The following is a 144,179-nucleotide window of genomic DNA, read 5'->3' on the forward strand; positions in this document are numbered from 1 at the left end:
GTTGTTGCCACAGGGCTGGGCGAGGGGAGGGCAGTGGCCATCGCTTCACTGTAGAAGTTTTGAAGGTGGCAAAGGTGCCAGAGGTTGGAGTTTGGCCTACAGTGCTATTCCATTCCCCAGGTGGCTGCAACTGCTGGGGTTGGGCCAATTCCAGGCCAGGAGCTTCTTTCCAAGTCTCCCATGTGAGTGCAGGAACCCAAGGACTTGGATCATCTTCCACTGCTTTCCCAGGCGCATTTGCAAGGAGCTGGATAGGAAGTAGAGCAGCCAGGACTGCAGTGCGCACACATGTGGATGCTGGAATCACAGGCAGCGGCTTAACGCACTACATTACAGCACTAGCGCTGTTGATCACTCCTACGTCACTTACTGGAACCGGCACTAGCATCACCCAGCACCTGTAACCCTAGCAAGATAGCCATGGTACATCAAGGATCCAAGGCCTTTCTCTGGTTTCCTAGACTACGCAAACCCTGTACTCCTTGGACATACATGCCGGGGAGTAACTATGGCTCCTGCTGTTTGCTCTGTAGATGCAGGCTGAGCTGGACTGTGGTAACCTGGAGCTTGGGTGGCTTTTCTTGAACTGTGCATTCTGGAAGAATTCTTACCTGTTAGGTGACTGTAAGGTCATTGGCAATGTGACCCTGAGCCATCTTCCAAATGCTTGCCCTAGCCCCAGCCCTGCAGACACCTGACAGCCCCCCACACTGTCAGCCACGTGCCTTGGGAGGCACCTTCAGCTTCCCCTGGGACGTCCTTCCACTTCTGTCCTGCGTGTGTCTGTGCAAACACTCACCCCATCAACCCTCCCCCTCCACAGGCCCTCTCCCAAACCTGCCTGCACCCTGCCCACCCAGTCCTCTCCTGGCACCTCTCCCATGGTAATGTTGGCAGAAGAGAGCTTCTACTTTCTAGGGGCTGTCACTTCCTCACTTGGTATGTGGGAGTGACTTCAGTGGGCCATCAGTTGGGGGTCTGGACAGTTGTGTCTATAGTGATGTCACATGAGCTGCGGGTTCCCTTGTTCCCATGTTAATCTCACTGGTGTTGAGTCGCCCGAGCCTGGTGAGAGTGACAGTAGGCTGACTTCTAGTTGGCTTCATTCTCTGGGACTCTGCACGGTCTAGGAACCTCTTCACTGCCTGGCCTGCCACCCGGCATTTCGCTGTACCTATCTTGCCCAAGCCCAGTGATCCCCCCTCTCGCTTTCCATCATGGAATTTCAGTTCTTTCCAGTGAACGCTGTCCATCCCACCCATTCTCCTTGAAACTATTACCTGGAAGTGAGCTTGCACAGAGCAGTAAGTGCCCTCCCGCCCCTGGGGAAAGCAGCCATCTTTACTTTTTTTTTGAACTGCAGAGAGATACTGGTTCACTTTTAGCTGGGGCTGAGGCAGAGATCTGTGAGCTCAGCTGCTTTCCGCACTTCCTGGGACCAGCACCACCGCCTCCCCGGGTCTGCGGAGGCAGAAGCTGTGTCAGCAGCTGTGCCCTGGCGGTAGCACCTTTATCCCAAGGTGCAGATCATGTGCCTGTTGAGCCTGTGGCTGTGGGAGCCTTGGAGGTGAATGAAAAACATTGGCTGACAGGTGCTGGTTACAAAAGTGGTTAAACTTTGAATGGAAGAGCTGAACTGCTTTCTTCCATCTAACGATGGCTTGGTACCCTTGAATCTCATCACGTCCTCACTGGCTTGTGGGAGGGATGAGGGCATGGAGGTCAACCAGCACTGCACTGCCCGCCCTGAGGGACTCACGGGTTTGACATCATGCAGCCAGCCAGCCTTTGTCTATGTCTGGCTTATCCTGCACACCATGAGGACCTCCATGTTGTGGCGAACGGCAGGAAGTCGCTGCTTTGGATGGGGAACGTGTCTGTGGGCCTGGTTAGTGGAGGATGGATACATGGTTGTTTCCAATTCTTGGCTGCTTTGAGTATTGCTGAATAAACACAGGAGTAGAGACATGTCTTTCAAGAGATGACTTGGGCCCGGCGCTGTGGCCTAGCAGCTAAAGTCCTCGCCTTGCACGTGCCAGGATCCCATATGGGCGCCGGTTCTAGTCCCGGCAGCTCCACCTCCCATCCAGCTCCCTGCTTGTGGCCTGGGAAAACAGTTGAGGACGGCCCAAAGATTTGGGACCCTGCACCCGCGTGGGAGACTTGGAGGAAGATCCAGGTTCCCTGCTTCGGATCGGCACAGCACCAGCCGTTGTGGCTCACTTGGGGAGTGAATCATCAGACGGAAGATCTTCGTCTCTTGTCTCTCCTCTCTGTATATGTGACTTTGTAATAAAAATAAATAAGTCTTTAAAAAAAAGATGACTTATTTTTATTTGAAAGGCAGATTTACAGAAAGAGTGAGTGAGAGATGTTCCATCCAGTGGTTAACTCCCCGAATGGCCACAACGGCCAGAGCTGAGCTGATCTGAAGCCAGGATCCAGGAGCCTCTTCCAGGTGTCCCACAAGGGTGCAGGATCCTGGGCCGTCCTGCACTGCTTTCCCAAGACACAAACGGGGAGTAGAACGGGAAGTGGAGCAGCCAGGACATGAATAAGAACTCTCCTAAGATCTTGGCACTTGCAGGGAGAGGATTAGCCGGTTGAAGCTTCACTCCAGGCCGCTGGCGTCTCCCGTACAGGTGGGTTTCACTTCCTGTGGCATGTGTGCCTGGTAAGGGGTGAGGGAGGGCATGCTTGTTGTGTTTGTAGTTTTCTGATGACCCTCCGTCCTGCCTGCGCAGTGCCTGCACTCACTCCATTCCCCAGCACTGCTCTTTCCTGCATAGCCTCGCTGGCTCTTGTTTTGTCTGTTTAATAGCACGCACCGTCACTGGAAGGAAGTGCAAAGTTGCTCTGGTTCTCACTTGCATTCCCCTGATGAGTGACGATCACTTTGGCCTCAGAAGTCTGTTCCTGCGCTACAGCTGCGTCTTCATATCGTCTGACCACTTGGCATGTGTGCAAATGGCAGGCGGCACCCTGGGGCGCTGTCCTTCACTGCTTCCTTTGCTCTGCAGGAGTGTTTTCATTTGGTAAAACCCCATACATCTAATCTGTTTGGTTGATTGTGTTTTTGGCATCTTATCCATAAAACTTGGCGCATTTTAATATCCTAAAAATGTTTCCCCTATATTCTTTCCTAATAGTTCATAATTTCAGGGCTTCAAATTAAGTCTTTGGCCGATTTGTGTTTATTCCTATTTATTTAATTTCTTTTTGTGACAGTTTCGTAGGCTCTGGGATTCCCTCATGTTGGATCCCTCCACGTTGTTGCAGTAGCACAGTTCCTGTTTATTTGTAATATTGTTTGCAGAGGTGAGAGCGATGCATGCCGTGTGGGCTTTGACGGGTGGGGAGGTTGAGGTGTGGCAGTAAGCAGTGAGACAAATGTTTTAGGATTTTTTTCTTTTCCTTTCTGCTGTGTTCACAGGGTTAGACAAGAGGGACCTGCTCCTTGCTGTAAACTAATTAGCACTGGGGGTGGAGATGGTCATTGAATGACTCTTTAGAGACCCAGATGTGGGAAAGAATGTCCTAGGAAAGCAGTTTCATCTGCTCTGTCTTCTGATGCATTACTCGATGTCCTCGCTGGCTCAGATGCGCTTCATGTCTGTGCGTTGCTTCTGGGTATGGGCTCTAGTGCAGGGCACCAGCATGTGGGCAGACTAAGTCCTGACACATCCACTCCAAGGTCAGGCTACTTCTGTGATCTTCGCTGTGTCTGGGGTTTGGGTCTAGCGGGGGAGTCCCCAAGAAACCTCACTTCGAGTGACTTCAGACTTGACTCTTAGTTGTGCTGCCTAACGCAGGGTCAGGTTCGGTCTGTCACCTGTACCAGCCAGCACATGCTGGTGGAATGCAGCTGCCTGGGTCAGTTCTGTCCCAAACCTCATTTCTCACATCAAAGTGGCAGGTCCTGCAGCCTAACCCAGCTCAGCGCATGATCCAGTTTGAGCTGACTTTTGTATCTGGTGAACATCATGTGATTTTGTTTGTGGATATGCACTTTCCCCAGTTATTCAGTGAACAGGCTGTCCTTTATCGAGAGTGTATTCCTAGTTCCTTTGTTGCAGCCCTTGGCTGTGGCTGCATGGTTACTTCTGACTTGATCGCTGGCTTTATTGCTGACTTAATCCCTTTGGCTTATCTTGTAGGTAGGAGCTTTCCTGAGCTCGGGTGCTGGAGATGGGATTTGCTGGTTAGTGCTGCAGCTGCCACGTTCGCCTTCAGGACCGTGAGTCTGTTCTCCATGTCAGCTTGTAAATCCTAAGGCTTCTGCATCTCGGTTGTGATGCGTGTTGAGCTGAATCTAACGCCTCTGAGCTTGCAGCGTCTGGATTCTTTGGGTTTAAGGATGCCTTTGTTATTATATCTTTTTGAATAGATTCCTGCTGGTTTAGACCTAAGTCCCTGTCTAACCTCACTCAAATACTGGCAAGTTTCATTAAGCTGTCTTCTGTCTTCTGTCTTCTCCATTCTCTTCCCTCCAATACTATGTTTTCAAGTAGCCTAACCTTGAGCTAATTATTCCAGTTATTTTGATGTCTTCTTTCATGTTTTATTTAACTCAGTGTACTTTTGGACTCAAGGATTTGATTTTTAAAGAACAACCTCCTTCTTTCTGCTAAATTAGCTTTTTCTGAATCTTGTTGCTTTCTTAAACAACTATTTTCAAATCCTTTATCGAGTTGTCTTCATCTAGCAGCTGCTGCCTGTTTCGAACACCTTATTTTGTTCATGAGGTGAAGTCATGTATGAAGTGATATAATGATGTCAGGTGTACACCAGAAAGCTGGGATTTATCTGTCTTCATGTCTGCCTCCCAGAAATTCTGTAAGCAGCCTGTTTTCTGAGGCTGTGGACACTTCCACAACTTCAACACTAGATGGTGCTCTAAGCTGAGGACTGCTGCTGGTGTGTGGTCCCGACACCTAAGCAGCGTGTCTCCAGGGTGCTGTACTGAATGAACACAGGTGGCCAGCCTGCACACAGTGGCCTCTAGTTTCCCTGGTGCTGAAGCTGACCACAGCAGGCTGAGCTGGGAGCCCAAGACGAAGCTCTATGTGTACACAGTGGCAGCTGGAGTCTGCAGGCACAGCCTGTGGACAAGGGCCCAGGGGACACTGGGAGCAGAGGGTTTGGCAGGCAGTCCTGGGACCAGGTATCACATGTGAGGTTTGAACTGGGATCCCACTGCCTGCTCAGGCAGGAGCTTGGCACTTCAGTGCTCAACTCAGAGGCAGGGATGCTGCGTCAGCCTTTGCCTTCCTGCCTGCCTCATTTGCGGTTTATTTGCCTGGCATCTTGGCTGCAGAGGACAAGCTTGCGTGTACGGTTTACCAGTGTCATGGTGGAGGTGAGAGCCCTGGTGTCAGCGTCCATCCTGCTGCACGCCCTCCACAGTCTGTGCACCCAGGGCTGGCCCAGCAGCTTGGCCGGGCATCTGGCCGAGAGCACTCTCCTGCAGTGAACCGACACAGCCACACGAGACTGGCAGGGACAGGAAGGAGTGTAGAAACGGGGACTCGGGCAGCCTGAGGTGTGTGTATCCTTCAGGGGAGCAGCAGTGGAGGGAACCTGGAGTGCACACGGACTGGCTTGGCTTAGACACCTGGTGGGTGGAGGGTGTCAACAGGGCTGAGAAGCAAATGAAAATAAAATGCTTCCGTGACTCCCAAGGGGAGGACAGGGCTGCGGGAGAAGGCCCTGCTGAGTCGGCCAGTGGCATCAGGTGCCTCACCGTGGGAATGTGGTGTTCACAGCATGCATTAGGTGAACAACATGCCCCAGGAGCAAGCCAGCCGTGGCAGCTGGAAGCTACGCCAAGCAATACTGGGAGACAAGAGGAGACGTGTTAGACCCGCCGGAGAACAGGGTACACTTGGTTTCCTAGTGTAATGTGGACTTGAGCTGACCCAGGTTAGCTGTGCTCCTCACGGCCACGGCGGCATTGTGGCCATTTAGGCATCCTGACGGATGCAGCCTGGGGTGGAGGAGACACAGAACGGGCTGTGCTGTCGCCCACAGGGGAGTCTGGCCCAATGGCCAGGCTTCCGGGAGTTGGTAACCAGCCTAGCTGCCCAGTCGGAGGTGCTGTGGATTGGAGACACTTCTGCACTAGAAAGAGCTCTCTGCACCTTTCGTCTGTCCCTTGGTCCAGGCAACAGCCAGGGTGCAGCTCTGGGAGAGGGATGCCCCTCAGAGGCCACCATGTGACTGAAGAGAGAAGCTGGGAGAGCAGAGGTGACCAGGCACTGGGGGAAGGCTAGAGCTTCCTTTTTCCAGATGAGTTTCTTAGACGCACTGTTTCCCTCCAGCGTTGCACAAAGGCCGGAAGCCGCGCTGTGTCATTCAGACCTCAGCGCTGAGATGGGCGCCTTCGATCTAGATCCAGCTGTATGTGGTCCACGGAAGGTACTAGTTGTCATGTGGTCTGTTACGGTAAAGATACAATGTTGCCAATTTACAGACTGCTGGATCATGAACTAGACATGAAGGTCAAGTATCCTGGATTGAAACAGGTTCGCTTTGCAATAAGTAGGTGACACAGATCTGCTACATTTAACCCAAGGCAGGTCTGCAGTGCAGCTGGCTAGGCTCCAAGGGATCACAAATCGGGCACCCGCTGCTTTGGTATGGCTTCCTTTGTCTTTTTAGTGCAATCCATTTTTTTTTCCTGGAGCCCACACTGTAGGTCAAGTGGGCACACGACTGACAGGCCGAGTTTGGGAATTCCTCCTGCCGAGCCGAGCCCAGGGGCCCTTCCATAGCCAACCCTGCTGCAGCTTGGCCAGGCACCACAGCGCTCCTGCAGCTGTTGCTAACCTGCAGGGACCCTAAAGCAGACATGAAGTGAGCACACTGGAAGGTGAGGCTGATGCTTTTTAATAAAAAATCTAGATAGACAAACTGGAGTGGACAGAGCAGGAGCGAGACAGCCCCAGTGGGGTTGTGTGTGCCTGTGTGCTGACCTTGGAGCCTAAGCTTTGGCTGTTAGTCGGCTTGGGGTTGCATTCTTGACTCTGACAAAGACTTAACAGAAAGGTAAAGGCTGAGGAATCCGGAGAGGAGGCGGTTACTTTAACCCATGACTGTTGTAAGGAGGGAGGGAACACACTGAAGCCGTGGGGGCAAGGATGAAGCGCCTGGTCAGCGCTCGGTCGAGAAGCAGGGCGTGCAGACAGGAGTACATGCTGTCCAGGTCCTCTGGGGGATTCCGATGCACACTCACTTAGGCCCACAGCTCTAGTCAGTGTTGCAATACATAATACACCTGCTGTTTCTGTGCCAACAGGTTGATGAAAATATTGAAGTACTAAATGTACGCCAACACATGCAAACCTCAGTGGTGTATGGTAAGTAAGCAAACGATCATCTTTACTGATAGAAAAGTCATTAAAAACAAAAACCTGGAACCCCTGTCATAGTGCTGGGTGGGGCCGAGCGCTGGCCGGCTGCACTTGGTTCTACTGCATGTGGGAAGGAGGCAGAAATTGGCCCTGAACTTGAACCCTTGCTCCAGATGGGAGAACACTCCCAACTCCGGCCTTGTCCAGACCTGGCTGTTAGCAGATGTCTGGTTTCTGCCTTTGTCACTCTGCCTATCAAAATCAAACACACAGTTAAATGTTGAGGGGCAGAATCGCAAAAAGAATACCTGCAAGATGCAGGTTACAGCAAGGCCGCTCCCACGCATCCTTCGAGAGGTGCTGAATAAGCCAACAGACTGATCTATTCAAAATCACTACTGCTCAAATCCTACCCAATCTAAGAACAGCTTGGAGTGTAAATTTACATTCCACTGTAACCAGCCTTTCACCCCGAGTTTTCAGTTGTCCTTATGTTCCAAGTTTGTTAGTAACTCAAATAGTTGTCAGCTTTAAGCAAAAATACTGTGGCCATGAAGTGAAAGCGCCATGACAGTGTTCCTGTTCTGTGCCTCGGCATCGACAGAAGCCTTAGGAGACCACGACTCCTCCTGCTCTCTAGGCTTCTGTATTGAGTGAGGAGTTCAGCCCCCAGAATATAGCAAAATTAGAAAGCAAACTCAGTTGGTGAGCCTTGGAACGGTCAGCTTCGGTGGCAGTTACTCTAGAGGCCAGGAGTTAAGGATTGATTCCAAACACCCATGCGTGGGCCGGAAAGTCAAGAGAAGGGCCTTCAGGAAATGCCGCTGTGCGAGGCCAGCTGCTGCCCCCAACGCTGACACTTCCTGTGCCCGCCCAGTGCAGTTCCCGGCTAACAAGCCTGGGAAAGGGGTGGACGGGGCTCAGGTACCTGGGTTTGTGCTACCCTCCTGGTGTTGGCCCAGCCCATCCTTGGCTGTCCCCGCACTGCCTCACTGCTCATGAATGGAATCTGTCACGCAAATGATAGACATCTGAAAGCTCAAAGAGACGTAGAATTGGGGAAATTGAAGAGCAGACATTAAGTAGTTTCAATGACTCCACTTTCTTTATTGCAGTGACCTCTGTACAAAGCAGCAACTGCAATATTCAAAGTTAAAACATTAGAAAAGCATCTGTGACAGTTATGGTACAGTTATTATCAAAATATTCCATTTCAAACTTAGTAGGGAATCACCCACCAGAGCTCATACCTTTAATTTATTTCCATAGTCTTAAAAAAAAAGCCAGAAAGCATATAAAAAGAATGTAAAAGGCAACCTAGAGTACAAATGAAACAACGTAACAAATAAATATCTGATTTAATTAACTGTTAATCAGCTTCACATCGCCCTTCTCTCCCAAACCACTGACTTCTCAGAAGTTTAGGAGCAATGACTGCCCGGTGCCACTGCACGGTTATGTCCAAGTTATCACCAGTGATTACAACTAACAAAATTTGGCATTAATCAGAATTGAGCATAAATGAAACAAAATAGCTTCAAACTATCTAGCTTCTCAAGGAATTACTAGAATTTATTCAAGCACTCCAACCACCTTGAAAATGTCTGACATGGTGTTTAGTGTTCAAAGTAATGCTTCTGCTGAAGCGGAAAGCTTCTTACATTATTTCAGACAATATTACCCTCCCTCATTATGCTTGCTTAGATATATCTTATGTACTTTATACAGGCATCTATGATGCATGACATCTGGTTCCTGCAGTATAGATTACAGTGTTTTCCTGAATGGGAAAAAAATCTTTAAAAAAAATATGTACCTCTGCACATTTCCAATAGCAGCACATAGCCAGGCCCTGTACACCACCCCTGTAAGTCTGCATTGGTCACTGAATAGCAGCACATTTCTACTGCCTTCCCCACTCCAACATTGCAGATAAGCAATAAATGCAACAATGCTGGGAGCTGTGTAGTAGGGAAAATGTCTAGAATGACTTTCTTCAGTACTCTGAACTCAGAATTATCAAATGTTCAATTTAGATTTTCTTCATACTTACGCAGCCCAAACACAGCAGCATGGAAAGCGATCGCCCTACCAAGATTCCTGAAAACCTGCAGGAAGTCTCCATGACTGAAGCTGGCCCCGACACAGACGGTAAGCGATCCTCTCGGGAAGGCCTCCTTGCTACCTGGGGAACTGCTGGGAACGCCCACACGGCTGTGTGCCCATGACGCCTGCCAGTCTGTCAGCCTGTTTACTGAAACGGCAACAGAATGTACTGGATCTTGATCACTTTAAATTAGAAAACATCAACAACATAAATTTCACTGTATATACACATGCATCTGGGTATGTGTATATGCACACACGCGCACACACACACATTCAGATGTGTAGAGTATAAATCCCTTGAAATGTTTAAGAAAATCCTTCCTTAAATAAAAACAGACTTTACATTACTAGCTGCATGTAAAGCTTCAGTAACAGCACATGTGCACGAGTAGACTATGCGGTCAGGACAGACAGATCCAAAGCATAAACTGGCAGTTTTCCTTAACACAAGTTTTAAAGTATTAAGAGTGGATTAAATTTAAATGTTCTGAACAATCTGTTCAAACCTGAGTGTATTAAGACCAAGTGTATTTGACAAATGAATTAAGACTAAAAACATGTCACGAAGAAACCAGTGGTCCATTTAACCGTTTGATGAAACAATATTGTAATGATTTAAAAAGGATGGTACAATATAGTGAAATTCCACATAGTGTTTATTAAATGACACTGCTTTGTCTAAATTTTCTTCCAGAAAAATCTGTTAACATTTCTTAAAAATAAAATCCCTCAGATTTGAGGGGAATCCTACATGAGGACAGATTAGGACAGTAACGACATTTGACTTTTCAGCATGAGAAGTAGCAGATGAATCTGCGAACTTGTCTAAGGGTTCAGGAAATAGCGAAAATAAAATCACAGCCAATCAGAGAAACTGCAAAGAAGGGTTGGGGGCTTTTTTCCCTAACCCTATATATGCTAAACCTAACTGTCAGGTCACCTTTTGATTCTCTCCCCTAGTTGTCATTTACCTGCCCTAAATCTTACCTTTACTGTGCAATAGATAGGTTTACAAAAATTCTAGAAAACATACACTACTCAACACTATCTGGACAATGAAGGTTGGAAGCAGTGTCCATTTTAAGGTGGCAAGGATGGGAAATAAAACAGCGGAAGGCAAGGTTTGACATTCTATAAATTTATAAAAGAGCATATGTGGATGAAATTTGGTTAATTTCAGAAGGCACCTCAAGGCTAAAGGCTTTTTTGTAGTCATTTTGTCAATCAAAAAAAAAAAAAACACACTTTATTGCTATTCAAGTAGCAAAGGAAAACTTTACTCTCATGAACTTGAGCTCAGCCACAAAGAATCATTGTTCATGAACATTGAGATATGGAAGTGACCAGAACTGAAGTCTCTATCCACTCGTCAATGGAGCTACTTCTCTGTGTGCTATCAAATCAAAGAAATAGTGAAATTGAAAAGTCACTGTTTGCCACCAGGATGTGAACGTGTCGCTGAAGAGTTCCGTTCCTTCCCTCGGGCTGTCCGCTGTGTGGCACGCTTAGGAATAGAAGGTAAGGACACTCTGATGATTCCCACGGACAAGGAGGATGGGCGGCAGGTCTTTGGACAGGGCTTCCAGCCAGGCCATGTAGAGGGCACTGGACACAGCACCTTTGCGGGCAACTGGCAGACTCCTGGCACCAGAAAGAAAAGGGAGACAGTGGTGTATAGAGTAACAAATCAAATCAATAATTACATGCTGTACATAATGGGAAGTACTTTTAGTTTTTAGTCTCCATGAAAGATTTTTTTTAAATCCCCTCTAAGAATCGCAAATAAAAACTTCTACACATGGTAATTTACTTGGTAGCTAACAGTAAATCTGAGATTTTCCCTGCTGGAATAACGAAGGAATTCAGAAATCAAAGCTTTTTTTTTTTTTTTTTTTTTTTTTTTTTTTAGAGATTTATTCATTTTATTACAGCCAGATATACACAGAGGAGGAGAGACAGAGAGGAAGATCCCCCGTCCGATGGTTCACTCCCCAAGTGAGCCGCAATGGGCCGGTGTGCACCGATCTGATGCCGGGAACCAGGAACCTCCTCCAGGTCTCCCACGTGGGTGCAGGGTCCCAAAGCTTTGGGCCGTCCTCGACTGCTCTCCCAGGCCCCAAGCAGGGAGCCGGATGGGAAGTGGAGTTGCCGGGATTAGAACCGGCGCCCATATGGGATCCCAGGGCCTTCAAGGCGAGGACTTTAGCCGCTAGGCCACGCCACTGGGCGCAGAAATCAAAGCTTTAAACACAGATTAATGAAACATAAAACCAATGAACTGCTGTTTGTGCATGGCAGTCCATCAAGGGAGGTTTCTAAGGTCTTCACGTCTTTTACTAGTACTTGGTCTTCAGCTGGCATTACGTGCCCTGGTTCTGCAGGCCTACAGTTAAGGACACGAGCCCCATGCCTGAGCCCATCAGAGCTCAGGTAACAGAGGCAGGCCACTACACATACTCTTAACACCAAAACTGGGGTCTTTCCTCTTGAAGGCTGGCCTCCTTCTGATGCTGTGTGGGAGGTGTTTGTCTATAGTAAGTCTTGCTTTATAGGCTAAATGTGCACATGAAAATTCTTGGGTGTGAGGCAAGAGTCGAGGTTGCTTTCATGTGAAATTCCCTGCCCACTTCTGATGCTGTGGCTTGCAATGAACTCCAACATGACTTGGATCCAGTTTGCGTTTGACTCCAGCCACGCTGGATCATTTTGGTGGATGATGAGTAAGCCGAGTGGCTCTCTTCTGGTGTTCAGACTCTTGAAGGTCTTTAATTGTGGGATTCAGGTTGGAGCCACACTCTGGCATCTCTCAGAGGGCTTCACGATCTGACCCCAAGACAGGACAGCTCCAAATCTACAATCTGTTCTTCCTTCCACATTGATCAATTTGCTGGAGAAACTGGGCATAGTTTGGGCAGAGGCTGTGTGCCTCAGCGAATCCCCAGTCTGCCCCAGACCCTGACAAGTCGTCCTCCTCTTGCACTGCTACAATCTCAGTTCCTACCAATCTGGACTCCTAGTCAAACTGGTCAGTATTTGCCACGTATCTCACTGTGTGTTAGAGCTTCAGTTCTTTTACAGACAGGTTGCCTTTCCATCCTAAGATCGATCCCCATGGGGCCTGTACTTACGAAGGCAGGTCACCAGTAACTTCTTCCTTCTTGGGTCTCTTGTTGTGTTGCCTTGGTCAGGTGCTGTGGCCCACATCCCTGAGGACGCTTACTGTGGAGCATCTTTATTCCCCTATACTTCTTCATCCCTGCACCCACCCTAGTCATCAACCTAGGCAGTAGCAAGAACTGGCACCCTTGCTCAAACTCAACACTTTGGCTAAGATTCTTGATAGGAAGGCTCATTGCTGAATTGTTACAGCTCTTTTCTTTCAGCAGCAAGGATAAATATGTTTGATCAGGCAGAGCTTAAACAAAAACACTCCATATTTTTCTGCTCTACTGCAGAGCTTGCTTCCAAGCTCGGGGATGGAGAGTCTAAATGGACTCAAGCAGATAGGCTCACTGCTGCACTGGCCCTCCCATAGGGTGGACCATACAATGTCCTTTCTGGACTCTACCTTCTCCCTTCCCTGTTCTGTCTTGTTTTTAGCTAGGGTCTCTTGGCTGCACACTTGTAGGGACACTCAGGAATATCCAGCAGGAGACGGAAGCTTGTTCTTTGTCTATGTCCAGAAAGGAAGGGAATACGTGAGTATCACTGGCCAGACCTGTTTCCCATCCTAAACCAGAGAAAGGTTGAAGGCCTTAACCCCTAACTTGGGCACATTTGTTCCCGTCTCTGTACTTAATACTAGCTTTTTCCTTTGGCTCTTGGTTGTAGGAATATGATTCTGTGCCTCTCCATCTCATGGTGTATTTTATCATTATGAGTAATGGGTTCAGGTACTGAATCAATGTTCTGTGCTACAGGAAGTGACAGGAAATGAGAGCTTTCATATGTCGTAGGAGATCTGTTGCCATTATTGAGGTTTGAAAGACATTATCTATTTTTAATGATCACCTTAATTCATCTGATCTGGCCCACAGTGTTTGTTAAAATGTTGGCTAAAGTGTATTTCATTTTACTCAACTGATTGGGGCCTCAAGTAATTCTTCAAAGTCATACACCACGTCTCTTAAAGCTAGACTTGCATTTGGATGCCTGGAACTCAGAAAGGATGAGACTCAATTGATAGTTTTTAACATACGTAGTGCCAGTATTTACTGGTTAGGAAGTATTTTAACACTGTAAAACTGTTCCAAGTTATGGGATAACTATGCTAATTCTCTAAGACTTACATTTTCATTTTGGTGACAAATCACATAGTTTTTATATCCTATTAAAGTAATCTTTGCATTTGCTATCTCACTAGGTTCTTACTGCGTAAAAGCAGCTGAGTTTAAAGATGTACTTTTTTTCCTATGCCTGAGCCTTCCTGGCATCCTTGACAGGCATTCAGAAACTCCACAGCTGCAAATACTTTGATATTTTCCAGCTGAGGCCCCCTGGAGATAACAAGGGATGCATCTCTCATCTTGTAGACAACATCCGTTGAGATACTGCAGATACGGTCAAGATGAGAAGTACTGAATTTTAAGTTGTAATACTATAGAACATTGCTGGAAATGTTGCAGTTACAAAAGTCTAATGACCTTTTAGTGTTGTTACCTTAATGAAAATGGTCCAGCGGTCTAAAAAGCAGAGATGTTTACAAAGCACTGTGTGGAAAAAGATACCTCTTGTTGATTATTAACTTCTAATTCTAACCATGGATGTTGCATCCTCTAGCTCCAAAGAACTCAGACTTATATTCAGTACTCTGGGGGAGCTCTGTAAGCAGATAAATCTACAGTGTAACAGGAAAAGACAGGTTTTAACTGAGAATGTATGGTTAACAAAGAACAGGATGTAATCTAAATGGCTGATGCTAATTGCAAAAGTATTTAAAGACTTTATGGAGCTATTACTGAAAGCGCTTTATTGTCCTGTCCTTTAAGGCAAGGACATATTGTTTGTGGCATAAGTTGCCAAGAGATCTATTTTAATTGAGTTGTACATAAAAAAGTTCATAAAGTACGATTGCTAAACGAACACAGTATCTTTTGGCTTGCATGACCTTAGCAAATCGCTGACTGATCAGGGGCACAGGAAACCCCCACCTTCTAATCAATACTCCACAGGCCCCATCTCTGCAGAACAGGTGAGTTATAACCGACAGACAGGGCTCCAGGGACTAGCACTGGGACCTGAGAGCAGCAGGGAGCTCTCCGGGGGCTTCTGCTGCACTTGCAGTGCACTGGCGGACTGTCAAAGACCTGCAAGGTCACGTGCCTAACTTCAACCCAGCAGAGCTCGCTGGAGATGTGACTCCCCTGAAAGGCTGAGAACTCCGGGGTCAGCCATTTCCTAGGGATCTCCATCCCAGGCTCCGGTGACACATTGGGTCAGCACCCAGGAGTCCTGGGTGGTCCTCCTAGTGGAAGGAAAGCGTAAAAACTTGCTTCTGGACAGAGAACAGCAACTGTTCTCTGTTCTTTACTGTGGCTTTGGGTCCCCTTTTCTGTTAGGCTACAACTACTTCAGTGGTGTTTCCTGAACTCCAAATTAGCTCAGATGAAGGCTTGTTATATGCCTCCCTCTGAAAGAAATCCAGAAGTTCCTGGAGCATCCAGGGGCAAGTGGAGCCAACTGAACTGCTCACACTGGACCACGGGATCACTGGCTGGGCTCCCTCTCAGGACTTCATGTCTTCTGTGCCTGATCAATTCTTGGGGTTTACTCCTCTGTTTGGCAAATGTCACTGTAAGTTGTGAGAAGTATGAAGCTACTTCACGGCTTGCTCCTAACTGCCTTCAGGTGTATACGCATCTGTGAAATGTTGCTAAAGCACCAGAACTGTGGAGTTACACTGTTGCCATCTGCAGTGAGTTGTGTATGTCGTATAACAAAGTGTTAGGGACTGTACTTTATCTTCTAGGCTACATGCATTTCTTCAGACTCCGAGGCTTTGCTACCCTTCAGTGATTTTTTACCTGGTTTTACCAATCTCCTACCTGAATTAGAAAATTGCCTTAGCACTTTCAGAATTCAAGTAACTTCAATAGTTTGTTAGAGTTCAAATGTCTGACGTATTTTAATTTATCAAGTATTACACATTGAGGATTTTACTTGAGCCCTTTTAAACTGTAAATTGGAAGAGATTATAATTGCCTTCTACCTTGTTAATCTAGGACTGAACAAAGAAGCCTTCCAGTTCCAGGGGTGACCTGAGACCACACCTCTAAGGAAATCTGAGTTCTGCCAGTCAACCTTACTCTAGTACCCCAACAATGCCCCCTTTCAGCAGGAAGCAGCCAGAGCAGTTGTGTGTTGTCCCCACATATCCCTACTTGGTGTTAGGGTCCACTCAGCCAGGAGGAAGGTGACAGAGGGGATAACAGGCATTCAAGGTCAGCTCTCTGCCCCCTTTCCTCATTGCCCCAGTCTCTTTAAGCTTGCTTCTGCCCAAGGGAAAGTGTTAGCACAAAAGTGCCTTCCCAATCTTGTGAGTTTCTAATATATCAAGAAGTTACCAGTCCCCCTAGTTGCTGTGGCTTTTTATCAAGCAGGATTACATTTGTGGCTGAGTCCCTGCCTTCTTGATTGTTCTGCTGACCTGAACTGTGCTTAAAAGACACCACTTGCACCATTTTCTTGGTCTTTTGTCTCTTGAAGCCTCCCCACTCCAGGTACCTGCATGGGAGGTTTCCATTGTTAACAAATCTTATGTGAAGTTGCCTGCCACAAAATTATTCTTTGGTGTGAGACCAGAAGAGAGTGCCTTGTTCTTTTCATGTGAAATTCACCCCCAAGAACAGAGAGAACAAAACAAAATTTAAGTCAGAAACCTCCAGCCACAGCTCCAGGAGGGGAGACCCAAGGTAGCACAATTCAGAGGAGTAACAGGGTTACAGTTCATAAGCAGAGAGAGGGCAGGGACAAAGCCCGCAGGAGGGCTTGAACTGTGCCTTGCATAGTCTGCCCAGGGGAATAGATAAGTTCTTTGTTTCTCCTGATAAAACAGAAACTCAGAAGCCTGGAATCACTGATTCCTTGCTAGAAACTAGAAGTAGGATCAGCACTTTTGTCCTGCTCGAGGCCAGCTTCTGGGGAGAAGCAAGCATCCTTGCAACAGGGACCTATCACAGTCCACCTGAGCCCTTACATGAAGATACAGGTATGTCCCCAAAGTGAGTGATGCTTAGGAGAAAAGTAATTCAAGCGCAAAACAATTCTGCAGCTGGTGTGACTTATTCAATGTCATGGAGAATAGTTCTTTATAAGCACTAAGTCATTACATCAGTATATGGATGTACATGGGATAGAAAGCTAGAGGAGATTACCACAAAATGAACAGCACAGGAAACTTTGCTAGTACCAGTAAGTACTTACATGACAATGATATTGGCTGTGCTTGAATGCTCCTTCAGTAGCTCATTTAACCTGATCTGCCGGTATGTCTGAAAAGAAACAGGAAAAAGTCATTCCTGGATTATTTTGAGAAAAAGGAACCAGAATGAATTTTGGTGTAATAAACATACGCTTTTCACTGTCTGCATATGTCAATGCAAGTAGCTTCTGTCATCACAAAATGTAGTTTTCCTCTGTTAGAACTGCCATTTTTGTTAATGACAAAAAAGACTGAAGAAAAAAGAATACCTTAGTTTTATACAGTTCAAGTTCATTATCAGTTATTCGCCAGGGTTCATCTTCTTTCATTTTATCTGCAATGTCTTGTTCTTTATCATCTTCATGAAGTCTGTATGGCTCAATCATTTCATCAAAAGCTGCAATACTTAAAAGAAATAAAAAATGAGAGGTTTAATTCCTAAAGCAGACCTCTTAGGTCATATGTTCGTGTCCCTCAAGTTAATATTTTGCTTGTGTGAAGGTTTTTTTTGCAGAATGTAATCAAGACAAGACAAGACAAGACAAGACAAGACAAGACAAGACAAGACAAGACAAGACAAGACAAGACAAGACAAGACAAGACAAGACAAGACAAGACAAGACAAGACAAGACAAGACAAGACAAGACAAGACAAGACAAGACAAGACAAGACAAGACAAGACAAGACAAGACAAGACAAGACAAGACAAGACAAGACAAGACAAGACAAGACAAGACAAGACAAGACAAGACAAGACAAGACAAGACAAGACAAGACAAGACAAGACAAGACAAGACAAGACAAGACAAGACAAGACAAGACAAGACAAGACAAGACAAGACAAGACAAGACAAGACAAGACAAGACAAGACAAGACAAGACAAGACAAGACAAGACAAGACAAGACAAGACAAGACAAGACAAGACAAGACAAGACAAGACAAGACAAGACAAGACAAGACAAGACAAGACAAGACAAGACAAGACAAGACAAGACAAGACAAGACAAGACAAGACAAGACAAGACAAGACAAGACAAGACAAGACAAGACAAGACAAGACAAGACAAGACAAGACAAGACAAGACAAGACAAGACAAGACAAGACAAGACAAGACAAGACAAGACAAGACAAGACAAGACAAGACAAGACAAGACAAGACAAGACAAGACAAGACAAGACAAGACAAGACAAGACAAGACAAGACAAGACAAGACAAGACAAGACAAGACAAGACAAGACAAGACAAGACAAGACAAGACAAGACAAGACAAGACAAGACAAGACAAGACAAGACAAGACAAGACAAGACAAGACAAGACAAGACAAGACAAGACAAGACAAGACAAGACAAGACAAGACAAGACAAGACAAGACAAGACAAGACAAGACAAGACAAGACAAGACAAGACAAGACAAGACAAGACAAGACAAGACAAGACAAGACAAGACAAGACAAGACAAGACAAGACAAGACAAGACAAGACAAGACAAGACAAGACAAGACAAGACAAGACAAGACAAGACAAGACAAGACAAGACAAGACAAGACAAGACAAGACAAGACAAGACAAGACAAGACAAGACAAGACAAGACAAGACAAGACAAGACAAGACAAGACAAGACAAGACAAGACAAGACAAGACAAGACAAGACAAGACAAGACAAGACAAGACAAGACAAGACAAGACAAGACAAGACAAGACAAGACAAGACAAGACAAGACAAGACAAGACAAGACAAGACAAGACAAGACAAGACAAGACAAGACAAGACAAGACAAGACAAGACAAGACAAGACAAGACAAGACAAGACAAGACAAGACAAGACAAGACAAGACAAGACAAGACAAGACAAGACAAGACAAGACAAGACAAGACAAGACAAGACAAGACAAGACAAGACAAGACAAGACAAGACAAGACAAGACAAGACAAGACAAGACAAGACAAGACAAGACAAGACAAGACAAGACAAGACAAGACAAGACAAGACAAGACAAGACAAGACAAGACAAGACAAGACAAGACAAGACAAGACAAGACAAGACAAGACAAGACAAGACAAGACAAGACAAGACAAGACAAGACAAGACAAGACAAGACAAGACAAGACAAGACAAGACAAGACAAGACAAGACAAGACAAGACAAGACAAGACAAGACAAGACAAGACAAGACAAGACAAGACAAGACAAGACAAGACAAGACAAGACAAGACAAGACAAGACAAGACAAGACAAGACAAGACAAGACAAGACAAGACAAGACAAGACAAGACAAGACAAGACAAGACAAGACAAGACAAGACAAGACAAGACAAGACAAGACAAGACAAGACAAGACAAGACAAGACAAGACAAGACAAGACAAGACAAGACAAGACAAGACAAGACAAGACAAGACAAGACAAGACAAGACAAGACAAGACAAGACAAGACAAGACAAGACAAGACAAGACAAGACAAGACAAGACAAGACAAGACAAGACAAGACAAGACAAGACAAGACAAGACAAGACAAGACAAGACAAGACAAGACAAGACAAGACAAGACAAGACAAGACAAGACAAGACAAGACAAGACAAGACAAGACAAGACAAGACAAGACAAGACAAGACAAGACAAGACAAGACAAGACAAGACAAGACAAGACAAGACAAGACAAGACAAGACAAGACAAGACAAGACAAGACAAGACAAGACAAGACAAGACAAGACAAGACAAGACAAGACAAGACAAGACAAGACAAGACAAGACAAGACAAGACAAGACAAGACAAGACAAGACAAGACAAGACAAGACAAGACAAGACAAGACAAGACAAGACAAGACAAGACAAGACAAGACAAGACAAGACAAGACAAGACAAGACAAGACAAGACAAGACAAGACAAGACAAGACAAGACAAGACAAGACAAGACAAGACAAGACAAGACAAGACAAGACAAGACAAGACAAGACAAGACAAGACAAGACAAGACAAGACAAGACAAGACAAGACAAGACAAGACAAGACAAGACAAGACAAGACAAGACAAGACAAGACAAGACAAGACAAGACAAGACAAGACAAGACAAGACAAGACAAGACAAGACAAGACAAGACAAGACAAGACAAGACAAGACAAGACAAGACAAGACAAGACAAGACAAGACAAGACAAGACAAGACAAGACAAGACAAGACAAGACAAGACAAGACAAGACAAGACAAGACAAGACAAGACAAGACAAGACAAGACAAGACAAGACAAGACAAGACAAGACAAGACAAGACAAGACAAGACAAGACAAGACAAGACAAGACAAGACAAGACAAGACAAGACAAGACAAGACAAGACAAGACAAGACAAGACAAGACAAGACAAGACAAGACAAGACAAGACAAGACAAGACAAGACAAGACAAGACAAGACAAGACAAGACAAGACAAGACAAGACAAGACAAGACAAGACAAGACAAGACAAGACAAGACAAGACAAGACAAGACAAGACAAGACAAGACAAGACAAGACAAGACAAGACAAGACAAGACAAGACAAGACAAGACAAGACAAGACAAGACAAGACAAGACAAGACAAGACAAGACAAGACAAGACAAGACAAGACAAGACAAGACAAGACAAGACAAGACAAGACAAGACAAGACAAGACAAGACAAGACAAGACAAGACAAGACAAGACAAGACAAGACAAGACAAGACAAGACAAGACAAGACAAGACAAGACAAGACAAGACAAGACAAGACAAGACAAGACAAGACAAGACAAGACAAGACAAGACAAGACAAGACAAGACAAGACAAGACAAGACAAGACAAGACAAGACAAGACAAGACAAGACAAGACAAGACAAGACAAGACAAGACAAGACAAGACAAGACAAGACAAGACAAGACAAGACAAGACAAGACAAGACAAGACAAGACAAGACAAGACAAGACAAGACAAGACAAGACAAGACAAGACAAGACAAGACAAGACAAGACAAGACAAGACAAGACAAGACAAGACAAGACAAGACAAGACAAGACAAGACAAGACAAGACAAGACAAGACAAGACAAGACAAGACAAGACAAGACAAGACAAGACAAGACAAGACAAGACAAGACAAGACAAGACAAGACAAGACAAGACAAGACAAGACAAGACAAGACAAGACAAGACAAGACAAGACAAGACAAGACAAGACAAGACAAGACAAGACAAGACAAGACAAGACAAGACAAGACAAGACAAGACAAGACAAGACAAGACAAGACAAGACAAGACAAGACAAGACAAGACAAGACAAGACAAGACAAGACAAGACAAGACAAGACAAGACAAGACAAGACAAGACAAGACAAGACAAGACAAGACAAGACAAGACAAGACAAGACAAGACAAGACAAGACAAGACAAGACAAGACAAGACAAGACAAGACAAGACAAGACAAGACAAGACAAGACAAGACAAGACAAGACAAGACAAGACAAGACAAGACAAGACAAGACAAGACAAGACAAGACAAGACAAGACAAGACAAGACAAGACAAGACAAGACAAGACAAGACAAGACAAGACAAGACAAGACAAGACAAGACAAGACAAGACAAGACAAGACAAGACAAGACAAGACAAGACAAGACAAGACAAGACAAGACAAGACAAGACAAGACAAGACAAGACAAGACAAGACAAGACAAGACAAGACAAGACAAGACAAGACAAGACAAGACAAGACAAGACAAGACAAGACAAGACAAGACAAGACAAGACAAGACAAGACAAGACAAGACAAGACAAGACAAGACAAGACAAGACAAGACAAGACAAGACAAGACAAGACAAGACAAGACAAGACAAGACAAGACAAGACAAGACAAGACAAGACAAGACAAGACAAGACAAGACAAGACAAGACAAGACAAGACAAGACAAGACAAGACAAGACAAGACAAGACAAGACAAGACAAGACAAGACAAGACAAGACAAGACAAGACAAGACAAGACAAGACAAGACAAGACAAGACAAGACAAGACAAGACAAGACAAGACAAGACAAGACAAGACAAGACAAGACAAGACAAGACAAGACAAGACAAGACAAGACAAGACAAGACAAGACAAGACAAGACAAGACAAGACAAGACAAGACAAGACAAGACAAGACAAGACAAGACAAGACAAGACAAGACAAGACAAGACAAGACAAGACAAGACAAGACAAGACAAGACAAGACAAGACAAGACAAGACAAGACAAGACAAGACAAGACAAGACAAGACAAGACAAGACAAGACAAGACAAGACAAGACAAGACAAGACAAGACAAGACAAGACAAGACAAGACAAGACAAGACAAGACAAGACAAGACAAGACAAGACAAGACAAGACAAGACAAGACAAGACAAGACAAGACAAGACAAGACAAGACAAGACAAGACAAGACCAAGACCAAGACCAAGACCAAGACCAAGACCAAGACCAAGACAAGACAAGACAAGACAAGACAAGACAAGACAAGACAAGACCAAGACCAAGACCAAGACCAAGACCAAGACCAAGACCAAGACCAAGACCAAGACCAAGACCAAGACCAAGACCAAGACCAAGACCAAGACCAAGACCAAGACCAAGAGACCAAGACCAAGACCAAGACCAAGACCAAGACCAAGACCAAGACCAAGACCAAGACCAAGACCAAGACCAAGACCAAGACCAAGACCAAGACCAAGACCAAGACCAAGACCAAGACCAAGACCAAGACCAAGACCAAGACCAAGACCAAGACCAAGACCAGACCAAGACCAGACCAAGACCAGACCAAGACCAGACCAAGACCAGACCAAGACCAGACCAAGACCAGACCAAGACCAGACCAAGACCAGACCAAGACCAGACCAAGACCAGACCAAGACCAGACCAAGACCAGACCAAGACCAGACCAAGACCAGACCAAGACCAGACCAAGACCAGACCAAGACCAGACCAAGACCAGACCAAGACCAGACCAAGACCAGACCAAGACCAGACCAAGACCAGACCAAGACCAGACCAAGACCAGACCAAGACCAGACCAAGACCAGACCAAGACCAGACCAAGACCAGACCAAGACCAGACCAAGACCAGACCAAGACCAGACCAAGACCAGACCAAGACCAGACCAAGACCAGACCAAGACCAGACCAAGACCAGACCAAGACCAGACCAAGACCAGACCAAGACCAGACCAAGACCAGACCAAGACCAGACCAAGACCAGACCAAGACCAGACCAAGACCAGACCAAGACCAGACCAAGACCAGACCAAGACCAGACCAAGACCAGACCAAGACCAGACCAAGACCAGACCAAGACCAGACCAAGACCAGACCAAGACCAGACCAAGACCAGACCAAGACCAGACCAAGACCAGACCAAGACCAGACCAAGACCAGACCAAGACCAGACCAAGACCAGACCAAGACCAGACCAAGACCAGACCAAGACCAGACCAAGACCAGACCAAGACCAGACCAAGACCAGACCAAGACCAGACCAAGACCAGACCAAGACCAGACCAAGACCAGACCAAGACCAGACCAAGACCAGACCAAGACCAGACCAAGACCAGACCAAGACCAGACCAAGACCAGACCAAGACCAGACCAAGACCAGACCAAGACCAGACCAAGACCAGACCAAGACCAGACCAAGACCAGACCAAGACCAGACCAAGACCAGACCAAGACCAGACCAAGACCAGACCAAGACCAGACCAAGACCAGACCAAGACCAGACCAAGACCAGACCAAGACCAGACCAAGACCAGACCAAGACCAGACCAAGACCAGACCAAGACCAGACCAAGACCAGACCAAGACCAGACCAAGACCAGACCAAGACCAGACCAAGACCAGACCAAGACCAGACCAAGACCAGACCAAGACCAGACCAAGACCAGACCAAGACCAGACCAAGACCAGACCAAGACCAGACCAAGACCAGACCAAGACCAGACCAAGACCAGACCAAGACCAGACCAAGACCAGACCAAGACCAGACCAAGACCAGACCAAGACCAGACCAAGACCAGACCAAGACCAGACCAAGACCAGACCAAGACCAGACCAAGACCAGACCAAGACCAGACCAAGACCAGACCAAGACCAGACCAAGACCAGACCAAGACCAGACCAAGACCAGACCAAGACCAGACCAAGACCAGACCAAGACCAGACCAAGACCAGACCAAGACCAGACCAAGACCAGACCAAGACCAGACCAAGACCAGACCAAGACCAGACCAAGACCAGACCAAGACCAGACCAAGACCAGACCAAGACCAGACCAAGACCAGACCAAGACCAGACCAAGACCAGACCAAGACCAGACCAAGACCAGACCAAGACCAGACCAAGACCAGACCAAGACCAGACCAAGACCAGACCAAGACCAGACCAAGACCAGACCAAGACCAGACCAAGACCAGACCAAGACCAGACCAAGACCAGACCAAGACCAGACCAAGACCAGACCAAGACCAGACCAAGACCAGACCAAGACCAGACCAAGACCAGACCAAGACCAGACCAAGACCAGACCAAGACCAGACCAAGACCAGACCAAGACCAGACCAAGACCAGACCAAGACCAGACCAAGACCAGACCAAGACCAGACCAAGACCAGACCAAGACCAGACCAAGACCAGACCAAGACCAGACCAAGACCAGACCAAGACCAGACCAAGACCAGACCAAGACCAGACCAAGACCAGACCAAGACCAGACCAAGACCAGACCAAGACCAGACCAAGACCAGACCAAGACCAGACCAAGACCAGACCAAGACCAGACCAAGACCAGACCAAGACCAGACCAAGACCAGACCAAGACCAGACCAAGACCAGACCAAGACCAGACCAAGACCAGACCAAGACCAGACCAAGACCAGACCAAGACCAGACCAAGACCAGACCAAGACCAGACCAAGACCAGACCAAGACCAGACCAAGACCAGACCAAGACCAGACCAAGACCAGACCAAGACCAGACCAAGACCAGACCAAGACCAGACCAAGACCAGACCAAGACCAGACCAAGACCAGACCAAGACCAGACCAAGACCAGACCAAGACCAGACCAAGACCAGACCAAGACCAGACCAAGACCAGACCAAGACCAGACCAAGACCAGACCAAGACCAGACCAAGACCAGACCAAGACCAGACCAAGACCAGACCAAGACCAGACCAAGACCAGACCAAGACCAGACCAAGACCAGACCAAGACCAGACCAAGACCAGACCAAGACCAGACCAAGACCAGACCAAGACCAGACCAAGACCAGACCAAGACCAGACCAAGACCAGACCAAGACCAGACCAAGACCAGACCAAGACCAGACCAAGACCAGACCAAGACCAGACCAAGACCAGACCAAGACCAGACCAAGACCAGACCAAGACCAGACCAAGACCAGACCAAGACCAGACCAAGACCAGACCAAGACCAGACCAAGACCAGACCAAGACCAGACCAAGACCAGACCAAGACCAGACCAAGACCAGACAACTCACCTTGGACCAGTTATATTTCAACTATTCAAAAGTTGCCTGTGGATAGGTTATATTAGACAGCTCAACTCTGCCTTGAGAAAATACGTGAAGAGTGCACCTCGATCTAAGGCATTCACTCCACTGCAGAAGACCTAATTATAGTTGGGAAGTTAACTTGGTATTTTTCCTTCTGTCTTATTAAAAATAAGTCTTCATTAGGCTAATTATACTAGGAATTTATTTATCTTTTTCCTTTGCAACTGAATCAAAATCAATTTTGATGCTGTATTTGTTCTATGTTATTGTTAAGAAAAAAGATTGTAAATCATGTTTTCAAGCATGAGAAATAGTCACTTTGGGAAAACGAATAAAAAATGTTGAACTTTATCTCTACAATTTTAGCATGTGACATGCATTTTCTGAGTCCATGGTGTATAAGATTGATATCTCCCTCCTATACATTCCTGAAAAATCCAGAAAAATAGTTTCATCAGTAAGATTTATGATGTTTGAGTTATGTAAATATCTGCTTAAAAATTGCATTGACAGCTAAACAAGACGTTTTGCATTTTTCACGAATATTATGTAATATCTACAAAAACATTTTTATCCCACCCTTATGACATACACAATTGTTGAAAATCACTCTATGTGCCAGGGGACGAGGAGGCTGAGGGGCTGAGTGCGGTGCCCACTGCTGTGGTCTAGAGAGGGATGAGATGCAGGGATAGAGACAGGCCCACAGATTTCAGCAGTATGAACCGGGAATGAGTGGCACCATAGACTATGCCAAACGTCTGTTAGAATTCTGAAGCAAAATTCTTAATTCCCCTATTTTAGCAATAAAAACAGTGAAATGCAATGGGATGTGCAGCGAGGATGGCGCGGTTGCATGTTTGCTGGGGGAGCAGGGACATTTTAAAAGAATTAGTTTTTTTTTTTTAAAGACATTTTTTTTTTTTTTTTTTTACAAAGTCAGATATACAGAGAGGAGGAGAGACAGAGAGGAAGATCTTCCGTCCCATGATTCACTCCCCAAGTGAGCCGCAATAGCCGGTGCACGCCGATCCGAAGCCAGGAACCAGGAACCTCTTCCGGGTCTCCCACGCGGGTGCACGGTCCCAACGCATTGGGCCGTCCTTGACTGCTTTCCCAGGCCACAAGCAGGGAGCTGGATGGGAAGTGGAGCTGCTGGGATTAGAACCGGCGCCCATATGGGATCCTGGGGCATTCAAGGCGAGGACTCCAGCCGCTAGGCCTCGCCGCTGGGCCCAAGAATCATTTAGTTTTAAGAATGATGGTTTTAAGAATTTCCAAAACTCAGGTTTGTGTGACAACTAAAATGATTTAGAAATGCTTCAGAATCTACCACCCACTAGTGTGCTAGCCATGCTAGAGTAGAAAGCAGATCACTTACAACTTTCTGCAAGTTTGGGAGAAGCTGGTTAGCGGCAATTAAGAAGCTTTGGTGTTCTATTGCAAAGCACAGTGAGTATAAAGTACTATGCATTTTTTAAAGTATAGAAATATTAACCATAATGTTCGAAAGATCTGGAAAGATAAACATGTAGCTTTTTGAGCCTGATACCATACAGGCAGTGAAATGTACTATGACAGTCCTTATAACTCGGTGGTAAAAAGCAGGCTGTGTGAGCACCTTAGCGCCCTGGGCTGCGCTCCCCACACACAGACAGCATCGCAACACTCACTTTTCCTTGTTTGGTTTGGTGTTGATGTCTCCCAACACCATAATATCGGAGAAGTCAATCCGGAACTTGCTCAGCAAAGTTGCCATCCTGGAACAAAAATGGACAGCACTTAGCTACAGGAAGCATGCACCGAGAACTTTCCTGCTTCATCAGGATAAAACCATATTTACAGCCAAAGTCTAATTTTGAGACTTCAAAATTTCCAAAGTAGAAACTACTGTCCAACTTAGTTCCTTTACTGAATGCTACTGTTGCACGTGGCAGCTTTACCTTTTACATCACATCACTGGCATCCTAGCCTGAGGCCCAGCTGCTCCACTTCAGATCCAGCTCCCTGCTGCTAGCCGGCAAATCTGGATGAAATGGCCAAAGTCCTCGGGCCCCTGTACCCACAGTGAAAAACTGCAAAACGCCTCTGGCTTTAGCCTGGCCCAGCCCTGATCGTTAAGGCTACCTGGGAAGTCTGACATCAGATGATCTCAGACACACTGACTGCTTGAATGTGAGGGTTACAGAGAGAGGTTCTATCCATGGCTTTACTCCACAGATAGCTGTCAACAACCAGGCCCAAGCCAGAAGCTTCTTCCAGCTCTCCCATGTAGGTACAGGGGTATGTGTACTTACCCAGGCCATCAGCTGGGACCTGGATCAGAATTTCAGCATCCCTAGATGGGTGCTGTAATAAAGGGTGGTAGCTTAGCTGGTGCAAACTTTACCTGCTTTGCCATAATGCTATTTTTTCAGTATATGTGCTGCCGAAGCAAGCACAGCTTTGTCATAATGCTGACCCCTAGTTACAATCTAGTAATAAGAGGACAGAAAAAAAACCAAAGAATGTGAATGCCAATTTTTAAGGCAACTTTTAGTCAAACTACATGGATTAAAAACTGGTGTCTCGGGGCCTAGCACGGTAGCCTAGTGGCCTTGCATGTGCCAGGATCCCATATGGGCACCGCTTCTAATCCCAGCAGTCCCTCTTCCCATCCAGCTCCCTGCTTGTGGCCGGGGACAGCAGTCGAGGATGGCCCAAAGCCTTGCGACCCTGCACCTGTGTGGGAGACCTGGAAGAAGCTCCTGGCTTTGGATCGGCTCAGTTCTGGCCATTGCGGCCACTGGGAGAGTGAATCAGCTGATGGAAGAGCTTTCTTTCTCTAAATCTGATTTTCCAATAAAAATTCCAACTTCAAAAATCGAATTCTTCAGTTTTCATTGAGATAGCAGTTTTTGTTTTTTTTTTTAAGTTGCGAACTCCATCTGCTGGTTCATCGTTTATTCCCCTCTCTGCCATCACAGGGCTGGGCTGGGCACTCAGGCCTCCATGTAGGAAGCTTGGAAACTGGTCTCTTGTTCCATCATTAACACCACTCCAGGTCTGAATTAGCAGCAAGTAAAGAGCCAGGAGCCAGGGAGAGCATACAAAGTCAGAACCACCTCTTCTCCACAAAGCCTAACACTCAAGACATCTTGGAGAATTGTTCCATGAAGGAGTGCTTGCTACCTGAAGGCAGGTGAGACATCCCAGGGCACACTGAAGACTACGCTGAGCACAGATGAAGTTCTCAGCCTTTAGGAGAGGACGGGTGATACGGAGAAACATGGAAAAGGCTGACATCTTAGTAAGCAAACTCCTTTCTTTGGGGTATGCAATAGGTGGCCAACAACAGAAAAACTGACGCACTGATGAGAAAACTAACTGTATGCAGGACATCAGAAAACAGATGAACTACAGACTTCATTATTTTTTCCACTGCTAAGATTTCTTGCTTAATGCATGTTTGAAATGATCAACTCCAATTTCTAGTGAGTGCATGCTATATAACATGCTGAACATGATTAATAAACACAAACTCAGATTTAACACAAGCCAAAATGTGCAGAGAGTATATAGTCAGGAGTTCAATGGGGGGCCTGCATGGAGAGGGCTGAAGAGCAGGCGTGAGAGGCAGCTTAGGAGTTGCTGCCAGGAGCGCCGAGGCAGGCCATCGTTACATGCCAGTGAGTCCTGGCCGCTCTTCCACTGCAGTGCCCTGCGACTGGACCTGGAAAGCAGCAGAGCAAAGCAGCCCAAGTGCCTGGGCCCCAGGTAGGGCTCCCAGGCTTCTGGCTCCACCCTGGCTGCTGTGGTCTTTTGGGGGAATAAACTAGCAGCAAAGAAGCTCCCCTTTCTGCTAGTAACTCTGCCTTTCAAATAAATAAATTAAAAACAAGAAAGCAGAGGTGTGAAAACCTAAACTGTCGGTAAGTTGAGGGCAATTACAGAAGCATCCTCTGACAGTTAGGGCCTTTTGGGACTAAGAAATTAGAGAAATCAGCAATCAGCTAGTAAAACCAGACAGCAACGTGGACAAAATGTACACAGACGCTCAAAGACAAGCAAGCAATAGAACCTGGGCAGCACAGGGAGAACCAAAGATCCCCTCACTCCTGAGTATGTAATTTCGGTGTACTTCCCCCCACCCCCACACACCAAGGTCCCAATATGTTAAATAAAGACTTCCTAAAATACTAACATGTTAGGTATAACCATGAAGAATGAGGTTACTGAGCTAGGATTGTCGGTGTGGAACAGATCAACATAATTCAACTTTTTCTGCACAGTCTGCTTTTTACCCTATCAATGCTATCTAACAGTGAAGTCCCTTAGAATATAGATCAACTTACGCTCTCCGATCGTGGTCTATTCTGTTTATTTTTCCACCAATGAATACTCTGATCTTACAGTCTTTCCACTTCTTTTTGGTAGTCAGAAGGTAAGGTATCAATAAAGTCAAACCTGGATTGTAAGAACATAATGAATCATTCACTAAACACTAACTTCCACATCAAAAATGTTATTGTCTGAAAGCAGGTTTAGGCAGCACTGGGTAGCCTGGTAACAAATGGGAAGGGCAGAAGAAAGAACCGTCAGGGAACCTAAAGGGAGCCCAGCAAAGACAAGACCTGGATGGACACTGCTCAATCGTTTCTACCTGCAAATACACACTTCCTAGCTGTGTCCACTGAGGAGCCCTGGGTCAGGGACACCCAAATCTTTAGAGCTCCTTGCAAAGCACTGTTTCCATAGCTGCTGTACAGAAAATACAAAACTAACCTGGGAAAACCTGAAAAATGATTAGGGCAAGACAAAAGGTACAGAAGCGAGACCAAGGGGTTTTCACTGGCTAAAGGTGAGACAATAACAATATTGATAATGACTATGAAAGAGTTAATAAGTACAATTAATAATATTAATATCAAATTAGGGATTTTGAACCAATTTTCCCACAACTTTCGCAGGCAGTTTCATCAGGACAGACCTTTTCTTTACAATAAACAAGGAAATGAGTGGACTGGGAAATCCTCACATCCACACTTAGCATATAACTGGGTTAGTGGTATTTCAGTGGATGAACCACCATCCCCACAGGTTGGAAGCACAGTCCTGTGAGCAGCAGCTCGACCTGCAGCCCCCCAAAACACACCTGAAACTTACTATGAAAACAGAGCACCTACGATCACGAAGCTCCAGGAGGAAACTCAATTTCCACACTGAAGAACATAGTACAGACAACTGAGCATTATGTCTCATTTTAAAAGTAACCCTTTTTGATCTAGAAATTCTGGCAAAACCTACATGGATTTTATGGATATAAACAATTAGTGTCAGATTTTACACAACTTGAGCAAATCTTACATTATGAAGACACAGTAACTTTACCTCCATCATCAAAAAGCCACCAGACATCAATAGTGTTCTTTCCTTGTTTTTTCTGAAATTGTGTGCTAGCTTCCAGCAGCTTCTGGTCAGCGACACTGAGAGGCACAACAGGGCCTTTGGACTCTGAAGAATGCGGTGAAATACAAGGGAGATCACCATCAAAATCAAATACATTTATAATGTTGATAGTAACATACAGCATCCACCATACACTTTGAACTCTAATTTTAAAATGGCTACATGTAGATACTTAGTAAATGCATTTGAATGATTTTGCCTATTCTCTAATATACTGAAATATTCTGACTAAAGGTTAAGAGTCATAAATACCAATAAAAAAATTCGTATAGAGAGATCTTTTGGATTTTGTTTTCTGAAAAACCGTTTTGGGCTTCCTGCACAAAGTTCATGTAGTGAGAGAAAAATTTTCTTCTGTAATCCAATTTCTCAACTTAAAACTCAAAAATCCTTTTACCAACAGATTAGCATCTACCTGCCACATGGGAACCGAGGACACCGCCGCAGTCCCCGGGCCAGGAAGAGGGCCCTCCATTCCCTAGGCGCTGGCCTCTCGATACGTGACGTGCAGATCTAAAGGCGGAGCTACCACATCTTTCTCTGAACCACAGAAAGATGGTGGGAAATCTTGGGAAGGGTACCCATTTGCTGCAGGTTTACAAAGACAACACACCAAGTGAGTTCCCGTTTGTAAACAAAGCCAGCAGTGACTCTGCACAGGCAAAGGACGACAGGAACTCCTTCACTGACAGTTAGAAGCAGAGACCCCCACAGGGGAATGTGGGCCCTTCTGCACTGTTCATGCTGCCGTGATGTATGCACACATGACAAATGGTTTCGCACGATGAAATATGGCTACCAAACCACACTGCTCCGTAACTCTCACCTCTATCTCCTTCTCACAAAATTCATGTACGTTGACATGACTGTGTATCTCCCAAACGCAGCACGACTGTGAGAAATAGTGTAATTTTTAAAATGAAAAAAGATATTAGTATCAAAATTGAGGACTTGGCTTGGCATAACTGATGGTAAAGAATGCAAGTGACACTGGAAATAAAGTGATTTCAGTGCCCGGACTTCTCATCTTAAACCATGCAGCTGACGTTTAAGAAGACCGGAAAAAAAAAAAAAAAAAAAAAAAAGCTTGTAGAGTTTGAGTATTTCAACATTGTTTTCAGAATTATAAGAATTTTTTAGTAGAGCTTATGATGATTTTTGTAATAGATAACTCTAACATCACCTCACCATGGAAATAGAAATTAAGGTTAAAAAAAAAAACAGAAAAATAATAAAGTTGGGGTTAAAGAATTAACAGCATGAAAGGGGATTAAAATAAAACGATGAAAAATGCCTGCCTTTTTTCAACAGTGGTTGAGTTGGAGTCTTGCCATCCTCTTCCTCATCTAGATTATGTTTAAGAAACACAAAATATAAGTTAATTGCTTTTATAGTAATAAAATAATGAAGATGTAAATAAAGTACATTTATAAACCAATCCGTATGACAACAGTCCATGAGGAATAACCAACACTGACTTTTCTGCACTAAAAACTATAGAATTATACTGTGAAGAATTAGCACCTGCCTCCAAATTTTACTTCTAATTACCGAAGAATAAACAATCATGACAACTTTTTACACTTTCCAAGCTGAGATCAGCTGAATGGGTCTAGGACTATACAGATTGAGCAGTGGAAGTATGAAACTAAAAACTGGTGTTGCTGACAACATATACACACTTTAGACATGCTAAGGCGTCACTACACCAATGACTGAAAATATTAGAAACAGTGTTTGAGAAACTGGAAAAATTCATCACCACCCAAAATACTAAGTAATTTCATGAGCAACAGAAGTCTTTGGCTTCATATAAAACACCATGTCATTTTTTTCAAGCAGGTCTAGATACAAACACATGTATCTACGTACAAACCCATCCATTCACATTTTCAGCTTTCGCAGTATTCCTGAGGCTAGCAGTTTGCCTAATCTCCCCTTTTTGCCTTATTGTAAGCTTGTGTTTTACTTGTTTATGACAAGCAAACCCCAGAAAGGTCAGGAGGGAGAGCGTACACTGCAGTGAGCACTTCACTCAATTCCCAAGGTTCTAATGTTGCTTCTGTCCTGCCTACCAGCTGTGTGTGCGTGCATGAGCTATTTGTGAGTTACTGCCTCCCTTTTCTCAGGTCAGCAGTATCCACCTCCTAAGCTTGTTCGACTGTGAGCCTTAGTGCCTTATCAGTGCCCTCCGATGTATGCACCATGGCGGGGGGGGGGGGGGGGCGTCTAGCCCCTTGCACACCGTGTGCTTGAACAGGCAAGACAATCAGTACCGAGTTCAGTTTATAGCAACTGAACGAGTTTTAACTGTCAAGACTTTTAACATCATTTATGCTGATTGAGAACTCGCTACACAAAAAAGAACATCACGTAAGGAACTTTCATGGATGTGAATTCCCTATGCCTCCAATGACAACCCAATTATGAGTGTTTAGATTTTATCACATTACATACTATTGCTCCTGTAAAGTAGGTATTTAATGGCATCTCTTTCTGTGTTTCTTTAAAATGATTCAGAAATGTCATGGAAATTCTGACACTTAAAAATGATTGTACCCAACTTAAACAGCTGAATGGAAATGTACTGACCTAGTTTCCCATTCTATAAAAATAGACACGTATCAATGAGCCCATGTACGGACAACGCCTGCAGTGTGGTGGCACAGAACAGCAGCCTGGTGGACAATACATCCTCCCTTGCTATCACAGCTTGGCCTAATAGCCTTTGCATAGAAAGATCTGTTTAGGCAAGTAAAAAGGACCATAAACAAAAACAAATGAAATAAATATGCAAAAAAAAAAATCAAATGTATGTCATTAATTCCAACAAAGGAGGAAAACTAGAACAGTCACCAGAAATGGTTTACACTTTTAAGCCAAAACAAAAAACAGAAATCATTAAGTTGCAAACAACTAAAACAGTAACTGGGTATTAACTAAACTTTCAACTACTACTATGCTAAGCAATCAAGGTACAAAGGAAAAATAAAAAGCAACCACAATGCTTCTGAGTAACTAGGAAGGGATAAACTGCACAGAGACATGGTTTATCCAAGCTTATCAATTCGAGGAAACAGGAATGATACAGTCAGATGATTTACAGTGCAGACTGTATTACTGTTACATGTCGGCCGGAAATAGGACAGATGGAGATACCAGACTAAACAGAGCAGGAGAGTGAGGGCGGGACAGTAAGATTTGGAAGTCATTCTCATAAACAAGAGAGCTGTACATGAACCACTCTGAAATCCTCATGAGGCTTCCTCTTCTTAAGTTACCATGCTTTGCTCCCAATTCCAGATATAACGTATGTTTCAACCAAACAACTAACCTCTTAGCAAGTAACTGGCGAGGTTTCTTTTCTATCCTCTACTTTAATAATATCTTGGACAGCTAGCCATTTTGCAGCCATTTTTGAAAGCCACACTTGTGAACAGACTACTTTCTAACATAAATTACAAAATAAAACCATTTCTTCCAAAAGCAAAACATCACCAGTAGAATTTCTGTTTGAACAGAAATTACCTTTCACACTTTTTTCACCAGATGGCTTGGAAGGCTCTAATCCCGGCTTTTTGCTACACTCCACACTGAGGACCACATCCTTGGCACCAGGAGACTTCTCTTGTGAGGACAGTAATTCTTCTGTGGACACAACAGTATTTAAACTAGTGGATATATTTTAGCTGTTACAGAGGTGTTATGGTTAATAACTAGTTAAACAATTATTCTGTCATCTACTTTGATGAACTGAATAAATGAACAATGCCAATGCTGCCTTTCAAGCTTCTTCTGCAGACTGACTTTTTTCTCCGTTAACAATTCAGTAATTATCACTTGGGTTCAAACAGAAGGAAAACACTGACTTTATTTCTAAAATGTCATATACTAATCCCAAGACATAATACATGGTCATTATATGACTAAAAACTGAGAGTACAAAAAATGTTCAGCATATTAAGAATGAAAATTTCTCACCATAATTTTTTCGAAATGAAAACTTATTTCAAGTAAGATTTACCTTGACCTGGAAGATGAGATATGTCCAGACCTTCCTTTAGGCGGATAACCACTACCCCATACTGTATGTCAAAGGCATCACTATAAATAGGAGGAAAAAAATTTAAAAATTTCTATATTATCCTCTATAAAATGAAGGTACCAGTCATTTGTAAAATCAATTTCAGCATTAAGATGTCTACTTTCAAAAATATGCTTTCAAAGTTACTCAGTGAGATACGAGGTGAGTTTCAAACCACACCCCTCTCTCTGTTCCTTCATTTAAGGGCTTTGAAAACCACTGAAGATTAAGGGCACCTCTACAGCACTGACATGCTACCTGCACAATAGTTTTACTCCCAAAACGTAAAATCTTAGAACCCATTTATATTTTGCGTTAAAATTTTAAAGCATGAAACAAAACAGTTTTGAAAGTGGACAGTGTATTTTAAATAGTAGTCCAAAGACTTTGCATGCATTTTCCATTAGTGCTTTACATTTTTAATTTTTATTTCTCATGATAATTATATGCTTGATCAGAGTGAGAAGGATTGAAGGTTAGGGATAAATGCGTGAAATCATTATTTCCAAAGTTGCTATTTCTTCTTCTTACTTGTAAGGGAAAGAGAGAGAAAACAGAGGAAGCCACACCTGGCCTCCCAAAGGTCCCAGTATCTAGGGATGGGGATTTGCCACCCAGTATCAACCCAGGTTCCGATGTGGTGCCATTAACTTCTAGTCCTATGCAACAGAAAGCTCCATTTTATCCACCCCTTAACTGCTGCCTGTTTAGTATTTCCAGGACATGTAACAGACATTTAATTCAAACACTATAAAGTCTGAATCATGGGCCCGGCAGCGTGGCCTAGTGGCTGAAGTCCTCGCCTTGAGCGCCAGGATCCCATATGGGCGCTGGTTCTAATCCCGGCAGCTCCACTTCCCATCCAGCTCCCTGCTTGTGGCCTGGGAAAGCAGTCGAGGATGGCCCAAAGCATTGGGACCCTGCACCTGCATGGGAAACCCGGAGGAGGTTACTGGTTCCCGGCTTAGGATCGCCGTGCACCGGCTGTTGCGGCTCACTTGGGGAGTGAATCATCGGATCTTCCTCTCTGTCTCTCCTCCTCTCTGTATATCTGACTTTGTAATAAAAATAAATAAATCTTAAAAAAAAAAAAAACACTATAAAGTCTGAATCAGAAACACCCTTCAACGTAGCCTTAAGTAATAATGTGTCAAGTGTCATTTGCAAAAAATGTCACTTCTCAAATCTTAATACTCTATATCCTTGTTTTGATTCAACATTTTCCCCCTACAATCTTACTTCACCTAACCTCCATTTATAGAGTACAGTATAGAACTGAAAGTTACAATTAGATTGTGCTTACAAAATGGCCTTAACAATGGGGGGTGGTCATCTCTTCCTACCCTTTATCTAAAAAAAATATGAAGAAAAAGCCAAGTATGCTGTCTGGCACTTTCACCAACACTTCTCTAAAACAGCTGTGAAAACAAAACTGTCATATGTAAAATATGCAAATAATTATGTAGGTATAAAGAAGTTCCAGTAAACAGTGAACTTCTATATGTTAAAGGTAACCAGAAAAAATTTCATTTTTTCAACAGAAAAGACCAACTTCAGTTTGACTTTAAGAGTTACTTTGTGGGGACTGGCACAATGGCTCAAGTGGCTAATCCTTAGCGTGCAAGTGCCAACATCCCATGTGTATGCTGGTTCATCCCACACATTCCACCTGTCATCCAGCTTCCTGCTTGTGGCCTGGGAAAATAGTCGAGGACAGCCCAAAGCTTTGGGGCCCTGTACCTAAGTAGGAGACCTGGAAGAAACTCCAGGCTCCTGGCTTTGGATCGGCTCAGCTCCAGCCGTTGAAGCCATTTAGGGAATGAATTAGCGAATCGGAAGACCTGTCTTTGCTTCTCTCTGCAAATCTGCCTTTCCAAGAAAAAGAAATCTTAAAGTTACTTTGCTTAATGTTAGGATGACTGCCTCAAAGAGTGTGAAATGAAAAATACTCTTCAAACAGAGGTGTCATAGTAAGCAGATGCTTAGCTTATTAAACACAACATGAGTAGATCTCTTCAGCAAATCTTAGAATATTAGCAAAAGGAAGTGAATGAGAATTTCTAGAAGTAAGTATGGCAGAAGTTTTACTATTTTTATCAAATAGTTCAGTTGAAAAAGCATTCCTGGTTGATTCCATGAAACTGACAAAAATGCACATATACAATGAGAAACAAAAAGACAAAGGAACAGTAAGAAGAGAACCCTATCAGATAAATCATACGAAGAAAGTTACAGCTCTGTCAAATGCAGCGTGCTGCATGAAAATCACTATTAATGCTACTGAAAACGGCATGGCAAATTTAGAACAAAGCAGCACATGTGAGTCCATGTGAATGTAGTGTGCTGTGTGTGTACATGCACTCCCACATATGCAAAACATCAGAGCGTTTGCTTGCATGTATATATGTAGAAACAAAAATCAGACTTCTCATGATTCCTTAGAACACAGAATGGGAAAATGGCTTCTAGCCTTCAAAAATGAATCATTTATGAACTACATCACTAAATAAAGTGCATACTTACTGAAATAAGTTTATATACAAATCCACATCCCTCATATCCGCTTGTAACCAATCCTTCTTAAATCCGAGGACAAGTGTGTTTGGTTTCATTCGTCCAAGACCGGCAGCCTAAAGCAGAGGAATTAAACAGGACTTTAAAGGTTCCACAAAATCAAAACGTGAAGAAAATGTTCCAAAGACACTATATCAACACCATACAGCCCAACCAGTAAAAATTCTTGAGTATTTAGAAGGAAACAATATTTTCACTTATATATTTTGATAACTACTACTACTATGAACTAAAAAGCGATAAAGTCCAAATGGCTGGAATCTGTAGTCACATCAACAATAAAAAATCTGTCTTTTTTCTACAAACCACATAAGTTCCTGATGAAATCTCATTTCTTTCATCACCTGTCCCATCAATTATTTTTAAAACCTCATCTTGAAAGACCAAATGGTTCCCTTTTAAGATTTTAAAGCAGTCCAGGCCCAGTGCAATAGCGTGGTGGTTAAAGTCCTCACCTTGAACATGCCGGGATCCCATATGGGTACTGGTTCTAATCCCGGCAGCTCCATTTCCCATCTAGCTCCCTGCTTGTGGCCTGGGAAAGCAGTACAGGACAGCCCAAAACCTTGGGACCCTATACCCATGTGGGAGACCTGGAAGAGCTCCTGGCTCCTGGCTCCTGGCTCCTGGCTTCGGATCGACACAGCACCGGCTGTTGTGGCTCACTTAGGGAGTGAATCATCGGACGGAAGATCTTCCTCTCTGTCTCTCCTCCTCTCTGTATATCTGACTTTGTAATAAAAATAAATAAATCTTAAAAAAAAAAGACTTTAAACCAGTCTGAAAAATTTTATTCATACTAACATTTTTCTATTTCATATTAATGCTCCTATAAAACATTTTTAACACCATGGTAAAAGGTTAAAACTTTACCATTTCACCCACTTATAAGGGCATAAATCAGTGATATCAATTACACTCAGAATGTTATTTAATCAATGTCAGTATTTCCAGAATTTCTCCCCAGAAATTCTATAACCATCCATCCTGCCTCCAGCCCCTAGTAACATTTAGTCTACTTCTGTCACTCTATTGCTTGGTCTATAGATAATTTCATCTGAGTGGAGTCACAGCATCTGTCCACAGATGTGCAGCCAATTTCATTTAGATGAATGTCTTCAGAGTTAAATCAGTTCTTTTCATGTGTTACATATATGTATACAAACATTTTGTTCATCTATTTACCTGTTGAGGGATACAGGTTATTTCGGTATTTTCCCTATTGAAATTTCCCATTTTCAAATTATGGTTCCCTAGTAGAAGGAAGCAGCATCTCATCGCAGTTTAGACAGGCCTGTTCTTAATGACTAAAGGTTGTTTAGTCCTTTGCCTATATTTAAGCGGGGCTGTCCTCTGGAGGAGAGACAGAGAGGAAGATCTTCCGTCCAATGATTCACTCCCCAAGTGGCCACAACAGCCGGTGCTGCGCCAATCCGAAGCCAGGAGCCAGGAACTTCCTCCAGGTCGACCATATGGGTGCAAGGTCCCAAGGCTTTGGGCCGTCCTCGACTGCTTTTCCAGGCAGTGGAGCTGGGAGGGATGGGAGCAGGGAGCTGGATGGAAAGTGGAGCAGCCGGGATTAGAACCGGTGCTCATATGGGATCCCAGCTGCGTTCAAGGCGAGGACCTTAACCATTATTACACTATCGCGCTGGGCCCTAAGTTATTCATTTCAATGAAGTCCAATCTACCTACTGTTATTTGTACTTTTCGTGTCAAACCTAAGAATTCATAATGATATAGGTACATTATCACTGGTTATATTAATTTGGCTTTTGCCAATTTATATTTCATCTATTTTTATTATCTGTTTAAAATTTAAGGTATATTTAGTTTAGAATAATTCTTAAAAATTGACTTTAAAGTGGCTTACAAGGAACAGTCTTGTCAGGAACAGCCAGCATATCCCACACAGTAGTTCTGTCCATGAGGACAGTCACAGTGTCTACCACAATGCCCTAAACAGCATGTGCTTCACAGCTGTCATGTCTTCAGTTAAGAGTTTTCAGAAAGAACAATGTGATTCTGCTATTCAATGTAGAGTTAAAAATGGATAAAAACAAGAAAAAGAGGGAAAGGGAAATTCTAAATACACAAAAATCTGGGTTCTATGAGCAAGATGCAGATAAATTTCTTTAAAACAATGACTCCAGAAGTATAAAGTCACTATAGAAACAAGTGTACAAAAAACATTTTGGAAGCTGCCTGGCACAATGGCTAAATCCTCACCTTCAAAGTGCCAGGATCCCACATGGACACTGTTTCCTGGCCTGGCTACTTCCCAATCAGCTCCCTGCTTATGGCCTGGGAAAGCAATAGAGGACAGCCCAAAGCTCTGGGACCCTGTACTTGCCTGGGAGACCTGAAAAAGCTCCAGGCTCCTGGCTTCATTTCACTTCAGCTCTGGCCACGGAGGCCATCTGGGGAGTGAACAAGCAGGCAGAAGACCTTTCTCTCAATCTCTCCTCTCCATAAATCTGATCTGCCTTTCCACTAAAAATAATAAAGAAAAACAAACATTTTGAGAGCCAGCACTGTGTCACAGTAGGTTAAATTTTTACCTCCTATACTTCCATTGCATATGGAGGCCAGGTAATCTCAACTGCTCTATTTCTGATCTAGTTCCCTGCTCAAGTGCTTGGGAGGACAGTGGAAGAAGGCCCAAGTGTGCCTACCCAGGTAAGAGACCTGGAAGAAGCTCCAAGCTCCTGGCTTAGGACTGCTCAACTCTCCACTGCAGCCATCTGGAAAAGAATTCAGTGGATGGGAGATATCTCTTTCTCTTTCCTTCTCTCTGTAAATCTGCTTTTCATAAAATAAATAAACCCTTTTTAAATTACTTTTTATGTCATTAACTACTTGGAAATGATTTGTGTGTGGTCTTTGTAAAAAATCTAGTACTTTCCACTATAGCCACTCCTTCCACTGTCACCTCTGTCAAATATTAAACTTCCAGTTAGAGTGGCTCACTTTTTCTTCTATTCATCTAAATTATGCCAGTCTATACTGGGCTTTATAGAGAGCAAAACCAGCCCAGGCCCAGCCCTCCTTCTCCAAGATGCCTGAGACCTTTGTGATCCATTGCTCACCAAGCTCTGTGAAGCTCACACCACAAAGGGCCCTGCAGAGATGACTGTGGGACTCAAGCCTGCAGAGCAACAGCGTAGCCCCAGGATCACGTGGTTATCACACAAAGCTTGTGGCTCAGCTGGTCCAAAGGGGTTCATTTCTCCCTACAACCTCAGGACTAAAGGAACTAAGGTTCAAATAGGTAACTTAATTAGTCCAAAGCTCCCAAAAAAGAAATGGTGATACTTTAATTTACGAAGAAACTGCAATCTGCTACAAAATCCAAATAGAAGCCTGCATCTAGTATCAGTAAATGAACAGAAAGGAGTAACAGGGAATGAACACTTCACAAAAGGGCTGCTATTCCTTAACACAGTAACAGGGAATCAACTAAGCAGACTAAGGCAGTTCTTCACCATCAGTTAACAGAACAGATTTAATAGTGATCCTTTTGGCTCTAAATTTTATAAATTTTACTAGTCTACTTTAAAGACACACTTTTTTTTTTTTAGTTTGAAAGGCAGAATTAAGGCGAGGAGAAGGGAGAGAGCTCTCCTATCCACTTATTTACTCTCCAGAAAGCTGCAAAGGCCAGGACTAGGCCAGATGAAAGCCAGAAACTAGGAGCTTCTTGTTGGCAGAGGCCCAAAGACTTCGGTCAACCTCTACCACCATGCTCAGGCCTTTAGTAGGAAGGGGTATTAGAAGTGGAGAGGCAGGGACACACAAACTGGTACACATATGGCGTGCTGGCATCACAGGCCCTAGTTTTACCTGCCACCCTAACACCAGTCCTAGTAGTCTACATTAATGAAGATATTAAAACGATGTTTCATTTGGATTAATATGAAAACACAAACTGAGAACTTAACAAAAAAAGGCATGTGAAAGGTGTGAAGTAGCCTACTTACCTGCATCAAATACTGCGCACCTTCTCTCAAGTCGTCAGCATGAACTGGAGCATAAAAGGCCTTCATTTTGTTTTTAATAAGCCATCGCTGATATTTGGCTTGATCAATGGACATCTCTTTCATGGCTTGTCTTCGAGGGCCCTTGAAAAAAAAAGATTCTCTTTAACTGAATATACTTCACGTTGATTTCAAAGTGTCTAGACACTCGCATGGAAGAAGTCTAATAACAGCACGTAATTTTCAGGTGAGTAAATTCTGTCCATCAATTTAAAATTGCTAAAGAGTTCAAGGAACAGCCAAGGCACAAGAATGCCAGGTAAAGTGAGAGGGAGAAGAGGACCTAAGAGTAACTGCAAAGTTTTCATCTTCAAAGACAAGACATTTTATGGAGGCTCTTGAACGACAAAAAAAATTCAAACTAACTCAGATTTCATTAAGATATAGCAGCTATGCAATATACAGAGAAAATGAATCATACTAAGATCATTAAAAATATAAATATGGGGCCCAGAGGTAGCCTAGTGGCTAAATCCTTGCCTTACAGGTGCCGGGATGCCATACGAATGCTAGTTCACATCCTGGCTATTCCACTTCGCATCCACCTCCCTGCTTGTGGCCTGGAAAAGCAGCTGAGGATGGCCCAAAGCTGCGGCACCCTGTACCCACATGGAAGACTGGACACGTTTCTAGTTCCTGGCTTCAGATCGGTGCAGCTCAAGCTGTTGCAGCCACTTGGGGAGTGAACCAGCACACAGAAAATCTTTCTTTCCATATCTCCTTCTCTCTACAAATCTGCCTTTCCAAGAAAAATAAAACCTTTCAGAAATTTAAGTATCACCTAAATATAAAGGGGAAAATAAACTCCAGTTCATTTTCTCTTTCTCACGGCTTTCACTTCACTGCCACACAGGAACAGCAAATACAGGAAGGGCAGCAGCATGGAGCATGCAATAGTTACCACCACCAAAAGCAGATGGACAGAACTGTTCTGACAAACAGTACAATTTCTTAGGCATGACAGGTTAAACACAACCCATGTACTGTTCTCAAAACCCAAAATACAAAACAACTTTTGGTTAAAGGTTAGAGAAAGAGAGACAGAAGATCTTCATTCCCCAAGAGGCCACAATGGCTGGAGATGAGCCAATCTGAAGCCAGGAGTTTCTTCTTGGTCTCCCACATGGGTGCAGGGTCCCAAACTTTGGGTCATCCTCTACTGTTTCCCAGTTGCATTTGCAGGGAGCTGGATGGGAAGTGGAGCAGCAAGACCATGAACCAGTGCCCACGTGGAATCCTGGTGCGCGTAAGGTTAAGACTTATCCAGTGAGCCATCACACAGGGCCTAAGTTTACTATTACTTTAAACTTGTTTTCTTATTCCACATATTGAAATATTGCTCCACAAGTTGCATCAGCAATCAAGTTATCCATAAATGGGAAAAAGTACATCAGTTTGCATTCTAGCCATTTATCATGATGTAGCCTATCTCTTCTACCCCTATTTTCTCTGTTCAATAAATGATTCCATGTGTTCCCCAGGACTGAAAGCATGTGTCAGACGCTGTCACGAACAGAAACTAATGCCCAAATGTGCTGTTGATTCCATAGTTATCAACATGGAGATCAATTTTCCTGGCCAATGGCTCTATAAGCACACAATATACTTAAAACTCATGACAAAAACACTCAACTTTTACAATGCCACAATCTGAAAAGGCCACTCAGACTCCTTGGAAGGCAAATATTTTTAAAACAACCATCAAAAGAAAAGCTGTAACAGACTCTATGTCTACTTTCTTCCAGTCTCAAAAGCCCCACAACTGTTGTTATGCACAAAAAGAAGGCTGCTTGGAGGGAGTTCAACAGTCACACTCACCGTATGTACATGGCCGCAGATCATCAAGCCAACATTTTTCGTGAAATCATGAACAAGATGAAGCAGAGCCGGCCGTGAATTTGGAGAACCCGTCATCACAAGACACTGTGGCCTGAATTTAAGATGAAGCAGTTAAGTAACATTACAGAAATTTACGTTTTTGGCAATACAAAAATTGATTTTGAGTTTTCCCAGAACAAAAGTATTACATTATGGACCTTACTTGTACAACTGACATTAAAACAAGTCAACAGGATTCTCAGAAGGAATGACTCTTTAAAAATTGTTTTTTTTTCTGGGAGGCAGAGAGAAGGAGAGAGAGATCTCCCAACCACTAATCCACTTGCCAAATGGTGCCAATAGCCAGAGCTGAGATGATCTGAGCCCAATAGCCAGGAGCCTCCCACACCACTCAGCCATCTCCTTGAGCTCTCATGGGTCTTGTGACCTCCTAGATACAGGGCAGGCTCCCAGGCCTTGAACGTGAACCTCAGCCACACAACCTATAAACCATTATACATCCCTCTTGTTAGGCCATATCCTTTAAAAACTGAAGCAACTTCCTTCTTTCCTTTTGCAAGAAACTGTAAATTGGACCACACATGTCCAGCTTACATACATGCACAGAAACAATGGCAGAACAAGATACAAAGAATATAAGCATGCTAAGTGTCCAAGTGCAGCAAATATGCACAACCAACATGAGGCATAGTATTTCTTTCAAACACACCAAAGCAGGGAGAACAAGAAAGGACACAAAAACATCAAAATACTAAAAGCTACAATGCAAATAGTGAACACAGGATTTGACAACCCAGGAAAAGGATATATCCTAGATGACCATGAGAAAGCTGTGAACTATTAGATTTTTACCTGAAAATTCTCAAAGAGATTTTGCACCTAAAAATACCGAGAAGCAGTGGGCCCCTACGGAAGAGGCAATAATAAAGTAAAGCACATTGAGTGTGCATATGAAACAAACAGATCGACGCAAAACCATTTCCATCATGGGGGACAACTCTCCGGCCCGGTGCAGCCCTGTAAGACTGGCATCTCTGTTATAATGAGCAATGCTGACAGCAGCTGTAGGCTCCTTGGAAAAGGGTAGGTAGGCAGAAAACTTTCACACCTGGACCCCAAGATGTTCAAGCTTCCTTCCTACTGATTTTCAGAATTCTGGTAACGTGGACTTTCACCTTCAAGCTAATTACAAGATTTTTCTCTGGGAAATTTAATCAGATTAACTAGAAAGGTTTTAAACACGCTTCAGTTTCTCAAAGCACCTGTAAAGCCACATTAAAGACTTCACTATACAAGCCCCTCACCCTGGGTTATGGACATCTTCAGACAAGGCTAAACCCAGGAACCGAACTGCAAGAAATAGCCAAGAGACACCAGGAAAGATACTTCAAGAAACACAGGCTGCTCAGTGAAGGGAACTAAGGCTTCCATCAAGTGTGGTGAGGGCTAAGAAGGAAAATGAAACAGCCCTTAGCTACAGGAGACAACACAGAAGTGCAGCAAAGCAGCAGCAGCTCTCACCTGTGACAAGGGCCAGCTGTGTGCCATGTGTACAGTCATAGAACATAAACAACCAAATATGACCTACTCAAACTATGACCAGGATGGACTAAGAAGGCTGCACAAGCAAATCAAGGATATCAGTAATAATGCCTACAATTCAACATCAGAGTCCATCAGGGCCAGCATGGTGTTTTATTCAGAAAATCCTCAAACATCCAGAAAGCCACTGTGGTATGAGAAAAGGGTTGCAAGGAACGAGCAACCACTCACGATCAGGTTAGGCCAGGCAGAGCATCTTTCACTCTTTCAACTGTGTTCACTGACAGAACTTATCAAAATGAAAAGGTCAGAAAGTGATGGGTTGTTATATAAATGTGCGTGTTTATAATGTATGTATAGGTGTATCTATGTATATATATAAAACGTATGTATATGTATATATACACACACACACAATATTCCAATGATGATAAAGCAGATGAGTTAACTGTGAGTCTTGGTCATCCAAGAATGGTCTCTTTTTCCATCATGGTATCATCTATCCAAAAATATGCTGAGGCTCAAAGTTTTCTTCCCAGATCTCCAATCCTTTCCCTTTCTCCCATGACTCTACACGCCAAAGCTGAAGGCAGTTTCTGGAACTTTATTCCAAGAAAAAGGGAAGGTGAGAGCTGGGGTCCCAAAGAGGAGTCAAACACACGTTTTCCTCAGAGAGCTGGGAGACTGCGTGCCTCCTAGTATTGACCCAAGCTGCAGGGTTCTTCAGAAAAAGAACTATTTGCCCTCTGATTTTTGACAAATATGGGATAAAGTTCTAAATTCTCTATGCAAAAATCAATGGGACGTGATTCAGTCATGCTTCATTCAGACAATTTGAAAATTAGTGCCTGATGATCTGATTTGGAAAAGATGAGACTTATTTTTATCTTTTCTACAATCTCTCAAAATTTACCTATTATTATTCCTGAACTTAGATCAATATATATGATCAATAGTGCTTTAGTAGATCAAATTCATTAATTACTACAAATGTATTACATTAAGAAATAACTGTTACTACTGAGGACTGATAAGCTATTATAAAGCCAAAATATACTTAGTTGTTTGCTCAGGAAAACAGTACTCAATGGTTTTAATACGAATGCATTGGATTTTCCCATTTAGCTAGTTGTAGGGGGGGGGGAAACCTATGAAAATACTTAGTGTCTTAATAAAACTATGAAATAAAACAGATCAAAACCTTCTATGATTTTCATACTTAGCATATACTTACTAGTTATGTAACTTTAATAATCACAGACAGGAAAAAAATCTTACCCTTTATGATAGCTAACATCTAAAAAAATAATCTTCAGATGAGAGACTTTCAAAGCATTTCTAACATTTTCTAGGGTAGATAATTTTTCTCTTCCTGAAGCTTTGTTGACTAAATTGCCTAAGCCTAACCAAAACTAAATTAGAGAACTTTTTAATGAAATATCAGTATATGAAAATGTTACTGAAAAATAAATGAATGGATTAGCCACTACAGAGAAAATGCTTCCGTGCTCCCCTGCCCGCACCTGAAGTTCTTCACGTGGTCCTCCACCCCAGAGAGGCGAATCGAGTGCTGCAGTGCGTTCAGGTACGTCAAGGCTTGCGTGGAGGAGCCCCAGTTCACGTCTGTGGGGAATAGCATGGCACACAGCATAACAAACAGCAATGACAACCCATCCACAGCCCCGTCAGACAAAATCACACTGCTTTCTTATTTAAGAAGTCAACTGCCAAAGCAAGCTATTCTACTTGTAGCTTTTAAGACCTCAAGTACCTAGCCACTGCATTAGGACTCTGACAATCTGCAGCAGAAGACAGCCCAAGTCATGGGGCTCTGACACACACAGGACACCAGATGGAGTTCCAGAATCTTGGCTTCATCTTGGCCCAGCCCCAGCTGCTTTGACCATCTCAACGTGAAACAGCAGGTGGGAAGATCTCAATCAGTCTCTTTCAAAGATAAAAGGTTTTTTCCAAAAAGGGGGCTGTAACCAACCTAAGTACAATTACATTTAACGAAAACATTAACACTGGAATGAAATGATAGGGTTTCAGACATACTATGTGTTCAAGTAAAGAATCTTTCACAAACAGAAAATATATCACAATCGCTGTTCATACAGCCTAAGGTCTAAAAGGGAAATCATCATGAAGTACTATTTATAGTACTGAACCATTCGTGATTTTGTCAGGAAATTTTTATTCCTTATTGAATAAACAACTTGGTATCAAGAGATGACTTCAGATACATTTTAATTCATACAACCAATAGGTATGTTAGAAAAATAATTTCTTCTAAAATAGTTAAAATGACAATTCTGTCCAAGCCTCAACATTTCCTATTTGGATTACAAAATGCTTTCTCAATGTTATAAACTAATATCCTGTAAAACTACTCCTATAATTTCTTCCTTACGTATTCTAGTGGGCCCAAGCTTTTTACATCTTTTATAAGATCATTATTCTCTGTTCCTATATTACAATACTACATACTGACCTGATCCCAACATACCCTTGCATCCTACTTTCTGTGGAGATACAGAGCCATTATAACAGATACTCAATGGATAATCACTAATCATTTCCTCATTAAACGTTTGTTCCACTTTTCCTGCTCCTGGGAAACACAGCTGTATACTATTATTTTGTAAATTCTTTGGCACTTCACCACAATTCTGAGACTACTGCAGGTAAGTATGTACACTTCTTAGTGCAATTCATACTACACTACTACAAATCTGAATCATTTTAAAGAATAACATTAAAATACACTTAACAGAAAAATCAATTATATGAAGTTACTATTTTTTTCTACAAAAAGTACTGGTTTAATCTACAGGTGAGAGTAGAATCACATACAAATAAACAACTGTTTCACAAGAACCACATATATTTGAAATGCAAAACAAAACCCTGTGTGTATTTGGAAATACTTAAGGTTTTATACCACATGCAAACAAAAGATGAAAACTAACAACAAACTCATAAATTTGTTTTAAGCTTGAAAATACTAACTAGCACAGGCTACTAACCTGGTTTCTTGTAGGTAACATAAATATACAGGCCCAGGACGATTACATAGGTCAGCAGAGCAGCCCACCAGTTAATAACAAACATCACTATGCAGCACAGAACTGCTCCAAGAAGGGATATCCACATGTTGTAGTACTTGAAGGCAGGGCGCCATCCTAATAGTAACAGACGACAATGATACCTCAAATCCTTGAAGCAACAGCACGTACAAAGCAGTGTGTACAGTGTGGGAAAAGCACATTTCCTATGTCTGTCACACGGACAGGGATTTAAGTATTAACAGCAAGGCTAACACCTAGTGATAAAGCAAGTAAACCTTGCTAATTACAGCTGAACTTTAATGCTACCTGATGAAGACATGTCTATTTGAGTCTATGTTACCACTTCTTTCTGGTTCTATATCTAATAATTTTTACCAAAAATACGTAATCTACCTTCCCTGGTGAATGCTGAAACTAGAATGGTATGAAACACACTGAGTCCTGAATAATAAAGCTTCATTCCTTAGTTTTGAGCTTGAGGCATACTCCTAGTTTTGGCCACTTACCAAATATTTCAAAGTCATGTCAGAAAATCATTAAAAGTTTGTCCAGCTGCCGGAGAAACTGGCTGACTGGAGAAACTTGTGTCTTCCCAGTTAGAGAAGCATTTATGAATTAAGCCTTCTCTACAAAATGCTCAGGGTCATGCTTTTACACAGGTACCGAGGGGCATTCCAAGCTCAAACTCACTTTGATACAATGAATATTTTCAAAGTAAAAATTGAAGCTCAAATGCTTCTCTAACTATCACCTACATTTTCTTTCCTGTCCCAAGAGTGAACTCTTGGAGGGAACAGATCCTTCCCTCATTTCCAATTGGTGCCAGATTTTAACAAACACTGATACTTATCAAAAGTCCACAACACTCAAGGTACTCAAGCAGTTCTGAAAAGGTTAACGGCATCACAACAGTGTTCTTACAATTGAAACAGAATTCAATGAAACAGTATACAAAAGTTTGTAAGAGTAGTAAAATAATTCTTTCACAATGTTAGAATCAGATGGAGGCTATTTCTAATGCTTTTAAAACAAGAGGCAGTAACTTCTTTCACATCAGAGAATGTAAAACGCTAAACTCACCTGTCAAGGCAGACTGAGCATGTGAACTAACCCCACAGATTGTCTTAAAATGTGAACAAGTCTGTTTCTCTGAAACCAAAGAATACATTAATAAAACTTTTTAAAAACGTCAATTTACCTGGAGATTTTGCAAGTGATGCATGGAATACTGAAAAATTGATCAGTGCATATGATGCAAGGAAGAAATTTGAGATGATTGGAGCAATAACATTCAACTCAGCTAGAAAAGAAAAGGAGTTAATTTAGTCACATTAGACATTTTAAGTTTTTGAGAATTAGGAAACATTTCAAATCTTTGGTTTATAGTGTAAAAACATTCCTGTGTCCACCATTCATATTTAATATGTATATTTTGCTATATGATCCATCCATATTTCAGAAATAAAACCTTTATGTGCACAGAGAAAGTGCTATTTACATTTCAGTATTTTAAAGTTGGTTGGCCTTTACAATCATATTACACAGGGCTATTTTGGAAGTTCAACTGAACTCACATACTAATATATCATCTTTCAATTCAACTTATATTAAACTCACTAACTTTGACACATGGATACAACAAACCATACTTTCATTTTCAGGTTAATTTAGGTTGCTTCCATTTTCCATACAATCATTAATGATATTAATATCATTCTATGCTCCTTGGGCACATACACATAGTCTCCCCGAAAGTACAGACCAAGGAAAAAACTGCTGGATCAGGACAAACTACCAGTTGCTGCTGACTTGTCCTTGAAAATTTGCTATACCACATACCCACAATATAACATGAAAGGTAGTTTCCAGGAGGCCTCACAGTATTTGGTGGTTTCATCACACTTTTCAATATTACCTCTTTAAACTTAATAATCCTTCAGCTATGAAAAACTCACTGGTCACTGGCTCAGTTGTGATTAAAGGTAAAAAAAAATAGTCATTGTCCTTCATTGTAATTATTTTATGATCAAGAAAACTGTGAGAACTTTCTAGCCCTTAGTGATAGCAATGATTTTAGCACTTACTGAATACTTCATAAGTACTCTTATTTGATGAGAAAAAAGGGTAAACAGCAAAGTAACAATATACTAATAAATGTTTACTGTTTACAGGTAATACTATAAATGCATCAAAATCTACATTAACATATCATTCATAAAACTAACCAATCAAGATGAATCCAAGTGCAATTAAGAATGTTAAAATGTAGCCACGAAGAGGTTCATTGTTTTTCCCATAACCTTTAGCAAACATCTGGAACGCTGGGTAGATATTGTCCTTACACAGAGCCTAATGAAGAAAAGCAAACATGAATACAAAGCACTTCAAACTCCAGCCACCCAATCTGCTTACAATGATAATTCAAACACTTGATCATGAATGAAATCCAAGTTCCTAATTCTGTTCTTCATTCTTTCCTACTTCATATGACCTCGCCTACAACGCTGTGAAAGAGATCCGAACATTTCAAATATCAGAAGGGTTGCTAGTTTGGAATACTAAAGATTTTATCCACCTTACCCTACTGCTATGATGGAAATCTCCTACTTATGAATGAGAAAATGAGAGAAATAAACTTGGAAATAGCAGTTGAAAGCTTAGTCAAAGGCTTATGGCAGATGCCAGCACCCTAAACAAGCACTGGGTTGTGTCGACGCTGCTGACTTCCACTCCAGTTCCCTGCTTAAAAAAAAAAAAAAGAGGTGGCCAAAGAAGGTCCAGCTACCTGGATCCCTCCACACCTGTGGGAAACCTGGATGATGCTACAGGCTTTGGCCTGGCCCAGCCTTGGCTGCTGTGGTCATTTGGGAACGAAACTAGAGGATTAGAGAAGCCTCTTTGGAACTCTGCCTTCCAAATAAATAAAACTTTAAAAAAAAGAAAACCAAATGCAAATTCTAACATAAAACACATAAAATTCTTATTACTCTAATTATGATTATAAAATTCCAAATATAAATTATAACAAAATATTACAAAATTATAAAGCTTAAAGACATTTCATAAAATGCTGAATATAACTTTAATATATTCTACACCTTCATCGTACTCATTGGTTGTATCTACAACATTAAACATAATAAAATGTATTTTCTAATCAACATCAGCTATTTGTCCAATGCTCATTAAAAGGAGATAATGTCCATCCCATAAATCCTTAAACCTTTTCGTATTTGCAACGTGCAGCACACGGGCAACTGAGGCACTGAAAAGCAAACTTTTCACTGGCAATGATGCTGACTGGGACAAGATGGTTTACCACTTGATTCTCAGACTACACTTCTAATCCTTGGTGAAACACCTTGAAAATATGCTAACCATATAAAAAAAACAAGATCTATCTTCAAATCCATAAGGACAGCTCAAAGATTACATATTTGACAGTAGGCAAAGGCACATTTTGTAGAAATATATACACTCCCATTCATACATACAAAACTTTGTACCAATTTTGATATGTGCATGTGAATGTCATAGACATATTATGTGGCTGACATATGGAAATAATTTGGAAACAGTTAACAATAGCAAATTGAAAAAGCGTTATCTAAGTCCCAACAACAAAGTCTGTAATATGAAATACTGACCTGAAATATTTTAGGAGCACTCACAAGAGATGCTAATGCTGAAGAAAGTGTGGCTGAAAAGATGCCTGCAGAAATTAATGGTGCAAATCCCGACACCATGCTCATGACCTTAAGTAAAAGTGACCAAAATGGAAAAATAAGTCTTAGCAACACATCTTGATCCTTCTATGAAGAATACAAAGCCCAAGGACAATTTGATAACAAACAGCTATGGCTTATTCACTACCAATTCCTAAAACAAATATACTACTAGCCCTTATTGAAATAAAACAAGTACATAAAGATAGCTTTTCACTTTGTGAAATTTCAGACACTTTGGCAGAGAGTAAAATGAACTTTCAAACACCCATCACTACATTTCAACAACAATCAACACAAGGCCAGTCTCAGCCTTACATGAAGCCCATCTGTCAGTCCACGTGTAACTGTTTCAGGCTTTACCTAACACTCAGGGACTTGTGAAAGCTCCTACAATGCCTTTGTTGCACCCTAAAAGCTTAACTTCTTAACAGCGCCACATATCCAGGCACCATCCCAACTGTTTCTTCCATGGGACTTTCTAAAAATAGTCTATTCAAATCAGGATCCCAGTAAAGATCACTCATTTTATTTGGCTGATGTTTCTTTGCAGTCTTTTTCTAAGAGTCTCACTTCCTTCTCATTTTTACGCCACTTCTAGAGAGATGCACACTTGAGTTTACAGCCTGCATCTGCCCTGTGCTGTTCGACCTGCTGCCCCGTCTCCATTTTCTCTATACTAGTAGAGGGTTAAACTGCTTCCCTTGCCTCTACTCCTCTAGTAAACTGGTAGTTGAGCTCAGAAAGTTAATCGGACTGATTCATACATTGTTGGCAATGCATAATAGGTACTGTGCTTGTAACAGGGTTGCACAGGAACTATTTGGTTTCTTTTTTAAGATTTATTTACTTTTATTACAAAGTCAGAAACACAGAGAGGAGGAAAGACAGACAGGAAGATCTTCCATCCATTAATTCACTCTCCAAGTGACCACAACGGCCAGTGCTGTGCTGATCCGAAGCTGGGAACCAGGAACCTCTTCTGGGTCTCCCACACAGGTACAGGGGCCCAAAGTTTTGGGCCGTCCTCGACTGCTTTCCCAGGCCACAAGCAGGGAGCTGGATGGGAAGTGCAGCAGCCGGGACGAGAACCAGCGCCCATATGGGATCCCAGGCGCGTGAGGACTTTAGCTGCTAGGCCATGGCACCAGGCCCTGCACAGGAACTATTTGAGCCAAAGGACAGAACATGGCGTCCACAAGTTGCCTGTAAATGTTGTGAGGCAGTTATAAATCAGTTCACATGATGGATAACTGGTGCCCAGCAATATGTACATGAGGGACAGTGTCTTTGCACACATGCTCAAAATTTTCTAAGGAGTACTGTGCATAATAACTGGACTGTTCAATATGTCACAGAGAAAGACTAGAAATTCCTTTGAAGGATTTTAAGCTGACATAGCTAAATGCCATGTGCAACCCTATTTGGAAATAAAGCCAATTATTAGGACTAATAGAGGAATGTGAATATAGGACATATGTTTAGCTATTTCACTGATGTGAAATTTCTGAAGCAAAAACAAGTACTGTACTTGTCATTTTTACTTTTATAAGATTCCCCACATTTTGTATTGTTTATAAGAAATTTAAAAAATCACTTATTTAAACCTAGAAAATCATATTTATTTATACCAAACTCCTCTTTGCTGAAGCAGCCCCATACTAGGCACGGATCTGAAAGCAACAACACAGAAATCTGACTAGCACTTTCAGTCACTGGGCAGAGACTGATGTTGGTGCCTTTCCTACACAGTATCACTATCAGAAGCGCCTGAATCATTAGCTGGAGTTGAATGCTGTCTTTCATTCCTGCCATTCTGCTGAGTCTTGTGACTATACAACACAAACTTGTATTACATAACTGGGCACAATACTGAAAGTTATTGAACGTGCAGTCAACTGCTTGAAAACTACCAACAGAAAACAAATCCAGTAACGCCAGCAAGAATTTAAATGAAAACTCTTTAATGTAAAATTTATATATTTTGTATAATACATACTGGCTTCTGAATAAAAATGATTCAACTATATTCGTATAAAATTGGAGAATGTTACATAAAATTCTACATTATGTTTTTTTAACATTCGTAAAGTTGGTTTCAGGTTGGTGGCCTAGCAGCTAAAGTTCTCACCTTGAACGCACCGGCATCCCATATGGGTGCCGATTCAAATCTCAGCAGCCCCGCTTCCCATCCAGCTCCCTGCCTGTGGCCTGGGAAACCAGTTGAGGATGTCCCCTTGGGACCCTGCACCTGCGTGGGAGACCCGGAAGAAGCTCCTGGATCCCAGCTTCGGATCAGCTCAGTTCTGGCCGCTGTGGTCACCTGGGGAGTGAGTCATGGGGAGGAAGATCTTCCTGTCTCTCCTCCTCTCTGTATATTTGACTTTGTTTTTTTTTTTTAACATTCATTTTTATTGCATTTCATTTTTTTAAAATTAATTACATTGCATTATGTGATACATTTTTTATGCACTGGGATTCCCTCCACCCCTCCCCACACCCTCCCCCCACGGTGGATTGCTCCACCTTGTTGCATTTCCACAGTTCAAATTCAGTTGACATTCTTTCATTGGAGGTATTTACCAAGCATAAAGTCCAGCATCTTATTGTCCTGGTAAGTTCAATGGTTTCTTGGTGAGACCATCTCTGGTCTGAAGGTAGAGCCAGCAGAGTATCATACCAATCAATTAAAAGCCCCAACATAATATTTTCAACCATTTATAACATTGTATATTTGACTTTGAAATAAAAATTAATAAATCTTTTTAAAAATTCGAAAAGTTAGGAAGCAACTTTTTTCATTTACAGTCCATGGATTTCCACATTCTGTAGAACTATCCGTATTTTCTTTAATCTGAATGCTTGTTTCTGTCCTCCTAGACCTTAGTTTCAAATTAACTTTTGTATAAAATCTCTTCTGAACTTTTAAAATCCCATAAATTTCAATTTCATACTTTAATAAAGCTAATGAGCAAAAGAATGAATAGTCTCCAAATACTTGACAAGTAACATTCAGCTTTAAGTACCTCATAAAGTTTTAAAGCTCACCTACTTTTAAATATCACTCAGAATTAAATTCTAAGTTAAATGCTGGTTTAGTACTATTGTATAACTTGTCTGGTCACATTCAACTGAGTAACATCATCAGTTTTTTAATAGGTTTTTTATACACAAGGCAATTGTGCAGAATTGCTTAATTCAATAAATAAAAAAACTAAACTCAATGGAACACTTCAATATAATTAGCAAAATTTTGCTTTGCTTAATTGTTAATTTTTCTTGTAAAGTCAGATTCAGAAAGTGACGATGCACAGAGGAAGATCTTCCATCTGCTGGTTTACTCCCAAGTGGGTGCAACAGCTGGAGCTGAGCTGATCCAAAACCAGGAGCCAGGAGCCTTTTCCGGGTCTCCAGCATAGGTGCAGAGTCCCAAGGCTTTGGTCAATCCTTCCCTGCTTTCCCAAGCCACAAGCAGGAAGCTGGACGGGAAGTGGAACAGCTGGGATGTAAGTCATCAACAATATTGGGTCCGAGTGCATGCAAGATGAAGACTTTAGCCGCTGGACTACTGTGCCAGGCCCAATTAGCAAAATACTTAAAGAACTCATGCTAAAACTACACACATGGACAAATAATGTCAAGGATATAAATGGAACACAATACTAACCACATCAATTCTCTTCAAATTGCTGCACAAAGGTAAAGAATTCCTATGAAAATCTCAGCAAGACTTTCGGTAAATACATAGGGATTATTCTAAAATTCCGTATGAAAAGCAAAGCAACTCAAATTCCTAAACCAATTTTGGAAAAGGACAGTGAGAGTAATTATGTTACTGGACTTCAGAACTTACACACAACTGTAGTAATCCAGAATGCACGGCATGGGAGCCAGTGCCATGGCATAGCATGTTAAGCCTCTGCCTGTGGTACTGGCAGTCCACAGGCACTGTTTCAAGGCCCTGCTGCTCCGTTACTGATTCAGTTCCTTGCTAATGTGCCTGGGAAAGCAGCAGAGGGTGGCATAAGTCCTTGGCCCCTACGCTCATGTGGGAGACCTGGAAGAAGCTCCAGGTTCCTGCTTCTGACCAGTTCAGCTCTGGTTATTGCAGCCATTTGTGGAGTGAACCATGCAGATGAAGACCTTTCCCTTTCTCTGTAACTGTTTTTTTAAATAAATAGAAACAAAACTTTAAGAAAGGGGGGAAAAAAGAGCATGTAGCATGAGTGAAAGAACAGCCACCAAAATCAGGAAATGAAAAGAAGAATCCAAAGGACTAACTAACTAACCATTGTTGCTTTCTGAAGTTGCCCACTGTGTTCCACCTGCATGCACGCTAAAGACACGTTACACTGCTACCCGGTGCAACCCTGAAAGTCCTCTGTTCTTCGAGCAGCCCCGACCCCACCCTTTCATATATACCGGTTTGCATTAAGAGCTTTGTAGATTTTTGAATACAAGTAAGATTGATGGCTTTCCTCTAAATGGTCACATCTGATATCTGATGGCAGTGAGGCCTCCGGATGGAGTGCCCATGTTACATCAACAGGATGCTCACCTGGAAGTTGTTCATGAGGCCGTAGGCACACACACCATCTTTTTCTTCACAAGATGAAAAGTCAAAGTTTAGTTTGCAGGCGGCAGAGGTACAGTTTGTGAACTCTGTCACAATAGTGTCATTAGCATTCCCAGTGGCATCCCGAACAACGCAAGAACCTGAGGCACAAGCAGCAGAGAGAAGCATGAAGCTTGACATGCACAAGCAGTGAGAACTAGACAAACGCCCCAAGGAAGCCAAGCACTACCGGCTCTCCACTCTCACAACACCACCTTGACCTACTACTCCAAAGGGAAGCCAGGTACTGCTGGCCTGCGTGCAGTCACGGCACCTCTAATGGGATGCACAAAGCACAGTGCTCCCCAGTATTTAAGTAATGCAACTGAACCTTCTTTAAAAAACAGTATTTGCACAAACAAAGTCCTCAAAAAGACAATTGTGGAAAGTGGTTAATGAGTGCAACTGTTTGATTCACTTAAGACATACTTAACCAAAGTAAGACTGTGCTAACAAACAAGGAGAAATGTTTTCCTATATACCAAACGTTTTACACTGCCGATGTGGTCAAATTAGACTTTAGATGGTTATTCTGTGAGGAAGAAATTGATTAAATGTACTGTATACCCAAACCTTAGAAAACAGAGGGTCTCTGAGAGGTGCCTACAAGCACCCACTGGGGAGAGCCATTGAGTAGGGAGCAAAAGGTAACCAGGAAGTAGTTAATACCTTCCATCAACTTTTTCTTGAGGTTGAGTGATAGCTACCAGGTGTCCATCAGAAATGCTGTCTACCTTTGTGTGAAAAAAGGCAAGCTGGCATATTAAAATGAGTATTTCATTATTTGTAATAATGTTCATATATAACTAACAGTAAAGACATTTCCTTGGACTATTTTTCTGAAATACTTTTTTTCTGAAATACTTTGGAAACATAATTTTATCATCCATGAGGTAAAAATGACAGGTTTACAGCAAACATTTAGAGGTAAAATAATTGGTTTTAAAAAATACCACAATAAAAAGCTGCACACTTCTCAATTCTTCAATTTCCACATGCATGTCTCAGAGCCAAGTGTATTGATGGCTCTGGGGGAAGGGGAGACAGCGCAACGCAGGGGCTTCCCTCCAGTTCTGAGGCAGCTTCTTCCAAATGGTCCATACACTGATACTTCATTCCTGTAGCTCTGCTGGCAGGAGACCCCACACTAAAACCATTACAGGCACTAGCGAAAGGCTGTTTACTGGCCTGGCTACTAATACAAGTAAGAGACAGTGGCTTCTTGTACTACTCCACCAGCAATTTTAGAGTGTTGGATACATAGTCTAGGAAACCAGATTTTGTTATTCTTTGGGCTGACATCAAGTTAAAATTTAATTTTGTAGTATCATTATAAAATTCAACTACAGGAGCTGGCAGTACGGCACAGTGCCTTGGGCGATCATCTGCAATGCTGGTATCCCATGAGCACCCGTTTGGATCGAGCTGCTTTACTACTCCTTTTTTTTTTTTTTTTTTTTAAGGTTTATTTTATTTTTATTTCAAAGTCAGATATACAGAGAGGAGAGACAGAGAGGAAGATCTTCCTCCCCATGATTTACTCCCCAGGTGACCGCAGCGGCCGGAGCTGTGCCAATCTGAAGACAGGAGCCTCTTCTGGGTCTCCCACGCAGGTGCAGGGTCCCAAGGTTTTGGGCCATCCTTGATCGCCTTCCCAGGCCACAAGCAGGGAGCTGGATAGGAAGCGGGGCTGCTGGGATTAGAATCGGCGCCCATATGGGATGCCAGTGCATTCAAGGTGAGGCCTTCAGCTACCAGGCTACCATGCCAGGCCGAGCTGTTCTACTTCTGATCTAGCTTCCCACTAACATGCCTGGAAAAAGTAGTGGGACATGGCCGAAGTGCTTGGGTTCCTGCCAGCTTCATGGGAGAGCTGAAAGAAGATCCAGGCTACCAGTACTGGCCTTACCCAACCATTTGGTGAGTGAACTGGCGGATAAAAGATGTCTTCCTCACTCTCCCTCCCTCTCTCACTGCAACTCTGCCTTTCAAATAAATGCATCAATCAAGAGAAAAACACAAACAGAAAAAAAATTATTGTAAAACCCGGTTTTTAGTTTACGCAGTTAAAGCAATGCTTATATTTCAAGAACATGTTCTAGGGATACAATACGGTTTGGAAGTATAAAATATCACAGGAAACTGTATATAAATTAACAGTAATGAAATTTACTAACACTGTTTTCATAAATTAGAAAGTTTCAGTAAACCAAAACACTGTAATATGGAGTAAACAGCTCTTTAAGAATCTTATTTAAAGAAAACATAACACTCTTTGCCATCGAAAAAAAAAATTAAATGTCACTGTCTTTGGTAGAAAAATCACTGTTTCCATTTCCTCATGAAAACTATAAAATAGTTTTCAAGATTTCCTGCATTATTTAAAAACACCCAACATCTAATAATTTTAAAATAATTTTCATCTTTTAGTAAAATTACAGTGAAATTGTTATTCAACTTAATTTATTTTGGTTCTTCAAAAGCAGTGTTTTTATACTATTATATTAAAATTTAGAAAGCACTGGCAATCTTAATGGTTTTGATAATTTTACTACATGAAGATATAATCACCACACATAAAAATAGAATTCTATTAAAACATTCACTGTCTTAGATGACTGTTTTTTTGTAAATACATCTCAGTGAAATTTAAGAGTTATCGATTTAATTTTCTAATTTATTATTATGCAGTAAAATTCCTAGAGAAAAAAACAATAAAGCATTTAGAAGTTTAGGTAATTCCTATAAAAGGCACTACTAGTTCAATTTTTGAATTACAATAGGTCACTCCTGTATTTATTGAAGTACTTCCGAATTTAAAAGTTAAAAAATTAACATAGTATAGAAATTATAAAATTTGTGAAACAAAGAAATGTAAGGCTATTTACCTACAGATACTGCAATTCCTATGTAAACCACCGTAGTAATTAAAATGGCTAAGAGTGTTCCTTTGGGTATGGCTGACTGAGGATCCTAGAAGACAAGAAGATTTTTTTATTTCTATCTTTGAAAATGAATATGTGTATACCACTTGTAAATATACAAATAATACACCTCTTTGCGACACTTACCGCTAGATCACCTGAGATGTTTGCTCCTGCCAGAATGCCAGTTGCAGCAGGAAAAAAGATGGCAAACACAGAAAAGAAAGTCTCCTCGTCGCGAAAATCAGGTCCAAAGTTCTCATTAAATATTTCAGCTGTGGAAACCAAAACAGTTCTGTCAAATGAAGGACAGCCGATGGAACCCCAACATGCAGGTCAAGTGTAATGGGGTTACTTCTCAAGTTCCTAACTGGAGTTTTAGTGCTTCCCTTTTCTTGCACAGGGTTTGCAGCAAAATGATGATGTGGGTCCATGTCTTTTGTTCACTAATGCAAATGTAAAGCCAAGTAGAAGGAAGCCCCTCAACACCAGAGAACAAAGAACTACAAAGGAGGAAGGAAAATGAGAAACATGCTAATCTGGAGCCATTTTCTTCCTAAGAATCTACATTACCCTCCTACAGATCTCTTCATTTCCACACAGTAAGTTAGCTGATTGCTGAGACTTTTCATCAGCTTGCAAGGCAATTTTAGGAAAGTTTCCCCAACGGTGTTTTATTCAATAATGATGAAAACTTTGTAATACTTTCAATGATTCCGAAAGGCAGGCACTGACATTAAAACAAGGCACTCCTATCTTTTCAATACCTGTGTATATATTACATGCCAGTCCGTACTAGAGATATCAATGAGCCCCAAGTGTTTAGACACGCAATCCAATGAAGCTGGCAGGGTTCCTGCCATCACAGAACTTCAGTCTCAAATGAAAGCAGGTGTGGCAGCCGAGAAAGAGAGAATATAATTCAATGTGAATTTGGAAAGATAAAGGGATGAAACTTTGGAGACAAAATACTTAGGCTTTCTACTGAGCAAGAGTCAGTAGGTCACATGAAGACAAGGGGAAAAGAGCGTAGTGAGTAAGCACACAGTATATGCAGAACTCAAGCAAAGTGAGGAGGGAAAGGAGACAGGAAAGATGAGCAGGGCTCAGATCATACGAAATCATGCACACATGTAATTTTATGCCAAATAAAATGAAAGCCAAGGTGGGTTCAGAAACACAGATGGAACACTGTAATCAATGTCGTGTGGTTAACATGGGGTCAACATGGAAGCAGGGATAGCTCACAGGAGATACCTGAAGCTGTGCAATCTAGAGACAGGAGGCTACACTCACTATTCAAAGATGACACATTCAGAGGGGCACCTAGATCCAGAAACCCGGAGACGCCCAAAGCCAGACATCAAAGCAGTGGTTGACCGCCTTTGTCTGCCGGGACCTGACAGCAGGCTAAGGGGCAGAAATGTGCTGTTCTGGTAGGTTCTCAAGTCAGGGGAACATCTGAGCAGAAATGCTGAGGCAGAGGACAAAGAAACTGCATATGTGGCCTAGACCATGTAATGTATGACTGCAACCAAGAAACAGACAAAAGCCAGATGAGAGGTGTTAATAACAAAATCATTTGGTTCAAGTCAGACAGGGATGCGGCGAGGCACATCTCAGAACACCCTTTACCAGAACACTGGTTACCAAGCGAACAGCCTCACGGACAAGCTTCACCGTATCACTTTGACCAAGTGTAGAAACTAACACAATCAACAACAGAGAAATGACATGTGCATTTCTTAACTTGATGCCCTGCAAATACAACCATGTATTTGGTATTCCTACAACATTAGGAAAGATGGAAAAAAAAAATTCAAAACCACAAATGGGAGCGGCGGTGGGGGTTGGGGGGGAAAGGGTGGTGGGAGGGACAGACGTGGTGCACCCAATTTTTGGATTACAATAGACCACTTGGTGATATCCACAACCCTAATAATGGGCATGCAGATTCCATTCCCCACTCCTCTGCTTCCTTACTAATGTGCTTGAGAGGAGGCAGATGACAATTCTAGAACAGGATGGAGTTAGTGGCTCCTGGGTTTAGCCTACCATTCCTAGTTATTTCAGCCATCTAGGGAGGGAACCAAGGGAAGGAAGCTGCGGCTTGACTCTGTCTCCCCATCTGTCGCTCCTTCTCATTCACTACACCTTTCTACTAGGTAAATTTGCTTTAAAGCACACACAAATGCCCTATGCTCCTGAAGGAGAAGTCTTAAAGCAGACTGGGGCCTGACACGGTAGCCTAACAGCTAAAGTTCTCACCTTGCACACACTGGGATCTCATATGGGTGCCGGTTCATAGCCCAACTGCTCCACTTCCCATCCAGCTCTGTAACTGTGTCCTGATGGATGGCCCAAAGTTTGGCACCCTGCACCCGCATGAAAGACCAGGCAGAAGCTCCTGGCTCCTGGCTTTGGATCAGCTCAGCTCCGGTTGTTGTGGAAACTTGTGCAGTGAACAAGTGGATGAAAGATCTTTCTCTCTGCCACTCCTTCTCTCTGTAAATCTTTCTAATACAACTAAATAAATCTATTTTAAAAAGGGAGGGAGAGGGGGCAGCTTAGCATGATGGCCTAGCAGCTAAAGTCCTCACCTTAAATGCGCCGGGATCCCATATGGGTGCCAGTCCTAACACTGACAGCTCCACTTCCCATCCAGCTTCCTACTGTATCCTGGAAAAGCAGTGGAGGACAACCCAAAGCCTTGGGATCCTGCACCCATGTAGAAGATCAGGCAGAAGCTCCTGGTTCCCGGCTTGATTGGCTGAACTTTGGCCATTGCAGCCGCCTGGGGAGTGAAACATCAAGAGGAAGACCTTCCTCTCTGTCTCTCCTCTCTATGTATCTGCCTTTCCAATAAAAATAAATAAATATTTAAAAGAAAAAAAGATGACTGAAGATCAGTAAACAATCATAAAAAAACTTAAAAGGAAATTGAAGACATGACAAGTGAATGCAATACATTTATTCTAGATGCTAGATAAATGAAAGTTGCTCTAAAAATCTTAAGTTAGCCATCACTTTTTGCTCATGTTCCATTTCCTGAACTACTCTCTTCCTCAGCAGAGATGTAAAGCTGAAGTACTCAGAGGTTAAGAAGTCATGGTTTCTACAGCTTCTCCCAAAATGAGACAGTCGTACTAAGAAGCAGAACCAATCAACTGAAGTGAAAGGTGAAAGGATCGACTGTACGCTTCGCTTATGTTTTCTGCAGCTTTGACTTTCTTTTAATAACAAGATTTACACAGGAGATGAAGATTTAATTAACGGTCTGTCAGAACAGAAAAAGAAGGTGCTAGTTAGAGGAGAATAAACATCAAAAGGTGGTGTGTTTAAAAATGGGGATCACTGAAGTAAATTTATAACAGAGGCCAAAGTTGTGAAGCTGACAAAGAGGTTGCCTTTGAGAAAGTAACAGTAAGATCCAGACTACAGCAGGGGCATGAGTCTTGGAAGAAAAACATCCCACACCAGGAAGAAGACAGAAAAGAGAAATGAGTATGCCATGATGCACACACTCTGCGTACTCCTGACAATACCTTACTATGAATGAGAGGAGGGCCAAGCAGTGCGAATCCTCTAAGACAAGGCACACTCACTATGGTGAGAGCTACTTGTATGCAAGTATTAGCACATTACCAAACTTAATTCTTTTGTAAGTTGTCAGAGATGTTGAATGAATAAGTATATTTAAAATGTGAGTTATCGGGAATTTGCAAATATGTTAAAACTAACCAAAGTTCTAAGCAGAAAATCTCTTATTACTGAGGATATCTTTAGTTGCAACAAATAAGTATAATTTTTAGCATTTTTTGGAAATAAATGACCCAAGTAAATTTCAAAAATGTACAATTCTAAAAATTACAGAGTCCTTCCTAACTGCAGTCCGCTCCTCAGCACACTTACAGGCTGCCATGTCAGCAACAAGGCGAGTGGTTGACACCAGAGGCCAAGCCAACTACACTGCTAGGCTTCCCAGCACATTTATTTTTTTCAAGTAAAGCTCATGGATTTCTGTGTTAAATCTTTGCACAGATCGCGGAAAGGCACAGAATCTTCAGAGACTAACAAGCTATAATCAATTTCACTAGTAGAAAACATACACAAAATGCCAAGTTACACAAAAGAAAAATAAAAGTTATGGGAGAACTTGAATTACAGTTTCATGAAGAAATATATTTTCCAGCTGTGTAGTATAAAGTGGGTAAAATTAAATCAACTGGCAAATTAGTGTGAATCATGGGAGCAAACTCAATTACACTGCAAAATACCTAAAACATACTCACTGAATCTAATAAACAGGAAGTTGTACGTACCACCCTCAAAAATTATTCCATACTTTTGACTTACTTTGATAGCCAAAGAAACCTTTGGGTTTCTTGCTCTCCAGTGAGATAAACGTTCCTATGACGAAGTCAGCAATAGCAAGAAGTAGAATCACCAAAAGAACAATCTGAGCCTGCAATTCAAACATTGAACATCAAAGTCAAACATCTTGTGTCTATCCTTTGATTTCATTTCACTAATTCCACAAGGAAAAGGATTTATGTCTTTTGCCAGTGCCTTAAAGAGTGTCAAGTACAAAGGAAGAACTCAATTTATGTAAAACTAACTGTTCTTTAAAAAAAACTGTCTTAGGACAATATACTAGAGAAAACCAGACAGCAAAAATCCAGATTATTACATCTATCTGAAGTGAGTTGTACGCGTGCAGGCCCTCCTGTAAACCAGAAATCTCCCAGTTCCAAAACACTGCAGGCTTTGCACTGTGTACCCTTCTTTTCTGACTCCTTCTCTTTACCACTGCCATATTTTTGTTTACTGTGATGGATTTTAAAAATACCTATCTTTACTGGAAAGACAGAGAGGAAGACTGACAAGAGACCGTTTCCCTTCGGCTGGTTCACTCCTTAAATGCTCACAAAAGCCAAGGCTGGGCCAGCAAAAGCCAGAGCCCAGAACTCAAGGGTGGGTCTCCCATGTGGGTGGCAGGGACCCACAGTGTGCAGTAACAAGAATGCAGTTACAAGCACAGATGGGAATCGAACCCAGGTATTCTTCTATAGTAGGTTGTGTCCCAAGCAGTGTAAGGCTGCACCAAACATCCACCCTACAGTCTTGACATGAAGAATGTATACGCCACAAATGCAGTGCCAGTGTTTGACTACTTAAGGAAGGAAAATGCTGAGATGGAAGTGGGACCAATGGGACTAAGAAAAGGTGAGTTGATTAGAACCAGTATCTCCCCTCCCCAGCAAAACTGACCACTCAGGACAGCAGGTATCATCTGTAGGAACAACTAACATGTCAGTCATGTCCTATGATCTGTCAATAAGGTCAGTTTATCAAAAACAAAGATTTAACTGTTTACAAGTATAACTTCAACAAAATAATCTTTCAAACTTTGCTAATTTTCGGTTTAGCAAATATGATAAACAGTACGTTCCTTGGGGATACTCATTACAATGGACAGCATAGCTGTGCTGCGATCTAGGCACACTCTGAGACACAGATCATTCCTGGCTGTTCTGCCGTTTAACATGTGACTTCACCATCCTCTTTCCAGAAGGAGCAGCACCATGCTGCCTCTGGAGACCTCAGCTGCAAAGAGCAGCAACAGCTCTCTAACATTTCAGTTACTGCCTCATGGCTGCTTTAATACTAACTTTTAGGCAAAATGGGAAGCCAAACACTTCATTGTAGCCACCAAACAACATTACTGACCTGAGCATTTCTACATAACACAAAACGAGATTGGGTGTGAAATAAAAAGTTCAATATTTTAAAAGTATTACTTCAACTGTATCCTAGACTTACTGTAAACCCCATATATTCCTCCTTATCAAATAGCATATAACTTATTATACAAAAACCACTCTTGAAAGTAGCCTATTAGATACCACTGCAATCAGAAATACTACCATAGCTCAGCATGTTCCCAAAACAAAAGCTCTCCAATTTCCCAATTTATCCACATGTGTCCCTACCAGGACTTACTTTTGACTCCCATTCCATTCCAGCTACTGAGATACCCAAAAGAATCACCACTGTAATGGCTCCAATAATTCGGATATCATTGATGTCATCTATCATAAGTAGGGAATGTTCCTAAAACAGAAAATTACAAATAAGGACTAATATTACTTAACATACATTCTTCAAATCATTAAATATCACAGGCACATGAATAAATACTTCATAAATAAATGGAAAATCTAAGGCAAAGGTATTAATTACTATTAAAGGGAACTTCAACATCTAATGACATCTGATTAAATTATTGATAGTTGATGTGTGGGTGCTGTTACTATTGTGATTGGCACAGACTCAAATAATAAAAAGAAAAAGCTTTAAAGAAGTCAAAACACTACACTGTGACTAAGCCATAACAGTTAGAACTCTGCTACAAGTTGAACAACAGAGACATAAGTTGTGTTCATTGTGCTATAAACCCATGCTGTCACGTTGAACAATGAAGAAAGGTGAACATAACTTTGCATTATTGTTCGAAACTATGTACTAGTCCCATTCTATTCACCACATTATTGGTGCTATCATATCAGGTCTATTTAATGCTCTCACTTGGATCAAAATTAAAGACTGCAAAATTCTAATCAATCTAGGAAAAACATATGAATTACCTCTTCTCAGCAACACAATAAAGGCACAAAACATTCAAATTACTTAGGTTTTCTTTTCTGAATACCTTACAATGAGTATATCACAATGCAACTGAAAAAAGTACACAGAGTGTTATAATCCTGAAGTTGCTTCTTCTAAAAAAATCCTGAATGCTCTTTCCAAAAAAATCTATTCAAAGAGGTCAAATATAAGGGTAGAAAAAAAGCTTGATATTAACACAAACAAGCTTACCATAAAAATTAAATAGAGAAAGACCCAGATTTAAAGATCTTGCTGATCAAACACATAGGAAGTGTTACTATTTAACCAATACAGTATCAAAGGTCATTTTTTATGTCTTCTTAAATTAAAAGTTGGATGGATTCCATTTGATTCCACATATATTAATTATATATCTTCAAAAAATTAGTGGGGTATCTCTGTAATCTGACATACTGTAACATTTGGAGAGCTGTACCTCAAAACTATTTGCAGAGGGAGGTAGTAGAAAAACATGAATCTACTGTTGTTTTTAGAATCATGAACCATGACACTAAAGCTATATATATATATATATATATAGTTCAACATGTTACATACAATTGTATTTTCAAATAATTTTTCAAATCCAGAGCTAAATTTAGATTTTCCACAAGATAACAACACTCTTCAACTCTAATCACCATCCCTGGGTTTCTGAAGCTCTTTGTAGATCCTAGATATTAGTCCCCTGTCACTTGTATAGAATGCAAAAATTTTCTCCCATTCTGTTGGTTGCTTCTTCACTTTTTTAATTGTTTCCTTTGCTGTACAGAAACTTTTTAGTTTGATATAGTCCCATTTGTTCATTGTGGATTTGATCGCCGTTGCTTTAGGCGTCTTTTCTAAAAAGTCTTTCCCTGTTCCTATATCTTGGAGTGTGCTTCCTATGTTTTCCTTTAGTAATTTAATGGTTTCTGGGTGTAGGTTTAGGTCCTTGAGCCAATTAGAGCTGATTTTTGTATAGTGCGACAGGTGCGGGTCCTGCTTCTTTATTCTGCAAGCTGCTATCCAGTTGTCCCAACAGCTTTTATTGAATAGACCAGGTTTTTTACCTGGATTGTTTTCTGTTTTCTTGTCAAAGATCAGTTGACTATACATGTGTGGATTCCCTTCTGGTGTTTCTATTCTGTTCCACTGATCTCCTTCTCTGTTTCCGTACCAGTACCAGACTGTTTTGATAACCACTGCTCTATAGTATGTCTTGAGGTCTGGAATTGTGATTCCTACGGTTTGATTTCTATTTTTCAAGACAGCTTTAGCTATTCGTGGTCTTTTGTGATTCCAGATGAACTTCTGTATCATCTTTTCTATTTCTGAGAAGAATGTTGCCGGGATTTTGATTGGGATTGCGTTGAATCTATATATTGCTTTCGGTAATATGGCCATTTTGATAAAATGGGCAAAGGAAATGAACAGACATTTCTCAAAAGAACAGATTCAAATGGCTAACAAACATATGAAAAGATGCTCAGGCTCTCTAGCCATCAGAGAGATACAAATGAAAACCACCTTGAGGTACCACCTAACTCCTGTGAGACTGGCCTACATTCAGAATTCGAAAAACAACACATGCTGGCGTGGATGTGGGGAGAAAGGTACCCTCCTTCACTGCTGGTGGGAGTGTAGGCTAGTACAATCATTGTGGAAATCCATATGGAGAGTGCTTGGAAAATTGCAAATAAACCTGCCATATGACCCAGCAATCCCGCTTTTAGGAATATACCCAACAGAAGTATAATCTGCATATGAGAAGGGAATCTGTAATCCTATATTTACAGCAGCACAATCTACAATAGCAATGACATGGAAACAAACCAGATGTGCCTCTAAGGAAGAATGGCTAAAAAAACTGTGGTACATCTACTCAATGGAATATTATTCGGCTGTCAAGAAGAACGATATTATTCTATTTAAAACCAGGTGATCCCAACTAGAAACCATTATGCTCAGTGAAATGAGTCAATCACAAAAGAATAAATACCATATATTCTCTCTCATATAAGGAAGCCAACATGGAAAGGGTAACTCCAATAGTCCAATCTATACTGTTTTTTTGAGCGTCTGTTGGCTGTTTTGGCTGTGTCTCAGATGTTTTGATGTTTTTATGTCGGTTTGTTTGCTTCCAAATAATTTCTTTTCTCTAGTGGAGTTCATCAAGTGCCCATGGAGTATGCAATGGTAACATAGTTCCTAAGAGACTTCTGTGTTTCCTTTTAGTTAAGCATGTGCTGCCTACTCCGTGGCACATTTCTTAATCAAGGTGCTACAATTTGTTGTTGATGTTGTTGCTGTTGTTATTCACGCTGTGATTGATGTGGCTGTTATGAAATGATGTCAATCCGAAAAATAGTTTAAAAAAATGTTCTAGATATGAGAAAAAAAATGTCTTTGGTATTTTGAGATTGCAATAAGCTTGTAAATTGCTTTAAGTACGATGGATATTTTGATGATATTAATACTTTCAATATATAGGAATTTGATTTTAACAGATAATTTTGTACTATGAATGTTTACTGTTAGTACCAGGTGTGAAATATGGCTTTTTGTTACTGTTATACTTCTGTTTTCAAAAGATTAATTTTTCTGGCCGAAAGTCTTAATTATTTTAGAGGTAATCTGTGACTACTTTGCCATGTGTGTGTTTTTCCTTTCTTCCTGCGTGTTCCATGAGGAAGATATTCTGACTTTGTAGATGAAACATGCTTATGCTTTATTGTACAAGAAGTCTCATGTTTTTAAAGCAAATAAAGGTGTTAAAAAAAAAAACTCTAATCACCAATCACTCAGAGTAAGCCTTAAATGTTGAACGCCAAGTAAGACATTCCAATGGGGACAATGTAAGAGGTAAGAGTATGAGCCCTGAAGAGTGCAAGGCGCTACCTCACAGACCTGTCCCTGCACAGGCAGCGGGGAAGGGCAGTTACAGCCTAACAGCAGCTGTGTCACTTGAGGATCCTCTCATTTCGTAACCCTTCTTAAACCACACATATCCCAGGGACTTCAAACAAGCTCTCCGCTCCACCGCAATGGTTAACTACCCTCTGGCTAGCTCCACTCAGTGTCTCAGGAATCTCACAGTGACAGCAAATCCCTCATCAGAAGTTAGGGTTTACATTTTAAATACAATTTCTCTGACTTCCCACACGCCTGCATGATCAAGTACATACATTTCAACCTCCTGAAAACTTCTCATTGTTGCACACATTTCCAAACATAAGCTTCCATTTCCTCTCCCAGAACAGCTGCCACTTTTTTTTTTAATTTATTTATTTATATTGGAAAGGCAGATTGGCAGAGAGAAGAAGAGACAGAGAAAAATCGTCCATCCACTGGTTCACTCCCCAAGTGGCAATAACAGCCAGAGCTAACATGATCCTATCTGAAGCCAGGAGCCAGGAGCTTGTTTCAGGTCTCCCATGCGGGTGCAGGGTCCCAAGGCCTTAGGCCTTCCTTAACTGCTTTCCCAGGCCACAAGCAGGGAGCAGGAAGGGAAGTGGGGCAGCCGGAACACAAAACAGCACCATATAGGATTCCGGCACTGGCAAGGTGAGGACTTTATCCACTAGGCTACCATGCCAGGGCCAGCTGTCGCATCTTAAATGGCTTTCTTTTCCATTCTGTTCCCTCAAGTCTATTCTCTCTACAGTGCTTGGCTATATCATGGCCAAAATTCCAATCAAGGTGAGCTCCAAAGTTAACTGCAAACAAGACTCTGCCCAACTTGAGCCTTTTTCTTGCCTTTACTCTAAAAATGTATTGCCATTTGTATTCTAAAGACTTAGAAATATGTCATTTCTTTACTGCACAATACTCCACCTTTTCAGGCTTTTCTTCTCCTTTTCTCCCTCCACACCCAGCCTTTCCTATCTACCTACTAATGTCTAAACTCCACTCCACCCTGCACAACAGGTTAAACGCTTCTCCAACTCTGCCTTTCACGTCTCAAGGCCTGCTACGGTTACCTGCAGCTGACATTCTGCAGCCCTTGTACCTATCTTCCACACCAAGCTTCTTGGGGAACATGCTTCGTGGTCAGCACACCATTGCCTTTCCTACCCTCCCACAGGATCAGAAGGCACACAGGCCTTCAAAAATGATTTGGGAAACAAAGGACTGAAGAAAGGTGAATTACCTTAAGCAACTCCACCACAGTTTCTGCAAATCCAACCACATACATAGCAACTGCAACAGCATTTGCAAAAGCAAAGATCAGACCAATTGCACCACCAAACTCCGGTCCTAGACTTCTGGATATTAAATAATATGCTCCGCCTTAAGAAACAAAGAATGAAAAGATAAGAAGTTAGAGTTCATAAAGCAGATTCATCAAATAAGCACAGCAGTTAACACACAAGTAGGTAAACGTGTTCTCACCAAGAAACCACCAAAAGGAATTCTTCACAATCACTTTCTTCAGTCTCAGTGTCCAGATTATCTCCTCCTTCCTAAGTTCAACCTAATGCGACTAACAGACCCTTCTCTGCAGATACCAAGACCATTCCCCAGCGATTTTCTTAGTAATGCATTTAAAGTAACAAAAATTGGTTAACATAATTTCAGTTACTTCAAGTATGTCCATTTGCAGGTAACACGACTATCACAGAAAAAAACAAAACAGAAAAGTCACAAACTGCAAGAAATAGCAAATAATGGTATCCCAAAAAGGTGATGCTTGTGTTCTAACAAATCCTGCCAAAATGGCAGAATAAACAGAAATTACATGAACTATTATGAAATATCTTTATTTTTGCTTTTCAATTAGTAAGGATTTGATTTTTATTTGAAAGGCAGATGTACAGACAGGCCCACTCCCCAAATAGTCACAATGGCTGGAGCTCAGCCAACCCAAAACCAGGGGCCCGGAGATTCATCCAGGTCCTTGGGACCCGCACCGTCCTTCTGCTTTCCCACAAGCAGAGAGCTGGACAGTAAGTGGAGCAGCTGGGACATGAACCGGTATCCATATGGGATGCCAGTACCACAGAGTTGGAGGATTAGCTAGCTGAGCCACAGCACAAGCTCTAAAATATGATTCTAACTTAAAAACCTGTTAATAGGATTTAGAGTCAGTCTAACGATCCTGAAGTCCATAAAAGCTCCCCTAATATGCTAATTTAAGTATAGCCTCTAAGTTATAATAAAGCTTAGGTTTTTATTAATATATAAAACTATACATATTTGTATGATGATCATTAAACCATATGATGAAATACCTAAATGCCTGGAGCCGGTGTGATGGTTCAACTGACTAATCCTCCACCCACCAGCACCAGCATTCCACATGGGCATTGCTTTGTGTCCTGACTGTCCCACTTCCCATTCAGTTCCCTGCTTGTGGCCTGGGAAAGCAGTCAAGTACAGCACAAAGCCTTGGGACCCTGAGGAAGGTTCCTAGCTCCTGGCTTCAGATCGGCTCAGCAAAGTGCACTGTGGCTACTTAGGGAGTGAAGCAGCAAGTGAAAGATCTTTCTGTAAGATCTGCTTTTCTAATCAAAAGGTTTTTGGTTTTTTTAAAGGTTGTTTTAAATTCCTGAATGCCTGTTTTACACACTATAAGGAAGATAAGCAAATGAATTCTATAGTTTGGTAAGTGCTAAACAAGCAGCTTATTAAACATAGTTATCCTACTGTCCGACATTGTCTGTATCAGCAATGTCAGGGCAACTAAAACAACAGACTGACAGACTTACGACTGCTTATGAAGGACTATACTATTGCAATAATATGAGGCAAATCAGTCTGGGGTGAGAACTGGGGAGGGAGTACAGAAAGCCCAGACCCTATGGAATTGTACCATACAATTCAAAATTTAAAAAATAAACTCATGTTTGACCTCAACAACAGAAAATAGTTGTCCTAGCTATGACTGTATCAATTGAAAACAGTAAATGCTTACCTCCTCTCAAAAAAGTTTATGTTCAAGTAAACACTATTCTCAGTATACTGCGGGTAGACAATGACAATGAGTCCAATGTGAGAGATGTTGAATAATAACAATACTACCTTGGATCGCATTACTGCTACAAGTGTATTTGAAGATATATGGCCTATGATTCTTATCAGACCCCAAATCAATAACCAAAACCCTGGCTAGGTTAATCAAGAGCCTAGAATTAAAAATTCATTATCATAAAATCAATCCCCATAAACTTGAAGGAACTGAATGGAAACAGTTGAGTACTACTGATTAGCTACATTAGATGAAGGCAGGGTCCTTAAGACCTGCTCAGTTATGTAAGCTGCTTTTAAACAAACCATTGGCTAAAGAAGCAATCACAAAGGAAGCGAGATATGGAACTCACAGGAAAAATGTAACATCAAAATTAATGTAAGGTAAAAGAATTATAGCCAAATGTATGTCTTTAAATGACAGTAATTAAAAGGAAATGGCATCAATGGCACACCACTGATGAAGAAACTCTAAGAAACTGGGAAAAGAGCAACCAAAATCTAAAGCTGCAAAAATACAAATCCTGACACATGCAGGGAAATCAAGTTAACTTGTTTTCTAAATGTTAATAAGAGTCATGAAACACTGAGACGGATGAAAACAAAGAAAAAAGGGCAAATTAGCAGAATTACAAATTAAAGCAAAGATATATTACTATAACTGTGACTAAAAGGGAATTAAAAATAAGTGACTGCAATGATTTTGTAAATTATATAAAACTAAGAAATTTCTACGGAGGAAGCAAAATGCGGCAGAAGTGTGACTACTTACTTAAGAAATTACATTTGTAATACTTTGTCCCACCCTAAACAAGTTCTAAGCCTCAGAGGCTACAAAAACTTTAAGAGAACATACAGGAAGAGAGGATGTTGCATGAACATCAAGACATTAAGCCATGCCTAACAAGTGTTAATACCAGAACATAAACTTTAAACCAAAATATTCCTTATGATTAGAAAATCAAAAATATGCAACAGATGATCAGCAGAGAGAAACAAACTTGTTGGGCTTACCACACAAATGCTAGGTTGTTTTGAATTAAAAAAAAAAAAAGTAATTTGTGAGAACAGAAGGAAGAAAATCCACATAAACTTTCAAAAAAATTGAAAAAATTTAGCATCCATTTATGCTCAGCTTCTTGGCAACTAGCCGATATGATAAATGAAACCTCTAAAACCTTGTACATTGCTATGACACACTGTTCATTCCTTCTAACAGGATGAGCATGGCAAGGATATTCGCTTTCCTCGCTTCTAGTCGCCAATGTTCTGTAGGGCCTACCCACTCCAGCAAGCTACAGAGGGAAATGTCCTGGAGACTTGAAATGAAAAGTAATACTTTTCTTGACACATTACTAGCTTATTTATATTTAGAACACAAATCCAAAGGACAAAAGTATATTCTGTTTCTAGCTGAGGATACTACAAAAAAAGCTCATGTGGGTCAGAGTTGTGACACAGCTAGTCCAGTCACCACCTGTGATGCCAGCATTCCCTCTGGGCACCAGGTTTCACCTTCAGCTGCTCCATTCTTGACCCAGCTTCCTGTTTATGGCCTGGGAAAGCAGCAGAGGATGGCTCACGACCTTATGCTTCTGCACCCACAGAGGACACCCAAAGGAAATGTCTGGCTCCTGGTTTGAGACAAGCCCAGCTCCAACTATTGTGGCCATTTGGGGAATAAACCAGTGGATGAAATCAATTTCTCTCTCTCTCCCACTCTCTCTCTCTGAATAAACCATTTTTAACACTTTTAAAAATATCTAACAGCAAATGAATTTTAACTATTTTTATTGGAAAGGCAGATTTACACAAAGAGAGACAATCAGGATTCACACTGCTTGCATTTTTTAAAAAATGCTGCAGACTAAAATTGAAGATACCAGACAGACTTTTTGAGGTCTATGAAACCTAAGGTACAGAGCCTGTTGCACACAACCCAGGTAATGCCTCTAAAATACAAGTGCTTGACAACACTGATGTGATATGCAAACCCCAGGGCCTCAGCAGACCAAAAAAATCTGAGAAGTGTGATTGTGTCATTCAGGTAGGGACTGTGCCACAGAGGAACAAACTATCAGTCAATTAACTGGCACTGTTTTTTATGTTTTTTTTTTTTTTACGATTTATTTATTATTTTTATTGGAAAGGTAGATTAAGAGAGGAGGAGTAGATGGGAAGAAAGATTTTCCATCAACTGGTTACTCCCCAAATGGCCGCCAACGCTCAGAGCTGAGCCGATCTGATGCCAGGTTTCAGCAGCTTCTTCTGTGTATCCCATGTGGGTGCAGAGTCCTTCCTCTGCTGTTTTCCCAGGCCACAAGCAGGAAGCTGGATGGGAAGCGGAGCAGCCAGGATAGGATCCAGTACCCACATGGGATCTTGGCACTTGCAAAGTCAAGGATTTAGCAGCCAAGCCATCATGCTGTGCCCTGGCACTGGTACTCCTACACCCTGGGAGGCAGAGAACTGAGAGAGGACTTTCTAACCTGCTGCCAGGCAGCAGCTTTAAATAATACAAAGACCTACTCTGGACTCTAATCATTCCTGAAATTAAGCATCTTGTATTTTCTAAGCTTTTAACTTTTATTCCACCACAAATCTTGCATTTTTCCACATTTTGTCTTAGTCTTCATAATTGGACATTATCACACTTGCTTAACATAAATTACCTGCCAACTTGTCAACAATCAACTACAACTTTTCTATGCTGGTTTATGTCTAAGATGTACTATTAAAGCCTATACTGAAATTAATAACATCGGGGCTAGGGTTACAGTATGGTGGTTATAGCTACTGCCTACATTATTACATCTCATTTAGCAAAGTTGGGTCCCAGCTGCTCCACTGCTGATTCAGCTCCCTGCCCATGGCCTGGAGCAAAGCAGAGGCAATCCAAGTGTTTGGGTCCTTGCCACCCATGTGGGAGATCCAGATGAAGTTCCTGGGCCCTAGCTTTGGCCTGTCCAGTGCTGCTTGGGCGTGAGCCAAAGGATGGAAGAGCTCTATGTACTTCCCTCCCCATCTGTATCTCCACCTTTGTAATAAACAAATCCAGGGGCCAGCTTTGTGGCATAGCGTACTGGGTAAAGCTACTGCCATACAGGTGCCAGTTCCAATTCCAGCACTTTCACTTGCAATCCAGCTCCCTGCTAACATGCTTGGTAAAGCACCAGCAGCTGACCCAAATGCCTGGCCCAGACCCAGTAACTGCAGCCATGAGAATGAACCAGCAGATCAAAGATCTCTCCGTCTCTCCTCCTTTCCCTGTAACTCTTTCAAATAAACACATCTTTCAAAAAATAAAATGAAAAAAATCTTGAAAGAAAATTTTTCTTTTTATCAATTTTTGGGTTATTGTGAATTCAGACAAGAATATTTTGCTCAGGAAAGCTTCATCTGACAATAGATTCTACACCTTTACTGATCAATTTTCACAGTAAAATGGTTTCCAAGCAGTCGTCAAAGGTGACAATTGATTTTTTGTGTGTGTGATGCTGATACACTTTTCCTCAGTTATTACCATTATTAGTGCCATTTAAATTTATGCAAACTTTGGCCAGTGAGCGCTTCTCTAAGTTGGTACCTGGGTCCTTTTTACCTGTATGATCTCCCTTAGTTTTGTCGATAAGATCATGACTTTGAACGCTTCCTGTACAGATCTGATATCTGTCATTTCTCTAACGTTTCCTGGTTGTTGAGTGCAAATGAACAACGTGGACACACGAAGTGCTTGTTGCTACTACGTGATCCTTTAGCAAAGGTCATGCTAATGGACACAGCTATGGAACATGAACTTTCACAGCATGTTCAATAGTCGCCATACATGGATGTGGTACTACTCAATACCTTCAATCTATAACACTGAACACAGGACACAGTGTGACGTCAGTTCAGACCTGCATCCACTTCCTTCACTGCTGGCAGTGTCAGGTTTCCACACAACCAAAGAAACAAAGTTCCACAGTATGCCACCACTTTCTCTTCAGTCTCCTATAAACTCCATTATTTCAGCAAACATTTACTCTCATTTGCATAAACACCTCAAGAAACAGAATTCCAAATTATATGACTCAGTAGATTTTTCCTCCTGTAGGTTCTTCCTTTGTGAATTATCCTTCTAGGGACCTTCAGGAAGGCTGTAACACAGGATAATTTCTTCAGAAATAGCTTCTTGAGTTCCATGTTTGTATAGTGCCTGGTACCCAAACAGTGGACTAAAGCCTGGCGTAGATGTATTTGTAACTACCTTTATTTTTGCAATCTATCAAACTACAGGAAAACAAAATGTTGCTGCAGCCACATTTCAGATAAACCTATTACTTTCTGAAATTCTGATTCAAATGGAGACTAATCCAAAGTTTATGCTACCAACGGCTTTTGCCCCTTTCTACTTACAATCTCGATTCTAAGGTTTAAGGAAAATTAAGAAATTCTTTGACCTCCTGATCCCCTGCAAGTATGTGATATACAGTCCATTTCTGCTGTAACTTCTGTGCTAACTGTGGAGACTGAAGTTAGGCCTGAGCAAATGTCACGTGTACATTTCTGACTCAACGGTGCCAGTGAACATTGACCAGGTAGAAGTTACATTCTTGCTTCCAAATATGCTGGGCACATTTTGAAATATTAAGTATACATGTATGAGTCAACAACAAATTTTACATTCAAACAGAAAGTACTAAGTAAAACTTTCTCATCTATAGAGATCTGACATTTCACTTCTATCAAGATAAAACTGAGTTAATCCTCATTTGGTGACAGTAATCTAATAGTGATGTGAAAACAATGAATTTACCTCCTCTTACAAATCCATTAGTAGCTATTGCTGAAGTCGACAATCCTGTGATAGTTGTCACGACAGTGGCCATGATTATGACGACGACTGAAAGACCTTTGCAAAGAAACAGAATATTCACTCTGGTGAGTTTTATGAAGTTGAGTACTCACATGTGTACAATTATTCTGCTTATTCACTATTTTCAAATAGCCTAACTTTACTTACCTATTCCTGCTTGACCCACAATCCAAGACAGTCTAATGAACAGCATAACACCCCAAATGTTTAACATACAACGTACCTAGATGAGAAACACAGGCCATGTCACCAATGGAGAAAACAAACCGAGCGCAGCAACAGCAGTTAACACTACAATAGTTAGAAGCAGATTCCATGCATTTGGCATTGTGCAGGATCTGCACTTTTCAAGTCTAAGTCCTACCCATACCCTTTATTTTCTTTAAGAGCTTAAAAAGAACTTAAGAGAGCTTATACTTGACTTAATCAAAGTATGAAATATACAAGGTATGTACATGTAAATCAAAACGCTCATCACAATTATCAAAAGCAACAAAAGAAAGGGGCATTAAACCTCCAGCTCTTAAACCAAATGTCTACCAAGGTGAAAGGGTTCTGTTTTATCTGTCGTCTGTTAACTGCTACACTCTCTCTCAGAGACAATGTGGCTGCCAGGAAAGGAGGCAGCCTTAGCTCAGCTCGATCTGGGTAAGCACTCGATTCTGATGCCCTCATCAATCTGATAGCCTCACTATGAATTTCTGCAAAATGACAATTTGAGAGTTCACAAGAAATAATGCAATTTACAGATAAAGATAACTTGGTTGAAGTCTTAAATATATCTCTGCTACTGAATTTAATATCCAAAAAATGTGAAATGCTAGGTATTTAGTTTGGTCTTGCAGGGTATTCAGGTAAGACAGTTAAAAACAAAGAAAAAAAAGAAAAACACAGCAGTTCTCCTGGGAACTCCCCAGACAGTAGGGATATTTTACATCAACAGAAATGCTGGACTCTGACTAAATCCACCCATACGTACCAACACACCCTTGATCCAGCCGAACTTGACGACACCTTTACTCTCTGCAGTGTATGTGACCACAGCATCCCTGGTGGGAGTACTTTCTTCCCCATTGGCAAAGCCATCTTCAAAAGGTTCCTGGTTAGAAAAAGAAATGTGAAATATGCTTGAAAATTCCATAAAATTTAAAATCACTAAATGAAAAGAAAAATAACTGACCATACTTAGCCATAGTTAAGAAAACAGAGAGCAAGCACCAAGATACAACAGCTGAGGCTGCTGCCTGGGACACCCACATTCCATACAGGAAAGTCATGTTCAAGTCCCAGTGACTCCATGCCTCTCATCCAGCTTCCTCAGCATGTGCCTGGAAGGCTGTGGATGATGACCCAAGTTCTTTGGTTTCTGATACCACAATAGAGACCCAGATGGAAATCCTGGCTCCTGTTTTGGCTTGGCCGAGTCCCAGATATTGCAGATATTTGCGAGAGTGAACCAGCAGATAGAAGATTTTACCTTTCTCACTTTCAAATAAAATTTATCTTTTAAAAAACAATAAAAAGAGGACATATTCAAGGTTTCCAAAATTGGGCCTGGTATAATAGCCTAGTGGCTAAATCCTCTACCTTGCATCTGCCAAGATCCCATATGGGCAATGGTTCGTGTTCTGGTTGTTCCATTTCCCATCCAGCTCCCTACTGGTGGCCTGGGAAGATAACAGAGGATGGCCCAAGGGCTTAGGCCTCTGTACCCATGTGTGAGACCCAGAAGAACCTTGTGGCTCCTGGCTTCAGGTCGATCCAGCTCTGGCTATTGTGATTATTTGGGGGGTGAAACAGCAGATGGAAGATCTCATTGTATGTATTTCCCTCTCTCCATAACTCTGCCCTTTATTAAAAAATAAAGTACATACAAAAAAATTCATGCTACAGGTTTATGTATTTTATATATATATATATATACACACACACATATTTGATATATATATTTGATACAATACTGATTCACACACTCCACTCATTTAAAGAGCACAAGACAGGAGCCCAGAATCCCATCCATGTTTCCACATGGAGACACTCCCCCCAGGACAAGATAACTATCTCCTTCCTGAGATGCTGTAACAGGAAGCTAGGTTGGAAGTGGAGCAGCTGCAACAGGAACCAGCACTCTTCTATGATGTGTAGGCATCTGGAGGGCAAATTAACCCCCTGTGTCCCAGGCCCATCAGTCTTCATTCCTCTTTCACATGAGGCCGTGGACTCTTAGTTCTCATTTCAGGGAAAGTGCTTATTGTTACACCTCCCCTCTCTTAGCATCTAGCAAAAACAATAGCCATTACAGTTGTTAGAAATAGGTTAAAACACACACACAAGACCACAGGTTGGGGGCAGTCCAATTATAAGAGCAGGCCACTTGGGCTCCGTGACGATGTCCAGTGTAGATGACAGTGCAAAGGACAAATCACTCATCCCAGGGACTGACAACTTGATTGCTCAGTCATTCAAGTAAAGCCCTAACAGCAAGTCTCTTAATTCAGTAAACTGCAAAGCACGCAATAGTTCCTTAAATTCCACTGCATGACCCACAGTTACATTACAAGATAAAGCATTACAGCCTTCAAGTATTATGTGAAAATATGACATCCGCATCATACTCAAAAGATCTCTATTTCTAACCCCATAAAAACAAAACTAAAGATGTGCATGCCTCATAACGTATTTTTCTTTAGAGGCTAAATATCACTGTGGGGGTCTTATTTGCCATGCTAATATATGCAGACATCCTAACATTCTTCTTGTGGGTAATCATTTGAATTCCACCTCAAAGCTGAGGATCTAGCCATCATTATGCAAGTTTCCACTACATTATGAACAATTCCACCAAAAAAAAGTAAGATTGAGATTTCCCAGTGTGTATGAGGTAGTGTTTTAAAATAATGTTGAACCCAAATGCAATGAAAAACTGATCACCTTCTTGTCACACTGGCTTTCAAATACATACATACATACATACATACATAAATAAATAAATAAATAAATAAATAAATAAATCTCAACATACACAAAATAAACCTGAAACACAAATACTAACAAGTTATGTCATTCTGAAAGGGAAACTAATTCAGTTCAATATGAAGAATGTGAGGAGCTGTGAAACAAAGTTCTATCACGCAGTTTGAAATTCATGACTGGAACTTAGCAGAACGGCCTTTGAAAAGACGGAGCGAGCAGGCATGTGCAGCACGCGCTCTTCCTGGAACAGAGCACGGCCCCACTGCCCCACATCTCTCCGCAAGCAGCAAACAATTTGTACTCTATGCATGATTCTTTTTTAACCGTGCTTAACTTCTCCTGGACCTTGCCACAAAGCCAAACACACTTAAACAGTGCAGCAGTTTCTTAAGCACAAGCCACAGCAGCTTTGCTCCCACTTCAACACCAAAACAGCTTTGAGATTCCCAATGACTTCAGGCTGAGAAAAAAGGTTCCCATTTCAGGTCCCACCAGGCTGGATGCCACTGGCAGCAAGATACTGCTGGCCACACCCTCTTTTCTGAAACCCCCTAACTTAATGGGTTAAGGGTACCCCGGAAGCCTGCTCCTGTACCACCTCCTTCTCAGCTGCTATTCTTTGTGCGTGAGGTCATCTCATCACTCCCACAGCTGTAAGACACCATCTACAGGACAAACCAAGAGTGTCGTTTCCAGACGACACTGCCTCTCAGTCTCAGCCTCCTATGAAAATACTGATGTCACCACCGGGATGTTTCAGTATATTTATCAGGGTCCCAAGCCTTTGGGTCGTCCTCCACTGCTACCCAGGCCACAAGCAGGCAGCTGCATGGGAAGTGGGGCTGCCGGGACTAGAACCTGAGCCCCTATGGGATCCCAGCGTGTTCAAGGTGAGGACTTTAGCCGCAAGGCCACGCCGCCGGGCCCACAACCAATTTTTATTAAGTACCATACTAGGAAATTTTCTAGTCTTCTCAGAATTTATGTTTTTCAGTTGAGGTTAGAGAAGAAAATCAAGCAAGTTCTACTAAAGACTGAGACATTGTTATACAAAGATGTGAAAGGTGGTGTTACAGAGAGGGAGGAAGAACAGGGAGACAGATTTTTCAATTGCTGATTCACTCTCCAAAGGCTGCAATGGGCAGGGCTGGACAGAGAGTTGTCTGACTTCTCCAAGAGGGGAGACGGGGCCCAAGTACTTAAACCCTCATCTGCTGCCTCCCTGGCACATCAGCAAGCAGCTGGATGGGAAGAGAATCAGTGGGGACAACTCGCACTCCAGTATGAGACACAGACCAGCCACAGGAGGCATTTTCTGATACACACAGTCGCCTCCATTTAAATAAATGCTTTAACCAGTCCAAGGAAGGCCGTCTGACATTTTAGAATGACCCTGTTTCTATAAAATGGAGATAATTCCTCCCCCAGCATCACCACCCTTAGGGGTTTAGATATTCCTAATTAAAGATCAATTTACAATCAAGAACCACAGAAAAGAGCTGAGGTTTGCCGCGCTTTGCTGTAAAACTGATACAGCTTGATCACACAGCACCAATTTAACAGCTGGCACCACGCCTGAGACGCCGTAGGTGACTCACCTATTTTTAAATTAGTGGGAATTATTTCTATGTGGCCTGACTTCTCAATGTCCAGCCAACATTTCACAAAAACAGCGATATGCCACCAGGTGACACTGTAGGAGCAAGGGCAGCAGCTTCCTGGCCCTCTAGCTCCTCTGCCCAGCTGCGGACCCTGTGAGCAAGCAGCTCAGAGCGTTCTGTCCGGAGGGAGCACTCCCAGGTCCCTCCCACAGCTCGGGGATTCAACCCCTTTCACATCTTCACAGCACCACTGAAACATATATGAATCTTCATATTATTTCCTGGATTCTTTCAGAGTCCATATTTCAATGAAAACATCATTCAGAGGATGAAAATCTGCTTTTGCCATCACCTATGAAACTTGAATGTACTTCTTAATTTCCTGACAGAAGTGATATGAACATCATACAAGACATTTATTGGACCTGGCACAGTAGTTTAGTGGCTAAAGGTCCTTGAATGCGCCAGGATCCAATATGGGCACCGGTTCTAATCCCGGCAGCTTCACTTCCCATCCAGCTCCCTGCTTGCAATCTGAGAAACAGTAGAAGACGGCCCAAAGCCTTGGGACTCTGCACCTAAGAGGGAAACCTGGAATAAGTTCCTGGCTCCTGGCTTTGGATTGACTCAGCTCTGGCCATTACAACCACTTGGGGAGTGAACCACCCGATGCAAGATCTTTCTGTCTCTCCTTTTTTCTCTGAATCAGACTTTCAAAAAAAAAAAAAAATCAATAAAATATTTTAAAAAGATACTTATCAAAAACAAAAACAAAGTACAAAAGGAAGTTTGGACATGACATGGGAGGAAGAATTTTTCATGAGACAATTCTGTGCAGTCACAAGCATCTACCTGCTCTTATGTCACAAAATGTGTGGCACATCCATTTACGCTGCCAAAGGACAGCTGAACAGTATGCAGAAAAAGCTTTCTAGTATTTGATGAAATAAAATTGTGGTCACACAACTGGTGCACCCTTTGTTTTCTTCGTGTCCAGTCCCCTCCACTTTCCATCCAGCTTCCTGCTGATGGCCTTGGAAAGTAGTAGAGGATTGCCCAAAGCCACACAGAAGACCTGGAAGAGGCTCCAGGCTCCTAGTTCCGGATCAGCTCAGCCATTTGGGTAGTAAACCAGTGGAATGAATGTCTGTCTTTCCTACTCTCTGTAAATGTGTCTTTCCAATATAGATGCATATCGACAACTAAGAGTGTACCAAAGAATTAACACTAAAATATACTAAGCTATACAATTACTGCTTTTTTTCTACATTCTACAACAAATTTTTAAAACCTTATAAGAAGAACACTAACACTAGGTGCAGTGTCTGGCATTAACACGGCAGATGAGCACTTCAACATATTTCACTATTATAACAATAAGTTATTTTTAATTGCTCATGGCATGAGTTTAGAACTGGATGTGGAATACATAAAAAGACTGAAAAAAAATCATTCCTCGAGTCCCAACTACATCTTTTTTTTTAAGGATTGTATTTTATTTTTTTTATTGCAAAGGCAGATATTCACAGAGAAGGAGAGACAGAAAGATCTTCCATCCACTGGTTCACTCCAAGTGGCCACCATGGCCAGAGCTGAGTTGATCTGAATCCAGGAACCAGGAGCTTCTTCTGGGTCTCCCACGTGTGTGCAGGATGCCAAGGCTTTGGGCCATCCTCGACTGCTTTCCCATAAGCAGGAAGCCTGATGGGAAGTGGATCAGCCAGGATATGAACCAGTGCCCATATGGGATCCTGGTGTGTGCAAGGTGAGAACTTTAGCCAATAAGCTATCGTGCCGGGCCCTATTTAAGTGCTTATAATTCAGCATTGGCATAGTTTAAAATTGCCTCTGGAAGAATAATAAAAAAAAAATACTGACCTATACACAAGTAGATGACATCACCACACTTCAGGGTGGTAAAGATTTATCATCCACAGCAATGTCAACAGTGATGAGTACAAGAATCTGGCTTCCACATGACCACAATATTAAATAATTTTTGCAACTTTGAAGGCACTAAAATTTTACTTACACATTAAAGTCCTTCCTTCCCACTGACTACCTCAGGATATCAGAAAACAGCAGCAAAATAACCCAATATTATTTAAGCAAATTAAGTCACAGTTAATGATCTTAAGAATGGCAAAAGGGCCCGGTGTGATAGCCCAGCAGCTAAAGTCCTCGCCTTGAACACATCAGAATCCCATATGGGCACCGGTTCTAGTTCCGGCAGCCCCACTTCCCATCCAGCTGCCTGCTTGTGCCCTGGGAAAGCAGTTGAGGACAGCCCAGAGCCTTGGAACCCTGCACCTGCATGGGAGACCCAGAAGAGCTCCTGGCTCCTGGCTCCGGATCGGGGCAGCAAAGGCCACTGTGGTCACTTGGGGAATGAATCAGCAGACGGAAGATCTTCCTCTGTCTCTCCTCCTCTCTATATATCTGACTTTACAATAATAAATAAATAAATAGGTAAATAAATAAATCCTTAAAAGAAAGAGTGGCAACCCTGAATCTGACATACTGCTAATATACATAAATGTCTTATTCTGCTTACAATCACCTTAGTGTTGATTTAAATCCAAAACTACACATCAAAAATGTTTAACCTCACCAGAAAATGCTACCTATATATTTTTAAAAAGCTAAAATTTAAATGTACTTGAAAAATCAAAATTTCTCATAGTTTAATACTCAGTAAGGTAGGCCAAAGTATTAAAACAATGAAACACAGCTGACTTAACAACTAACAATGTGTATACCTATGTAAATTTACAGATCAAAGTGTCTGAGTTTCAACTGTTCTAAACATTTTTTTTTAAAGATTTATTCATTTTATTACAGCCAGATACACACAGAGGAGGAGAGACAGAGAGGAAGATCTTCCGTCCGATGATTCACTCCCCAAGTGAGCCGCAACGGGCCGACGCGCGCCGATCCGAAGCCGGGAACCTGGAACCTCCTCCGGGTCTCCCACGCGGGTGCAGGGTCCCAAAGCTTTGGGCCATCCTCGACTGCTCTCCCAGGCCACAAGCAGGGAGCCGGATGGGAAGTGGAGCTGCCGGGATTAGAACCGGCGCCCATATGGGATCCCGGGGCTTTCAAGGCGAGGACCTTAGCCGCTAGGCCACGCCACCGGGCCCTAAACATTTTTTTATCAAGTACTAGCCAATTAGGTCATCCCAAAGCTACCAATATTTCCTCCCCGTGCTGTCGGTGATTGGTGTATTCAGTGTAATGCTCCTATACAGACTACTCTTTCAAAACAAAGTATTGTTTTACAGGAATCCAATCTGCTCTGGTTAACAATGCTCTATTAATATCCAGCGGCATTAATGCAAAGCTTAAAACTCAAGCACCACAGATAAAAGTGGATGGTGTAACCATGTGACTTTACAATTGACCAAGTCAGAACTGCTGATGACAGTCAAAGAATTCAGTCTAGCCCACCAAGACTGAGTTTCAACAGAATCCATTACGGAGATAACTTAGGCATCACTTTAAATCCCGCAAAAGCTGGTTGAAAGCCTGAAAACATTTCACCTCAAGTTAGTAGGAAATACATATCTTACACTACCAGTTATTTTCATACCTGTGCGATCTATATTTAGAATTGATTTTATATGACCAAAAAAAAGTTATAGAGGTCATAGAAAAACACATGACTAGTAGCCTCATACATTGATAAGACGACAGAGAAGCAATGCACATGAAAAAACGATAACCAAATCTACACACGCACTAGATGTTTCGTGTACTCTTCATTTCAATGCACGGTATCTCCCTACGAATATCACCTTTTCCATCTTCCATATAAAGAAACACAGGTTCAGAGATGGTAAGTCCTTTTTTTAAACTGCTATCTGCCATGCAGAATGGCCAACACACACTTCAGTCCCTGACTCACAGATCAACTTCACATGCATAGGAAAAAAACAAGAGCAAAGAGGAAAAAAAAATACACTCTTTCACATACATATAATGTACTCATGGGACATACCAGACCCACGAATTGGCTGCGTTTTGACTGAGCACCTTCCCAAACTACACGCAGTTTATAAAGCTCAAAGCCCTATCAGTTGGAAACATCAAAAACAGAACCCCAACTCTACAGAAAGACAGAAATTTAAGCAAACATCTCTTGAAAAAATGAAACGATAGGAAGGAAAAAACCTCTCCCTCCCCCTCGTCCAAATTTCAGATGGCCACTTATCACACACATAGCAGTGGTACCAGCTCACACACAGCGGCAGGATCAGATGTTGCTTCAGATACCTGCAACCTACCTAAGAACCTGGTTCCATCTGGTTGCTCTATTACAATCCGGCTTCCTGCTAACGTACATCCAAGGCGACACATAAGACGGCTGCAGCACCTGGGTTCTTCCCACCCATGGGAAGCTAACAAGTCAAGTTTCCGGCTCCTGGCTCTAGCCTGGACCAATTCTGGCTTTTGAGGGCATGGGAAGATTTCTGTATTTCAAATTAAATATATTAAAACTATCTAAAAATTCATGAAGGAAAAAAGGGATCCAGTTTACCATCTGAGTCTTCAGCTGAGGGCCCTATAGAAATAAAGAATAATTCTCTAAAGAATTGTTTTTATTTAAGATGAGAAAGTGAATTCATCATCTACTAGTTTCATTCTTCAATGCCCACCACAGCCAGGGCCAGCCGGGCCGAAGTTGGGAGCTGGCAACTCGATGTCTCCCACACAGTGGCAGATCCAGTCACCTGAGCCATCAGCCGCTGCCATGCAGGAGGAACACTGCTAGGAACCCACACTGGAGTCCATGCCACAAATCCAGTCTAGGCACTCAGATGAGCAACAGGCAACTCAGGCGGTGGTTTAACTACTACGCCAAATGACAGCGCTCTCCTCTCACTCAAAGTCACTATACTACCTACATGTGTGGTCTCCAATTAGAAAAATAGCAAACATGTAAATAAAGAAAATTTTTCACGTAAGTTCAACCTAAACTTAATAGCCACATGACTAAGTTACATCGGAACATTCACCTGCAAACAATGGTTTTACTACTATATAAAATCACTAAAATTAACTTCACCTGCTGCTTATTCACTTTTAAAACATGACCACTAGAAAATGTTGAATATTTGCGGTTCAGATTACATTTTTTTTGTACAGTGTTTATAAAGACTTTATAAAGGTTACAAAATGCTATAATTAGGACAAGTGCTAGCCTGAATTTGGGAATGCAGCTTTTGGTCCTATCTTACTCTAAGAATTTTCCTATTTCTGCCAAAGACACAGTGAGTCCTAGCTCAGACTACTGCACTACCACACCTCCTGTGCTTCCGTCAGGCCCTTCCTCTCTGGCTCCTCTCCCGTGAGGTCAGAGTCCTCATGCATTACTTCCACCTGGCTGGCCCTATCAACTCCCCTGCACCCTCAGCCCACCTCAACTCCCCAAACCCATTTGGGGCCAGCCAGTGATGTGGTGCAGAGGGTCAGGTTGTTGCTTGGACACCCACATCCCTTTTAAGCACAGCTACACACAGCTTTGCATCTAGATTCCTGTTACCCCGCCTAAACGGCCCAAGTACTTGGCATAGAGCTACCCAGGCAGGAAACCGAGGTATTTGTGGAGTGACCCAGGGAATAGATTTCTTTCTTTCTTTCTCTCTCTCTCTTTCTCTCTCTCTCTTGTCCTCCCTCCCTCCCTCCCTCTCTGTCTCTCTACTACTCTCTGTGAAACTGTGTCTTTAAAATACTTTAAAAACAATACCACAAAGAAAAAACCCCTGGGGCTAGTGCTGTGGTGCTGTTGCTTAAGCCAAATGGCCTGCGATGAAGTTCAAATCCTGGCTGCATCCCTTCTGATCTCCCTGCTAACGCACCTGGAAAGCAGCACAAGATGGCCAAGGATCTGAGTCCCTGCCACCCATGTGCAAGACCCAGATGGAATTGCAGGCTCAGTTGCAGTGGGAACGAATCAGTGGACAGAAGGCCCCTTGGTGCATCTTTACCTCTAACTTCCTTTCAGAAAATATATAAACCCAGCTGCAGGCAACTATGTATGTTGTCTTGCACCTGGACAAGTGTTACGGGGGGTGTGGGGGGAGGAAGCACCCAATAACTATCAGGCTGGGAGAAATGCAGCCAAGAGCTGGCAGGCATTCTGGGCCCAGTTAATGCCAAATTTGTGTTAACTATACCAGTGTGCCAGCATAGTTGTACATCCCATTTTTTCAAAACCTGCTGGCAAATGCCAGGACTGGGTATAAGTCATGTCAGACTAGACCACAGTAATCCCTAGCAGACACAAAATCTGGGGCTGCGAATGGCTGGTAAGGGAACTGTGGGCACTCCTGTGGCTGGGCTGCAGCTCCCACCTGTGATCACGAGAACCAGGGCTAGGGGCAGGCCAGGTCAGTCAAGACAGCAGCACCAGTTAGCAAACGTATGGGCCAGATCAGGGGGTATATCAGGCTGAGCTAAGCTGCAGCACCCATGAGTGTCTACAAGAGCCAGATGGGATAGGAGACAAGCCGGGCTATCCCACAACACACACCAGCACATACAAAACCAGGACTGGGGCAGGCCTAGTAGTGGTTACTGAGGCTTACCCCAACTGACTAGGCCACAGTATCCACTGGCGTGTGTGAAGACCAGGTCTATGGCAGGTTAGGCTGGGCTGTTCAAGTACCTATCAGTTTGCTTGAAAGAGGTGGCTAGGGTGGAACTGACCAGGCAGCTATATCACCTGTATGTGCAATGACTGGTACAGGTGACAAACTGAACCTGACCCTTCATTAGCTGGTGCACAGAAGTGAAGTCTGGTGCCTGGCGAAGTCACCTAGTGGCTAATGTCCTTGCCTTGCAAGCATCAAGATCCCAATGCACGCCGGTTCTAATTCCAGAGGTTCTGCTTTCCATTCAGCTGCCTGCTGGTGCCCTGGGAAAGCAGTCGAGGACGACCTAAAGACTTGGGACCCTGCACCCATGTGGAAGAGCCAGAAGGGGTCCCAGACTCCTGGCTCCTGGCTTAGGAAGGGTGCAGCTCGAACTGTTATGGCTGCTGAGGGAGTGAATCAACAGACAGAAGATCTTCCTCTCTGTCTCTCCTCCTCTCCGTGTATCTAACTTTCCAATAAAAATAAAATAAAAATCTTAAAAAAAAAAAAAAAAGTTAAGTCTGAGGTCACCCCAGGCGATGTCTCTTGGGGGACTTCCCTATCAGATGGTTGGACTCAAATCCTAGTCATAGGGAAAATCACAACACACGTGGTCCAATCTTGCAGTACCTGTATCAGGTCTGGGCCTCCTAAGTTGCTATTGACTGTACAGTGGACAGCATGCCAGATATATACAGGGGACATGACAGCTAGCTGATCTAGGCCAACAAAGCACACCTAGGGCTTAATCAGAAGATGTAAAGCACAACAGGTCAAACCACTCTCCTGGCCAAGCTTTGCAACATGTTCCTAGGCCTGTGGATACATTAAGTTGGACTTGGTCAACCAACAGACCTTGGGAAGATGTTCTCACCCTAGTGCAACAGGTCAACAATGTCTCAGAACTACCAAAACCACTCAACACCCTCAGAACACTCTTCCCTACATCAGGATCTCTAAGGCTCATCAAGTGATCATCCCCACATCCCTGGGTGTTGACATAGTTTGACAGCAAGGAGCAGCCTCCTTCCTGCAGACACAGGCAAAGAGGCGGAGGCCTGGCTATTACAGAAATTTAGGGAGTTAACTAGCAGATGGAAGTCAGCTCTGTGTCTCTCTCCCTCTCTTGGTAACTCTGCCTTCCGTATAAATATTTTTTTAAATATATTTTTTAAAAAGTGAAAAAAGTATCCCCGGCAGCATGCCCTAACGGCTAAAGTCCTTGCCTTGAACACGCCGAGATCCCATATGAGCGCCAGTTCTCATCCTGGCAGCCCTGTTTCCCATCCAGCTGCCTGCTTGTGATCTGGGAAAGCAGTCAAGGACAGCCCAAAGCCTTGGGGCCCTGTACCTGCATGGGAGACCTGGAAGAGCTCCTGGCTCCTAGCTTTGGATCGGCGCAGCACCAACTGTTGCAGTCACTTGGGGAGTGAATCATTGGACGGAAGATCTTTCTCTGTGTCTCTCCTTCTCTCTGTATATCTGACTTTGCAATAAAAATAAATAAATCTTTTAAAAGAAAAGTGAAAAAAGTAAAGCAGGGGTATGTCTCGGGAAAAAGAAAAACGCACCTGCCATAATTAGCTTCTGCAGAGGGCCAGCAATCCACTAATGTATTTTTGCTTTTCAAATTTTTTCATCCTTAATGGAAATCACTAAGTTCTCTATCAACTTCTAAATTTTTCATAATAGCTTTAAACAGCAGAGAAGTTCTAGTGAAAAGGTAATTTAAAAAGCCACCACAAATGGGTAGATTTGTGTTTTTCATGCTAATCTGTGCCATTCTTAACTTCAGTATTTCTGGTAAGTCTCCTGACCCCTACTCAAACCCTTTATACCCCACTTGAGAAACTACTGATTTTCACAGTTTTGCCTGAAGGTAAAATGTGCAGAAAGCACATACTTGCACTACAAAAGTTGTTTTCTTAAGTTCAGTTGCCAAACAAACCAGTCATTGTAATTTTCCGCGTGTCTGGCCCACTGTGAAATTAATCTGTACAGCTCAGTAGTGTGGCATGTGGGTAAAGCTGCCACCGGCAGCACCAGCATACCACATGGGTACCAGTTCAAGTCCTGCTGCTCACACCACTTCAGATCCAGCGCCCCGCTATGAAACCTGGGAAAGCAGCCGTCAGTCACTGCACCCATTCCCTTATGGCCGAACAGGAAGAAGCTCCTGGCCCCTGGCCCTACACAGGCCCAGCTCTGGCCATTGAAGCCACTGGGGAGTGAACTAGCACAACTGGAAAACTGGTCTCTCCCTCTCTAACTCTGCCTTTCAAATAAACAAACAAATGAATCTTTAGAGAAAATGATCTGAAGAAACCCTACCTCAAATTCTCATCCCCAAACTGCTCTTCCCCCAGGAACACCTATGTCCACAAATATAAACTCCATTCTAACACGGCAAACATCATAGCAGTGCTCTCCTCACGTACCTCTCATCCCATCATCAGCAAATCCCAGTAATCCTACCCTTGAAACAATGACATCCAGCATCCCAACACCTAGGAACTACACCTTAGTCATCACCTTAAAACTACAGAAGCAACCTTCCAACTGGAACACTGGCTTCCATGCTAGACCTCTTGCTGTATATTTCCATATGGCAATGAGAGTGGTATTTTAACAAACTGGACTACTTCATCTATGACTAAAACTTCCAATGCATCCCTACCACTACTTCAGAGTAAAATCTCCCATCTTTACAACGACCTACAAGGTTCTACGTCATTGGGTCCTCATTGCCCTTGGATGCCATCTACTACGACTGCACCTTGTGACTTTGGTCTTGCACACCAAGCACACTCCTATTTCAGGGTTGTGGTGTCTGCTGCTCCTCAGCCTGCGGATCCTCCCCCATTTGCTCATGGGTCACCCCTCACTCCCTTCTAGTGTCACATGAGGTGGCCTTCCCAGCTCCTCCACAACAGCACTACCACAGCCACCACTAGGCAGCCTCCTTGCTTTGCCTCATAGTCCTTACACCTCAGCTATCTGTTAACTGTTTTCTACATGGGAATAAAAACAAAAACAAAAACAAAACAGGATGCCTGTCTGTCCACTGCCACACTCCAGCCCTCATAACAGTGCTGGTGGGAACACATAATATGGGTTTGAAGAATAACTGAATTCACATTCATTTCACTTCAGCACAGAACTGGATTAACATTTGCAGACTGTGAAAATACATATATGAAATATGCAATTAAAAGTTATCAAAAGAGGAACCACCACTGTGGGGTAGCAGGTTGAGTCACTGCCTGGTTGCTCCGCGTCCAATCCAGCTAATGCACCTGGGAAAGCAGCAACAGCCAGCCATGTGCCTGGGCTCCTGCACCTACTGAGGAGACAGGAAGCAACCTCCTGGCTTGGCCTGACCCAGCCCCAGGGGAGTGAATCAGCAGCAGACGGAAGACCTCTGTCTATCCCACCCTCTGTAACTCTGCCTTTCACCAACAACAAATTACTCAAAGATATTCAACAGGTAAGAACCCAGAAATTCTACGCTGGTCCATTAAATGCTAGTTTCACAGAACTGAAAGTTCGAGTTCTTAGAGTATGTATTCGAGTAAATACACAGAGAAGACATCAATTAAAATTACAACATTCAAGTTCTTATCGCCACATCTGAAATCTTCAAGTATCTTTCTACCCAGGCAGTCCATTACTGAGTACTGGGGAATGCACGGAGTGCTAAGGCCTAAGTGAGTTGGGTAGCTGGTGGTGAGGGTGGCAAGGGTTAGGCAAGGGAGAGGCCCCTGACAAAACTGAAATAGGCTACGTTTGGGCCACATGCAAATACTTCTCACCAGGGTCTCCTGTCCCCCCAGTCCTGGAAACTGTTCTGCTCCCCTTCCTAGATGTCCTGTCTTCCACCTCTGTTCCTCCAGCGTGACCTTCACAGATGCCAGTCACAGACCGAGGTCAGCAGTGTACGGAACTTCTTGCCTCGTCCACCCTGAGGAACAGCGGAGATTCCTAACTGTTGCATGTTGCGTTTAAGGTCCTCAGGAGAAGCGAGTGTCTGCTGCTATACAGTCCATAACCAAACTGCAATAAAGTACCACCCCTCTGCATGGAGATGACAAGACACAAGCTCAGCCTGCAGTGAGGGGGACGGTCGGATTCATCTGTGATCACCAGTATTCCTCTTTCTTGTGTCAACCAGCTATTACCACGCTCCTGCGAAGGTCTAAGTGGAGTTGGTGAGCCGCCATGTCCTCCCTCACACCCCTGCCATCTCATAGATCAGGCAGAAAAAGGAAGTAAGAATTCCCTGTAACCACTACACTTCAGCACATAAGTCAGAAAAACAGGCGTACAGTCCAGCTCTGCTACCTTGAATAAGGATAGTTCCTAAGCAATGCCTGTTTGAGGCCATTTTACCCTAAGTATTTTATATAGATATACTGGTATCTATCTATCTAATCTATATATAGATATAGATATATCTTCTTTGCCATAAATTAAGAGAAAAGCCAAATAAGCTTGAAAAGATGCAAAAGACTTTAAAAAGCTGCACGCTTTACGTTTCCCCTTACTACCCAGGAAAGCCAAGGGAGACGCCACCTACAAAGACTCCCAATACTGGGAAGAGCTCCTAGGCAACTGCACCTGAAAGAACAACTCCGCCGTAGGTGACGGCTTCAAGCCATGAGCCACTATCCTGGATCCTTTACCATTTCTGATGATGTTAAAGTTGTCCAACAAGTATTTACTGCCTTGCTACCCTCCATTTTTAAAATTTCTTCCTGTAGGGGCAGAAAATACCACTGTGGTTTGAATTTTTTTTACAACTTTTTAAAAAAATCAATTCCTGGCATGGATTCTAAAGAGCTTCTGCCTTCTGTAAATCTCTTCCCTCGGCCTCTCCAACTCTGCTGTCGGGTTCTCGCCAGCTGGGCAGCTGCTGAACCCTCACACACCTGTAGAGGCTCTCCAGGCCTAACCCCAAATCCTGCTTTTAGACCTCATTTATCTGCTCTGAGTAACTCCAGGCCTGACTCTAAACCACCAACCCAATGCCTCTTGAAGACATCAGTTATTCAAGCAGCATCACTGGTCCTTGCTGCCCACCCCTCTCAAAACCACATCTTCAATCATTCCCACCTGGCCAACGGTACGGCTATAAACGCAGCTGCTCCAGTCTCACTGGAAGCAAAGCCATGCTGGACCTACTCTGTCCCCAGACTTTCATGTCCGAGCCAGACACAGGAAGAACCTAAGTCACCCAGCGGCCAGAGACATGGAAACCAAAGGGGCGCTTGCCCTCACAACCTGCCTGCCGCCTCTCCGCTCAAGGAGTCTGAACACCATTCCCCCTCACTACCCAACACCCAGGGTTCCTTGGCCTCCAATGTCTGCCCTGCTGTCAATGCCTCCTTCAGGCCCCAGCCCCAGGGTTACACTTCTTCAAAATGACCTTCCCCAAAACCCATTCCAACTATATGCTCTCTGGCAGGTAGATGCGACAGGACTGGAAGCCTTCAGGACTTGCAGGAGGGGGAAGCCAACCAGCCAGGGTCAGCAACTCCAGGAGAGGTTACAAGCTCAAGTCGAGCCCCTCCCGCCCACCTGCTGCAGGGCACACAGCTGTGGCTGAGCTACGTCACCTCAGGCACTTCTCTCACCCACATGCTGAAACTCTCAGCAATTACATCTTCAGCACAGGACGGTTCCTTCATCTGACCATCCATGCTCAGGGGCAGTGCAGGACACGAGAGGTAGAAGGTAAAACAAATCCTACAGAGAACTCACTGCTCTGTGGAATAAACGAAGCTCTCAACACAGCACCTTGCACACCACATTCATCTAACAACGTAGAACTCAAGACAATGTAAGACTGAAATCCTATAGCTTAGAAGTATACCTTAATGTTATATTTCTAATACACTTGAAAATCAGATTTTTAAAGAGAGAAGAACCACTGCCCATATGGGATGCTACCACAGCATATGGAAGCTTAGCATGCAATGCCACCATGCCAGGCCCCAATGCTATCTATATTTTCTAAAGGGCAAACCTAAGGGCAGGAAACCATCCAACTTGCCCTCGGTCTCCAGGCCCTGATCTAGGCTCTGCACTTTTTTCTAACCTTCACAGTCCGCATGAAAGCTGAGGAAGCTGAGGCTGAATGAACTACCACACAGTGCTGCCCTCAGACGACAGCCAAGAACAAGCAAACCGAAACAACACAGGATCTACTCAAGTTTTGAGAACCTGAAGCGCTCTGTTACTTTGAGATTTTAAACAAAACAAAATTTCCCCAGGAAGCAGACAGGTTTTCAAGGCGCATGATACCCATCAAGGTCTTACTGAGTCTTATGGATTACTGCTAAACTTCTTGCCTTTCGAGAAATAAACCCAAAATGTTTCTGGGTAATATTTTCAATAATAAAAAGGCTCTGAAAGAAGGAAAAATTACCGGTTCTACAAAGACTGCATTTTGAAAAGAAAGAGACATAAAAGAAACTATAGCGCTATGAATAAAGGAAGGGCTTGAGAAATTGTTTTGGCTCTGCTACAAGTTACCACAGGGGGAAGTAACGGATGTATTATCTAAGCTAAAAGATATCAGGCTTTAAAAAAATCAATAAGCTGACAGACTAGACCTCTGCAATTATTTCAAAGTGTGCGATTCTTTCAGTAACAGTGGAAAAAGTCAGTCTCATATAAAATAACTGTATAAAATCACATCCAAAAGCAATCTCACACCGTAAAAGATGTAACCTTCTCACGCTGTCACTTCAACCTAGGTGACAGCAACTCTACACTCCCCAACTCCACTGCTGCAGATACTGGACACCTGTAAAAGCGGACTTCAAGTAACACGAACCGACTAAACAAAGTTAAATATTACTCAAATCTCCAATCTATGTTCTCTCAAAACAATGAGTTTGAAGCCTGGAGAAATAAAAATCTTATAATGGCTATATTAAAAAAACAAAGGAATCCGAGAAATTACATTATTCCTTCACCGTTACCGGATTCAATTTCCCTTCTGTCCACAGAGTCTTTATACAAATATCCCAGGTCCTTCCAGACAACCTTCACGGAGAAAAACAAAACAAAACCCCAATTCTGGCAGTTTCCCCCCTCACCCCCCCAAAAGGTTTACGTTCCAAAACCTGGGCTTTCACCGCTTTCAGGCACACGGATCCCAAACCTTAAGATTTCTGTGAGCCTGTGCATATTCAAGATGGCAAGACTTGAGCTCCCTGAAAAATTAATCCATAGCTCAAACACACCCTACTAAGATGTCCCTTCCATCAGCAAGGCTCCTACTCTGGGGAACTCTAATTGCGTCCGCAGAAGCAGCCAGCAGTTTCATAAAGGCCAAGGATGCGAGGTGTCCTCCACCTCCCTTCTCAGGCCCACGAACACAGCTGTCACTGGGAGAGGTGGCAGTGGCGAGGCGCGGGGGAGCGAGAAGGCTTAGGGGAAAGGGGTGACCCGCAGCCTCTCCGGTATCGCGTAACCGGCCCGAGGCCGCTGCAAACTTTCCAGGGCTTAAGTTACACTGCTCTGCAATTCCAACCCTTGACAGCTGAGTGCAGGGATGCCAGCGAGCGCGCGCCCATCCCCGCCACCTCACCCGGGAGAGCTGGCGGCCGCCTCCTGCGCCCGGCGCGCTCACCTTTTCCAGCTCGTCGTGCAGCTCCGCCAGGCTGGGCCGCAGCAGCTTCTCGCCGAGCTGCGCGGCCGTGTGCCGGTAGTGGTCGATCCTGGGCACGGCATCCATGGTGTTGTGGCCGAAGGTGCGCAGGTAGTAGGTGTTGGTGTGGGTATCATAGTAGTAGTGCTGGTGGTGCCCGCTGCCGCCACCCGAGTGCAGGCTGCTGCCCTCGCTCAGCACCGTGTCCCCGCCGTTCTGGAAGCTCACGTTGGGCCCGTCGCCTCCGACGCCCGCCGCATCCGACAGGCTGTCGTCCGCCGAGGAGGAGGCGGCAGGGTCCACGAAGTTCACGCGGAAGCGGCCCTTGGCTTCCTCGCTGCCCTTGGCCGGCCCGCTCTCGCCGCCGCTCTTGCCGTCCGCGGGGGTCTCCTTAGCGCCCCCGGCCCCAGCTGCAGCGGCCGCCGCGGCCCGCCCTGCGTTCTCGGAAACCAAGTCCACCTGGAAGCGGCTCTGGCTCGGCGTGGGCCCCAGGGGTCTGCCCAGCCCATCGCCGGCCGCGGCGGCGCTCTCCGCGCGGACCCCGCCGCCGCCGCCCCGGCTCGCAGCATCCTCCGGCACCGAGGGCACCGCCGTGCCGGGCAGCTCCAGCCCGGCGGCGGCGGCTGGCGGCGTCTCTCCGACTCCGGCCGGCCTCGGGGCGCCGGAGGAGGGCCCCGCGGGCCCCGGTTCCATCGCTGCCCGACCCCCGGCGGACCCGGACGATCTAGCGGACGTCGCGGGCCGTGCGCCCTCCACACCCCTGGCCGGCGACGGCGGCTGCAAGGCCAGGTGAGGCGCTCTCCCTCCTCGCCGCCCGCCCGCTCGCTCGCCCCAGCCGGCACGAACGCCGCCGGCGGCCGAGTCAGCGCGAGTGCGGCGGGCGCGGGGCGGGCCCCGCTGTTTAAAGGCTCGGCGGGGCCGCGGCGGCGGCGGCGGCTCGGGCTGCTGCACGCGGGAGGCGGAGCCCGCGGCCTCTCCGCCCCTCAGCCCGCCCACCCGCGGGCCCGCGGCGGCCCTCCGGAGCGGCCTGCTGGCGAGGGGCGGGCGTGGTGAGGGCTCGCGTCCGGGAGGGTCGGACCGCGCCGGGCCCGGGGGGACGGGCAGGGCCGCGCGTCGCCCGCCCGGGGCCGCCCGAGGCTCCCCGCCACGCCGGCCCCTCAGCGGCCGTGAGGAGGCTCGGGGGGCTGCGCCGCCGCCTCGCGCGCTTCCTTTTTTTTCCGGTTGTGAACGCGCAGTGCGAGATCTCGCGAGATGCTGCAGGGCAACTTGGCCCTCTTCCCCCACCCCCGGGGCGCGTGGTACCCGAGGCCCGGCCGGAGTCCGCCGCCGGCGGCCCCGAGTGCCACGGGCCGTGTTGGGGGATGTTCGTGGGGGCGCACGGGCGCGAGCCCAGCCTTACCGGGGCGGGGAGCGAGGAAGGATTTCCACAGCGGCGCCGAGAGAGAGCGTCACCCCCCCCGCGAGCCGGGTTTGCATCCACCGAGGTGGACTCCGTGGCGATGCGGTGGGTGTGTCCGCACTTGGCCTGGCAGCTTTATCCTAACAAGCCGGGCTTTGGAAGATGAGGAGCGAGCCTAGCCGAGATCCAGTTTCGAGCCGGTGGTTAAGAGGAGGCGTTCTGCAGAAAGGACTAACGGGCTGCTTTCCCCGGAGGGCAGCGCCTGGGCTGGGTTAGGAGGAAGATGAATAGAAGCAGACAGAAGCTCCAGGCCTTAAACTGTCTTAGCAGCAAATCTAACTTCTACCCGAAGCCCCAAATAAAGACAATGCATGGCTTCCTTTCGTCTGTCTTATTTTTAACATCTTCTCCTACTCCTGTGTACTCCTGTGTTGAATTATCCGGGCGCTAAGCAGCACGCTGGGTGGACCCTTGGGGCGGGTTCAGAGAGCATTGGAGTTGACAGAACTGTGAAGAAATGGGGCAGCCTCACGGCTTTCAATCCTTTGTCATTAACCATGATCTCATTGGACCTTGACAACTTTTCATCTCGTTTTAATGTTCCCTGGTTTAAAGGTGGTGAAAAGAAGGACCAGGCAGGTAGGCAGAGTTTCTAAGGCTGAAGTCATGATGTAAAACCTGAAGCAGCAGGCGGGCCCTTCAGTTTGCTAGTAGGGAATTTCTGCATTGGGGGTTGGCCTTTGTGGTCCCTGGCAGTGCCGGGGCTAAATCCACAGCTGTGGGGGTTCAACATTTGTATAGCTGAGCACAGCAGTGCCTACGATGATCTCTGCTGCATTCTGGGAATAGAGAGTAGACAAGACTCACAGAGAAAAGATGGACAAGCTGTCTACTGGTAGAGCTAGCAAAGGAATGGAGTTCTGTGTGGGAGTGGACAATTTCCCATCGGGATGGTCTCCCAGAGAAGGTGACACTGGAGTGCAGAAGCAAAGGACAGGAGCACTGGAGAGTTCCAAGCAGAGAACCAGCCAAGGCCTGGAGCAGGGATGGGCCACTAGAGCTGGACCATGTACTTGAGCCCCTGCACATGGTCAGAGGACGTACTGCTATGGTCCTGAAGGATGATAAAGGAATTGAAACATTCCTGTCACCTGCTACTGTCACCTGCTGTGTTTGAATACATACAACCTTCATTCCAGTGGCCTACCGTTTTCAGAAAAGCCACATGATGTACATACCTGTAGCCTACACCATCTGAGTTTGTGTAAAGTGCCTGATGATATTTATACAGCCACAAAATTGCTTTGTGATGCACTTCTCAGAAAGGACTCCTGTCCTTAAAAACACATGACTGTAATTAAAGGACCAGGGTAGTTGCTTTCTGAATAGGCCAGGGTATCAGTCTTGGGGGAAGAGAAAGGAGATGTGTTGAGAGGTACTATACCATTCCAGGAAGTAATGTGGCTTTGACCACGGCAGGTGGCCTTGGAAATGCAAGCAACTGGATGAATTCTGGAGAATGAGTAGGCAACAGGAAGATTTATATCGCTTTTTTTTTTTCCTAAGGCAAGGAGACAGTGAAAGAAGCAAGGCTGTGTGGGATGCATAACAAAAGCTCAGTCTGAACTGTCTCTTGGAGGAAACAGAAATAAACCTACAGTAGTAACAAATAGCAGTCACTCACATAAATGTGCTACAGGAGAGACTGCAAAATAGAGAGGGCAGGCTTCAGAAGGAAGTGACTTCTCAGCAGTGATGGGGAAGACAATTAAAACTAACTTGCAGGGGGTTTCAAAGGAAATAATACGGGCAAAACCCTTGCAGTGTGAACCTGGCATCAAGGAGCAAGAGTGTCGAGTGACAGTGTTGTCTTGATTCTAAAAGCACTGAGACAGATGGAAGATCCCAGGAGCTGAAGTGAAAAGCAGGAAGAATAAGCCAGAGAGGGTGGGGCTAATAGTAACGGCATTAGTTAACAGACAGTACATGCAATGATAGTAATCGTACAGCTAACAGTATCCCTGGATATTCGGCTAAACTCTACATTCAAACTCTCAATTCTCACAAGGCTGCAGAGACACATCAGAGGATTCATCCCATTTCACAGGTGAAAAATGCAATAGATAAAAGATAAAAGCCCTCCACAGGTTAGGCCTGATACAGAAAGAGGAGAAAAAGGCATTTCCTGTTGGATCAGCAATATAAAATTGAACCTAGAGGCAAAAACAAACAAACAAACAACAACAAAAACCCATGAAAATCATATCTACAAGGTGACATGTGTTAGCCACCAAGGAAGTGGAAGCACAGTGGGTGGAACTTTTGGCAGCAACAGTTCAGTAGCCGCCACGGAATATCCACCTGCACCTTGCAGTGACATGGTCAGGAAAGGTCTCCTTTAGCATCCTGTGACTCACGTGTCAGATGCAGGTGTGGGAGTCTGCTGCGAAGGGCACAAACCAACCGCCAGTGTCCACAGGGAGTAATGGTCTGCTAGTTTCGCTCCTCTCTCCCTCTGGCTGGAAGGGCTGCCTTTGACAACCTGTGTAGCAAGGTAGGCAGCAACAGCAATCGAATGTGCTTGGAATTTTCTAGGATCAGAAGGGATTTCAATTGTTACTCCTGATTTCACATTTCTCAGAAGGGCTGAAAGATCCTAAAAGGAAACAAGAAGTAGCCTAGAGCTAAAGCTCTGTGCAGCTGCAATGTCTGAACACACATTGAGGCTCTACCCATGTGCTAGGGGATAAAATCAGTTTGCTTGTTTGTTACAAGGAGGTTGAGCGGAACATGCTGTGCTAAAGTTCTACCTGGTTGAGGTTTTGCTACTTTACCAGCTGGCAGGCTGCAGACAGATTAAGTCAGTGGCATTTCCCTTGAGAAAGAAAGTGATTATCCCATCATGGAAAAAAGAAAAATGTTACCTTAGAGATGCTTGTTTATGCTGTTAATGTCGTAATTTTGTTTTCTTACCTAAGTCCCAGTTGCATTCCTCTTTAATTAAAAATAGTATGGAGATTTTTAAGTCAGATACAAAATTAAGCATTAATCAAAAAACCTTATTGTGCTTTTTAATGAGGTAATACTTAAAATCGTGTTTTAAAATAGCTTTCAAAGGATAGCCCACATTTTAAAAATAAATCTGATCTGTTATGCTTTGCTTATCCAAATAGTTTACAAGAACTGCATTTAAAATAAACAAAGTCTCTCCACATTCCCTATGTCCACCTTCACATGGGTTTGTCAGAAAGCAAGTCAAGAAAATCTGTTCCAACTCAAATTCTCCATTAGAAAAGTTATTTTTCTCTGCAGTGATTTACCTGTATACTTCTAATTGTGCAGGTTGCACTACTCAAAGCTCAGAATCATTACGAGATATCAGTACATAAAGCGATGTGTCTACATGATTGCTTAGCGCTTGCGCACATGGCCACCAACACCTAACTGCCTGGATTTGAGTCTCAGCTTCACAACTCACCGAGTGTGTGACCACAGTGTCATCTCTCTGTGCCTCAGTTTCCTCATCTGGGAAATAGGGAATAATAATGCTGATTGCCTCATAGGATTAGAAGGCTCATGTGAACAGCCATTGGTAAGATGCTTAGAACAGGGGCTGATGTATGCAAACATCAAGTACATGCATGTTGATGACTTTTAAAAAAATGACTGATTTGAAAGGCCAAGTTAGAGAGGGAGAAACAGAGAGAAAGACATCTTCCATTCGGTGGTTCACTTGCCAGATTGCCACATACCCAGGGCTGGCGCAAGCCAGAGCCAGACATCTTCCATTCGGTGGTTCACTTGCCAGATTGCCACATACCCAGGGCTGGCGCAAGCCAGAGCCAGGAACTGGAACACCTTCTGGGCCTCCCACATGGGAGGCATGAAACTAAGTCCTCTCTTACAATTGTGTCTTTTGTAGGTTTTTTATTTCATTTTTGTTTTGATGCTCAAAGGCATTTAAGTGCTTGATTAATACATGATTATTTTTCTGGATCAGATTTCTAAAGTAGTTGTTAGTATTATTTTGTTGCCCCTGGGAGTGTGCAAATTTGAACAGCACTGTTCTTAGCATCTTGCATCCATTTTTTTTCTTCCACTGCACTCTTTAAAATTAACATGTACCGGGGCGTGGTGTGATAGCCTAGTCGGGAGCTTGTGGCCTAGGGAAGCAGTCAAGGATGGCCCAAAGCCTTTGGACCCTGCACCCACCAGGGGGAGACCCAGAAGAGGCTCTTGGCTTCTGGCTTCAGATTGGTGCAGCTCTGGCTGTTGCGGCCACCTGGGGAGTGAATCAGCAGACGAAGATCTTCCTCTCTGTCTTTTCACTTTGCAATGAAAATGAATAAATCTTTAAAAAATTAATATGTACCAATATGCTACCAGAACATTTTGTCTGCATTCACTGTGTTGTATCATGCTATTTTTAAAAGTTAGGGTTCAGCACTGTGGTTAAGCCTGCATCCCGTATCGGTGCTGCTTCCTTTCCCAGCTATTCCACTTCCAATCCAGGTCTCTGTTTATGGCCCGGGAAGGCAGCAGACGATTGCCAAGGCTGGAAGAAGGTCCTGCTTCCTGGCTTTGGATAAGCTTAGCTCTCCCCATTGAAGCAAATGGAAGATCTTTGTCTTTCCCTGTGTGTAACTATGCTTTTCAAATAAAAAATAAAAGAAGCTTAAATCACAAACACACTTAGAAAACACACATGCACACATGCCTTCCTGTGGAGCCCAACAATGCACTACTCTAACTAAACTGCGTTTCTGTATATGAGAAAACTCTGATTTGTATCCTCTAGTAAAGACCTTAATGATTCCATTTTTCTCACTTTTAAAAAGACCTAAGAGTATCTGAGATGTGTTTTCATAATTTTCCCAAGATACTTGAAACCCTTAAAAACATTAAATATGGAGAGAATCTTAGATGATAATGTATCAAGTCCTTATTTGGAAGAATTCTTTTTAAAAGATATTTTAAAGAAAGGGATTTGTTTTCTGTAGTAATACATTCAAATGGTTGTAGATGCTTATAGACACAACACTGGACATGTAACGACCCAACAGTTACTTAAGGACAAAAAATAAAAAACAACAGCGCAAGGGGCTGTGGTAGTGGTGCAGAATGCTAGGCAGCTGCGTGCAACACCGGCATCCATCTGCTCCAGCGTGCTGCTATGGCACCTGGGAAGGCAGTGGGAGATGCCCAAGTGTCTGCCACCCATGTGGGAGACCAGGCTTTGGCCTGGCCCTACACTGGCTGAAACAGCCATCTGGGGTGGATTGCAGGGAGCCAGCAGATACAAAATCAACTGCTCTTGCTCTTACTCGGATTTTCAAATAAATAAATCTTAAAGACAACGCAAGATAACAGGCCAGTCTAATGACTATTGTGAATCATCTCTGTAACAATTCAAATGTTTTGATTCTTGTCATGTTCTTCAAAGTTTATGGTAACCCATAAAATCTGAGTTTTCTTCTTTAAATGACTTCTCCTGACAAGTCATTATAGAGCCCAATTTCCAACCGTGCAATTATTTTTCACTAATTTCCTTTTGTCCCCTTTCCAACTAATTTAGCTTTCCTTGAAGAGGGGGCCAAAATCATTAGGTTCAATATTCCAGTTTAAATAAACAAGCTAATGGTTATAAAGGTTAAGACAGGTCTGAGAGTTCAAGTAATTGTTTTCACTTAAAAAAAAAAAAGACAACTAGCTACTTTGAACCTGGCTCAGAGGATCTGCCCTTCTGATGAGTCAGAAAACTTACTTGCTACTTAAAACCACAGCCCTACCTCTGCTGTAACCAAGGTCTACAGACATAAAGTTCTAAAATACACAGCAAGAATTTCCTAAGAGGTTAAGCATTGAGATACTTATTATTCATATTACTTTTCAAATTATAAAAGGAATCCATGATACTTACCTGGCAGGGAGATGCCATGATCACGCAGGTGGTTTTCCCAGGGTGAGGTTCATCCATTGCACTTGGGATGTGCCGACCCCTGCGATTTCCCCAAATGTGGGAAACTGCGTAATTTGTGGTAGTGGGGGACTGTGTTCGTGCTCTCCCCTGGAAAAAAAATGAATCCATGTTCAATACAGAAGTCATAGCAAAAAGAAATCCCAAGGAAGTGAGGACAAATACCATCACCCAAAATGTGTAACTTCACAAAATGGTTTTATTGTGCTTTGCAATTCTTCAAACTTTACCAAAACTCTAAACAGTTTTCAATATGTAACACTCAATCTGTTATAGCTGTGGGAAGCCCAATGGCTTCACAATATTGTTTTGCTTACATTTACATAATTTACTGAGTCTGTCACTTATTTTTGAACACTTCGTTGATTTCCCTTTTAAGTTAATTAATTAATTAGTTCATTTTATTCATTTGACAGACACTTCTTCCACCTGCTGTTTCACTCCCCAAATCCAAAGCTGCCAGGGCTGGGCAAGGCCCACATGAGGACCCAGTGTAGGTTTTACCATCTCTGGCTGCCTCTTAGGTGTGTATCAGCAGGAAGCTGGGGTCCAAAGTGGAGCACTCTTCCACGGGATGTATCTTAAGTGCTGCTGTGCCAAATGCTTACTCCAATTCCCTTCCCTTGCAGATAAGAGCCATCAATGCTGCCTTAAATATCTCTGTGCATGTATCTGTCTTCTCAACTGATTTTCCTTTAGCATAAATTCCTAGAAGTGAAACTGCTGGTTATGTATATTTATAAAACTTTGGCATACACTGCAAACTGCTTCTCAGAAAGGTTCTGTTAGCTTCTCCTATCAGCAGTGTGTGTGTGTGTGTGTCTTTCACTAATTCTGAGTAACAGACATCTTAATCTTTATAAATCTGGTTAGCAAAGTATGGTTTAACTTTTACATCACTGACTGCTAGTGAAGGCACATTTTGAACATTTTATTAATCATTAATAAATACTTCTGAATTAATTATTGATTTGTATAATAAAAATCTCCTTCTGGAAATCTAGCTCCTACTGTTTTACTTTGGGGCTGGGATTCAAATTTTTGGTTGCATTTGATGGGAGTGTGTAATGATCTTTCACAGTACAGTTTTGGAAGGAAACCATGCCACACAGAAAGCCTAGGATCCTAGTGCCAGTGTGGCTTGCCTCACAGTTGTCAACCAGGGCTAGAGACGCAGCCCTGGGGCAGGCAGGGGGTAAGATGTCACTCCGGCTGCCTGGATCACCATCACAGGGCCTGGGTTTGAGTCCCAGCTCTGCTTCCAATTCCAGATTCCCATTCATGCACACCCTTGGAGGCAGCAGATGATGGCTCAAGCAGCTGGTTCTCTGTCAACCGCATGGGAGACCCAGAATGAGTTTCTGGGTTCTGGCTGTGGTCCCTACCTAGCCCTGGCTGTGATGGACATTTGTAGAATAGAGCAACATATAAGAAGTATCTCTCTCACATTCACATTTAAACAAAACAAAACAAGGGGCCAGCCATGCAGTGTAATGGATAAAGCTGCTGTCTGCAACACCAGTTTCCCATAGGGGAGCTGGTTTTAGTTTGTTGTTCCTCTTCCACTCTAGCTCTCTGGTAAAGGCCTGGGAAAAGCAATGGAAGATTACCCAAGTACTTGGAGCCCTGTCACCCAGGTGGGAGGCCTGAATGAAATCCCTGGCTCCTGCTTTGGACCTGTTGTAACCCTCGTCATTGCGGCCATTTAGGATGTGAATCAGGAGAGACGATTTCTCTCTCTCTTTCTGTATATACTTTTCTCTGTGTAACTTTCAAATAAATTTTAAAAAAATCTTTTTAAAAAGTTTTATATTAAAAAATGTGAAACACAGGTCCAGCGCAATGGTTCAATTGGCTAATCCTACCCCCTCAAGTCCTGGGACCCCATAAGGATGCACTGGTTCATGTTCTGGATGCTACACTTCCCTTCCAGCTCCGTTTATGGCCTGGGAAAGCAGTAGAGGATGGCCCAAAGTCTTGGGACCCTACATTCATGTGGGATACCCGGAAGACGCTCCTGCCACCTGGGTATGGATCGGCTCAGCTCAGCTCCAGCCATTGCGCTCACTTGGAGAGTGAATCAGCGGCTGGAAGATATTCCTCTCTGTCTCTCCTCTCTGTATATCTGACTTTCCAATAAAAATAAATATTAAAAAAAAAAAGAAGATAGAACCCTGTCTCATCCTCTCTCTCTCTAGTTCTTTCAAGTAAATATTTTTAAAGGAACATATATGAATCATAGTTACAAACCATAAACCGATTTGATTTCACCCCATTTTTCAAGTGCTTTGCAGTTTTGCTATCACAGAGATAATACTGTTATTTAGAAAAGTTCTCCAGTCAACTTTGAGAAAATAATTTAGAAATTGTTTTACTGTGAAACATCTCCATCTTTTTCTTTGTGACTGCTACTTTTGATACATTGCCTAGAGAGACATTTACTATGACAAGATCATATATGTAAAAATTAAATTGCACATTTTAAAAATTTTAAGATTTTACTTTATATCCCTTAATTTATTATGAAGTGATTCTTTCTTGGCTATAGTGCAATGGCTTAACCATTTCCACAAATGCCTTAACTGACTATTCAGACTGTTATTTTAAAATGTGTTATGACTAATCTTCAGTTTTCAATGTTGAAATAAAGTCCAAGAGCAGAGACAGAGCTCCTGTCTGCTGCTTCACGCCCCAGATGCCCACAGGGGGATTGTGCCAGGTGCAGGCAGGAGCCAGGAACTCAGTTCCAGCGCTGCCATAGGGCATGCAGGAACCAATCACCGCAGCCATCCTCACCGCCTCCAGGTGAGTGCCGGCTGGAAGCTTGCGTGGACAAGCAGCCAGGCACTCTGATCAGGGGCACAGGTAGCTTCAGCACGAGGCAGGGGTCTATTTCAGAGAGACATTGTATTTTATAGAAGAGTTTCTTTTACTGTCCTCAGACTGCAGTCTGGAAATGACGTGTGTGCACTTCTGCCCTGTCACCACCCAGAGACTCCCTTCCGGAAATGAGAGAGGGGAGCCTCGCTTTGCTGCTGTTTTCTGGCCAGTGGAAAGGGGGAACTAGAGAGCAGAAAACAGTTACCTTACACACACACACACACACACACACACACACACACACTTGTCGGGTAGGCCAAAATGTGGGCGCTCTGCTCTGCCTAGCAGGTGAGAAACATAATTTTGTTTTTTTTTCTTTCTTTTTTCTTTTTTTAACTAGGCGATCATGTGGCCTGCCATGGAAGGCCCCATGATGAAGGCATTCTGCCTGTAGCTAGAAAACCTGTGTTTTAAAATGTCATAAAACAATTTTAATAACTGACATTAAAATGGTAATTATGTTCAATGTGTAACTGAAAGTGTGCCAACAAAGAGTGAAAGTTATCACTGGTAACATTTTAAAGGGATTTTCCCCTTTGTGTTTTTCTTCAATTTTTATGTATTTCGGAGGAAAAGCAAGAGAAACAAAGAAATGAGCTCCCAGCTGCTAGTTCATTCTTCAGACACCTGTATGGGGCAGGACTGGCTTTGGCTAAAGCCTGGACCTGGGAACCAATCCAGGTTTCCCACTTGGGTGGCAGGAACCCAAGCACTTGAGTCATCACCTCCTGCCTTCCAGGGTCTGCACCTGCAGGAAATTGGAATTAGGAGCATGACGCAGGAATTGAACCCAGGCTCTTACCTATGGAGGTATCCTGGGCAGTGTTACTGTGAAGTTAGATCGTCACTGGGAAATTTGTTTTTAAAGATCTATTTTTATTACAAAGTCAGATATACAGAGAGGAGGAGAGACAGAGAGGAAGATCTTCCGTACGATGATTCACTCCCCAAGTGACCGCAACGGCTGGTGCTGCGCTGATCCGAAGCTGGGAACCTGGAACTTCCTACCGGCCTCCCACACAGGTGCTGGATCCCAGGGCATTGGGCCGTCATTGACTGCTTTCCCAGGCCACAAGCAGGGAGCTGGATGGGAAGTGGAGCAGCCGGGATCAGAACTGGCGCCCATATGGAATCCCAGGCGTGTTCAAGGTGAGGACTTTAGCCACTAGGCCACGCTGCTGGGCCCTGGGAGATTTTTTTTTTTTTTTTTAAGTTTTTTAGGATTTGGGATGAAGGTGGGGAACTAATTAACAGAACTGTGGGTATTGATTTATTCTTTTTTTTTTAATCCTTAATTAGTTTTTAGTAGATTCAATATAATTTGTAAATACAATCTGGTGTAAAGGTTTTTAACATGTTTCTTCCACTTTCATTTCTCATTTCTAAGATTCTTTTCAGGGCAAGCTAGGTGAACATGACTAACAACAGAAAAGTTACGAAGTGTGATTGTTCAAGAGCAATTTGCAATTCAGAAAATAAATGTATCAGGAAGTATGGTATTCTTATAAAAAGAACAGCCTCTGTCTAGGCTGGGCGTGAAGACGAGAGGTGTACCAATGAAGCACTGAGACATTTCATCTGCTCATCTAAATCCAGGCTCTGCTCAGTGCTGATTCGATTGTGGACCTGGCTCCTGGCTTCCAATCAGCTCAGCTTTGGCCATTGCAGCCACTTGGGGAGTCAGTCAACAAATGGAAGATCTTTCTGTCTCCTCCTTCTCTCTGTATATCTGCCTTTCCAATTAAAAACAAACAAACAAAACAGAGGTGTTGACTACCTGTGTTCTGGACTTTTCTTTAAACATTTTTATGACAACCAGGTAATGGAAATGTTACAGAAAATTCTTCAGATAGATGTAAAACAGATGTGAGGTTAGACATACAGCAGAGAATAACGTTGAAAACAGTAAACAGAGTGAATAAACATGAATGGATATTGACAGCATAAAATAACTTTAATGTTCATAAATTAGATTGTTAATATTAGAAACAATAAAGCTCATTGATAAAATAAAGGAAAATAAATTATGTAATAATTTCAATAGACGCAGAAAAGATGTTTGACTAGGTTTAACATCTATTTGTGATTAAAATGTTATAAACTAGAAATGAAAACTTTTTTACTTTATTTTTTTTAAAGATTTATTTATTTTATTACAAAGTCAGATATACAGAGAGGACGAGAGACAGAGAGGAAGATCTTCCGTCCGATGCTTCACTCCCCAAGAGCACAACGGCCAGTGCTGCGCCAATCCGAAGCCGGGAACCTGGAACCTCTTCCGGGTCTCCCATGCAGGTGCAGGGTCCCAAGGCTTTGGGCCATCCTCGACTGCTTTCCCAGGTTACAAGCAGGGAGCTGGATGGGAATTGTAGCTGTCGGGATTAGAACCGGCACCCATATGGGATCCCGGCGCGTTTAACGTGAGGACTTTAGCTGCTAGGCCATGCCGCCAGGCCCTACTTTATTTTTTTTAAAGATTTACTTTATTGTTATTGGAAAGACAGATCTACAGAGAGAAGGACAGACAGAGAAAGATCTCCCATCCACTGGTTAATTCCCAAATGGCTATGAAGGTCAGAGCTGAGCCAATCCAAAACCAGGAACCAGAAGTCTCTGCCAGGCTCCCATGAGGTTGCAGGCGCCCAAGGTTTTGGGCCATCCCCCACTACCTTCCCTGCTGGATGGGAAGTGGAGCAGTCAGGACACAAACTAGTTTTCATATGGGATGCTGGTGCTTGCAGCCTGGCGCTTGCAGGCCACATTCTGCAGAATGATAAATAATCATAACCTAAAAAACAAAACAAAACAACAACTCCCCCCGCCAAAAAAAACATATACATAAAACCTCAGAAGGTTCACTTTTGAGAAAGGAACTAATACCAGGAACCATTACTTTTACTCAACACAGTTTTTAAAGTCCTGGCTGGTGTTGTGGTGCATCAAGTTAACTGCCACCTGCGACTCCAGCATCCCATGTGATCACTGGTTTGATCCCAGCTGCTCTACTTCTGTCCCAGTGTCTGCTAACACAACTGGGAAAGCAGTACGAGGTGGTTCAGGTGCTTGTACTGTTGCATGCATGTAGAACTGGAAGCAGGCCTAGCCTCCTGGCTGCTCCTTGGCCCAGCCTTAAGCATTGTAGCCATCTTGAAGTGAGCCAGAAAATGGAAAATCTGTCTCTTCCTCTCTGTAACTGTTTGAAACAAGAAAATCTTGAAAAACACAAGTTCTAACCAGTCCAATATATGAAAACCAAACAAGTAGTAGTGTAACAGGTTAAGCCATTGCCTGTGACTCCTGCATCTCATACAGCTGGAGGTTCGAGTTCCTGCTGCTCCACTTCTGATCCAGCTCTGGGCCAAAGCATCTGGGAAAGCAATAGAACATAGCCCAAGTACTTGAGCCTCTGCACCCATATGAGAAACTCTGCATTTCTGAGATCTTTTAGCCATTGTGCCTTTGTCTATTTTCTTTTTACTACATTAGACGTGTTGCCCTGTAAATTGTGGCTGTAGTATGTGAAATGAAAAATACGACTATTCACAAAAAAGGAGGTAAGAATTTGGGATGATGGGAGAAAATGTTTTGTAACACACATAATAAAAGACAATTTATAACCAGATAATCTCTACAATCAACAGGAAAATGATGAAACAACCACAACATAGAAAAATGGGTAAGGGTCCGGCGTGGTGGCCTAGCAGCTAAAGTCCGCGCCTTGAATGTGCCAGGATCCCATATGGGTGCTGGTTCTAATCCCGGCAGCCCCACTTCCCATCCAGCTCCCTGCCTGTGGCCTGGGAAAGCAGTCTATGATGCTCCAAAGCCTTGGGTTCCTGGACCGATGTGGCAGACCTGGAAGAGCTCTTGGTTCCTGACTTCGGAACAGCTCAGCTCCAGCCATTGCGGCCGCTCGGGGAGTGAATCATCGGATGGAAGATCTTCCTCTCTATCTTTCCTCCTCTCTGTATATCTGACTTTATGATAAAAATAAAATAAATCTTAAAAAAAAAGAAAACTGGGTAAAAGAGTTTGTACATTCCTGCTTTGCACTGGCACTGTGGTGCAGCAAGTTAAACAGGTGCCCTGCAGTCCTGGATTCCCATATGTGCCAATTAAGAGACCTGGCTACTCCACTTCCAATCCAGCTCCCTGCTAATGTGCTCGGGTAAACAGCAGAGGATGACTGAAGTCCTTGGGCTTCTGTACCCATGTGGGAAGCCTCCATGAAGCCTCTGGCTCCTGGTGTGGGCCTGGCTCACTCTTGGCCAATGTAATCACCCGGAGAGTGAACTATTGGATGAAATGTCTCTTTCTCTCTGTGTGTCATTCACTACATCTCTCTCTCTCTCTCTCTCTCTCTCTCTCTCTCTCTCTCTCTCTCTCTTCTCTCTCTCTCTGTAACTCTGCCTTTCAAATAAATAGATTTTTTTTCTTTTTATAAAAAGAGATGAACAGGTACTTCACAAAGACATTCAAATGACCAATAAACATTTAAAAAGCATTTAATTTCATTACCAATATTGCTAATTTGGATTAAAACAAAATGAAAAAGTACTATACACGCACCTGGATAGGTACACTTAAGAAGACAACTAATGCCAGGTGCTGGCAAGAATACAGAGTGAACAGAAGTGTTTTCTATGGCTGGAAGGAATGTTAAATTGTTACAAGCACTTTGAAACCTGTTTAGCAGTTATGAAAGTTCACTATGATTATATTTTATGGTCAATAATTCTATTGCTAGGTTTACACAGAAGAGGAATACCTATAAACGTGCATAAGGGGAAAAGTACAAACAGCCACAGCCGCATTACTCAGAAGCCAGAAAGTGGAAAGAATTCTCATGTTTGTCAACAGTCCTTTACACAGTCAAATATCATATAGCAAAGCAAACCGTGGAGTGGTAGCTCTGTGAACGGATATGGACAAACCCTTAACCTGAAGGAAGTTAAATGCAATCGGAGAGGGCTTTAGAAGGGTCAAGGAAAATGGCTATTAAGTGAGCCTCTGCCCGACAGTCAAGGGTTCACGACCCGCTGAAAGCTGCAGGAAGCGACACTGGCAGCATCTCTTCAACGACCATCAGCAACCCAGGAGATGGATGGCGCTCGAAGGAGAATTCATACAAGTCTCACACTACCCTACGTTCTCACTAGTTTTAACTGTGTTGTAAATGTTACTGATTTTTCAAAAGCCAAGACTGCATTTCCAGAAGTAGAAAGGATCAGACTCAACAATAATTCAAGCAGGACTATCACATGATGTTTTAAAATGTCAGATAACTCAATTTGTGAAGAGTTACACTTTTATGCAATAGTGAAATTTAATATTTAGCATCAGATACACTTGGTAGTAAGTTCTATTATTTATCAACTATGTTTGGGGCATGTTAACTTCTTAATGCCTTCATTTTCTGGACTATAAGGAAACAAGGACCCCATGTGATGGCTCAACGGCTAAATCCTCATCTTATAAGCGCCGGGATTTATATAGTCTCTATCCAGTTCATGTTCTGGTTGCTCAACTTCCTTTCCAGCTCCCTGCTTGTGGTCTGGAAAAGCAGCAGAGAGAATGGCCCAAGTCCTTGGGACCTTGCACACCTGCATGGGAGACTTGGGAGAAACTCCTGCCTCCTGGTTTCGGATCAGCTCACCTCCAACTGCTATGGCCAACTGGGGAGTTAACCAGTGGATGGAAAGTCTTTCTCTCTGTTTTTCCTTCTCTCCATAAATCTGATCTGCCTTTCCAATAAAAATTTTAAAATCTTTTTTAAATTGAGCATCAAACAGCAAAACAAAATCAAAACGACCCATGATACCCAGTGTTTTTGTGAGGATTAGGGATCAGGGCTATTTCTCCTGTGTCATTTTGCTTTAGCATTTAAAAAAATTATACAGTTAAAAAAATGAATAAAGGTATTCTCATGAAACATATTTACAAATAATGGAAGTGGTCTTTATTGACCACGTATCAATGTGAAGATATGCATTAAATATGCCAAAGGGAAAGATCAGATCACAATTTGAAAGCCAATAGACCTTGCAGCCAGTTATCTGTAGCAACCACTGCTTAAGCAATCGGTCCAGAAGTATCAGACCTTGGTCTGTGCCTGTCAATTTTCCAGTGTGAGACTAATGACAGGAAGTAAAATGCAACATGCTTCTAAAGTGTGAATGCAATCAAAAGATAAGCTTACTTCGGTACAAAAGAGCTTTGAAATTCATGCATAGTTTTTTCATACTATGTATTTTTTTTTTTTTTGAGTTCTTTGAAGACCTCTCATGCCTCTAAACCAATCAAAGAAGATTCTGTGCAGATAGTGAGTCCATATCTAACAATCACAGCATTCCTGAAGCCCTCTACGTTACTCACTCTAGACTTTCTTTTTGTCATTTTTTCCGCCTGCCTTTGAGTCTCTGCCAAACACATCTGGTGAAGCCCGATTCCCTTGTTAGAGTAAGCCCTGACTCAGTAACCTCACGGCAGAGCCTTTTAGCTTTGCCTTCCCATCCCAGTTTCCTTTACCCTTCATCCACTGAACTGCAGTGGTTTTCCATGATCTTGCCTATCTGCCTTCTTCAGACTGCCATTCGTGGCTGGCCTGGGCCATCCCCGCACTGTGCAAAGTTAGAGCTCATCTGGAGGTTGACAGGCCAGGCTCTCTGGTCTCTGTCATATGCGTTGTCTGCTCAGCTTCCTCGTTACTGACATGTGACAAACTGCAAGCCTTATGTATGCTGGATTCTTTCACCCTGAGTCAGGTTTTTAGTTGTCTGTCAGGAATTTTTTTCCAATGAATTAAACATACCAACCTTAGAAACCAGTTTGTGAAGGAAGTAAGCAGAAATTAAATACTTCGTTTGTCTTTGCTTTTATGAAAAATTTTGGGCAAAACTTGCAGTTACCCAAATCATGTCCCTCCTGATAAACATGAAAACATTCAGGATGAAGATAAGAATTCCATTTTAAAATTGATCTTTCTAATGTAAAATTCCTTTTAAAAAGATTTATGTATTTATTTTAGAAAGGCAGAGGCAGAGATAGACACAGAGAGATCCTCCATCCACTGACTTGATACCAAAATGCTCACCACAGGGAGAGCAACCTCATTTCTAGCAGTCGAGGACGCCTTGGAACCCTGCACCTATGTGGGGGATCTGGAAGAAGCTCCTGGCTTGGGATCTCTCTCTCTGTTGCTCTACTCTTTCTTTCTCCCCTTCTCTCTCCATCATCTGCCTTTCAGATAAAAATAAATTAAAAAGAAATTCTGAAAAGGAATTTTTCTTTCTGCATATGTTGAATCTCAAATGTCTTTAGCTTAAAAATCTCATGCTAGCTCTGGAGACTCAAGTTGGCCCCCACAGATTACTGGGAGACTGAGAAATCCAACAAAGCTCTTAGCATGGCACTCATAAACACCTGCTTTGAGGGAGCCAGCATTTAGCCCAGCAGTTAGAACAGTGCTTGGGACTCCCATGTGCCACGTGGCAGGGACTGGGTTTGAGTCCTGGCTCTGCTCCCAGTCCAGCTGCCTGCAGATCTGTACCCTGGAATGCAGTAGTTGATGGGTCAGTAGCGGGGTCCCAGTCTCCCACATGGGAAACTTAGATTGAGTCCCAATATGGCTTCTACCTGGTCCAGACTGGTTGTTGCCCACAACTGGGGAGAGAACCAGAGGATGGGAGATTCTCTCTCTGCCTTTCAAATAAAATAAAATGCAAGAAAAATATTTGCTTTTAGCATTGCTATTTAAACATCTGTTTTTCTGCCTTGACACCAGCAGCAGAGGGAAGTTTTTACAGTTAGGTCTAACATTGGCCCATGGAATAGATCTCAACCAGTCTGTTTAATATCTAGGTCAAGCATTGCTGCTATAGCTATTCATTATTGAGTTGATGCTCATGTTCAATTCGACTCTCTCAACTTTTCCAAGTGAGTTTCTTCCCAATTGTTCAGCTTCACTTGGAAATCAAGGCAGCTGTCTGGGTTTTTTAAGCAACTCAAGGAAGACTGGTATCGGCGAAGATTTGCTGCTAGGTTTCATAACTTCCTCCTGCCTGCCTGGGGATGCTCTGAATGCCACTCAAGGTTGTTGTTTTTTTTTTTTTTTTATATGCATCCTCTTCACCTCATTTGACTTCTTGTCCATCTCAGGAAAAACTCAAGATGCATGTCATAATTTGTTTACATATGCTTAGCATTTAAAGGAGCACTATGAATCATTGGGGAAAATGCATTTTATCTGTGGACATGTTCTTTGCCGCTTGATAATATTATGGGATTTTAAAATATGAGATCTCTGTAGTTGCAGTGAGCAAAATCTTAATGAGTTTAGGATAGGTCAAAAGATTTACTGGCACTGGTGTGGTGGTGTAACGAGCTAATCCTCTACCTGCAGGCACTGGCAGCTCATATGGGCACTGGTTTGAGTCCCAGGTGTGCCACTTCTTATCCAGCTCCCTGCTGATGGCCTGGGAAAGCAGTGGAAGATGGCCCAAGACCTTGGGATCCTGCACCTGCATGGGAGACCAGCGAACAGAAGATCTTTGTATCTCCTTTTCTCTGTGTATCTGCCTTTCCAATAAAAATAAAATAAAATAAATCTTTAAAAAAAAAGAAGATAAAGTCCTGTTAATGGGAGTGGGGGGGAGGGGGCGGGGCAGGGGAGGGACAGGAGAGGGGACAGGGGAGGGGCAGGAGAGGAGGCAGAGGAGAGCAAGCAGAAGAGCAGGGGAATGGTATGGGAGGGGCAGGGGCGGGGTAGAAGCGGGGCAGGGTAGAAGAGGGGCAGGGGCGAGTCAGGAGAGGGGCAGGGGGGAAGGGCAGGGGAGAGGCAGGAGAGGGGCAGGGGAGAGGCAGGGGAGGGGTAGGAGAGGAGGCAGAGGAGAGCAAGCAGAAGAGCAGGGGAATGGTATGGGAGGGGCAGGGGCGGGGTAGAAGAGGGGCAGGGTAGAAGAGGGGCAGGGGCGAGTCAGGAGAGGGGCAGGGGGGAAGGGCAGGGGAGAGGCAGGAGAGGGGCAGGGGAGAGGCAGGGGAGGGGTAGGAGAGGAGGCAGAGGAGAGCAAGCAGAAGAGCAGGGGAATGGTATGGGAGGGGCAGGGGCGGGGTAGAAGAGGGGCAGGGTAGAAGAGGGGCAGGGGCGAGTCAGGAGAGGGGCAGGGGAGAGGCAGGAGAGGGGCAGGGGAGAGGGGCAGGGGAGAGGCAGGAGAGGGGCAGGGGAGAGGGGCAGGGGAGAGGCAGGAGAGAGGCAGGGGAGAGGCAGGGGAGGGGTAGGAGAGGGGCAGGGGAGAGGCAGGAGAGGGGGCCTGTTCTCACTCTTCCCACAGACACAGAAGAGTAGGGTACTGATATCTGTTTCATCTCTTCCCTTCCTGGCCCTCTCTACCCTGAGCACAGTATACATGTGTCTGTAATTTCCTCACCTTTTAAATAAACTTGATCCCTTTGTAACTCATTTTTGCGCCTTTACTTAGAATGTTTTTGGAATGTTTTTGCGCCTTTACTTAGAATGTTATGGAAGACACAACAATTTGGAGTATTGTGCTCATGATAAAAAAAAAATAGTATATTTTCTGAACAAATTTAGTACAGTATAAACATGCTCACTAATCCTCCATTTTCAGCATAGTATTTGTCAATCAACATTTTATTTATCATATTAAATAATTGGTACAGATACACTATTTTCTAGTGACCTAAAACCTACTGTATGTTGCTTATGAAAATATATTTACAGGGGCTGGAGCCGTGGCATGGTAGAGGATACCTGTGCTTACAGCACCAGCATCCCATATGGATGCCACTCTGTGTTCCAGCTGCTCCCAGTTGCTCCCCTTCCAGATCCAGCTTCTTGCTGGTGGCCTGGGAAATCAGCAGAGGACGGTCCAAGTCCTTTAGGACCCTGCACCCAGGTGTGAAACCTGGAAGAAGCTCCTGGCTTTAGATCAGCTCAGCTCTGGCCATTGCACCCATTTGGGGAGTGAACCAGCAGATGGAAGATCTCCCTCTGTCATCTATCTCTATATAATTCTGCCATTCAAATAAACAAATCTTAAAAAAAGAAAAGGTTTTTACAAAACACTTGATCATTAGATATGGAAGCATCATTCTATTTTGAATTCAGAAGTGAAATTTCCGATGGAGGAGATTATTGAATGTTATTTCCTAAAAACTCTTAAATTGATAATTTTTGGGACCACCAGGCAGAGTGAATTCTAAATATCAAACTTGCATAAGCCTAAAGTCAATATCCATTTAGCTAAGCAAACAGCCTGGCAAAATGCTAAGAAAGAACTGCTCTAGTAGCCTTGGGAAATACAATTATTATAAATAATGTAAATATTTTCAATAACAATTCATTAAATTGTTTTTAAACCAGTTATGCTCTTGTTTGATTAAGTCCTTTAACACTAGAATCAATCAAATTAGTTTGAATGAAATTGTAACTGTGCATACCCTAATAGGGATTAATTTTAGACTGTTATTGTGAATGTAATATTTGGCTCAAGTTTATAGGCAACTTTTTCAAACCAGATCTACAAGACAGCCTATTTACATTTTTTCTCCCTCCTAGGAAAGAAATTGAACTCTACAATGTCATTTAATCACAGGCAAAACAAAATTAAGACATCATCTAGAATAAAAAGACAACTGCTCAGTTCTACAACCATAATTATTTGGGTAATTCAGGATGGAAAGCACAAATTTTTCTAAACTACCAGGATAATTGAAGGGTTAACTGTATAATCTGAACATATGTGGTAACTTCATATTTCATGATGTTCAGGTTTATTTTGAAAAACTCAACTCCAAGTCAAGTTTGGAGATTCAGGATTTAAAGCAGAGATGGCTCTGTTTGCAATATAAGAAAGCCACTGAAGCCAATCACCATATAGTTCCCTGAATGATGGGATCCCAAAGAGCCAACCACTTACCCCATGGCTCTTCCTCCAGGCTAATATAAGATGAGAAGTCTGAAAAACCTGCTGTGCTACTCAAACAGCTCGCCAGCTCCTGACCCACCAGGACAAAGACAGACAAGTCAAGGGGAGAGGTGATTATGCCAAAAGAGATCCATGCAAAGGGTAGGTGGGACTCCTCCTTTTATGTGGGTGTTGGAAAATGAGGACCAGAACCAACCTACAGCTCAGCTACACGCCCAGTGCCAGGGCTCAAAACCAAGGTTGAATTCTGTTATTGCCGGCATCATGGAGCTACAGGGAACTCAATTCTCCAGCCCCCGGAACGACTTCTCCATCTTAATTTTCAGATCTGATATCATCATTTATTCCCACCCAAATCCTACCATTTCTTCACCTCTCAATTTAGGAAGCTTGACTGCTTATTAAACCACCGTGAAAATCAATGGCAGCTTAAAAGGGGCTTCATTTCTTTTAGGGTTTAGTTTGAAGAAAATTGGAAATATTTATTTTAGGTCCTAACAGCACAAATATGGCGAGAGGACACTCACCTTCATAGATACATTAGAACTTCTCTAATACTGTTAATGGATTAAGAGGGAATATGTCCATATGAAGATAGATTGTTCAAGATTGTTCATGTCTAGTACACAAATGATTGCTGGAAACCTCCTTTTTTTCTATAGGAAAATACCAAGTAATTCCCAAATAAAAGAAACAATGGACTTTGTTATCATTCTTTTGTTGTTGTTGCTGTTGATTTCTTTTGCTAATTACCTGAGACCTGACAGGATATCAAAATGAGAATTTTTATCAGTATAGTCACCTTTTGTCCCATGGGAAAATAATTCATGGACATCCTATACCAGTTTTTGCCTTATTTCTTTGGTTGCTATGGTTAAGTAAAAATTGCATAAGGCCACAGTTTTGAACTAAACCCCTGCATTATGCCCCCAAAAGGTCAAAGTCTAAGTCAAAACCGGAGGGGGGGTTATTTGGACTTTCTGAGTTCCACCAAGCTGAAATTATTGGATTAATCTGACTTTCTGAGAATCAGGAACAAATTTCCCCACTGCCAATTTCAACTGACATGATAATGAAGTTCCCCTTGTTTTAATCCTTTCACAAAAAAGCAACAGGAACTAATCTGATATCGCTAATTGATTATTTTCCTATTGTTCTGTCTCCTTGTTCCCACCCTCCAAGGGAGAGTAAGTTTGAAATGACCAATTTGCTATGTTTTGTGTGCTCTCTTTTCTTTAGCCATTCTCTGTTTAAAAACCAACACACCTGTGTTCTTACCATTTGAACCCTCATTCTATTTTAAATCATAAAATGTTGCCAGGTGTGAAAGCTGAAAACAAAGCCAATGAAGATCCTGACACTAGGTTGCTGTCATGTTGTCTGTTTCTGTCAAAGAAAAGACTGAAGAATGTGATGCCATCAGTGCTATCTGCAATACAATTTGCACCTAAGCGATCAAGCTTCCTAAATTTGAGAGGTAAAGAAATGGGAGAATTTGGGTGGGAATGGATGGTGATACCAGATCTGAAAGGCAGATTTACAGGGAGAAGGACAGACAAGAAGCTCTGTCTGCTGGTCCACTCTCCAAGTGGCCATGACAGCTGGAACTGAGCCCATCCAAAGCCAGCAGCCAGAAGCTCCACTGCTTTCCCAGGCCACCAGCAAGGAGCTAGAAGGGAAATAGAGCAGCCAGGACAGGACCTGGCACCCACATGGGATCCTGGCATGTGTGAGGAAGGATTTTAGCCACTGGATCAATTGTGCTTGGCCCCAGAGTTCTGATTTTCAATAACAAAGTAAGGATGGACTTCAAACCTCCAGGGCCATCCAATCCTATTTCTAGCTCTAGCGTCTATAGAACTTAGAGAACGTCTATGGAAGAGTGGCCAGCTTCCTTAGCAAGAGTGACAGGATCAGAGAGAGTTCATGTAACTAAGCCACTTACCCATTTCCTTACAGACGCTGTGGAGAACGGAGTCCATTAAACAACGAACTTTGTGTTGTTTGGGTTTTTAATGGCCCTCATGAAGGATCCTCCCCCTCTACTGCCCCCATGAGGATAACATGTATTAGCTCTTTAAATGGACAGCGTGAAGAATAAGGTACAATCTGGAAAGTGGGGAGTCCACCTACTCAGACACAGACTCTACCAGTTTTCTTTTGTTTCTTTTTTGTTTTTTTAACCTTGGCTTTCCATGGAAGCTATTTTGAGGGGATTTCATCAAAGGAGCAGTAGAGACATCCATCAAAACTCAGAAGGATTTTTTTGAGAAATGTGATTTTAGGTGCTTACCAATTTTCCAATAAGAGGACTTTTAATTGTATATGTAATAAGATAAAGTTTATTTTAAAATAAGAAGTGATTGACAAGGTCTTAAGTTATCTTTTCACAATACAATGCTTAATTTGTTAAATGAGTGAGTACATTTTCAAATCTCTTGATTTTTTTTTCTAATGCTTTAGAAAACATCAAGTATATTTATTTCAAGTCAAAACAATTTCACAAATTTTCCTTAGGGGAGGTTTTCTGCTAACTTTAACTTTGGAAAACCCCTGAAGAGTAGGTTAAGAGTTTGACAAATTCTATGGATCTTAGATTGTACCCACAGGCCAAAGTCAGTGAATTTTTTTTTCCTGTTTCATTTTTAGAACATTCTATAGATACCATTTGCATGCAACACATGAACACACCTTGGATGTCAGCATCTAACTTCTACTTAATACAGATTGTTGAAGTTTTCCAACTCATTTTGATGGAACAAATCGGAGAGGATAATGCAAAGACTGTCACTAAAAGCTTCAGGATGTAAAGATAAGCAGACGGTATGAAAAGCAACCTAAGTTACTGGAACAATTTGATCTTCATCAGGGTAAGGTTTCAAAGCACGTCTGTAAGTTTATCTTAGTTGGCTGGGCTGTGAGCGCTAATGAGTCCAGTCCTCTAACGTTATATAGTCCACTTTCTTTAGCTATGACTATGTGGCTAAACTGGTCAGACTTCCTACACTGATGTTCCATGGACTTAAAAAAAACATATATATAAAACCACAGTGCCATTCTGACATCCTACTGCTAGTTTTTTAATTAATGAGTAGGGAGTGTCTTGATATCAGTATTGGGGGCAGAACCAAAAGGGCTGGTGGTAGTTGTTACTAAATGTTCAGGGAGGTAAACAGATGGCTGAGTCTTATAAAGTCCAACGGTTTATTTTGCAACTGGAGCCTCAAAGAGAAAATGAGAAAATTGAGAGTGGCTTATTGACTGAATGATTCACTTAGCAACTATCTTAATGCCACTTACTGGATAAATGACATGCAGTCCTGTTGAAGACGCACACAGTATATACCGTAACAAGGCGTCTCAAAAGCTTTCTTAAAGCCACTCAAATCCCCCCTGGCTGTGTCGAGCTGTGTATTAGCTGCTGCAGGTTTGAACCAGTATTCAAAGGGACAACACTCACCTAAACCTAGCATTTCCTACAGTACAGTTCACACAACCAAGAAGCACAGAGGAATTACTGCCGAGCGAATCATTCCTAATCAAAGGGGAGCATGCACTGATAAATAAATATTTCCTCTTTTTATCTCCTAGGTATATTTTCAGAGCTGCATCTCATGAGGTTCATTTTCAGATTCCTCCGAGACTTAGCCTCCATTGTCTCAGCAGCAGCCATTCAGCAAGGCATGGTCAAACTCATTCTACATTCCTTGTCTCATCCCTTAGCCTTTTGGTCATGCTCAGCACCATTACCCAAATAAACTATCAAGATGGGAGTCTATTAAGCAGCGGTGACCAAAGAGCTATAGACTGCATTTTACATACCGGTCAGATCTTGTGAGTTGTTAAAAAGAAAGAAAGAAAAAGGAGGGTGGGTGAGTTTAAGGCTATGGGTAATCACGACAGGTGCATGAGGGGAACACGCAGGTAAACTGACAATCAGGTTCATGATGGAACCAGCGCAGTGAGGAAGGGGTGCCTGCACAGCTCTATATTTACGGGCAGTTCAATCCCCACCCATAACAAGCACAGCTCTATGTTTAGGGGCAGTTCAATCCACACCCGTAACAAGCTTGCCAGGACTGAATCAATTGAGAGAAGATAGAAGCTTGTAGACTTAAAAACAGTACTTGTTTTTTCAGGTTCTAAAATATAGAAAAGAAGCAAGCCAGCCAGTAGAAGGAGCCTCTGCATAAATAAATCCTATTTAATTTCTTTTTAATAAAACTCACTAAAATGATCTGAAGTAACTAAAATTGATTGATTACACAGAAAAGCAGATATCTTACTTCCACACATTGTTTTTAGTATACTTCAGAACACTCATTAAAAAAAAATAGATGACCACTCCAAAGTACTTTAAGATGCTGGCCCACAGAAGGGCATTATTGAAAAGTACCTCTCGTCCAGAAAATATTGGAAGAATTCCACTTGAATAAATATTGCATAACTCTGTGCCTACTTTTACATTGCCATATTTGTGGTAAGCTAATCCCAGTTTCCAAAAAAAGGTTTTTGTGCTGTTGAAAAGCATTTCTGAAACACTGCCAGCTCCGACTTGTGATTGAAGTTGTTTAGTATAGAACAAGTTAGAAGGGGTAAGATGCCAGGCAGGTACTCAGAGAGTCTGTCTTTGATTTTTTTTTTCTGTTTGAACAAGTCACAGTGTAAATAATCTGTTTCTGCAAAAACCTTGTAATATACAGTCTGATCATTTTCTACTGAATATCTTTAGTTCCTCTTCATTCATCTACTTTCACTATAAATACATGACATAGCTTAGTCATTACTATCTTAGATTTTAGCATCTGTCACCCCTACTCATTGGGCTCTCACTTTGGCTTAAACAGTAAGTATATGAGTGAAAATTCAGATGGTACTAGTTGCACAGAGTGAAGCAGCCTTACAAATCACCTAGTCCTTATCTAATTGTTATAAGCCTGTTGCTTATCTATATAATATACAGCCCCATAATCTAACGAATTCATTTACAGGGGGTATTGTTTCACATTCTTGTGTACATCATATTATCTAATTTCAACTGATGTTAAGCTACTGCTGAGTTCTTTTTTAACTTATATACCTTTTATTTAGTCGACTTGCCTAACAATGAACACTCCATATATTATGCCTGTTTTTTTTTTAGTTCATTTATTTCCTTTGGAAAGCCAGATTTACAGAGAGGAGAGAGAGAAAGATCTTCCATCTGTTGTATCTGTTCCCAAGTAGCCACAAAGGCTGTAGCTGAACTGATCTTAAGCCAGGAGCCTGGAGCGTCCTCTGGGTCTCCCACACAGGCGCGGGGCCCCATGGCTTTGGGCTGTCCTCAACTGCTTTCCCAGGCTACAAGCAAGGAGCTATATGGGAAGTGGAACATCTGGGATGTGAACCAGTGCCCATATAGGATCCCGGTGCGTGCAAGGTGAGGACTTCAACCACTAGGCTATTGCGCTGGGCCCTAGATGCCTGTTTTTAAGTAATTAAACATAAAAAAGAACTTTCTATAACCTTCTCCAGACTTACTCTTTTCATTATTAGGTATCACATGTCTACAATCCTACTCCAAAATTCTCCTAAAACAAGATTTTAGATTAGCATAATGGATGTATTCATCTTTTGCTGTTGCATGTTGAGGTTATTTCCAGTGATGTGACCTATTTTCTCTTATTAATCGTTTATAATATACCACTACAGTATTTCTGTGTTAGGACTCTTATTTTCAAGAAAAACAAGCTCCCTGGAGTTTAACCAAATACACACACACACACACACACACACGAAGGACATTGGCATATCTTGCAAGGTGATGCTAGAAACATTCTTTTGACTCCTCTCATCTCTGTTTCTAGCTTATTCTCTCCCCTTCACTCAACAGTTGTCTTCTGTTTCTTATATATGAATGAAAAGATGGCTACAAACAGAGGCAAAGTCTGTCGTAGGTCCAGCCATCCTAAGGAAAAAATGAGAACAACTCTTCTCTTTTGTCATTTTCCCCATCGTTTTACTCTTTAAAATGTCCAGGATCAGCAGGTGTTCACCTAGACACAATCTGGTACCAAAGATTCATGTTCAGAGAATGTGGTTTTCGGGAATCATCCTAAAAGCCACGTGCATGGGAGGAAGGGGCTGTTCAGAAGCAAAATGGGATGAGGAGACAAAATACAAACGCTGTCACGTTCTTATCATTCACCAGAGTTTTAAAAAGATTTGCTTATTGATTTATTTGAAAGGCAGAGTGACCAAGAGGGAAAAAAAGAAGTATCTTCTGTTTTCTGGCTCACAATAGCCACAATACCAAGAACTAAGTCAGCTGGAAGCTTGGAGTCAGGAGCTTCATCTGGGTCTCCCATCTGAGTGCTGCATCTGGGCCACCTTCTGCTTTCAGGAGCACTCGCAAGGAACCGAACCAGAAGTGCAGCCTGGACAGGAACCCATGAAGCAGCACCCAAATGCAGTATCTGCATCGTAGGCTGCAGCTGAACTCATTGAGCCATGGTACTAGCCTGAGAAAATAATATTTATAGGGCTGGGCGTGGTAGCCCTGTGGCTAAAGTCCTTGCATTGAATGCGCTGGGATCCCACATAGACCCCAGTTCTAATCCCAGTGGCCCTGCTTCCCAACCAGCTCCCTGCTTGTGACCTGGGAAGGCTATTGAAGACAGCCCAAAGCTTTGGGACCCTGTACCCGCGTGGGAGACCTGGAGGAGGCTCCTGGCTTCGGATCAGCTCGGCTCTCGTCAGTCACTTGGGAAGTGAAGCATTGGATGGAGGATCTTCCTCTCTGTCTCTCCTTCTCTCTGTGTATCTGCCTTTCCAATAAAAAGATAAATCTTTAAAAGTAACAAAATAATATTTATAGAGAAAAGGTTTGAAAGTAAAGCTAAATATTCCATGGAGTTCCATTATGCAACTAGACATATGTGTCCATAGGAGATTAAATCCTTCCAGTCAAGCAAGTTGGAGATGTTTAAGGGGAAGGGATTAAAGGGTGGAGTGCCCAAGGACACCTGGGTCTTAGAGATTTTCATTATTCTTGTTTTCTAGAGGTGCCTGCAATGAAACACATGCCTGGGATCTCTGCATGTCTGTTGGTTCCACTCACTACTACATAACATGTATGTTGCTGGGTAACAAATTACCCCACACTAAACCTTTATTATCAGACACAGTTTCTGGGGTTCAGAAATCCAGGAGTGGCTTAGTTGGAAGTTTCCATGCTAAGGTTTCTCATGAGACTGTAGCTGACATGTCACTTAGGCCTATAGCCACTCGAAGGCTTGACCAAGCTATGGGACCTGCTCCTAAGCTCTCCCAGCACAGGGGCGTCTCCACAGGGTGCTATGACATGGTAGCTCACTTGGCTCAACCCCTCTTAGCTGAGCGACCCAGAGGGTGTGAGGCTCAAGCTGTACTATCTGTTATCTTTCAGCCTTGTAAGTGATTCTTGCCATATTCTATTTCTTGCACAGACCAGCTCTCATATAATGCAGGAGGGCATTACTAAAGCTGAGGATGTCATTTGGGGCCACAAATGTCATTTGCAGACTACAAAAACTAAACAAACAAAAGAACCAGATTGTAAAAAACTATCCTTGCCTTGATTAGCCATCATTGCAAGTCTGACTGCTACTTCTTTAATTCTCTCCTGTGGGATAATTTGTAATTACTTAAAAAGTGATGACTAGTACAAGCTGTTTACAAAGAGAGAGAGACAGAGAGAGAGAGACAGAGAGAGAGAGACAGATAAAGAGAATACACAAAGGTGAAAGGAGAAAAAAAAACTTCCAGGGGCTGGTATTGCGATGCAGAGGGTTACGACAACACTTGTAATGCCGGCATCCCACATCAGAGCTTCACAGTGCCCGCCAGTCCACTTCCCATTCAGCTGCTGAGTCTGAAAAGGCAGCAGGTGCAGGCTCAATGCTTGGGGACTCAGTCATGTGCGAGCCTGGGACGGAGCTCCTGACTGCTGGTTTCAGCCTAGCCCAGACCTGGCCATTGCAGCCATTTGGGGAAGTGTAAGAAGCCTTTGTATAAGTTTTTGTATATATTCCTGCAGAGATGTTTTTATTTTGCATATTTACTTCCATAACTCATAACTGACACAAGTCTTCAATGTGTCACCAAAACCTAGGCAGGGCCTGGCATGATAGCCTAATGGCTAAATCCTCGACTTGCACCCCCTGGAATCTTATATGTGTGCCAGTTCATGTCCTGGCTGCTCCATTTCCCTTCCGTCTCCCTGCTTGTGGCCTGGGAAAGTAGAGGATCATCCAAAGCCTCGGGACCTTGTACCTGATGGAAGACCTGGAAGAAGCACCTGGCTCCAGGCTTTGGATTTGTTCAGCTTGGGCCGTTGTGGCTACCTGGGGAGTGTACCAGTGGACAGGAGATGTTGTCTCTCTGTATCTCCTTTTCTCTGTATATCTCCTTTCCAACAAAAATAAATTAATCTTTACAAAATAAAAAACCTGGGCTGGGCCCGGCGCCATGGCCTAGCAGCTAAAGTCCTCGCCTTGAATGCGCCTGGATCCCATATGGGTGCCGGTTCTAATCCTGGCGGCTCCACTTCCCATCCAGATCCCTGCTTGTGGCCTGGGAAAGCAGTCGAGGATGGCCCAAAGCCTTGGGACCCTGCACCCACATGGGAGACCCAGAGGAGGTTCCTGGCTCCTGGCTTCAGATCGGCACAGCACCGGCCGTTGCAGTCACTTGGGGAGTGAATCATCGGACGGAAGATCTTCCTCTGTCTCTCTTCCTCTGTATATCTGACTTTGTAATTAAAAAAATAAATAAATCTTAAAAAAAACCCTGGGCTTGTATTACTGTTTATGGTCCACGTGTTCCCTACTTGTTCCAGGTGTCCATCCCTTTTTCCCTGGCTGCTCCTCCTGCCCCAGGTCCCTCTGACTACCTACGGTCTCTGAATAACCTCACCATGATCCTTGCTGTCAGAGTCCTTGACCCTGTGAGCGGCACCTCCTACCTCACAGTGCACAGAGGGCTGCCAAGGAGCTCTGAGTCATACAGCTGGGTGCTCCACTTGCAAGAAAGCAGCTCCTGGGCTTCTCTGAGCGTATGTCCCTCTCCTACCAACAAGCCTGCAAACATGCATGCTGACCAAGTGATGCCTCAAGGGCCGGCGACTTAAGCCAAATCGATAAAACAGGTGGGTGGCATGATGGCTTAATTTGCTAATCCTCCACCTGCAAGTCCAGCATCCCACATGGGCACTGTTCTAGTCCCACCTGTTCTACTTCCCATCCGGCTCTTTGCTTATGGTATGAGAAGGCAGCAAAGTGTGGCTCAATTCTTTCAGTCCCTGAACCCACATGGGAGACTTGGAGGAGGTTCCTAGTTCCCAACTTCAGATCTCTCAGCTCTGGCTGTTGCAGCCATTTGAGAGTGAACTAGCAGATGGAAGATCTTTCTGTTTATTCTGCAAATCTGCCTTTCCAAATAAATAAATCTTTGAAACAGAAACAAAATTAGGCTTATCTCACAGACAACACTCTCTGTCACACAATAAGAACACTTAGTTGACTCATGGCAGCAGCCTCCTCTTCATGGCGAAGAACTCAAAGTTTTGGGGACTCACCCTCTTAAACACCTTTTATTCAGATGAAGGATCAGCTCAGTAATTACATCCTGGAATGGTTCAGTTGGGATTTTCACATCAAAGAAACAATCTGCCATGAAAGTAGATCCAATAATTGCAGAACAAACACACCATAAAAACCCAATCCGGCCTTTGATGGTTTTGTAGGCAGTTGTCTTCTCCTTCCAGGTTTCAGTTGGCCAAGTTCCCACAGAGGTCCAAGCAGGAGGTTTTTGCCCCTGTGTCTACAGAGCCACCTCCTGATTTTGCCTGTCTCTGGAGGGCCTTGATCACAAGCCGGGATGCAAAGAGGAATTTTCCCAGTTCACAGCTTGGCCATAAATGTTACTCTCCAGCTGTTGTAGTGACTGTGATCATATGCTTGCCAGATACTTAAAATCATGAACTTCCTGCACAGCTACCAGTGAATCAAAAGAGAGACCCAACCACAAAGATGGTAAAACATTCAAAAGATAGTTCATGTTCTATTTCTAAAGCTCTGTTCTAAAACCTGGGGCAGCAGCACGGGCCAGTGGGGAGGTGCAGCCAGCAGCCAGTGCACCTGTGCTTCCTGCGGCCCCATCACTGAACCCCTCAGGCTCTTTCACCCAGAGTCGAAGAGAGTGCTCCATATTTTAGGATCCTGCTGTTCTCACACTTGAATATCTGAATCTAATATATGTTGATTTTCTCCAAATAAATTGTAATATTCTGTGGATTGCCTTTTTCTGAGTGCAGAAAAAAATTCAATATGCCGTCAGAAGACTTCCCATCTTTTGCTCCAGGGTTGTTTTTAAGTCCCAGGGACATGTTGTGGTTCATACATCTAGGAGTCAGTTTTTCACTTTTCCAATGTTACTACCGCAAATGTGCAGTCCTTGGCACATCCTGTAAGTCTTCTGGAAGGAATGTAGCTGTGATTCATTGCATCTTACACCTTCTGTGAGGACCCTCTTAAAGTTCATTGCTACCTCCTCACTATCTATCACGTGAGGCTTATTTCTAGCCCTGTTGCTGCTCATTGCTCTGTAGTAGTCTAGATGGCTGAAGACGACAGCTCATAGCTCCTAGGCTCCCTTGCCAGCAGCTTCTGGCTAGGAATGCTATCACTTGTGGGAGACTGGGAGGCAAAAATATTGGGGGGAAAAGGGATTCACTTGTGGCTTTTAGCTCCAGACAGTATCTTGGGTAGCAGTGAGAGTGTTTACTGCAGGAAACAAGTTGCCACAATTTCACTCCTCAGTATATTCCGGGTCAAATGGCACAGGGTCACCATCAGCATGATGGCAGGTCCAGGCTCCAGAATCCAGGGCAAGTATCACCTTCCCTGCTTTTCCAGCCTCTTCCCTACTTTCTGTCTTGCATTTCTTTGTCACAAACTCCTTGAATTAAATTTCTTTCAAATAAAAATACTTAGCTTAGGTTTTTTTTTGCCCCATTGATTCTGATTAGACACTCCTTTTCTCCCAGTTGCTGCATGTCCTTGGCCCAATGCATCACAGTAAGATGCTATCTCTGGTAATCTCAGATGCCATAAAGCCGGTCAATTGGCTAAGCCTCCCCTAGTGACACCAGCATCCCATATGGGGACTGGTTTGTATCCTGGCTGCTCCATTTCTGATCCAGCTTCCTGATACAAGTTTGGGGAAACAGTGGAGGATGGCTTAAGTCTTTGGGCACCTGCACCCAGAAGTTCCTGGCCTCTGGCTTTGGATCAGCTCAGTTCCAGCCACTGCAGCCATCTGGAGGTAAAGTAGTGGCTGGAAGTTAGTGCTACATAACAAACTATGTTGGGAATATCTGCCAGTTAAAATTTTCACAAGTTTTAAGTTGGACTGAGCAGTTGTGATCAGCTGGTCTAGTCTTGGATGGCCTTACCTTGGTTTCTTTTCTCTTGGTTAGCTGATATGTCAATGAGGGCCTGCCTGATTACGGTGGATTTGGCTTAGGCAACATGGCTCTGTTCATATCCCTTCAAGAAGCCAGCTGAGTGTGTTCTCTTAGCTGAGGGTGGATGAGAAAAGCCCACATGTATAAAGCTCCCCATAAACAACACTTGGAACTGGCGCCTTGTCACTTCTGCCAAGTTACAAGGCCAGCCAGGATTCAAGTGAGGGGATACTGGGCCCTGCCTCTTAGTGGGAGGAGCTCCAAAGTTGTGTAGTGTTGAGGGTCATAATTAGGAAAGAGAGTGGAGAACCAGGGCCGGGGTACAAGCTGTCTCCTATGGTCCCCTGGGAAATGGTCTCTGCTTTGCCGGGGAAGTTGGCCTGTTGTTTCACTTTCCCTTTCCTCAGCCATGTGACAGAAACTGATCACTACTCCCAGCTTCAAAGTTTACATTTCATTGTTCAAGAACAAAGACAGGCTAAACCTGGAAGCTCTGTCTGTGCTGTATATCTCGAGGACTCATCTGGAGTCAAGTGGTCACTTACAGATCACCAAACAGCGGTCCAGAAGAGGGGGCAGTTTGCTGTTCGCATCACACCCATGCATGGAAGGAGAAGTGAGAGCAGTTGCCAGGACAGGAAGTAGCAGCACACATGTTATTGCAGCCAACCTATGAAAGTTACAAGTGCTTCCAACAGGTCTTCAATTTTTTAAGGTCAACTTTTTGAAACTATGGCTGAGCTCATGAAGAAAGGGGGAGGGGGAAGATGGATTCACGTCACACAGAGAGAAAAAAAAAAAAAAAAACACGGGTTCTGGAATAAAGCCACCATCTTCCTAGCTGCCATATCCTGGTTGTGTGGCCCCTTTTAAACAAACAAAAAATAAACAAATAATAAAACTTATTTATTTAAAGTGGGAATGCTGTAGGCAGAGTGAGTAAGAGAGAGAGCGCATGTGTACCCCATTACGGGGTGCAGCCAGTGGTTGTCAGCATTCCTTGACAGTGGGTAAATGGAATGTGTCTGTGTCCCCCACCCTCTCATGGCTTGGGTTATTGAGTCAATGAAGATGTTATTGTCCTTTATAATTCTGATTATGTGATCTTAAAAGAGTTCCTGCAGGTGGGGCCTAACAGGACTGAAATGTTTATTCCATCTTTAAAGGGAAGCCCTCAGTGTCTCCTGCCCCTCCCTTCTTCCCTCCAGTTAAAGAAATTAATCCCAAGTATTGCATTGTATGACGTACTGTGCACCTTTCAAACTGATTGGAGGGTGAAAGCTTAAAAACCCCTGACTTGGGCCTGGTGCGACAGCATAGTTTTTAAAGTTCTCGCCTTGAATGCACTGGGATCCCATACTGACGCAGGCTCTAATCCCATCAGTCCTGCTTCCCATCCAGCTCCCTGCTTGTGGCCTGGGAAAGCAGTAGAGGACAGCCCATAGCCTTGAGACCCTGCACCCACATGGGAGACCGGGAAGAATTCCTGGCTCCTGGCTTCGGATCAGCTCAGCTCCAGCCATTGCAGTCACCTGGGGAGTGAATCATCGGACAGAAGACCTTCCTCTTTGTCTCTCCTCCTCTCTATATATCTGCCTTTCCAATAAAAAAAAATAAATCTTAAAAAAAAAAATAACCCGGACTTCTGCTACTGCGGTACAGTAGTTCCTGGAGTGTAGCAGGAGCTGCTGTTGCCAAGCTTGGGCAACAAACATCCTACACTTGGGCCTGGCGTGATCTCTCTTGCATTTTGCAAAACCCCCCTCCCCCATCCTCCTATTCACTCCCCAAATACTTTTGTCATGAATTAAGAATTCCATCACCTGGGTGTGCCACATAGGGTACATGAGCCCAAGTACGTGGCCATCTCACAATGCTTCCCTGAATACATTAGCAGGAAATAGAATCACAAACAGAGGAACTGGGACTGGAACCAGTACTCCAATATGGGTTGCAACATTGCAAGCAGCAGCTTAGTCTACTATGCCCAATGCCCATCCCTGGGACAAATTCTTGCCCTCCTTATGGTTCAGTTATAATACTAATAGAATTAGAAAGAAAATTATTCCTACTTTGTTGTTAATTGTAAAGACTAAATTAGTGGGGTCTGGCACAATGGCTCAGTGGCTAAATTCTTGCCTTGCATACACCAGGATCCCATATGGTTGCTGTTTCATGTCCTGGCTGCTCTGCTTCCCATTCAGCTTCCTGCTTGTGACCTGGGAAAGCAGTTGAGGACGGCCCAATGCCTTGGGACTGCACCTGCGTAGGAGACCCAGAAGAAGCTCCTGGCCTTGGCTTTGGATCAGCACTTGGGGAGTGAACCAGCAGATGGAAGATGTTTCTGTCTCTCCTCTCTGTAAATCTGCTTTTCCAATAAAAATAAATCTTCTTTTAGAAAAGGACTAAACTAGCAAACACATAAGGTATGTATAAATGCTATAGTGTTCTTGTACACTTAAATGCTACTAAAAAAGTTACTGTTTTTCCTACCACCTAAAAAGAAGTGCTGGTCAGAGGGTATAAAATTGAGCAGCAGGGTGTTGTGGATTCTCTACCTATCAGCATCACATTTATCTGCAAGATGCTATAAGAGACATGCTGTAGTTTGAACAGTGTTTGTTACGTCAAAAATCACTGCAGAGAATATGTATTAGTCCTTAAGCTTTTCAAAGGCATTTAATCTTCCTCTGAAGAACCTGTAGTCACTTTATAGTGCCGATCACCAACATCAGCTCACTTAAAAGGCAAAATTCTGGGCTTGTCCAGCAGGATGCCCCATTACCTGATCGGATGAGGGATCAGCAGAGGGGTCACAGAAGGCAGGACTATGACACTGACTGGCATTCAAGAACCATACTCGGGGCTAGAATGTGTGAGGCATGCGTGGACCAATCCCCTGACACTCTGACCCCATTGGACGGTTTAGAAGGGCCGGTGGAGTCTATGCAGGAGGCATGACAGTCTATAGGACGCTCTGGGCTGACCAGAGCAACCTCTGGCATAGTTAACACTGGCTGGCAACAGGCCTGGTTGGAGAGCGTGGTAGAGGCCTTAGCTGCGTGGAGCCTACCACTAAGGGGCACAGGAACTGGAGGGAGGCTGAGTTCTGGTCGGGTCACAGTTGTAATCCCTTGGCACAAATATCAATTCGGCTTTGACGCACCATGCCGGATTAGACCACAGCACAGTTTGGTGCTCCGGAGGACCAGGATAGACGTTGGACGGGCTCGGCTAGGCCTCAACCCCATCTGAGCCATATATGAGATATACGTGGGTATGGACGAGCCGTGGCTGGGCTGAAACTCTCAACAGCAGGAACCAGAATGGATTGAAGAGCGGAGCTGGCCGAAGGACCTGCTGGAATGCGTGAAGCCCGACACCATGAAGGAGTCGGAGGGAGGAACCTGAACAGATCCTCTGACAGGACACTGACTCTACAAATAAACGCAAGAAGCATGGAGGTAAATAACCCAGAAGAGGCTTTGGAATGTGACCCACTGGAATACACTTGGCTCGGGTTGGGGCAGACCAGGCTGAGTCGGTTCACGTCAGCCACTGGCAAACCCAAGTGCTGAAACTGTGGGGGCCTGGCCGGGTTTGGTTGCGATAAAAAAAAAAAAAAAAAAAAAAAAAACAGTACAAAACACAAAATGCCAAGGTGAAATGGCCTGTGCTAGTAGGGAATGCAACACCCGACCAGCACTCCTCCCACTGGTTTAGGTGAGGGACAAGTGTGTGATGGGCAGAGCTGGGGAGAGATGCGATACTCATTGGTTCCAATAGAGGTCGGGGCTCAGAAGAGAACCAACCCAGGGGTTAAAACCATCAGCTGATCGGAGTGATGGACGGTGGCGGGCACTGTGCTTACTAGTAGTACATGTAGGAGCCTGGACTGGGAATACCTCAAAGTTTTTTTTAGGGGGATTCCCCTGAACAAAATGGAGGAATCAAAGCATTAATCAAAAAAAGATGGAAAATGGAGTAGATGAATCAACCACCTCAGTTTATGCTTGCAGCGGAAAACTGGACAAGGGGAAACCCTAAGACGGACTATGTCAATCAGTGGACTCTGCACCAGCCTCATCATACCTGGACTGTTGCTGATGATATGTTGGAGCTTCTAATTGATCGAGGTGACGCTCTGCTGGCTCTGCCTACAAACCTGAGAGGGCCTCCCTAAGAGGCCGTTGAACTTGAACTGGACAAGTGGGATGCTGGACTCTGTATGGTGTAAACTTTTAATTAGGGAATCTCAACGGAACTTGAGCTGTGGTTATGCATCAAGGTGAAGGAATTCATGATGGGGGAAGGGTTTGGGGTAAAGGGGGGGGAATCCCAGTACCTATGAAATTGTGTCATGTAATGCAATGTAATTAATGAATAAATGAATATTAAAAAAAATCACTGCAATGATGGCAGGATTGTAAACTGGGAGCTCAACACTCCACGGCTTGGTCACTAAGTGGGTTCATCCACTAACTGGGTTATCTAGCAGCGCGTGGGTTGCAGTAAAGCAGGTCCATCATGCTCTGCGTATGTCTTCCCCCGTGGTGTCACCCACTTGCCCTTTGGTTTTTCCTGGATCTTCTGATGCACCCTAGAATCCTTCATTAGAATCTGCTGCCTGGCTCTTGAACTTGCAACTCTCTAGATCAATGAACAACACACATTTCTTTTCTTCTTAAATGCCTCAGTCTACGCTGCTTAGCTGCAGAACAGAAAACGGACTGAGACCGGCTCACCCTATCGAAATCAGCTTAAGCAAGGGTACCGTTCTTGGGAGTCTTCATGTCCACCTGCCCTTCTGAGAGTCATCAACTCAAAGAATTCCTTCAGGTTTGTGTGCAGGCTCACAAAAGACAGAGACTTGAATAAGTGTGCACAGGCAGGGAGGCCGGCACTTGCACAGTGGCAACCCCTCCCTCCCTTCCTCACCCTCCCCTCAAACACTGCAGCCCTCAGGATGGGGACCAGGGAGTGGCTCTGCTTGAGACCATAATACTTTATTTAATTCTTTTCTAACTGCCACATAAAGCCCACTCATTCTATGCTTAACAGTCCTGAAAAGAAAACTATTTATCAAAAACACCCACTACAGTTAAGCCATACTACTGTTGTGGGGAGTTTGATTACAGCCACGTTTCTTGTCTCACATGAAAGAAGAATTTTCAAGCAGACAGCTTCAGTGTGCAAAGCATGATTTGTTTAAGAGTGACAAAGAGGTCTCCTGCCATAATGACGGGAGGGGCTCTGAGGAAGAAATTGACCGAAGTGTTGTCTTCCATGCACGTTTCAGGGAGAGGGTCACAGGAAGTAGAAAGAACTTCCTTCACAAGGAGCATTCTAGTGTGGTAGGGTGCACATCTAGTTCAGGGTCACTAGCTTGGAAGCACTTCTCCACCACCACTTAGGTGCTCCCTTCTGCCCACCTATCAACACCTGGAACCTGGGAGGGGGCACTATTGCTCTGTTGTGTAACCACTCCCCTCACAAGCCCCTACAAAGGCCCATGATAAGGAGGGGCTTGCTCTCTTGGTTGCGCACTTCTGTCACTCTGGCACTCTCAGCCTTCTAAGCAAGTAACTGCTTGCTCTCTGGCTTCCCGTGGACAGACTCTAAGGGCAGGTAGCCCTGAGCATGGCCCCTGTATGTATGTCTGTAGTTCTCACCCTCTGTTCACTGCTTGGGTGGGACAGTGAAGAGGCTAATGCTAAGATGCTTTGTATTTCTAAAGTGTGTACTTTCAAGAGTTGCAGGAGAGGTGAGGTCTAGAAGCCAGGGCAAGGTGAATGTCTGCAGCTTTGTGAGTGTGCCCAGGTTATTTGCTCTATGTCTCTTAGGGTAACTTATATTGGTGGTTAAGCTGGGACATAGGTCTTCAGCTTAATGGATGGACTTTAGGGTAATGATCATTTGTTCCTCTTGGGGTTATGATTGGCTGGATTGCTGTGTGGACTTGCGATTTGCTATTTGTAGCATGCCCTGTTATCACCCAGCTTGGTTAATAAAGACTCCTTAATAAACCCTAGACTTGTCTTGCATGATCTTGCTCTCACCCTCAACACCAATTCCTTGTCAGACGGGTGTGGCTGGCCCTCTCTTGCATTCTGTTCTCTTTTGTTATGGCAATAACTCAGAGATGGCAATTGAGATTCTGATTTTGTCTCTCTGCTTTTCCTCAAGGGTGAAAAATGGGGAAGAATCAACATTTTTCTATTCTCAAAAAGTAACTTCACCAGGGACCAGAGGCCATAACTACCTATTGTCTCATCCTATTCCTCATAACACCTACAATGGTACACAGTAGAATACCACATCAGGAACTAATTGTAGAAAAGCAGAAATCTTTTGAAGATCCAGTGGTATGGGATGGACTTGGTTTGAAAGTACATGTGAGATATTATGAAAATGTATTATAATAACTTCTTGTGTTTTATTTTACCACACCTACATTCTTTGTGCCTGGTCACATAGGAAGCAGCCAGAACTGCAGGCAGGCAATTCCTTTATAATCTTAACAAAAATAGAAGCCTATAGTTGTAATGACTCACTTATTTCCTTCTGTTTTCAATCCTTATCTTAGGACCACAGATTGCATTACAGTTGATACGTAATTGTGCATCTTTTGTGAAGCACCTTGAAATGTTCTAGCCTGATAATGAACTTGCCAAGTTTAGAATTCCGGAACAAGACTTAGATGGTGACTGAACCTTGTCTCTTTAACATGATGTTTCACAGTGATATGGGGCATTCAAAGCAAAGGACGGAGGTAACCCAAGGTTGCCTTCCATGAAATAAGAATCTTCACGTGGAGAACTTCAGTGAGCAAAGCAAGATTTATGAAAGACAGAAACCTCCTGTGGTAGCATCAGAGAGGGGATCCATGAGAGGAAAACCCTAGAACATTGTGGAAAGTGGTACCCTTTAAGCATAATTCAGGGAAACAGAACCCAGCTAACAATCAACAAGAGGGCAGGGATAAAGCCCATCAGAACACCAGAACTGTAACAAAGTCATCAGAAGGTTGTGACTGGTAATTTTCCATTCTTATGATAAACTAGAAATTCGGGAGCCTGGGTTGGTACATTTGTCTTACTAAAAGCACCTTTTGGGTGGGAGCAGACATCTTGCACTCTTTTAAAGAGATTCTTCCTTTCCTCATTCCACAGGGATGAGACCCAGCTACGTATTACCCCATCTGTCACACTAGTATTTTGAGAAACTACAATGAGTCACTTCAGAAAAGGTCATTGCTAAGCATTTAATAAATAATCAAAATAAGACATTTTCCTATTGTGAAATCTATTTATGTCACATTTTCTTTACTTCTAAAACATACTGAGGTTCTTTCACTGTTCATGAAGGTGATGATTGGCTTTTCAAGCTGTACCTTCCCCAAATCTTACCCCAATGTTAGCACATTATCCTTTTGTTGGGAGAAAAGCACAAAATATTATATCATGGCATGACACTCTAGACAACCTACTATTTAGAGACTTTTTTCTTCTATACTATCCTGGGCTCTAATTCTACTGTTCTTTCTCTGCATGATTTGTGAGGAGTCATATGGGATGGTAGGCAGTTGGCGTCTCTGGTCCCTGGTGAAGCTACCTTTTAAAACACAAAATCACGTTTCTCCCCATTTCTTATCCTTCCAAATTCTCCCCTTCAAGGAGAACCAAAGGACAGAATCAACATATCATTCCCCTCTCTTAGCATAATCAGAATGGGAGGAGGAAGCCACCAGGCCCACTTTTCAGATGTCTGGTTCTGGACAAGGTGCTACATTGCTGCCCACTGTGAATGAGTTTCTCTCTCTCTCTCTCTCTCTCTCTCTCTCTTTTTTTTTTTTCCCTTTGAGTGACTCCCCTGACACCATCTCCTCTAGTCTTTCCTCTCTTGGAGCCGCCTCCTGCCACAATGACCAGGAGCCCTCTTTCTCTCTTTCATAAATGAATCCTGCTTTGCAAACTAGAGTTGTCTGCATGAAAATTCTACTTTCCCGTGAGACAAGAAACAAGATTGCTGCTGTATTTGAAAATTTTGACAATTTGAGTGGTTTGAAAATTATTCGTGTTAGTACATGTCATGATGCATCTCTAAGTCACCAGGGACGTCTGCATTTTGACTGTATGCTAATATGCTTAGAGCGGCATGTGGCTGAAACAGCTAACTACTTGCCCAAGTCCATTTTTCTGCTTAGTTTCTATGAAAAACGTCCCTGGTATTTACCTGGCCCATGGCTTTTCCTAATCTTTAAGCCTCAGTTTCTTAGATTCCCTTGTGGTTGGGAAAGGCCCAATAGTTTAATTCTGCACAATGGGATGTTCTGGACAACCACCTCTGGACTTCCATGGATAGCTAGCCACAGTTTCTCCTTTATCCAACTATCCACCTGCACTGCACTTGGTAAGGAAGGAGGAAGAGCAAATAATAAATGAATGCCATGTCATTAAGTACAATGAAAACAATGGGTCATGATGGGGAAGAGGTTATAGTTGGGTCTATAATCAGAGTGAATTCAGTCCCGGCCTTCTTCATTCTACTCTGTGCCCATGGAATCAAACTCATCCTCTGAAATATAAAACTCTTCCTTGTGTTAAACTTATGGTTGTCTGTCTATTGGAAGTTATGGATGTCACCCCATGGTAGTGATTTTGCAGTAGGTGAAAAATGAGAATTACACCCAAATAATGGAGAAAGTAGTACTACAAGGAAAAACCTAAATACAAATTTAAAGATACTAAAGATGGTAAAAAAAAAAAAAAGCTTAAAAAATAAGGTCTTAATTTGTGCTATATTTGTGCAAAAAGACTTTTAAAATTCTGGATTCCGTAGTTTTCTTCCTGATATAGATTGGCATAAGTCTCTTAAACATTGCACCTATCTAAAATTAGAAATGTACTTTTCTCTGAAGGAAGCACAGTATTATCTCTTCATGTTTCTCTAATGAACATTAACAAAAACAAAATTACACTTTTACTTATGTACAAGTAGCCCTTAGGGAAGCTCAATAATTATTGGCATGCATTTTCATTTTTGTTATATAAGCTAGAGGTAGTTGATATTTTGTCATATTCAAGTATTGGCTGAAGTTGTCATTTATAAGTCATACTACTGATCACATGTAGGACAAAGATTCTTCACTGTAGACTGCAAACATTTTTTTTTTAGAGTATCAGGTACAATCCTACTGGATCTGAACTTACTCATGCCTGAATTTTTGGAGATGACATGTGTCATTATATTGTTGTGGGGTAGGCAGCTAGTTCAGGGTCACTAGCTTGGAAGCACTTCTCCACCACCACTTAGGTGCTCCCTTCTGCCCACCTATCAACACCTGGAACCTGGGAGGGGGCACTATTGCTCTGTTGTGTAACCACTCCCCTCACAAGCCCCTACAAAGGCCCATGATAAGGAGGGGCTTGCTCTCTTGGTTGCGCACTTCTGTCACTCTGGCACTCTCAGCCTTCTAAGCAAGTAACTGCTTGCTCTCTGGCTTCCCGTGGACAGACTCTAAGGGCAGGTAGCCCTGAGCATGGCCCCTGTATGTATGTCTGTAGTTCTCACCCTCTGTTCACTGCTTGGGTGGGACAGTGAAGAGGCTAATGCTAAGATGCTTTGTATTTCTAAAGTGTGTACTTTCAAGAGTTGCAGGAGAGGTGAGGTCTAACAGTAATGTAACGTGGGCATAGAAGCCAGGGCAAGGTGAATGTCTGCAGCTTTGTGAGTGTGCCCAGGTTATTTGCTCTATGTCTCTTAGGGTAACTTATATTGGTGGTTAAGCTGGGACATAGGTCTTCAGCTTAATGGATGGACTTCAGGGTAATGATCATTTGTTCCTCTTGGGGTTATGATTGGCTGGATTGCTATGTGGACTTGCGATTTGCTATTTGTAGCATGCCCTGTTATCACCCAGCTTGGTTAATAAAGACTCCTTAATAAACCCTAGACTTGTCTTGCATGATCTTGCTCTCACTCTGCAACAATATATGGCCTTTCTTTATTCAGATTATAGCACCTATAGAATTATAAACATTCCATGGATGATCTGGGTCTGAAGACATCATGTAGTTTGGAAGTTGGTCATCTCTGTTTCCTGCAGTAGTTTTCTTCTTCTGAAGTGCTTCATTTATCTTCTCCACCCACTGGTCCTGTTCCCAACACCCAGCTCCCCTCTCCCAGGCTGCCTCTGCACTCCTGGTTTGAAGAGGGACGCTTGACCTTTCCCCATCAGTTGCTCAGCAGAGTCAGGCACATCTAGAGGAAATAAGCAATCCTGGGAAGGCTTTGGGATTAAGGCTGTCTGTTCATCTCTACTAGATTTCCTGCTTCAAAGATTTTAGCTACAAATCCTTTTCCTTGGTAGGTGCTGGTGCTTTTGTTGTGTAATCAATGTAGTTACGTTACATCATGAACATCAATTTCAAGTTCTCAAAGAAGTCACCCACCTTCCCGACTTTCATCTAACTGCAGAGAGCTAAAAGCTGACCTAAATCAGAATCATGTCTCAGGTATCTTATCACTCATCAAGTTTGCTTCTGGATTTTTACTGCTACTTTCCTTAATTGTCAAGCTGATTTACATACATTTTGTGATTTTTGCAGAGGAACTGCCAAATGACTTGGAAGATACACTACAGTTTCATCAGTTGCTGAATGAATACAGAGAAAGAACTAAGATTGGCAGATCATCTGATTTGCATGCCAAGGCAAGCACTTCAGCTTGACTACACTCTATCTATGTTTGGTTCATTGGCATATGGGAGCATAGAGCCGCCCTTTGGCTGGTAGGGATAGAAGGAACAGGCTGGCAGCCTTTAGGTAACCGAAGGCCATGCAATCTCAAGATCAGGGGCATGCTGATGTATGCTTAGCTTGAAGTGGAAAGCTGAGCAATGAGGAATACTCTAGAAATCTTGATTGGAAATCAAGATTGGAAAGCTTGGTGATGTTGAGAAATACAGACAACACAGGAAGTCAGAAAAGTAAAATTCAAATCTATAGACAGAACACTGTTCAAAAATATGCTGCAACTGTCAATGATTAGCTGATTTGTTTCTATAATTCCCAGGTGTATTTACAAAACATATAGTTCCAGTTTATAAGCATATTTTGTGTGTGACTTTCATAGTTAGAGATACTGTCATGATTTATTCACTGGATTTTCTGGAAGCTGAAGAAAACCGAAATTTTAGGACTTTGCTTAAAGTGATGCAGAATCTAGCACTAAAAGGGAGCATTGAAGATGTACAAACAAGTTGTAGTATAAAGCAGCCCATTTCTAGGCTTGTTTTTAGATGACATGATCATTGTTCACAATGCATTGCATTTAAGTCTGATAGACTTTTGCCAAAGCACTGCTCTATTTTGCAGGTGCATGTGAGGTATTTAATAACTTGTCAGCAAGCTTTGTAATGATTTCATTATCTAAGTTTGCAGTACTACATGCTCCTTCTATTGCAGGATGGGTATCTTCTCCAACTGAACCTAAGGAATTTTACAGACAACAGAGAAGTCAGTGGGTTGGTACTAAAATTCTTGGTTTCTGCTGAATTATTCATACTGCTGTCATACAATGAACAATTCTGCCTTCATCTTCTTAGATCAGTTCTCTCTTATGCCACATGAAGAATTTGTAAAAAGGCATTATGTAATAAATGAGAAACTTTGTAATAGTTTATGTTTAAGATCTTTTGTAATACATTAAGCTCTACCGTACAACATTAAACAATACTTCCTAAAATGTAAGAAATCAAAGCTTTTTCTCGACTGCCCACGTATGTTATTTGCTTCACATTTTTGAAAGCCGCTGAATTTCTGATACACATTTACCTAAGTGCAAGTTTCCCCTGGAAGCAACAACAATTTGAACTCTTTTTTTAAATTAAGTTTAAGGACTGTTAGAGCCACACCTCTACCTTTCCATCTGATTTTATTACTCAAAAACAGTATTCCTGTCATCACAGCCATACAGGAAAGTCTAACGTAAAAAGGTGGGATTGCCCCAACTTTTCCTTTTTTTTATGGCATACGGTTAAAAGTGTGTGACTTGACTCTTTGATGTACTTAATCTTGGTAAACATACCCATAGTGAAGCAACTTCTATGCTCATCCATGGTGTCACAGTTGCCCAGAACCCCCTTTGGGCAAAGCTGAACAACATCCTATTGTGTACAAGGATCACGATTTCTTTATTTATTCATTAGTCCATGGATACTAATGTTGTTGCCACATTTGGCTAGTATGAACAATGCTACAATGAACATGGGAGTATAAAGATTTCTTTTTTAAAAGATTTCTATTTATTTGAAAGGCAGAGTTGGAGACAGAGATACACGGAACAAATATTCCATCCTCTGGTTCCATTCCCAAGTGCTAACTATAGCCATGACTTGACCAGACCAAAGCCAGGAGCCAGGAGCTTCTCTCAGGTCTCCTACGTGGGTGCATGAGCTCAAGCACTTGGGTCATTTTTTGTTGCTCTTCTGGGCATATTAGCAAGGAACTGGATTGGAATAGATCAACTGGGACTCAAAGCTGGTATTGTAGGTGGAGGCTTAGCCTAATATACCGCAATGCCAGCCCCAATACAAAAAAATTTCTTTAACATACCACTAGTAGATACACAGCACTAATGAATGTGATGCTAATGTTGCCCAAAATACTAATCTTTTTCTATTTCATCTCCTGCACTCCATCCGTGGAATATATTTAAGATCTTTTAATTTAAAAACTATCCAATATGGGGCCTGTGTTCTAGTGCAATGTGCTTAACTGCCACCTATAGTGCTACAGTCCATATTAGAGTGCCAGTTGGAGTCTCAGCTATTCTGTCCCCAACCCAGGGAAAACCAAGGTGATGGATGGTTCAAGTGCCTGGGCTTTTGCTATCCACACGGAATGGCACCAGATGCAGCTTGGCTCTGGCCTGGCCCAGCCCTGATTGCTGCAGCCATTTGAGGGTAAACCAGCAGATGAAAAATCTCTCCCCGTCTATGTCTCCTCTCTGTTGCTCTGTCATTTACACAAACTTAAAAAATAAATTATTAAACTTTACATTGTAAATGTTTATTATTAATTTTTTATGTAGGAGCTTCTTTTAGAAGCAGCAACAGAAATCTCCTGGCCAGTAGATAGAAGAGATATGTCTGTCTCTCAGATTCCTTCTCTGTAACTTTACCTTTCAAATTAACAAAAATAAATCATAAAGTAAGATTAGATCTATCAACAGGGACTTTTCTTTTTTAAAAAAAGAAGTTTTATTTATTTATTTATTTATTTTGAAAGGCAAAATAAACCAAGAACTTCCATTAGCTTGTTCCCTCCCTAAACGGCCATGGTGCCAAAGCCAAGAGCCTCCTAGGAACTCCATTTCCAATCTCCCACACAGGTGGCAGGATCCAAGTTGTTGTGTGTCATCTTCTGCTGTTTTCTCAGGCAATTAGCGAGAAGCCAGCTGGAAAGCAGTACCAATGGGACTCCAACCAGCACTCATACAGGTTCCTAGAGTTTTGGGCAGTAGCTTAATCTACTGTGCTATAATTCCTATCTCTACCAGTGCTGACTCTGAAGATGAAAAAAGAGGCCATGAGCCGAGGAGTGCAGCTCTCTAGAAGTCGGGAGAAACAGGGAAATGGGTTCTTCCCTGCGCCTCCAGAAGGGTGCTCAGTACTGATTTTAGCTCACTGGGGCCCATATCCAACTTGGAAGCTGCAGAACTGTAAGATAATTTATTTTTGCCACCTCTTGTCACTAATGTCTGTGATAACTGTTAAGGCAGTGACAGAAAAATGATGCAAAAGCCTCACTGTAATCAGAATCCAACAGTTTTGTAGGCAAATTCCTAGGGAGTGGCTCTGGGGAGGACTCTCTATAGCACTGTGATAGGGTTTCTCTCAGTGTCTGCATAAGTATTTGACTGTTCTCCCTGACTCGACTCTCACCCCTCTACTGTTAGTGAACACCTGCAATAGAAGACAATGGGACCTTACCCTCCATTATACATACAAATCAACTAAACATGGATTAAGCCCTCAGCCTAAGATCCAAAACCATCAAACTCCTCAAGGAAAAAGTGGAGGACAACTCCCTGACAGAGGCCATGGTATGATTTTTTTGTTAAATTACCCAAAGCACAGGCAACCTCAGCAACAACAAAGTGAAACTACACCAAACTAACAAATTTCTGCAGAGCAAAGGAAACAACCAACAAATGAAAAGACAACCTTGTTGAGAGAAAATTGGGAGAAAATTGTTATGAATGTGTAATTCCTTGGATGAATTTTTCCTTCTAAGGAGTGTCATAGTAACGTGGTACAGCTGCTGAAGCCCTAGGAATTGCCTTCTCGGACTACTGCATTCCCAGAAGACTCAGTCCTCCTCACTGGCTCTCCCTGTTACGGGTTAATACCTTGCTATCCATCTGATGGATGCTAGGTCTCAGGCCCAGTCCTAACCTGACATCCACCAAGCGAGGATGGGTTGCCGCGCTTGCTTAGCCAAGTTTTGTTTTGTGGTTAGTCTTCAGCACTCCAGGCTGCATGAGAATGCCACGTTTTTTTTCTGAGCCTTACTTCTCTCTTCTCCCAGCTTCAAAGACACACCTCCATTCCAGTGGTACTGTTAGGGTGCCTGAGTTCATCCTTATTGGATTCCAGAAGTAAGAGGTACAGAAGAAATTTTTAAAGGTGCTGAGCAGAGAAGTGGGTAACAGTTCTCTCTTTGAAAAATATCTTCAGCCACAATTCACTTTTTTTCTTTTTTTCCCATTTGACTTTTGTGGGGGACTGTATTAGCTTAGATCTTAATATATTTCCATTAAGGCCACATTGAAAGTATCATGATCTTTGATTCTAAAACCCATTGCTTTAAAATATGTCTTTGTGGTTGCCTCTTTGTTATTTTAAAAACATTCTGATGCTTAAGTTTTTCAGCTGCTAAATAGGACAGGTGTCTGAAGATGCTCAGAACCATCACCTAAAAATAGCACTTGAGCCTGGAAGACGTTTCTGGCATAGCCATCAGAAATCACCACTATAATTAGTGTATGTGAGCACTGGATAGCTTTTGGTGTGAATTTTAGCGTAGCACAAAAGGAGACGTTCCTTGTTTCACAAAAACTGGATTAAATCTTTCACACTGGAAACTAGAGTTCTATAAACTTTGGAGAAATATTTTAGCTTGTTACAAAAACAGAAAGGCACAAGATGCTGTAAACCAAGGACATACATTTAGTATTTTTTCTGTGAACTCCTTTATGTAAGTGGAACAATGAAGTTAATTCATGCAAATGATGGGTGTTGAGGCTGACTGCTAAGTGGGATGCAGCTTGGCAAAGAATAGAGTGTGTTTTGTAAGGTTTATAGAGAGCTGAGGCCAAACAGGAGGGCATGAATTTGGCATGTTTGTGGAGCACCTGATTGCATCATCTCATATTATCAACACAGGAAACCTACAACGTAAGTCCTAGATCCTTCATTATGCAAATAGAGAAAAATGGATGAAGAGCACTTCCCAAGCTGATACAGTTATTACTTTATGGAATTAGGACGTAAGCCGAATTTTAACTAATTTCAGAGACAGGCTTTAACTGTTGCGAGATGCTGCCAACCGTGGAGCTGTTGGGTTTTTGTTTATATTTTTTAAAAATGTTGTATGTTGGGCCTGGCGGTGTGGCCTAGCAGCTAAAGTCCTCGCCTTGAACGCCCCGGGATCCCATATGGACGCCGGTTCTAATCCCGGCAGCTCCACTTCCCATCCAGCTCCCTGCTTGTGGCCTGGGAAAGCAGTCGAGGACGGCCCAATGCATTGGGACACTGTACCCACGTGGGAG

The 144,179-nt window shown here is 43.1% G+C and overlaps 1 protein-coding gene and 1 non-coding gene across 2 annotated transcripts; one reads left to right on the top strand and one right to left on the bottom strand.

Moving 5' to 3' along the window:
• Positions 1 to 10,716: 10,716 nt before the first annotated feature.
• Positions 10,717 to 96,563, bottom strand: SLC12A2 (solute carrier family 12 member 2). The gene is made up of 27 exons (XM_058677330.1): positions 95,638 to 96,563; positions 77,769 to 77,888; positions 76,937 to 77,012; positions 76,730 to 76,825; positions 70,115 to 70,254; positions 65,317 to 65,427; positions 63,670 to 63,778; positions 59,461 to 59,588; positions 59,278 to 59,362; positions 56,333 to 56,490; positions 51,697 to 51,804; positions 50,275 to 50,398; positions 49,248 to 49,349; positions 48,008 to 48,163; positions 46,502 to 46,601; positions 43,416 to 43,527; positions 41,541 to 41,681; positions 37,510 to 37,616; positions 34,927 to 35,006; positions 34,431 to 34,550; positions 32,201 to 32,248; positions 30,825 to 30,947; positions 29,789 to 29,900; positions 27,128 to 27,214; positions 17,151 to 17,286; positions 16,884 to 16,951; positions 10,717 to 11,102 (listed from the first exon to the last, which is right to left on the bottom strand). The coding sequence occupies exons 1-27, from the start codon at positions 96,346 to 96,348 to the stop codon at positions 10,967 to 10,969; spliced, it is 3,594 nt and encodes a 1,197-aa protein (XP_058533313.1). The 5' UTR covers positions 96,349 to 96,563; the 3' UTR covers positions 10,717 to 10,966.
• Positions 96,564 to 102,966: 6,403 nt separating this feature from the next.
• LOC118760142 (U1 spliceosomal RNA) lies at positions 102,967 to 103,124 on the top strand. The gene has a single exon (XR_004996611.2). It is a non-coding gene; the product is annotated as a U1 spliceosomal RNA (small nuclear RNA).
• Positions 103,125 to 144,179: the final 41,055 nt, after the last annotated feature.

Source organism: Ochotona princeps, chromosome 19 (genome assembly GCF_030435755.1).
Source record: "Ochotona princeps isolate mOchPri1 chromosome 19, mOchPri1.hap1, whole genome shotgun sequence".
NCBI classification, from domain to species: domain Eukaryota; kingdom Metazoa; phylum Chordata; class Mammalia; order Lagomorpha; family Ochotonidae; genus Ochotona; species Ochotona princeps.

Excerpts from the sequence above, each read along its gene's own strand:
- SLC12A2 (XM_058677330.1), bottom strand. The coding sequence starts at position 96,348 with ATGGAACCGGGGCCCGCGGGGCCCTCCTCCGGCGCCCCGAGGCCGGCC. Across the intron at positions 77,889-95,637 it reads TGCACGACGAGCTGGAAAAG|GAACCTTTTGAAGATGGCTT; the intron begins GTGAGCGCGCCG and ends TTTTCTAACCAG. Across the intron at positions 37,617-41,540 it reads GTGCGCAGTATTTGATGCAG|GCTGCCGGTCTTGGACGAAT; the intron begins GTAAGTAGGCTA and ends CCTCTGCTTTAG.